Consider the following 144,179-nt stretch of genomic DNA (forward strand, 5'->3'; position numbering starts at 1 on the left):
TACAGAATAACCATGGTAGAGCCAAATTTGAAAGGCCATGCTCATGGAGGCAAGATGGTAGGAAAAAAGTTTCAATGGGAGAAGATGACTTCAGTGGGGACCACTGAAAAGGACCAGGAAATTAAATCATCACAAGATTCTGCTCTCTGAAATAACACATTCAGTGATACCGATCATCAGCATCTCTTCCAAATTTTAATTATTTCAGGAGTAAGGGCCACAGAAGAAGCACTAAAGCCTTTTGCTTGGACTGCACTCATAGATTTTGTGGGTGGTCTTCTGCTACATATCTCCAACATGTAAAAGATCTTGCTGGCTCTCTTACACTACCTTTTTGTGTTTATCCTACAAGCTGAACTTATTCTGTTTTCTTGGACAGACAGTGAGCGCTTACTCTTGACGTGATGGAATTACACAAAGACTTCATGATTATAAACAATAAGTATTAAACTTTATTCTCTTCCTATTTATTCAGTTGCAGGCACATACTCCCAGTTTTATTGTGTTTTCCCTTTGACTGTATTCACTTCTTCATGGGCTTTTCTGTAATACCATCTTAATTTCTAGCTTTCTGGTCCGTTCTCTAACACTGTTTTTCAGAAGTACTCACCAAAATCTCAAGCATGTAGCTATCAGTATTCCCATGGTACTGGTGTCTAGTATGTTTGTGGTAGTTTTGAAGCTGCACAAGAAAGCCACAAAGTTTAGTGCTTAATATGCTAAATTTTTAATCAATTTATATCAGCACAGCCTTGCATGATCAGGAAAGCAATACCACTTTATGTTAACTGGCACTGCACCCACAGCTCTGGTGAAAAAGCTTACATCCGGAGGCTGAATTGAAATCATGGATATTTGAGTATGTATATTTAAAATTTAAGATTCCTAATAAATTCACAGTCATGGCTTAACACTTTCAGCTAAACATTTCAGTTTAAGTTAAACATTCATTTAAACATTTTCCATGCTTTTTAGTAAGATGTACAAAGAAACAATACATAAATTGAAGTGTGGCTTTCTGTGGCCATTCTCTGTGCCTGGTGACTCGTGATTTTTGAAGTATGCCAAGCCATAACCAATCTTAAACTAAAGGCTGTGCAGGCTGTTCATCAGTTCATTATAGAACCATAATCTTCTGAACCAGGGAACTAAAAACAACTGTGTGGCTAGTACACCCCTGACTGCACTGCAGTATTTGCAAATCTCCAGTTACACAAACTAGCCCAGGATTTTGAATGAGCATGATTTGTAAAAGTTCACTGACCTAATCACCCAGAGGGCCAAGGTTGTTCAGGGTCTAAGGAAACAATGTGGGTTTTAGGTCATATTTCTTTGCTAATTTAGGGGAAGACACTTTTCCAGTGCATTTTACAGACCAGTAGTTTCCCAAAAGATGGTGGGTCTTGTCTGTTTTGGCACAACCCTGGTGCAATTCCAGAGGAGTCAATTCCTCCTACCCAAGGAGAAATAGGGTGTCAGTGTCAAGAACTGGGGTTTTCCAGCAGGAAATTTTCACAGAAAGTAATTCAAAGATTGTCCTGAATTTATCAGAAAAATACAAATAACATGTTACAAGTTACAAACAATGAAACAAAGGCAATAAGGTTATCTCCATATGGCATAAGACATCTGCCCAAGGAAGCAGTGCTCCCCTACAAGCCAGGAGATTAGGTGTTCTGACATCCTATTAAGGACTAGGTGCTAGCCGAGTCCTAGCCAAACTGTCAACCTAGGATGGGTGAAAACCTAGAAGACAATGAATACAGAGAAAAAGTAGTAATGACAGGTGACAAAGGATGAAGAAAAAGGAAGTAGTGTGAGAGCTGAGGGCTCAAAATGGACTGAGAGGGCACTGGAGGGAAAGCAGAGAACAGAGAACAAAACAGCCCAGCTTTGACAGTGTAGCCATCCTGAAAGTAGAAAACCTCTTGCAGAAAATAGCCTTGTCCTTTTATTTAAGATGAATACCTTATTCAAGTGTCTAGTTAGCCCAGTTTGCTGAGGATTTAAATAGAGAAGTGGACTAATGAATATCCTGCTGTGCTGGAAGGTCTGTGGTTTCAGCTAAAAGTCTTCTATTTTGGGGGTTTGATTTTGATTTACTTCTTACTTGTAAAAGGCACAGAGAAGAACAACAAAATCAAGATGCACCAGTGTCTGGGCCCAAGCCTAAGCCTCATGCAGCTCAATTTCTGACAGCAAAAACAGAAAGCTCAGGCTGGCAGGGTTTTTCCTAAACATGACAACACTGATGCAGAGACAGCTCCTCTGGCTCTAAGCTACTCCAGTTCAGGGAGGATTCAGAGGCCAGATTTGACTTGACAGAAGATTGTTCTGCTCCAGATGATTTCCCATCTTCATGAGACCAGGGAACTGGCTGTGGTCCTTCTGATCATGCATGCACAGCCCATACCCAGTGCTTGACACATATGTCCTTGGGTCAGGGCCAGTGGGCCTTTCTCATGGCGTGAAGCTCCTACGCATGCAGGCAGCAGAGGAAAGTGAAAATTTCTAACAGATCCATGGAGCTCTTTTGCCATGCTGCCTTCAGTTCATCCAGCTCACCTGCTGTTGGGACTCCAGCATTAGACAACTTGTGGGACTCTTCAGGTCGTTTCTGACATAAAAGGGGATGAACTGTGTGGTCCAACATCTCTTTTGGTAGGCCAGCTATCTGTGAAGTAGGTTTATGCTTCTTTATTCCTGGATCCCTGCATTTTTCAGCAACCATATGGAAAACTTTTGCTAGGCTTCTTCTTATGGTTATAATCCCAGTGCTCAGCCTTTTTATGCCCTTGGCTTTGACTTTTTTTTTTTTTTTCACATATTTGTATTTTTGGCTTGTCTATTCACATCTTCATCAATCCATAGAAGCAGTAGCCTGTCCTCTATGTTTAAATTCAATTCAGAGTGAAAACCCTCCAACCAGCTTGGATTACTGATTAGCCTTGCGTATACCTTAGTTTTGGATGGTGTTTACCATCATTGTAGCTATCTAATTCCCTAAAGAGTGTACTTGTTTCTAACATTTATCCTGAATGAAAGACAGCTGTTATACCTGCTGGCTTCCAAAGGTTCTTCAACCAGAATTAAATGATACAAGCTTTCTGCCACTGGCCATTAGAACTAATAGAATATTTATTTTTAATTCAGTCATTGACATAACCTTAGATTTACTTCCTTCCTCTACAACCTACTCATTTGGAATACTCTCAATCTTTACCTCGTGGTCTGTTGCACCTCCAGTTTTTCTTTCTACACTGTAGGATCCCTACTTCTTTTTTCCAAAGTAACCCCTTTTCTGATCTTATTGGTTTTCCATTACCTTACAATCCTGTGCACGTGCTTATGTCTTCTCAGCCAATATCTTTTTTATTCTGTAAAAATTAAATCCTGTTATCCAAATTCTTAAGTCACACAAACTACTGGTAACCTTTCTGACCTCTGTCAAAAATTGTTTATTACACCACCTTGTTATGCAGTTCCTTTGGTGGATTTATTACTTAGAAATCTGCCCCATTCTTCCTGATAGGCAGAGGAAAACTTAGTTTATTTTTTTATAAATACTCTTCTTCCTCTATTAAACACACACACTTCCCCCAGCTTGCTTCTGATTCGTGAAATGGCTTATGACTTAGTTTTTCATCAGCCTTGTGTTGAGGCAAATATTTTCACAATAAAAGAATTCTTCTAATAAAAAATATTAATATTATGTTTAAATTATGGTATCATGAGCAGCACTTAGCAATAACAGGATAAACCAAAGTGCATTAAATCATATTTGTTTTCAAATCCAGCTGTGGAACAATGGAGGCAAAATAATAATCCCTAACAATGGCTGGATAGTAACTTGCAAATGGACTGGGGTATTTCAGTTTCCAAGCCCGTGTCTTCTCACAAGTCATCAATACCTTTAGCAGTACCTGGCACCCCTGCTGGCAACCTTACCAAAGTCCCTGTCCTACAAAGAAGTGCATGAGTACTTCGTATTAATATGGGTAAAATAGTATTGCTGGAAAAGCCAAAGAAACAAGTTCAGAGAGACAAATATATAGAAGTGTAGAGTCTTTCCTTTGGGGAGGTTTTCCACGTAATGGGCTCTGTACCAGACCCTTGAGGAGAAATCCTGGCCCAACTATTTCAATGGGAATTCTGCCACTGACTTCAGGGGTGCAGGATTGCATCCCTCCTGTTCACATGGACCCAGATCAGAACCCATGTGAATTAGTAGTCCAGGGGCATGACAATGTTTTCTTATTTATACCAAGTTTTTCTCTTATATCTGGATGACCCAAGAGATGACTGTGGATTCTCATCAGTATAAACAAGACCGGTACTTGCTTTGGAGGTTAGCCTACATCTCCATGTCTTTGCTTCTTTGCTTAAGAGCCTTCTTTCCTGGGCAAATTGTTTCTCAGCCTAGACAACAGGACTGGTGTTTTTCCTTTTTGTTTTTGTTTGTTTGTTTGTTTTCTTCTTTTTTTTTTCTTTTTCTTTTTCTTTTTTTGTTAAGAAGTAAAATACAAAAGTGGTTTCCAGAATCAAAAAATATATTCTTGATTGTTAGACCAATGTAAGCCATGTTCTGAAGAACTGGACATGTTGCAAAACATGGAATACTTCAATTCTTTCTTTTGTTTTCAGTTACTGATTGCTAACTGGTACACTTTACACAAAATGTGAATCAGCTAGATGATGTATGTTTGCAGTTGCAAACCCTGAATTGGCCATTATCTTTAACAAAGTTTTCTATTCTATCAACAGAAAATCGTGGTATGTTGGGGGGAGTAATTTATTTAGAGACATGTGCTGACAAGTTTGAATGAATAGCTTTCTTCCTCCAGGCTCACTACACTTTGGTCTAAGAACATACAAAAATTAGTCACTAACAGGAATTGTATAACATCAGTCAATTCCAAAAAAACTACCAGAGAGCTCCTGGAATTGATTAGGAAAAGCTACACTAAAATTTTCTGAAATTTTCTAAGAAAAAAAAAAGTCTTTAAGTTGTTTACAGAAGGTAGCGATTTTCTAGGGAAAAAGATTATGGCTTCCAACTCCAGGTTTTAGTAAGTGTCTAATTTCTCTGTTGTGCAGTAGCCTCCTGTTACTCTGTCTAATGAGCCATCACATTGTAACAGCCAGTGGGTATAAAGCTCTTCTGATATGTACATTTAATCTAATGCTTCAGTGGGAAGGGTATTTCATTTAATAGGAAATTTCTTCAGATCTTGTGGAATAATACATTTGGTTTTCCTCAATATTTTTATAGGCCATCCAATGAAAGGTATATTGTAAAATTAAGGTGTCATATTCTGCCTTGTGTTAGTTGGATATAAATCTGGAGGGCTGCCTCCTGGAAAACAGACCCAATTGTCAAAGTCAAACAGGATAAATGCTTTGAGACTCTGTAGAGTTCATTAGAAAGCTCACAGGAGGTATGAACTGCTGCTGGACTATTCTGGCAGTAAATTGCTATATCTGCCTTAAAACCTTGGCCTAGTTTGAGTCTGTTGGTCTTGATCATTGTGTCTGGGGAGCAAAGCTGATCTCTACCCACCCATTTCCTCTGTGCTCACACCTACCCAAACATGAAGAAGAAAACCTTCAGTGACAAGCCTCCACTAGCCTACAGGTTGGAAAAACATCAAAGTCATGGAGAACAAAACTAAAATATACAATAGAAAAAATGTCACATGAGAAATAAGGGACTCCTCAGACCTTGGAGAGCAGGGATCACAGCAGATCCTGCAGACTGTGCATGATAACTAGTGGGTAACTTCTACCCAACTACACCCTATGACTGAGGTTCAGTCCAGCTCAACTCTTACTTTGGCATGCCAGGCTTTGAAGAAGAAGGATAATAGGAGATTGTCCATTTTGTGAGGGATGCTGGTGGCTATTGCCAAAAGGTATTGCTAAAGACACTGTGATCTGCAGAAGAATTAACTGCCTGGAATTGATAGTTGCAAGCATTTTGCCTGGTAATTGACAGAGAAGCACAACAGAAATAGCTCTCCTGACCTCAGCAAAAGGTAACAGGTAATCCTTAAATGAGCCTTGCCACTGAAGTTTAAAGTGCCCCTAGACTGTATTTACAGGGTCTCTGACAAGAATAGACACTGAAAAAATAAGCATCTGGAAAGGAAGATTTGAAAGTCATCTGCGCTGCTGTTTTTATGGCTCTTGGTTTTCCTTCCAGAAGAATAAAGCAAACCCTATCTTTGTTCAACTAGTTCTAACATAGTAGTCTGAAATAAAAAGGATTATATATTCTATCATATGCAAACATAAACTCAAATTTTGTATAAAATTACTTTAATGTCTTGTGAGCCTTTATTTTCACATGCACCTAAATTATATAATATCTCACTGGCCGTTTGAAGACAGCAGAAATGTTGACCTAGTAACAGAATCTGGCAACCTATTTGTCCTTCTTCCTTACAATAAAAACTCTTCCCCAAGATACACTGTCTGACAAGAAACCAATCTCTTGTTTGACTTTGTAGGTGAGTTAGGGTTCGTCCTGCAACAAAGTTCAGAGGTTTGTGATGAGAAGTTATCTTGGGGCCAAGTGAAGCTCTCAAGGGGATCCACTTGTTAAAATGTTGATTTTCTCCAAGGGCTGTATATGCTTTCCTGATTAAACTGGGGCTAGTTAAAGGTCTCTCCCTTTTTGTTGCATTAGTTTTCTGGGAGTTAAAAGGAGAGATGAAAACCATCCCCTACCCACCCACTTTTATTTTAATGAATGTTAAACCTGCCTTGTAAACAGGTAGCAAGAACAAGTAAAGACTAATCAAAGATGATGACATTTCTTTCTGTTCTACCGCGTTCACAAACACCTACCGAAATGTCTACCCAAACGTTTAAGCAGTTGGGCCAGATTCAAAGCCTACAGCCTTTCCACTGATTTCAAATGGATGGGAGAAAAGTGATGCTGCCTGCCTCACTCAGAGCAACGCTCTTTCCTTGTCCTCATTCCCATTAAAGTTATTTTATAGGTAACAAGCACCTATCATTTAATCTTTCAGCAACATAGTCAATGATTACTACCACTACCCTATTTAGTCTCACCTCTCATGCAACCCTTTGAAAGACTTTTCTGAGAGTCTAACTCATTATCCTAGTTTACAAGTGCTTACTCTATATTTCCACTGACAAGATTTTCACTGTTCTGTGCCCTTTCAGAGACATAATCACTATAATACACTAGTGTGAAAATCTGTCTTTGTACATCCATTTGAAACTTGGTGCTTTTTTTTCTCTTCTTTCCTCTTGTGAAATACCAGAACATTTTTCAATTAGAGTAGATTCTTGTTGCAACTTCTATCAAAGCGCTGTTATCATAAAACATCTGTCCTAAATGTAAGAACATCTGTTTCCCAAACTCCTTCCTGGTCGCTAGATGACTCATTTCTTTGATAGATTTTCTTTGGAAAGGAAGTGTTTTCTATTTTTTCTAAGTACATTACTTTTGATTTTTTTTTCATTTAACATGTTAATCTAATGCTTCACAATATTAAGCTACACCACTCTGTGCTTTTCTTGTCATTCTTTCCATATTATAATACTTACACATGTAATATCATTATTTCAATTTCTCTGTCCCTACACTGATTTTTAAGTGCTACTCAAGCAGCAAAGCAAAGAATCCTGGATTTCATCCTCCATGAAGTGCTGACACTGAGGGAATGAAAACAATCTAAGGATGGCTGGCACCAGGTACCACTTGAGTTCATTAGAAGGCAGACATTTAACTCCTGTAATGTCTTTTGCAATTTTTTATGTCACATAACTATTGCTGAAGCCAAGCATACCAATGCAAGCCTTCTAAATTACTGCCTCAATTTTGCAGTCCAGCCCTATGCAGCAGAGCAGAACCCCATCAATTTATTTTGTCAAAATAAAAGGAAATTAAAGCCTCGGCAAGGTTACAGGTGAATTCCCACTGAAAATATGGATCTGACTTTATATCATCCTCACTGAGACACTGGAGCTTACTTTAAGTGACAAATCATGTAAGCACTATAGTGCAATTCTTTCTTGCACACTATTTCTCCGTTCAACTCCTGTGCAAGCACATAACTGCTGCATTGTCAGAAAGGTTCTTAACAGTTATTTCCTTTTTATTTAAATTGAGCTGCGACTACTTTGATCACACCTTTTAATTCTGAATTACCCTGAGCAGCGCCTTGCGGGCAGTGCTGAACGCACCTTGGGTCAATTACTGCTTCACAGCCATATCATGTCTTGAAGCACATAACGTTTCCTGCATGTCTCCCTTCCAATTACTGCCCGAGGCAAAGCCAGCTCAGCTGGTGAGATCTGATGCCTACACACACCATGTGCTTTTAACTGAGCTTTCAACAGCCTTATAAAGTGCCATTCACCCACCTGCCTAGTCCATTGAACAAGTGAGATGTGTTGAAGCAGATTCCTTCAGGACATAAATCAGCATCACTTTAGGGAGCTGTACTCAGTCTCACCAAGCAAGGAATGGGCCAGCAAGCCAGTAAAAAAACATGTTGTCTGCACAAATAACCTTCAAATATTCATGAGGGCTCCTGATATGGGCTCCTGTTTCAGTTGAGTAAACCCCAAAACTTGCCCTGAGTCCCTGTAATTTTCCAGGATCTTCACACAGATCAGGGAAATAACCAGATTCTGGAGCTTTTAGTATTAATATTCATTACTGAATTGAAGGTTAAAGGGAACTGAAAATGGTTTGTCCCTTGTGGTTTCTGAAATATTCGTAATATGATTCACAAGTGACTTGGAGCTTTGAGTAACTTAAGATTTGATTAGACATCCAATTCCCAGACTCTGTGAACTCAGTGCTTTCTACTAAAGTTGCTGGAAGTAACAACACTGGCTTCCAAAACAACATTTGCATAGCCTAAATCAGTAGCAGCAGTATTATAACTGGACAAACCAAACAAAAGTGGTTAAATGAGCTTTGGGCTTTTTTAGTTTTGCCCTCAACTACTTTTACGCCACTACATTTTCCCTGCTCTTCTTACTTCGGCAGTTTCTGGAGGTGATCCCTAAAATGCATTTTGCTGCCAGCCAGTTTTCACCAAGCAGGAGGATGTGTCATTAAACTTCCCATGTATTGCTGTAGTTATCGTGTTTCTTTTTTTTTTGATTAAGGCAACTGGCTGTATTCCTCCGAGACTGCAAGTTAACACTTCTTTGTAAATAAGAGTGAAAAAGACCAAAAACCTCAAGAATTCACAACAGCAGTGACCTATGAAAATTAGTACCAAGGTGGCTTGTGGCTGTCTTTTGTGCTGGCATTTTTCTGATCTGCTCCTTTGTGGATATTTCTAGAGAACCTGCTATATAGGTACATGAGCACTGAGATCTCCTTCCAGCAAAGGAAAAGCTTCTAAGGTCAAAAAAGTGGAGAAATTGAAAAAGGTAAGAAATCAATCAAGCAACGTAGAAAGGATAAGTTGGGTTGGGTCACTTAAGGTGAGGTCTAGGAGTTTGATTTTAGTCTTGTAGAGCAAAGAGGGAAAGAAGGAGAATAATTACACCATCATCAGGTGTAATTGTTGACAGTGTAGGTGTTACATCTGACCCACCACCCGCATTCTCTCTGTAACCCATGGGAAGAAAATGCACTTCTGGAGACCAGCACCTGTGTTTAGACTACAAGCGCCTGTTTCTCTCCACTGGCCCTGACACAAGCTTAAACATTTAGTCCTGTCAGACAAATAAAAAACCTCACTCAGCAGCCCAGTCTTCCTAGATATGTCTTCAGTTTCCAGGCACCGAGGTTTCCACCACAGAAAACACCTCTGTCTTGGCAGCACTGAGCATCTTGGCTTGCCTTTTAAGCCTGAATTATTTCTACATCTACAAACTAGTTATTCCCTTACTAGTCATGCATCCAACACTCAATGTAGTAGGCGTTCTCACAGTATCCTTAGGATATCAAACATCCAATCCTAGCCATAAAGAGAGGTCGGCCACAGTGTCAGTACCCTGTAGGTACCAGTACTGGTATGGATCAAAAGCAAAAGAGAGAATGGGAAAAGTCAGGGTTCGCTTCCTTGTGGTGCCTAAGGGGATCTGAACTCTTACATCCCAGGACAGTTCCCACACGTTACATTTATTCTCAGTTCCTGAATTTGTTCCACTTTGCATAGAATAAGAAACTGCTAATTGGATGAGAAAGGAAAAGAAGAGATAACAAATCTTTACAGCCCAAAATACAGGGTTCTTACTTGGGTTTCAGTCTATGAAGCAATGAATACCTGACAAAGTCTCTGGGACAGGAGACTTCAGTCAATCGTACCCACTTTGATACAAAGCAGAATAAATACTGTTGAATAAATCATTGAAGTCCAGTCTCTCTAAGGCCTGCCAATTCAGCCTTTCATTCATTCCTATTGCTGAAAGTCACATCATTTGAAGCACTCTTGAGTTACTCATTATTTGTTGATTTGTTTTTGAATGAATACTGTAGATGCAAAGAGATTGCACAGTGAAACAAGCAGATCTCCGAAGACAGACATACGAATCTATAAAAGGGTATTATAGAACTGCACAGGCCAAAGTTTTCAAAACAAGCATGTAAAATAAGGCTTTTTAATTCAAATTGCAGCACCCAACCAGAACAAATGGTACCTCACCTTGCCATGTCTTTCTTTGATGACGTTCTTATTTAGATACTTATATTGGCATTGCAAAGCCTAACATTAATTACCCATCTGAAGAAACAACTCTTGACCCCACTGTGTACTGAATATGGATTTGCCAACTAACAGTATGTAAATAATGCAGTGGTTTTAAGCACATAGTGACACTCAGAGAAACAAAGCTCTGCAGCGTTACAGGAAAAAGAAAGAGTTGGCTTCATTGGCATTTTTGGCACCCACAGTTCCACCATGAAACTTTGGTTCTTGAAGGTAAAAATTAAGTTTTGAGAGGCAGCTAAAACAGCCATTCTTACCACATTGTAAGTGGGAATATAATAAAGTGATTAGAATGCCTGTTTTCAGTATATATTCAGTACAAGAGCTGTGCTGAATATATATATATACACACACACACACGTATATATACAAATACACACACACACTCCTCTACTAAAATCTGAGACAGCTGAGTAGCCCTATGTGGAAGAAAATAGGTGAAAGGAGGCTCTTTTCTTGTGCCAAGGAGCCAGTGGGTAAGGAATGGACCCTGCCTCCCCACCCAGACTGTCCGGGTCTCCATGACAGAGCCCACTGCGGCTCCTGAGCTGGTTTGATCTTGTTCTGAATGTGAGCAGTGTCTTCAGAGAGGCAACACAGAGCAGAGCTATACTGGCAGAGCAAGGCCTGGAAAGAGAGCAATAGGAAGGACCCTCAGCTCAGACCAGCAAAGACAAGAGCTGCTCTGGGGCCTTTCTTACTTGCAAGATTGTCTCATTCTTTGCTTTCAATGTTTTCTTACAATGTGACACTTTTTCTGTTGTTTGTATCCCCTGCCCTTTCACTGAGCCCTTCTGTTTCAGAACAGTCCTCTGACAATGGTGATGAGGGAAGACTTGATTTCATTTAATTTTGTTTGGCAGAGCAAAAAATGAGATTTTGAGTCAGGGCTCTTGCCAAGGTGCTGTTACTTTCCAGAAAAAAAGACCCCTTGGGTGACATTAGCTTCTCCCTAAATGCCACCATGAAGTCCTCCCAGAAGGCCTGTGCTATGTTGAATACATGACCTGATTCCTGGGTCCTATCTGCCACAAAATGACCTTGATTTATGGAGATTTGACACAAATGTTCAAAATGTTCTTTGCAGTTCAGAGGGCTGAAATATGGGTCATGCTTAATATATAATTAGGTAAAGGTTTCCACTGACGGAGAACACTCCAATGAAGCTACATTTAAAGCAGTCCTGGGCTATAACTATTTCTAAGGTGCATTTTTCTGCTGCTGAGTTTTGCTGTCATATTGTACCCCAGGATGGGTAAATGTGTGGACCCAGCTTCCAAAGGATCAAATGGTAAATCTGTTAAGAACCAATTTAAGATGCTTATTGCTAGCTTTGTAAATACTCTAATCTCTTTGGGTACACAAAGTAGTAAATATACCCTGGAAAGCATTGTTCCAGTGCAGAGGCAGGAAGGAGACAGACACAAGGATTACAGCTGGTCAGCACTGTGCAGCTAAGTCAACACAATATTTTTTCAACAGAAAACTGAGTTATATGAACATTTTTCTCTGAAAATATCTGTCTGCCATGGAGAATTTCAGGATTTCCATAATAAAACCATAACCTTTTTTGAGAAAAAAAAAAACGTCCTGAATTGTGTTCTTCATCTTTTGTGTGTGTGAAAAGATAAAATTTTCTGAAGTTAAAAGGGAAAATATATCTTCCACTCAGCACTAGAAAAGACGATTAGTTCAGGAGAGACCCTTACGTCTGAGCATAAAACAGACTGGATCAGTGGTGCCTCTTGGGAGCAGAAGGTGTACCATGCAGTGGTGAACCTGCTATAAGGTGGTTTAGGCATTATTTTAAAGACTCAGCCACAAAGTGCTGGAAGATCTGTGGTACTTACAAGAGGTGTAGATTTGCCCTTTGATGGATTCTGGGGTTGCTATTAAAGGTTAAATATCAGCTTTTTCCTTTTCATTGTACACTGAGCTGCAAGGCTGTGCTCTGCTTTAACCCCACGTATGGGCCACAGAGAGCCACGGGTACTCTGGTTGCACAGAGATCGTGTATAGGTTACACAGCCTCTCCACATCTGGGCTCTCAAAATGACTGGAGAGATTTCTACCCCTCCTCCCCATCACTCCTTTGTGCAGCAAGGGATTTCCTGGCTGAGGAACTATAGCCATTTTGATTTATTAATTCAAATTAAAGCAAATCTTGTCCATAATCTGCAAGGTCCGGATATTGAAACAAACAATATTTTTAATGAATCCCTAAAGTTCCTCTTGTTTCTCCTAGCTGCACAAAAGTAATTATTTGACAAACCCCTTGTGGATCAGAAATTGAATAATCTGCCAGATCGTATACTGCACCAGGAAGAACAGTCAAAATAGCTGACAACCCAGCTTGCAGTGTTCTGCAAGCAAAAATACTCATACAGTACAGACATTGAAGAAGCTTGCATATAACCAGGCTTACTGGTAAATTATTTCCACTCCAAAAATAAGTAAAAGTTGATATGTACAAACATTAGCCAGTCAGCTCCGGTCATCGTAGGAGCTCTTTTTGTTCATTGTCTTTGACTCCCTTTGACAGAAGATTGATATGTGTTACAGGAAGTATTGCAGTGATTTCCCTATCAAATAACACGTGTGGAAAAAAATGTCTGTAGACTGTGGTGGCAAAGGCTCAGCCTGACAAGGACCTCTAGGGCAGTAAGCATATTATCTTTGTCGTCTGGCCAAGTTTTCATGGAACAGCAGTTCACTTCTCCCTGTAGTTTTTGTCTAAAGCCATGTGTGAGCACCAGTTGTGAGCTGGCTCTAAAGAAAACAAGATATGCATGAAAAGGGCTGTCTGCTAATTTTAGCAATATGTTTCAATAACAGCTTAAGTTTTCAGCATCTTAGCACCTATTTCTTTTAAGCCTCAGAAAATAAAATCATAGGGGTGTATATACACCAAAATCTTAGGTGACAACACTGTCACCTTTGGAAAACTCTGAAAACAGAATCAACATTTCTTAGCTTCTCCATGACTCAGTGTGAAGGAGTACCAGGTACCAAAACTTTATGAACATTCCTGTGTAGAGCCAATATTTCAGGCCCATCTCACTTGTATAACAAAGCAACATCTCTTGACTTAGCACTGAAATAAATGTTATGTTGTCATACGACTACTTTGAGTAACATCCGTCATTGAGTCAAATAAACTTGCAGGATATGTGCAAATATCTAATTCTCTTTCTATGCATCACATTAAAACATATAACCATAAAATCATTATCTTCACCCCAGCAGGATTATGCCAAACAAGAAAACAAACATCCACTACCATAGAGATATTGCATGTCAGTGCTATTACTATAACCATAATATGAGAAACGCTGCCTAGTAAGTTACATCCAATAGAACCCACTGATGGTAAGAGTGTTATTAAAATAACAACAGGGTCAAAGCAAGAACTGGCACACATGCCTATCTCTCTTTTATCCCACTTGAAACAGTGGTCAGAGTGACGCAGCATGTAGCGACTCTAACACAGCTCAGCACATAATTGGTAGGGATGCACTGGTTCACCATGTCTTACCAGCACAACTGTATTATCCTGGTATACAGCAGAGCTCAGAGGTGATGGTATTCATTGTTGCCACCCTTGAGGCCTTGTGAGAACACATAAGGAAGAGATTAACAGCTTTTTTAAGTTGCTATTTATTTCTACACATTTCTCTCAGAAATAAGAGTTTAGCTATCAGACAATATCCTGATGATATTCAAGAAGCACTTGCACAATGCCCTCAGAGATATGGTGTGAATTTTGGGGTTGTCCTGTGCAGGGACAGGAGTTGGACTCAACGATCCTTGTGGGTCCCTTCCAACTCAGGATGTTCTTTGATTCCGTAGTTCTATGATTCTAAGTAGTTTGCCTCTCTGATGACTTCTGCCCCTCTGACCATATTCATTAATTGAACTTGATCTTTGTTAGACTGCCTGCATATCAGCAAAAGCAATACATTAAGTGAACACTGCCGGGTATATGGCAGTGGTAATTCTGATGTATTTATTGTCTCCAAGAATATAGTAAGTACGTGGGCCATATTAGGAGGGTATAAACTATGTTTGCTTCACCCTCCCCAGCTTCCTGCTGCTTTTCAGGTTTTGTTGCATATCTCATTCTCTTCATCACATAAATTATCTCCAAGAGCTCCATTAAATGGTGTCCCTATGCATGACCATGATGTGATGTTAAGAGGGGACCTAATGGCCTTTAGTCTTCATAGAATCATCATAGAATCATAGAATCATTAAGGTTGGAAAAGACCCTTAAGATCATCGAGTCCAACCACTAACCTGTCACTGCCAAATCCACCACTAAACCATATCCTCAAGCACCACTTCTACCCTTCTTTTAAATACTTCCAGGGATGTACACTCCCCCACCTCCCTAGGCAGCCTGTTCCAATGCCTGACAACCCTTTCTGTGAAGAAGTTTTTCCTAATATCTAACCTAAACTTCCCCTGGCGCAGCTTGAGGCCATTTCCTCTCACCCTATTGCTTGTTACTAGGGAGAATCTTTCCCTTTCATGCAATGAAGGTATGTCAGTGCTCCTCACACCTCCTCCACACTGCATCCAGCCTTGGGTGAATCATATAGACCCAGTCCTGAATTTCTTGCTGTAGGAATTATTCCAGGGAGGCTGAAGTTTTCTGTTGTTTTTTTTAAGTCAAATATATCAAGTATGTTTTTAAAACAACAACTATAAACAAACAATACACATGTACATCTATGTTTAGGACACACACTGAGGTTGAAGACGGTTTATATTAATGCTCAGAAATCAAAGCACTCTAGAGCAGCTACACTAGATTTGGAAAAGGAGTTCTAGGTGTATTAATGTGGTTGTTTAACCCTCTTCTTTGCTGGGGAACTTACTGCACTAACATAGTGATGGTTCTTCAGCTGGAAGAAGGATTCATTTCTAAACAAGATTCCCTAGCTACAAATGTATGATGGGAGAAAGAGTTTGAATAAATCCCTAGTATAAGCTGTTTTGCTTCAAACATGGTTTCTTGAAACGATCATTTTATAGCTAAATAATTTGTCAGAAAAACATTACTTGTGGGATTTTTTTGTTCTACTGTGTAATATACCAGCAATCAGTTCCATATGGTACCCATATACTCTATCATTTAAGGTTTCTGGAGTCTACTTTCCCATTTTACTTCCCTGCACGTATACAAAAATATACTATAGCATACTTTTCTATCCCCTAAAATCATGTATGTAATTCCTTACTACGACTAAGTATGATGGTGTTTGACACAGATGAAAAAAATAGATAGTGAAAAATTTTCACAGTTCCTTTAAATGTATAATATAGTAAAAGTGAAAATTACTATGCATATATAATCCCCTTGTACTTTCAGCTAAATCAAGCTATCATCTCATGTGCTATAGTACAGATAATGAAGAGAAAGGAAAAGCAGTTTTAAGCTGCGAGGTTCCATCTGCAATCATGCCTCTGTATAACTGAGCAGGTATTTTTAAAGGCACCTCCCAGAGACTGTAAGAATCCTTCAGAGAGCAAAGCCAATGGGTCTGTAGCTATCAGGATGCACTGGGTAAACCCTCAAATGGGGAGAAGGCAGACTATGGTGGGGAGAGAGGTAAGAGGGGAACCTGAGGCTTTGCACTACCATTGCCATTAGTTTAAAAAGACCTATCTCTCCCAGCAGGGAGATTTTGACACTTTCATAGGGCTCTTCATCCCACCTTAAAATTGACCTAAGTGAGTCTTACTGCTGGAAAAGGGATCACTCCCACCCCACACCCCTAGAAGAACCCATTTGGGGGTTTTGGTTACAGAATGATTTGGTGTAAAATAGATGCCTAATCAGTCAGCTGCTGCTGTTAAAAAAGATGTTAGGGAGTCCATCCTCTTCCTCGGTACCAAATAACAAACAAAGCAGAGTGCTGGGTCTGTCTAGGGCAGCAAAGAAACACCAGCAGGATGTCCCACAGTGGTGTCAAACTAGGGTACAACTGCTGCTGCAGCAGTTTCCTCTCCGGGGTGTCTCCCCACATCACAAATATTTCTTCTTCTTTATTCCTTTTCAAGATGACTCCTTCTTTGTTTAAAAGAAGGAAAGTCTTTGTAATTGCCCAGCTACTGTTTAATCCAGCTGACGTTCATCTTCTTTAGTTTTAGCTTATTTGGGCAACCACCCTCCCAGAATTGTGTACTTGATCTATGTGCACACTGTGTACACCCCCAGGCTTAACAAGCACTGTTATCCAGGACATTTGCCAAGGCTGGGCCATGTGAGCCCCCCCCTCAGCCACCCTCTCCAGTGATCTTCTCAACCTTCCCTTCCCAGTCTTCACCAGCAAGCTTCGTTAATTAAGAACTTAAGGCTGTGTCCCATTGAGTCAGACCAACGAGCCATCTAGCCTAGTGGCAATAGGAGATGCTGCTTCAAAGTGCCATATTAGTCAGATTTTCCCAATCTCAGAGGCTTATGCAATGTTTTCTGAACCTTTTCTGATTTTTTAATGACAGCAGGTAAGAGACTTGAATATGGCTTTCAAGCATGTTGCATAGCGCCTATGCAAGTCACTCAGATATACCATTCTCCAAATGTAAGATTGAACTAATTTTTCTTGAAATCGTGCTTGTGGCAGGTGAGAAAGCACATTAAAATATGGAGTTAGACAGATAAATGTGTCCCAATCCATTAAGTCATTGATCATAATATGACTGAGGTATTTATGTCCCAGTGACACAGAACTGCACTGAGTGTCTGTGAACATGCCGGGGAAGTGAAGAACTGGTGCTGAATCAGCCTTACAGGAGTTCAGCACATTGCATCATCCTTTATGATCAAAGAAAGTGAGGGAAGCTAATGAGCAACCAGCACTGCCATCATCCCACACACATAAACCATCCTGCCACACACCACAGAGCACTACAGAGCTGAGAAAGATAATAATCCATGGGAAACAAGAAGATTCTGCTCACCACAAGCAGCACTGTGATTAGTGGTAGCATCAGAAGAATCTGTGCCAGTGGATGAACCCCTAGTTTATACTCTTTCCTAAGTAGATTTCTTAAGTGCCACTTAAATAAATAAACCTCTGTTCCACGTTAGCTGTATGAGTTAGGGAAAATACTTAAAATATTATGTGCGCCAGCTTCATTCCTGGGATTGCATTTAAATGCACCGTAACTTTGCTGACCACTTTTCTGTCCACCCACATTCAGCCCATTGCCAACCAGAGGTTTTCTACCCTACAAAATTCCCTTCCCAGGTTCTGAGCAGGCACCAGCTTCTTGGTGCCATCGATATAACTCTGCCACTTTTGTCTAAAATGTTTGTTGTGGCAGCAATGCTACAGCGAAATTAGGAAAAGGATCTCACGTCCAAAGCAAGGTATCATTTTAGGCATCATCACACCCTGCTAGCTCCTGCTGACACAGGTAGTGCCCATAGAAAAGGCTGTGGGGCCATGGCAATGGACTGGCAGGAGCCTTAGGAGACTGGGGAAAGATATGGTATTTTCTGGGTATTGGAAGGAGTAAAAGAAGACAGTAAGAGGAGAAGCCAGTGGTTGATAGGAGAAGCAGAGAGGGGTGGATGTGATGAGCAAGCCAGGAGTGAATTAAAAGAGCTAGAAGCAACATTCAAGCTAACCAGCTCCTCAAGTTCTCCCTACAGAAGCTGGTGGGAGATGGCTAATGGAGTTGTGGGGATCAACAGAAGCATAGAAAGCAGGGAGACAGATAAAATAGCAGTCTATGACTTAGTTTTACAAAAATAATGGCCAAAGACCCCCATTTTCAAAGGACTAAGCAATATTTTTGGTTGTATTTTTCTTTATCCTCTTAGCTGGTTCCCAGGAAAATCTCCTCTTCTCATCTCCAGCATGTTCATTGGTACATGTGGTCCAGTCATCAAGGGAAACTGGGAGCTGCACGTGGTTGGGTTGTTCTTTAGCTGATGCTAGCAATGCCGAAAGACAAATGCAAGGGGCATCTCCATTTCCCACAGACTGGACCTAAGGCATGTGCTGAGTAGCATGGGCTTCATCTCTTAAAGATAGACCCTCAAGCTCTATCAATAATCTGATTAGCAGACCTCCATGTCATGTCTCCTTGAATCACGCCTGTCTCCTTGAATCCCCCCACACCCACACAATTGGTAGAAAGTTCAAGGCTGTTTAACAACTGGAAATTCATGTGGAAGAAAAGTGAAAACATTGTTTTCTAGGTAAGGTGCTCTTGGGTCCACCCTGATCACTGATTGTGCATTCCAGCCACTGAAAGAAAGCAAAAGCCTTTTCCCAGCTGAAATACCCAAGGTAAATTTTAACTCATGACTGGATAAAAACTCCAAATGCCAAAATTTGAAGCCAGTGCCACAGAACAAAAATGCTGTTCCAAATAGACCTACAGCTATCAGACTCTTTCAATAAAAAACAATGGAACAATAAACTCTCAGATAGGAGTTAACAAGCATCTGGATAAACCTTCACTCACAGAAATGTTGAAGGGTGGCTACAGCTATAGCTATGAACATAGCTGCTGCAAGCAGTGCAATAGCAAACCTCAACTCTCCAGAAACTGTGCAAACACACAGCAAAGGTGTGTGTTGCTCCTTTGAACAAGACAGGTGGAAAATGGAGTGAGAATGGAAAATGAAGTCAAGAGCTGAAGCAACTTTCCCAAGAATAAAATACACATCTCCTAAGCCCGTCTCCTAGCCCTAGACTGCTAAAGCCTTTTCCACTCTCCACAGGACCTTGCTGAGAAAGGGATGATTTTTGTTGACTGTTACTAGCACCCAAAGTAATAGGTAATTCCTCTTGCAATAGGTAATTCCTCTTGAAGTGGCATATAACCTATTACCACATCCTGATCTGGGAATGAGCATTTTTATTAACAAGGCTCGAGTCTCCTCAGCTTGGAACAAGAAAATTAATCCTCTTATAGGTTTGTAAATGGGATACTTGGCAATTCCCTCCTGACAGGGAGGAATAAAAATAGGAAATATTTCACTTCCCATGGATCCTTAAGTATTACTGGATTCTCTCTAATCTCCAGACATAACAAGCATGATTAATTGCAGTGGCAAGAACAGCAGGTCTTCCTCACCAAATCCCCTGCATGCCAACATTTTGTTAGTGTGTGAGAATGCAGTGAAGTACCAGCTGTTGATAAAAGAGTGACTGTTCTTGTGCACTTTCCAGCTGTGACCACACAATAAAGCTAAAACATGTAAGAACCTACACTTTTGTCTACTCCCACATCTGCTTTGTGTGTAACTTCACTCATTGTCTCTATATACGTATATATAATACCTTTTACCCTATTTCACTTCTGCACACAGCTGTATGATTTTAACTAACGCCACAAACTGGAGAAGATTACAGCTGGAAGTATTTTTATATATTTACTTTACCTATGACCAGGAAAGGAAAAGAGAAAATATTAAAAGACCTCATTTAAGTAAAAATTTTATTTCAGTTGTTCTGGTCATTGAGTCCTTAACAGGATTCCTTTGGCCCTGATGGACAACTCGAGACCTGAGTTACACCCTCAGCTCTCCCTTCTTCTGCGCATCAACAGTGCCAAGGAAAGGAGAGATCTGTGACAGGCATCCACCCATGTAGTGAAGCATCTGGCCACTTATGCTAGATGTTCAGATGACATGCAGCAGTCAGCTACTACTGTGGTCATCAGAAGTGAGGAGAACCTGGTACCCCAAACAGGATCTCAGTTTCAGGGAGCTGCCAGGCTCCTCCATGCCTCCTGAGCCACAAGCAGTGCAACTCTGACTACATCCCATGGGCCTCCTGTGGCCCATGAAGCCTCCCTCTGTGTCTTCAAATGGAAAGTGTCTGCTCCATGTTATCATGCTGGCAGCAGGAGCTCCTCTCCGTGTGGCACAAGGGGGTGCTCTCAGAGGTGGACAGATGTCATCATCAGAGAGCCCTAACTGTCAGCAGCAGTATTTGCTGTGTCAGTGTTGGTGCAGAAAGCCAGAAAAAGCCAAGCATAAGTAAGGAGAGTCATCACAGTCAAATTCCTTAAACACTAGAGGGTGAAACCCATCCTGGCCTTCTGGCTACATTTACACTGAAATACTTATCCAAGATAGGGCACAGGTTTGAATGCTAGCTCATGGCCACCCTTACCATCAACTCCAAATAGATGAGTTGGACTTGATGATCCATGTGGGTCCCTTCCAACTCAGGACATTCTATGATTCTATGAAATAATGATTCTGGCCACAGTGGAGGATGCAACCCAGTGGGCAGCCTTGACCAAACCCATTTCAAGGGGAAAGAGTTTAGCCATGTATTTGAGTCATGCTGTGTCAAGGGGCCCAGGTCAGAGAGCATACCTGGCCCATATTCTGTAGTAGAATATGTGCAGCCAAGGGGTGAGAACACTGCATTCCTATCTACATTTCACTTGTAGCCTGCATCTAAACTGGCGCCTAATTATTAGATCACTTGCTTTTCACAGAACACACCATAAAAACACATGAAGCTCACACAACAGTTGTCTGCAAATCTATTCTGGAAGCATGTTTGGGATAAATATCCTGTTTACAGGAGCACCAGACAGTAAGGTTCAGTTGTTGCATTGGCACCGTTTGTGCCCTGCAGAAATCCTAAACTCCCCACCACATTGCATGTACATCACACACCACATGTACATTTCGCATTACATATACATACAGCATTTCACTAGCAGCAGCAGCTGGGACAGCTGGATGTTGAAGTCAGAGGTGTACTGAGAAGCTGACAAGGAGGAGGAAGTAGATTTCATGCATTTAAAGAGTCTGTTAAATCAGTGCTTAACCCATGAGTGTTCTTCTGTGTCTCATATGTCTCCATGTGGCTTTCAAAAAGCAGGTTTTTTCTGTTTCAGAAATAAAAGCTTCACTAATCAGCAAGCCATTATTTGAATATGCACTTGATGAATTCCTGCAGCTGACTTTAAGAATCTGTAATTTCCTCCTTGGTGGCTTTCATAAATGATAGTGAGACTGAAATGGATAGGTACCCTTCCTTGGACGTTATTAAAGTAAATATAGCATTAACTGGATTTGATCCCACTGGAAGGGTACTTTGATCTCCAGCCTAGGTAATACTTCTCTTCCTCTCTTCAGATGTACTCTATCTGCTCTCTTTAGAAGTGACAATTGCAAGGCCATCAGTTATTTGAAAGGTCTGCCACGGCAGGATTTGAAAAGCAGACTCCAATGCTTTTTCTGTGGCTGAAACTACACAACCCCCACAGCTTTTTATTACACTAAGCACTGGAGATTTTAAAGAAAAAATAAGCTAGACACCCTCAGTCTAAACACCCTTTATCTACTCTTTCCTGGAAAACAAGATTCATGACTCCAAACTGAGGACCAAGGAGAATGAAGCACTGACACAGGATTCAAGGGTCTCAATTTCAATATTGTGTTCCCAAAAATATGGGGTATTTGGGGGCTAACTTTCATTAAATATGAAATAGTTCTCATTGAAGATAACCTTTGTTCAATGTTGGGCATGAGATTGATTGGAAGATTAGGATCCAGCACCTCTCCAGATCCCTGCCTCTATTCACAGACCATTCCTTCATGGGCATCATGTTTCTTTCATGCAGTTTGCCTTGTTGAGCCTCCTCGGAGTACTGTCACACTACTTAAGAGATCACAGCTTTCAAATCTTTCTTAAGTCCATATGATCTTAAAAATCAGATTTTCACAGTGAAGGCAACACAAAATCCTTCAGGAAGCCGTTATGATATGCTGTATCAGGCCTTCCCCAAGGCAGCAATTCTGCCCCACTCCCCAAACACGGTGGAAGATCAAATTCAGTGTCACACTTATGCAAACCAGTAGGCCAATGGAAGCAGGACAACTCACAGAAAGGCTTCTGAATCCTGTGAGTGTTCCACACAGGCCAGCTAGGATCAGCAGAGACACTTTCACAAACACTGAGTTTAGCAGCTTTCAGAAGATACATCTCATTCACTGACCCAGTTGTTGTTTAACAGTAGTCCTCTATCCAATTAAACAGGATTAGAGTAATCTTCATTTAACTTACTGAGTAAAGATGGTTTCAAGCCACAGTTCAGATGCCTATCAGGGAATATGATATGATGTTCAGCCAAATCACATGATATTGACACTCGAGCCAGAAGGATGACGTGTCGTATGTACACAGCAGAAAAAACTTTCCCAAACCTTCAGAGTGAAATTTTGTGTCCACTGTGTAGAATAATTACATTTTACAATGCTGCAACTCTGGATGTCTCTGGCTGGCAACAGATGATATTAATTAAACAGCAGATTATGTCAGCACTGCCAGATGTTTTGCTAGCCATAGCCCCCTCGTTTGAGGAAACTTTGTGTCATGAAACTCTTGACTTGTTCATTCAAAAAAGCAATGAGTACATAGCCATGCTACATATCTTGGGTCAGGATCTAGAGTTTTCTCTTCATCCAGAAGGATGCCAGATGCAAGATAAGAAGAACATCTGGGGTTTTCCACACTAAAAGAAAAACTGTGACTTCACACAAAGTGTCTTGACAACAGCCAGGTCGGGTGATGTGGCAAGGGCATTGCAAGTCAGGATGACCAGTTCTGCCTCTGAATTTCCATTTGCTACCTCCATTAGTTTATCAGGATGTGTTCATTACCTTAGAATTTAAGTTATTTCATACCTTCTCCTCCTTCTTTTTTTGTATGGCACGTTGCATGTGGCCAGGGTGGGGAGCAATCATCCATGTGCCCCTAGGTTCAAATTACTATGGTAATATTAGTAGATACAGATATTTTCTTCAATGCCAATGGAGTACCAAGAAGAGACGAGACTTCCTCTCCACGCAGGCCATGCAGATGATCTGTCTAGTAGGGAAAAAACAGAAGCCCAGCCCTCATCTGGTGTAGACCCTCATGACAGCACTTACCCCAGTGGTGCTACATGAACTTACCTCATCAGGACAGTTTGTGAAGTGCAACAGGTCCTACAAAGGAGACAGAAAGCTAAATCTGGAATGTTTTTAGACAGCATTCAGAAAGTTCAGCATCACTGAAATGTAACAAGCACTCCAGAAAACCAGCCCAACAGCACTGATTTATTGCACTAAGCCCTTTTTAAATGAGATCTTCAGAAAATCAGATCATCTCCAAATGGAGAGAAAACAACCAACAAGGAATAAACCAGCCAAGACAGTAGTAAGCTAGCTTCAAAAAACTGTTGGGATTTGAAAGAATTATACATTAATTCTGGATATTTAATTGATTATTTTAACTGTGGCTCCCCATGGGCCTCCAAAACTGATGAAGTCATCATCCAGAAACAAAGGCCTGTGGCTCCATTCTGAAACTAGTAGGCTTTTGTGTAGTGTGATCTGCTCTGTAAGTGCCCCATAAATTACATCTGCATAGTGCTTTTATTAATAAGGATATGAAACATTACCAAGTCTGAAGCTAAGAGGAAGAGAAAACTGTTGCTCAAGGCCATTCAAGTGATATAGCAAGGCACAACAGGGTAAAACCTAAGCCAGAAAAAATTCAGGCTGAATCTCAGAAAAAAAAATCATACAATAATGTGTGTCAGACTGTTAAATATCTTCCCCAGACCAGTTAGAAAAATTTCCCTAAGTATTCAGAACCAAATTAGACAAGAAACTTGCCAATATGCTGTAGACAGTGATTCTCCTTGATGGAGTATGTGGCCTGAAGAGGTGTTTTTCATCAAACTTTGGTGAGGTAAGCATATATAACCCATCTCCCAGATGGTGCCTCAAGAGAAACACACACCTTCTCCAAGGACTTATGTCATCTCTAACTTTAGAGGTCAGTTCCAAGAACTTGCCTGCCCTGCACTCTGACATAGAGCACAGAGATCTCACACAGCTGCTGACCCAAGCTGCTGCCCCTTTGGTGTCCCGTAGTGTTGTGAGCTCTGAGAATCTCTGTACTTGCCTTATTACGATGTCCACACATCATTAGTTCATTAACTTAAGTGCTATGCTGGGACAATAAAGTCTCACAGCATTTTCCAGTAATATTAGCACATCACAAGCCAGCTTTGGCACCCAAACAACATGCTCTGCTTTGTTGGTGTACTGATTGTAGCTAGAATAGAGTTAATTTTCTTCATAGTAGCTTGTATGGTGCTATGTTTTGGATTTGTGATCAAAACAATGTTGATGACACACTGATGTTTTAGCTATTCCTGAACAGTTCTTAGGCAGCATCAGGACCTTTTCTGCTTCTCACGCTGCCCTGCCAGCAGCGTGGCTGGGGGTGCACAAGAAGATGAGGTGGGACACAACTGGGACAGCTGACCTCATCTGACCAAAGGGATGTTCCATACCATGTGACATTGTGCTCAGCAATAAGAGTTGGGGGAAGAGGGAGGAAGAAGGAATTTTTAGAGGGATGGTGTTTATCTTCCCAAGTTACTGTTAGATGTGATTAAGCCCTGCTTTCCTGGAAATGGCTAAACATCTGCCTGTTGATGAGAAACAGTGAATAAATTCCTTATTGCACACACAGCTTTTGCTTTACCTATTAAATTATCTTTATCTCAACCCACAAGTTTTCTCACTTTTACCCTTCTGATTCTCTTGCCCATCCCACTGGGGTGGGAGTGAGCGAGTGGCTGTGTGGGGCTTAGTTGTCTACCAGGGTTAAAACCCAACAGCTGGTTACTCTGGTCCTATCCAGAAAGGGAGTAGTTCTACCCAGTGAGCAGAGTCCCCAACAGTGTCCTTAATGAGCTTTGCTGGAAGTGAAAGACTATGGGGAAATTTGTTTTCTGGGAGAAAAACAGTTTTAAAATAAAAAGCAGAGTGCAAACTTCAAACACATGTGAGAAGCTTTTTGAGGACATGAAAGCTTGGTAAGGACCACTAATACCATGGGTATGAAACTATTATGTCACACAGACACAGCAGATTACAAAAGAGATAACACAACACAGTAACACAGGGGAAGGCTTTTGAGGCCACTTCCGTGCTTATTCACTTATCATTGAGGCCATATTTCCTGTAATGAACATTAAGTATGAAACTGTTGTGCTTATGCCTGCTCTTCTTCTGTAATTATGGGAAAGAGGCATCTTCAGAAGGAAAGTAAGGCAACATGAATCACTGAAGACTACTGTCACTCTCCCTTGACTTACATCTTGATTTACATTGTTAGCTGGGGCATTACAATAGATGTTTCAAGTTAGGTGGTCAAAAGCAGGTCATGCAGGCCTGGAGGACTATTGTAGACATCTAAGCTAATGAGTTCAAGAGAAAGAACTGTCCGCAGACCACAGTCAGGTCCTAGATATCTGTTCATCAAAGCGAAGAAGCACTCATGACAATTTTATTAAGAACCTCCCACCCTGGACTCTCCAAAAATGACTGATTATAGGGGACACAATGTAGGAACTGCAGCTACAGGATGTGCAAGTGCATGGACTTTGGGCCCATCAAGACTGTGTGTCAGCTGATACAGACCACAGCTTCAGCTGCCTTCAGAGCAATGGACACTCATCTGGTCTTCCATGTCCTGCCTGCAAATCGTGGCAGTGATTACTTCCTCCCATTCCCCATTTGCAGCTCACACAGACTCCTACTTGATCTGGTTTGGGTGGGTTTACTAAAACATTGCTCTGTGATTTCCAGCTCATGCTCTGCATTGCATGAACAGAGTCTACTCTAAACTACCAGATTATTTTGCTTTTCCTCCTAGGAATCACTCTGTGGGTATACAAGGGTCTTACAGCTACCCAGTTTGTCATTAAAATGCAGTATCCCATAATCATGCCAGCAGTAAGTGAAATTATGATACACAACCGTTGAAAAGACTCAGAGCTCCATCTTACTACTTTGGGTGGGCATTAATTCAAAGAATGTCAGCAATCAACATGTGGTATTGTTCTAATAAATACTCAAAATGACAACCATAAGGCCTGGCCAATGCAAGAAAAGCAAACGTCCATACAAATTATCTGTGGTAAGCACTCTCAGCGCTTAACATATCCCTAGAGGATACTGTTGTCATTACTTCGTGTTCCAGATATTTTGAGTTTTTCCACTTCTGCACACTTCTTCACTAAAGCCCTGTGAACACATCTACCCACTGCACAACTTAAAGGGATGTCTAAGGGATAGTTAGACTCCACACTATAACATGGGAGCAGTATTGTGGTTTTGCTCCTATTAGAGCACAGGTATTTTGCAGATGAGTGTTCCTGGTCGTGTGGAATTTGCACTAAGCATTTTCCAGTCAGTTTTGTTCCAGTGATACCTGGCTAATGAATTCCCCTGCCTTTGAAAAGGAACTTATCAACTTCTGAACGTTTCACCATCTGTGGCAGCAACATTAAGTTTTGTAGAAAACTGGCAATAAAAGGCCATAGGATAACTTCTAAACTGTACCCCAAAGTTGGGAACAGCAGCATGTAATACAGTCACACAGAGTAATAAAAGTGTAGTCAGTTATTTACATATTGAAAATCTGAAGTTGTTTTTCAAAGGCATATCCATAATACTAATTGAACACAAAGAAGGATAGTTTAGAAGTTTAAACATTAGTGTGAAACTTGGGAGACTTGGAGGAATATCTGCAAATAGCATGTCTAAGCACACGAAATCCAACTGTGATCTGTAACCAAAGGAGCAAAAAAGACCTCAGAAGGGCCTGTCTCCCAGCTTTTTACACAGGTTTCATATAGGAAGTAGGAAGTGAGGATTTCAATGGAAGCAACAAAGGCTCATCGTAAAGGAAGACAATATGGATCCAACTTTCTATCTACCCATATAAGTGTGATTCAAGACACCTCTGCTGAAATCTCTGCAAGTGCAGTGGTGTGACAGCAGCATGAACAAGAACAGATCAAGGCATTGGGTTTTATCCTAAATATCCATGGCTTCAATTTACCATGATACAGAGTAATGCCAGATGCAACCTTGTTCCAAGCTTTTTTCAGAGTGTCTTCTAGGAGAATAGCCATTATCTTAATTTAACAAATCAGGAACTAAAGTCTAGAGATATGCATTCTCAAAGATATATTGGTGCTTAAAATATCTCATAGAGACACCAAGCATCAGATGAGATCCCATGCATAATCAATCCAGTGAGCTCACATTGAGGATAAACTATCCTACAATTAGACATTATCTACTGTTAGCACAGAGGAAATAGGGCACACCAATGATATCAAGAACAGCAGTAGTAGGAGCAATAGCAATTATAGAGGTACCTTTCTGTGCCTGGAAATAACTGTAACTTTGTGATAATATTCAAATTTGCAAAAATCAAGGGGAGTCTCAGCAGCCCAGCTCTGAAAGTAGGGTTCTCCTTGGTATCAAAATTTCCAAATATTTTAGAAAAGCAAAATTATTGTCTGTAGGTGTCTGAACCAAAAAAATGTTCCTCAGTCTTTTTTTCTTTTGGATGATATCCTGGTTCTACCCACACATTTCACTCTTAATCCTGCTGTGGAGTTTAGCTAAGGAGGCCACAGAGTCTGCATTACACAGGGTAGAACGCTGAATATGAAATTCTTTTCCAGTTGTGGGGAAAAGACAAGGACTTTGCCCTATTGGCGTTGTGGCCTTGGACTTAGAATGAAGTTAGTTATTCTTGGTATGGCACATTTCCTTTTGTTTATCCCTCAACCATTTAAAAATAGCTTTCCAAGACTCACAGAATCTCCCAGTGTTTGTATTATAAAACAGATGCTTCTTTACACAGACTTAAGCAAGAGCTATATTTTGAGGACACATCCTTGTCCTGGACTTTCTCTGTAAATGCATCTGTCTGCACAAAGGCAGCAGTTCTGCCCTCCACACTTTTGACCACTGTGCGTTTATGGTTAAGCCAAGACAAAGACTTACCCTCCAGATTAATCGTAAGAGCTTTTCTTTCACACCATGAACACAACAGCCTGCTCAGGTCTAAGGATTTGAATCACAGACATTTGTACAACAAAACATGTTCCAAAAAAATGGCTTTCATCTTTTGTCTGTCATGAAGCATACCTACCTTGGTCTGTGCAGTTCTGTGTAAGTGAAGCCCTGCAGCAAAGTGTAGATCTGTCACCTCTGAATAGAAGCTGGTCAGGATCTTTCACTATTCTCTTGGCCTGGGCAGATGCAATACCTCCATTGGCACATGAAGGTCTTGAAGCCCACTTCAGATCATAAAAAGACGGTGTGAGTTTTAGAAATGCTAAACACACAGTGAACAGCCCAGTAGGTTATGAAGAATTTGGCTTAACCACTTCAGCCTGTGAATATGTGCTTACTTGCTAACCTAAGCAAGCACCTAACTGAATTGGACATTTTCAAATAAAACTTGAGCTTGATAAAGTTCATGCTGGACTAGTCAGAGAGCAAACTGAGACCATGATTATCTTAGATCAGACCATGACCATGTCCATCTTCGGCTAGAAAAGACCACGACAAGCTTAGACTTAGACCAGCTCTAAAAAGTAAACAATAAAAAAATTTCTGTGTCCGCTGTAGCTAAGGGAAGGAAGCAATGGACTTCAAATACACAGGGAAGTATAACTTTGATGTCACAAAATACATTCTGACTTCAGGGCTACTGAAACCCTGGAATAAACTAGACAGCTAGTTGTACTCTCCTACAATGCAGGGAAAGTCGTGATATTACTGGATCTCAGTGAAAACAAAAAAAACCAAAAAAAAACCAAACAAAAAAAACCTCCAGAAGCAACTAATCACACTCTGGAGTAGAGTCTGTCCTTTGGGCTACCTGAAAGCACAGAACCCCACATCTGGTCCTTAACAGAAACACTAAGGCTCTTATCGGTGCAGTCACACCACAGTAATAAACACCTGATTGTTTGCAGTAGGCACCCATGCCTCCCCACACCGAGGTTACTGCTGCATAGGTCACTGGAGAAATGGGAAGCAAATAATCTAAACAAGCTCTCCACTTAATTTTATGACTCCCAGTTTATGTGTATATTTGGGGTTCAAGCACGTTTTCCTTCCAGGTGTGTTCTGCCTCTGGATCCAACTGAGTCTTTGAAGAGAGTAGAGACCTTACCTTTTCCTTGTTTTTCCTTTCCCCTGTCCCTGTCTGTTAAGTATTACCCCATGACCTTTCACTGATTGGCTTCAATTAAGGCCATGGATTTCCTCTTCCTGAACCAAAGTCAGGTTACAGTGCAAGAATAATAAAGGCCATCGAATGTGTTGCAGCCATCCATGTACAGTCCCCAGACATCAGCATTTGGAGTAAAACTTTACTTGGAACTCCCACATCTCAAGAGCCTCAAGACACAAATTTGCTGATAGCTTTTTGAAACCTCTAGTACTTCTCTGCAAGAATATTTCTTGGGTTTGTCTTTTTCTTCTTTTTTTTTTTTCTTTAATTAAAAAGCCAGTTTTGGTGGGGGTACTACAAGGAAAGACTTATTCTTGTTGGTTTTGCTTAAGCTTGAGCAAGACTGGCCACATTTCAGAACTTTTGGTTAATCATAAATTTTATAGTGTATGCCCTGTACATTGTTAGCATCACCAGGGATTGGCTGGATTTCAATAGTGCTGAGAAGACCTGGGTGGGATCAGAGACTTGCATCTGCTATCAGCTGCTGGAAAAAATTAATCAAAATAATTTTCCATTAGAAAATGCTCTTTCACTGAAAATTATTCTTCACAAAATCTCCTAGTTTTCATTCATTTACTACAAAAACACATTTCCCTGAAACAAAAGTTTTCTTATTTGGAAGACTGTGTTTGTTTTATTTCAGGTTCTATTCTATTCTGATGTGGGAGCTGTGTTTTGTTATTGCTGTTGAAATACCAAATTTTCATTTCAAAAGAGGTTTTATTTGGCTTTCTTTTCTATTGCTATTGTAGTCACATTCTTCCTGGCAGCATGTACTTCATGGCATGCCATAGTGTTCATCCTTAATAAGACAAATCTTTGGACCATGGTAATTTATGCAGAGACAATGTATGTCCACTGAAATGTATGTCAAGACTAAAATATTATTAGTACATTTAGATTGTAGTTCTCAAAACCAAATCCTGCTCACTGTTTAGCACCAAAAATCAACCTCTGTGCTTCCAAGCATCACAAGGAGATGTACATATATGAACCTAAGTGTCTTTTATAAAAGTTTCCTTCATCAATTCAGAAAGCAGCTGCATAAAGGCTCTCAGTCATTCTTTATTTAAGTGCCACTCTCAGTATGCCTTTAATATGAAGAAGGTAGGTTTACAGCATAAAACATCACCATACAGACTTCCTGCAACACTGAAGGCTGACCTAAGCATCACATTTCAGGGCTGAGGACTAAAGGATTTCATTCATTCTCAAAAGACCATTGCTCCTTCTAACTGGAGGGCAGCAAAGTTTATACGACTTTCTCAAGTTGAAAGGCATGAGACATCACAAACGTCAGTCTGCATCTGACAACTACTGACATAACCAAAAGCCCCATGAAAGCAAATCAAACAAATGATGGTTATTTGGAAAAGTGATTTAACTTCATTTTGCTCCACTGTAAAAATTGGATTATGTCCAAGTTGCTGGAGCTATGGTGAGTTCCACAATCCCTCTTTTATGGGGCACAATCAACTTATCAAAAATGATCCCAACTAATTATTTATAATACTGGCTTTCAGATGGTGTTGGTTTTTCCTGGGTTTGAAACCCAGCCAACACCTATATTGCTTCCGTCTACCACCAGGCTTCCTCTGCAGAGGGGATTTCATACACTTTTGAGCGGAGGAAACGAAGCAGCTTCTCATGAACTCAGGAAAGTCCAGTGTGTTTTTAGATCAGTCTGCTTTACTTTAAACATTTCATCCAAGAATATTTAAAGTCTGTCATTAAATTTATTATGTCCTGCTGGACAAATGTTTTCCTTTACTTCATAAGGCACTGGCTACTGTAATATAACAAAGTAGAAGTTGCTTTCCAGAGAAACATAGAGATTTATCAGAGATACTTCACTCAATCACATTCCAGCAAGCCAGGGCCACTCACTCATCTTTAGCGGAAGGGCAGGATGGGGGTTAAATTATAACTTAATCCATTATGAGGGCTGTTGTTAAAGATGTCTTAACAATGAAGTATCTGCTTCAGGAAATTATGAAAATGTTTATATCAGCTCTACATGCACCTTGTAAATATCAGAGCAATTGAAAAATTCAGTGACAACAAAGTCCTGAATAGGTACAACTCTTTCTGGTTCCCAAGGAGCATGCATAACTGGGAACTCCTGAACTTCAGCTGTAAAAACCCTCTTTTCTGTTACACATTTGGTCCAACGACCCAGTAAATACCCATACAGATTAAGAAATTCAGGGACCCTGTGTAGCCTCAAGCAACAACACTCTGCACAGCAGAGAACCTTGCACTGACTCACCAGACTGACAGCTAAGGGACAGTTTACACTAACTGGCCAATCTTTCCACGTGCTGGCAGGTTACAGGATGATCAAATACTGAGATGTCCATGTTAGCTGAGAATACACTGCCAGGAAGGGCATGGGAGGGAAAGACAGGGGCCATTGCCCTTGAGTGTAAAGGTGGCAGCACTAATTAGGCATGAGGATGGGAAAAACAGAGGGGGAACAGCATTTTGGTAGGGAAGTAGTCAAGCTTGTTATTAAGTTCAAATCTTTAATAGGCCACTAATTCTTTTGAGTCTGCAGTCTACTTTGTAATTGCTTTCAATATCTCCATGTTCCTCTGCCTATCAGAGCAAGACTGACCTGCCAGAGCCACTCTTCCAAGTGCACAAGCAGGTTCAGCAGTTTTATCGGTTCCTTCTGTAACACTGAATTAAAAAAGGGCAGGTCTGGTTCACTGGCTCTGAGGACAAGAGGCACAGCATGACTTGCCTCTACAATGGGAAACTCTCTCCCTTCCAAAAACAAGTCAGCCTCGTCCCTAAGGCCTGTTAAGGAGAGCATCTGGCCGGGGTGCTGCCTCCACCTCTGCCCGGGCATTGCCTGGACAAGGCTAACAGACAAGCCAAAGCTCTTCTAGGGAGCATGCGAGCAGGCAGAAAGGATGGTCCAACACAAAGGTCAAACCCTCTCCAGGCACACAGATGTACCCCCGGGGTCTAGGATGTACTTGTGATTCCCGGCATAGGGAATAAGCCCGGGCAGAGCTCCATGCAGCTGCAGCTAAACAGCTCTCAGCTCCCAGCCAGCCCAGATGTGTCTGTACCAACACAACAGGCAACACTGGCACCCTTTGGGGTGTGCGGAGGGGGCTCGACACAGCCCGGGACTTACGTTAGAGGGTCTCGAGTGCCACCTTCTGGCACGGCACCCCTGCGCATACCCAGCACGAGTGCGAAAGCAGCCAGACGTGGTGGGGCAGATGCGGGGTCTCCACCCCCAGCACCATCCCCATCAGGCTCCTGCTCTTGCGCACATCCTGTCTGGGTGCAAAGTCACTCTCCAGCCCAAGGACCCCCTGCTGTCTGCGTGCAGAAATTAAATGGAGAACAAGCCCCAGCTGTTCCAGAATACAAAGAGCATGCTTGCCTCGTCCAGGTTCATACCCCTGACAGAGGTGTCAAAGCAAGCAATTTCCCATTAAAGAAAGCCAAACAGGACGCAAACCTCAAAGATATGAAAAGGAGAGAACAAACATTCAAAATATTCAGACCTTTCCCTGGATTTCATAGCAAAGTGGCACAATTCCATCTCTTTTCCGGTCACCTTAAGTGCAAAGCAATAGAAGCTCTGCGCAGATAATCCATTTGTGGAAACAAGCCTGTGACACACAACTTTGTGCTCTATGTGAACTCCTCAGCAATATATTACCAGGAGCATTTACAGCTACCGACAGTCTGTAATCATCACCCTAATAATACCTCATCCAGTTACCATCCTAGCAATCTATATTTAATGTAATGTGAATGGCATGTACCACACACGGATCATGAAAGAACAGGAAAAAAATGCACCACAGAGAAAGACGAGCAATGATAAACAAAAGGCAAATCCTCACGGACATTTCCTGGAACATTCTCTTCATCTTCCTACCGCTGATCTGGGGAACAAGCCAGACGCAAAGTGGCATATACAATTTCATTTGCCTGAGTTGAAGCAATTTTATGCCAACACCAGGATCTCCAACATGATAAATTTTTACCTACTTCTAGTGTAACAACTGGTTATCTGTGTAGTGATGTGTCCTTCTCCTTCTCCCAAGCTGTGGGTACAGACTGGACCCAGGGGCCCTGAACTTTGCTTCCTGCCACATTCTCAGAGTTCAGATTTGTGGCAGAACTTAGTAAGGTTCACAGGAACTTGCTAATGGCACTTCCTACTGCAGCTGATGTACAGAAAGGATGATGAACACAACAGAGGACGGATGTTGGAGGCTCTGGTTTTGTTCCTAAAGGCACTCAGCTCAGCTCATGACTTTCCCACAACTTTGTGAAGCTGGGCAAGTCACTGAGGGTAGAATTTGTCTCATCTCATGTGGGAGAGTCACGTACCTTCCTGGTAGGCTCAATGCTGAAATGGTGATGCTCATCATGATGTACAGGGTGGACCTGCCTTTTCTTACCACTGGCTGCTGGGAGGACCCACTCAACCACATCATGGCAGGGCACCCCACTCATGGGTATCTACAACAAGGTGGGGTGAATATCACCTTATGTATCCGTTCCCTATCTATCCTGGAGGAAGAATCATCCCTTCTTTTATCTTTTCTAAGTCGATTATAAACTTAATAGCAGCAGAAGGGTCTCCAAGCACACACACACTGATAGAGGCACTCACAGAGGTAGAGTGGGCACCTCTCACTGTCAGAAAACAAATAACCAAGGACATGCTCTTAACTTGCAAGCTTTACTCACAGCTTTTCACTGCCATTAATAAGTCTGAGTAAACCTGCAAGTGTCCTGTAAGATTCTGGTTTTGACAAAGCCTGAGCTTTGTATTTGGAGACATTGACTTGCGGAGGCTAAATATCCTCCCTTAATTCACAGTAACTCATAGGAATAGCCAGGAACATCTGATAAATCCTGTAAAATATTGTACATATTAACTCTCCATTTAGGAAAACAGGATCGCTGCTACCTCTACCCTGGCAGACTGTTCCCCTTCCAGAGCTTCTCTAGAAAAAACATTTGTGAAAACACAGAAACTTTCACTAAAAGATTAAACTTGCCAAATACTGAAGGCCTTCACATCTCACTGACAACAGATCATACTCTGGGAAATGGCTAAAACTTCCAGTGGTATTGTGAATTACCCCCCACTGCCCCTTCCCTTGCATCTTTTCAACACCTGTGTCTTTATTCAGCCTTTCACAACCTTCCACTTCTCCCAGCTCCAGAAAAATCTGACTCTCTCTCAAGAAACTGATTTTTTGTGGGCTGTGTCTGCTTTAGGAGAAAGCCCTTGAAAATTTAACAGCCAGCTACTGACATGCTTTGGACAGGCCTGTCCACAAAATGAAGTGTACCCTGTTTGCTTTGTCCAGTTGCATCAGCTGGTCTAATGTTAGATATTGCCTGTCCTTACAGATGGAGGAGAAAGCTATTAATCATAAAATAGTATTCATTTTAATAATTGGCTCCACAGAGTTACCCCAAATTTCTTACCCAGTAATAAAAGCTCACTAGATTTCAGCAGCACCTCTATTTACCAGCAACGTAAAGAACAGCTTTCTGTTAGTAGCTTGAGCCACTGCCTCTATGTTTTTACACTGCAAGCAACTATGCAAACACCAGCCCACCCTAGAGAAATTTGGGGAATATTGGAAGCCTCACAGCCTTTCACAGCAGCTCAGCACAATGCTATTTCACTCAGCCCTTTCTGTTATTTGATACAGGGTAAATATTCAGTGTTCAGTGGCCTCCACAGACACATTTCCACCTGTGTGGCAAGCCAGTGCTTGCCTGCTGGTTTGTAACGTAAAACATGTGGGAATACTGAAAATCTCAAGAGGTCTGTCTTACACTTCCTGTTCTTTATTTACCTTGCTGTGTTCAGTTTGTTTTTCCATTTATATTTAGCACAGATAAAAGCGGGGCAACCAGCTCATATGTCTTAGTAAAATAATGGGAAGAGCTGGACACGAAAGCCATCAATAGGCAGGATGAGGCACCTCCACCACCCCAAACAAAGGACAAAACTTTAAGCCAGCTTTGAGCTGTAATGCATAGAATTAAGTGCTTTTTTCCCAAACCTCCATAAGCAGGCAAAAATCTTTCACGCACTCACTCCTCACAGGTTGAATAGGTTTGTTATTTTCAGTCAAAGTCTTGGGGAACAGCATGATTAGGAGACTGCTTTGATCGCACCATGCAAAACCCAGCTCGGGGCTGGGCAATTACAGGGTGCCCTTTGCAGAGGACACAAGGCAAAACTACCTGCAAGCCCCTTATCAGTTCATTCAGAGCCAGGATCAGGATGAACTCCAGTTTGATGTGTCCAAATAAAGTATGACAGGACTATTAAAGTACCTTTGTCTTTGTTTGCATAATTAAGAGAGGGGCTTCGTTATACAAGGCACAGGGTGGACACACGGTGAAGGACTACCATAAGACACTTGTAGCTGAACATGGGACAGTATGGGGTGTGACAAACCCAGGCAGCAGTGATGGGGACAGTGAACTACAATGATAACACACCATGCCCAGAATCAACTATGCACACAGCACAGTGACTTTCCTTCACCTCTCTATCCTTTTCAAGGAAAATTAATACCTTTCAAGAGGATGCTTATTTCTGACAAATAACCTCAGGATTTCTCCACAGGCCAGAATTGTCGTCTCAGTAACAAACTGTTAACCGTTTCCTGAGACTATGTAGAACTATTAACTGAAAAATAAAATGAACAAGAACAGGCCCCAAATAAAAAGATGGCCTAGCTCCACTAAAACACTAAATATCCCCAGGATACAGAGTTGTACAGATGCAGAGCTTTATGAAAAGCTCTGAGAGCTTAAAGAAAACTCTACCACATAAAGAGGGACTTAGTAACAGCAACAATTCTACTTTGCCCCACAAGCCCCAGTGGCAGTTTCTATCCATTAGGCCTGTGCAGTCGTAGGCAGATTTGTCCACTAACTTCAGTTTCACTTTGAGCTTCTTTGCCAAGATATTCAGCACTTCTGCTTTTGGTGACTGTTGCACCCAAAGACAAAACCAGCCTGCAGTGAGCTAGAAGTTTTTTTGGTAAGGCATTTAGTCTGAGGTCACTCCTGCTCCAGCTGTCACAAAGCTATGTTGTTTCAGGAACATAGCAGAATGGGGCTTTTTACAAGGTGTGTGTAGGCTTTCTGTCGAACCCTGACTTTGGCATTCCTTTATCAGGGGCAGGGGAAAAGCATGATAAAACTTATAATACTGTGGCAAATTAGAGCTCTGACTGTGCCTTCCAGGGAAAGTAAAGTGCAGTCAACAGCTTTCCGTGGTGGGCAGAGACCCTACAGCTCCCAGTACTGTTGCCCTCTCCCTCAAGGCACAGTGCATCAGACATGTGCAGTACCATAGGAATGCAGACATTTGGGAGGTTTGATCCCTTATACTCTCTTCACCTTCTGAGGGAAGGGGCAGCTCAGCATGACTCTTTCAGGTCAGCCACATTAGTTCTTGCTGTGCCCAATGAATGTGCAGCAGGCCACCATCAAGGAGTATGGCCATGCAGTAAGAGTCAATAGATGATGTGCTGAGGATAGATAGTGAGTACTGGAAATGCATGCGGCAAGACCCATGTATGCAGGCTCTGATTTCTAGGTACAATAGTCTAACTTCAGGAAATCCGGTTCAAGGGACAATCCCATGTTCACAGGCTCATCTCGCAGCAGCCATTGGACTGGGATAGGATTTCACTTCTGGACTCCTACGTATTTGCTATGACATGCATTCATGATTGCAGAGGTCACCAGAGAAAAGGCTTTGTATGTCACCAACAGAAATGATTTTCAGGAATGCGTTGTGCTGTCTCCTCATGTCCCAGCACGAACACACAGCAGTGAGCAATTCTGTTCATGCCGCAGGACCCTGCTTGCAAACCAGGGCTGGCACAGTGGCTGCTCGGGGGAGCTCCATGAAGTGGAGTGGAGGATGGGGCTGTGGAGATTTGCTTTGAATCCCTGACTCATGCTACACTTGGCTCAAGTCAAAAACTCACTCCAGTGAACGCTAAAGTCATTCATTATTTCTTTTTCTTAAACAATAAAAGTAACATTTTATGTGTCCAGAAAGGGTAATAAAAATGTAATGGACACTCTGTGAGCCTAAATCAAAACCCAGTGAAGGCAATGGAAGGCGCTCTGTGGCTCCCACACACTTTTGATCATGCCTCCTTTACTTCAGTTTTTTCATCAAAAGACTTTTTCATTTAGCAAGGAGGAAGGATCTCTCTGTTTTAACACTAATCTCCACCTCTCCTGAAGCAGTCTTATTTGTCATTGTGCTCTTTAGTACAAAAAAAAAAAAAAAGATTAATTCCTTCTTTTTCTTTTAATGCAGTAATATCCTAAGTCAGGGCATCAGAATACTGGACTAACATCACTAAGGGATTTTAGGAAAAAAATTAGATCCAAACCTGTGGGAGGTAAGGATTACTCCAGGCCTGAAGAGAAGGGGAAAAATCTTTATCTTAACGACAAAAGGCTCTTCTAATCAGTAATGTTTACACCATATTAAGCATAGGGTGTTATTACCTTCTTTTGGGATGTCACATACAAAAAAAATCCCACAGAATTAAGAAAAAAAGGAACTTTAAAGGCTCATGAGTACAGTCAGGTCTGACTGAGTTATCCAAGTAATTCCTATTTATACCCTTTGTTAAGGCTGTTAGTAAACGCCTGGGGCCAAGGCCTCCTTTACTGTAAATAGGAAAGTTCTGCAGGAGTCAGAGATGCCCCTGCTAGTGCATACATGCCAGATATGCCTCAATCAAGCTTCTTGCATACATGACTATGCAACTTGCAGCCAACCTATCCATCTGAAAAAAAGAAAAATCTCTTTTTGTGAACACCACTGCATATTTAGCTGTTGATTTCTAAAAAGAATAAGGTACATAAATGTCTGAGAAAAAATACAGCTTTCAGGCTTATGCCCTTCAATTTGGAGTGGAGCTGCTAAACTCATAGTTGAGCAGTACTGGATGTTACCAACACACTTCTCTATTCAGTCTCATCTTGCTGTGACCCAGGTATTTTCAAGCAGGGCTAGAATTTCACAAAGACTTCTGCAAGGGTGTGAAGCAGTCATTAATATTCACAAATTATAATGAGGGGGAGGTGCCTGAAGCCTGCTTCAGAAGAGGTTCTCAGCCAACAGGACAGAGTAAGGGATCCACTTCCAAAATGTGGCTTTGTCAGGACCACGGTCATTTACACATCAACTGCAGAATTTCTCTTATGCACAAGTTGTGCAGAGGTTACAGCTTTCTCTTTCAGCTCTGAAGCAACATGGTGTTGGTTAGTTATTCTCAGCTTCTTATTAACTACTCTTTGTAATATATTCCTTATTCGTCTAGGCCAAGGCAATCTCGGGTTAACAAGTTTATCATTAAAATGTAATATCAGTATACATAATTAAGATCAACCCAAGCATCTGACCCAGCCTTGAATCCACGACTCTGGTTGGCAGCCTTCAAAAAGATTATTCCCTTTTCTTCAGGAGATGTCTCAGTTTTTTTCTTTAAAGCTGGGTTTTAGCAGGGCAGCTTTCCAGTCTGTGTGGCTTCCCTTCCGGACCTTTTTCAAAACAACCCTTTAGTCCCTTGCTCTGTGGTTTCTTTCAGATTTGAGACAAGCGCTGTTCTAAAACCCACATGTTAGAATTTGGGATTAAAAATAGCCACCACAGACTGCTTAGCATGAAGCAGCCATTCATAACGCACAACAGCCGCCACCACAGCCCACGCCAAGTTCTCAGCCCGTGCGGAGCAGCCCAGCCCCGCCAACAAGCACGGTGCTGTGCCAGTGCCTTTTCCAGACAGTCTCAGCCCTTTTGTCTCTTCCCATCCCACCTTGCAAAGCTCTCAGAGTATGTCTGCTCTTCCAGAGAAGTGCCACCGCACTCTCAGAAACCTCACTGAGGCTTGTGTTCAATAACCACTAGCAAATTTCTAGGTTAAGCTCCTTGAGCCAGCATTAAACACTGACTTCCAATAGGCATAATCTGATACCACAGTGTATTTCACAAGATCCTTGTGAAACTCTGCAACATACCATTACATATGAATAGTTCCAGCAAATTTAAAGAAACATATGTAATTACTAAGAACTGATATGTAAAAGAACAAAATTCCTCTTTCCTGATTGGCCATAAATATTAGTTTGAGGCTGCAAAGCCTTTAACACACCTTAAACCCTTCAATTTTCTTCACAGGACTGTTTAAGAGCAATCATTTCCCCATTTATGTCCCATGGACATCCCAACTCTTTATAGCTATACCTCTTCTATACACTTCTTACCCCTTCCCCCGGCCAGGGTTCACCCCCTTCACTTCATTACCTCTCCCACCTTACCCTGCCTCTTCCCTCTACTCCAAAGTTCATTAACTCTTCAGTATACCTCAGTCCCCCAATCTGAGACTCTGTTGCCATGATTCACTGAGTGTAAAACACACATATCACTCTGCCCAACTGCAATGATATAATTTTAGAGTCATTTTACACATAAGCCAAAGCAACAGCAAAAAGTCCAGTTGGACTAAAAGGTGAAGCTGGAAAAGCCTCCAGTCCTTCGGTCGCTAGGGCCTTACTACCGAATTCAGTAAGTGCATGATCAAATCCCAGGTCCTAAGCAGGTCCTTAATCCAGCCTTCCTGTCAAAGCACGGCTGTTGTTAACACTAGGTCAGCTGTGCTACAGCTTCTAAATCTCCAAGAATGATGGCTCCCTGCTCCACTGCTCTCCTAGTGAAGAAGTTTTTCTTATACCCAATATGAACTTCCCCAAAGGCAATTTGGGGCATTGCCCACTGTTGTTCCCTCTGATACAGCAGAAAACGGTTTGGCTCTGTCCTCACTGTAACTCCCCACTGAGCAGCTGTGGGCTGCTAGCTGATCACCCTGAAGGCACCTCTTTACCAGAGCACACAAGCTCAGCTCTCACAGGTCCCAGCCTCTCCTCAAGGCCTCAGACCACCTTGAGAGCTCTGCTCTAAAGCCTCTCCAGTTCATCTGCATCCCTCTTGAACTGAGGAGCCCACAGCTGGGTGTCCAGTGCTAAACAACGGAGCACACGGATTCCCCTTGATCTGCTAGCCACATTACCTCTGCTGGAGCCCAGTGGCAGTTTGCCTTGTTTCCTGCATACGTGCATTTTTGGCTAATATATTCAGCCTAGTGTCCATTACAGTCCCGGGTCCTTTTTTGCAGGGTGGCTTTTCAGCCAGTCAGGTCAGCTGCTGCAGGGGGTTATCCTGCTCCATGTGCAGAGCCTCACACCCCTCAGCTGAACTTTGTGAGGTTTCTGTCAAGCTAATCCTCCAAATCCTTCATATTCCTTTTGAATCAAATCTTTTCCATTTAGCACATCAATTCCTCCCTCTAATTTAGTGCTACCTCCATGCTTTCTAAAGTGCACTCTGTCTCGTCATGCAGAGCTGAAAATATGACCAGCGTCAGGGTCAGTATGAATCCCCAAGCTAGTCGTGTCAGCCCCCGAGGTACTTCACTTCTTTCTCACCAAACGGACTTTGAGCCATTCACTAACACCCCTTTAGCCTGGTGGCCCACACCATTTTTAACCCATCTAACAGTCCATTTTTCCTGCTGGAAGCAGGTAAACCCTATTTTCCCTTAGCCTCTTTGTCTCTGCAGATCTTTCAGGCAGAGCAAAAGAGGGTTTTCAGTAATATGATGCTATGCATTTTAATTAAAATTACTAGTTCACAGAATCAGAATTTATGAATTTTAAGGATAAGAGCATGGTGAAAATAGATGCTCTTCTCACTACATTAAGTTGCATCCACTGAGGTTGTCTTGGAAGCTTTGACTACAGCTAGGAAACATCTTTCACATTTTACAGAGAGGAGGGAGTTGGCAACACAGAGATTAAGAAGAGCCAATCCTCCTGGCCCCACAAGTTACACAGCAACAGCTTCACATGGCTATGAGCCATCAGGCACAAACCACCATACAGAGCCCCACAGAAGTTAAACCTCTGGGAGGAGGTCATAGGCAGGAGGCACCAGGACCCCATCGGAGACCCACCACTCTGCTGCAGAGCAGAACTGGCTTCCAGCTGGCTTCCAGGGGGAGCTGGCAACATTTCCCTTCAATTAAGCAATTTTCTGATTTCGTTGTTGAAATCTTTGTCCCTTGTTTTTAACTAATAGCTCTGTTAATTCAACTTCATTTTTACAATGGGATAATAAACTTCTGGGGGAAAAGCCATGCATTTCAGTCCCTCCTGCACTAAACATAAAAATAAAATAACAGTGCATGACTGTTCTTTACTGCCTTTTAAATTCTCAGGAAATGAGCTCTCCATGAGCAGGTAAAGTGGGGGCTTTTGACGACAACTTATGAATCAGATGACACACAAGGGAAGCAAAGGGAAAGAGAGAAAAATACCCTCCTAATCTGTTCTCAAACAGATTGTCAAAATGTGCTCCTGCTGAAGCCAAATATTTTAAAATTTAAATGAATGGGCACAATCTGGTGCCAGTGTGAACTGACAGCACGTGAACCCCTGCGAGCTGAAACACAGCGACAGTACCAGGAACCAGCACTGTATGTCTCCCACAGCCACCATCCAGGTGAGAAAAAATTAGCCAGTAGGAGGAGTCTTTGTACCTTCTACTCATACAAACAAGCTTCCAAAAAGCAAATTCCAAAAAAGCAGTTAGTCATAGAAGCATCAGTTGCCAAAGCAAAAAGGTCAAATTCAGGATATTTGTCTTTCTCTACAGTGACAAGCGTCATCATTGACCACATGCTATGGCAGTAAGGTGGCCTTGACAGACCATAGATGTTAAAAAGATTATATTAGTATCCAGGTATTATAAAAGAATTGGCCAAAAATCCAAACAACTCATTTAAGGCTATGGCTGCTAACCTTCCACACAAAAAAAGAGAAATTTTCCAGGGGCAATACTGCTTCCCACCGGACTTGTGGACCCTGCAGGTGACCTCACTGACCTGGGGGACTGGGGAGGAAAGAACCTTCACCCTTCTGCAGTCAGTGTCTGAATCTCCCCTGAGCTCACGTGAACCAGGACTCCCAAAGGCAGCAGCTGTGGAGGGTCACAAGACCATCATGGGGTGCCTCCAACATCTCTGAGCCCAATCCTGGGGCTCCCCAAGCACCGTCCACCCTGTGCTGGGCACTCACAATATCCACAGGCTTCACCTCATTGCAAAATAATACTTGAACCAGCAAATGGCACCACATTAGCTTGTGACCTGCAGATTGGAGCTGAGTCCAGGCTGTCTTTATTGGTCAGCGTTGCAATACACACGTCTGTGTACAGCAGTAGAAGCTCACTGTTATGAAATATTAAAACTAAGAAAACATTTTCCACATGATTTATCCTCAGGTAGATAACCTAGGTAGAACTGAAATGCATTCAGGGCTTGATCCCGCACTGGTTTCTCAGGCCACCAGAAGACACTGAGAGTTTTCTCTGCATAAAGCCTACAAGGACAGTGTTTTAACTTGCGCCCCCTCCTCTGGTATGTTACTGTGGTCTGTTTTTCTGTAGGCACTCATTCATTTCATTTTCATTCATGCCCATCTGTGAGCACAAAGATGCAGAGAACAGTTCATGAGAAGACATGAATACTAAAATCAGACTTTGGTGTGGCTTCAAAGTGAAAAATTAAAGCCTCCCTTTGGGAAATTTTCATGGTGATTATTGTTACAATAAACTATTAAGTGCTGGAGTGGTAACTCGATACCTACAGAGGCAGACTCCATCTGTCAGATTGCCTACTAAAATGGTGGACTTTTCTCAAATATTAATGTGCCTTCATGGGCACTGAGCTTCTAGCATCCCTGAGGTGCAATAACCATATGATTTATGACAGCACAGAGCTGCTTGCAGGTAGACTTTGTTGACATTTGAGATCAGCTGTGCAAAGAAAGGTTCTTCTAACATAAATTGAAATTAATGTTAAAAAGAGAGGCCAAGACTGACAGAATGTACAATTCTTACCTTGTCTTCCACTGTGTAAGAGGGAACTTAATGATTATGACAGAAACTTTCATGAGAGAAATAACGTTATTTGTTCTGTAAATCAGCTTGCTTGATTCATAATTCCTCAGATATCTCTCAGCTGAGGGACCTCCCAGAGGCAGCGCTATGCTTTTGTTTGCCCTGCCATTGGAACTGACAGGCTGGCTGAGAGTTAGTACAAAAATGGTAACGAGGAGATCTTATTTCCACTCTAATTAAATGTATTTCACCATGTGATAAGGATGAAATAATAAAAATATCATAGGCTTGTTAAACCTTCTGTAGAAAGCCCTAGTTTTAAAAATTATTTTGTAATCCCCTTAAACCCTTCGGCAATTCTGTATCAGAGATACAATTATCTTTTAATCTTTCCAGGGACTGAAACCCTACAGAAAAAATATCACAGCCCTTTACACTCAAATTGACTTTCCTTTTTCCTCATACCATTGACTTGTGTTTGGACGTCACTCTGTTATTTGCTGAAGAGGAGGGGACCGTGAGGACCAGCATAAAGCTGATGACGTTTTTACTGGCACACTCAGCACAAAATGAAGAGCAGAGAGTTTGCCCTCTTGATGGTTGATACTGGTATGAAATATTACTTTCTTCTTTTTCAATTAAAATAATTTGGCATCAGTCATCCAGTGCCAAGTCTGATAATACAGTGCAGAAAGTAGCCTTCCCCAGCTCCTGATAGCATGCCACAGCTCTGCCTGAGAAGTGGCCCAGTCGCTCCTGGTTGTTTCTCATAGGAAAGTGTTAGTCAGGACAAATGTGACTGCGCAAGAAGTTATGCAAGACAAAAAAAAAAAATATACTTGCATATCACTTCATGAAAGCCGAATTAGATCTCCAAAAGGAGTCCAGTCGCAATAATTTCTTTGGGATTTTTATCAGTATTGAAGATAGATGGGTAATTGGCTTAAACTGCACAGAAGACATGATGAGATCCACCAGGAAGAGAAGCAGCATGATTTCCCTGTGAGTGACAATTAGAAACGCATTCGATCCAGAATAGTACATAGAGCTGATGCTGCCTCTGGGCTATTTGAAGCCACCTTTCAACCCGTATTACCCATATTTTAGTATATGACCTCCCACCAGCTGCCTTCCCAGAGCCTTTGGTTATCTCACACAAGAGACACTTGAGACCACCACCTGTGGTGAGACAAAGTAAAGATTACACTGATTTCATACTCACTTTGCTGCCTGGAAATGTTGAACCAAAGAAGTGGATTAAATCTACTCCAGGGAGTAGAGAAGATGCTCCAGGGTTGCTTGCTCACCATTTTCCTCTAAGAAGCGTTGGCCAAATTCTTTACACAATTGCCTTGTTGTTTGCCCCTGATGGACACCTGGCTCTTGTTTCTGACAGACACCTCGCTCTTGCCAACCCCAAGTGAGCTCACCCATTCCCAGTGAAGGGGAACCAGCAGGACCACTCATATTTCTGGATGGCTGAATACCAACCAGGTCTCACTTTAGCCTGTAAGAATTAAAAACCCACCTGTCTGAGTCTCACCTAAATTTTCCTTCCAACTATTTGTAAGGCTTATAAATTATCCTGAGACATCAGTGTTGAAACAAGACTTTTTTAAAGCTGCATTTTTTTAAAAAGGTAGGATTTTACTGTGTGTTCACCAATAATACCTTCCTTACCTGGGTATTTTACAGGGAGGCCTAATTGCCCCATATTGCTTGCAGCTTTTCCTGGCTTTATGCTGCTGGGTGTTGCATCTTTTACAAGTGAGCAGATAGATCTATTGTTGTGAGCTGTGTCAACAGTTTGCAGAAACACCCACTGTGTGGGCTGTTCACTATTATCTGGTTGCCACAGCAAAACCATGCGAAGGTCTTCCCAGAGGGAGCTCCAAAAATCATACTGCATGCAGCATGATTTGGGGCTTTTGTGAGTTTCTTAAATTTTTATAAGGGAACAAAATCACATTGTGAAACATAGAGGCTTTCTTACTGAATCTCAGCAAAGGCTTGTTTTTGGAACAGCTCCCAAAACTATCTCATCAGGTCTAGAAGGCAAAAGAAACAATTGTTAAACATAACAAACCTGCATAGCACTGATCTCCTTTCTACAAGCTGCATTTTCCAAGTACATCATGAAACTGCAGGTGGATGTGGTGGGGTCTTGATGAACTGATAATCTGCATGCCATTAACACAGACCATTCTGAGATTCCCTTCTCTGCTGTGGGCTCTGTAAGGTGCCAGCCCACCCAGCTATTCTCCACTGACACCAATCTTAGCCTTTCTATTACAATGTCTGACAAAGAAGTTGGGGCAGAGGTAAAATAATCTTTCCTGACATAAAAAAATCACTGCAAATTCATCTGGGAGATAAAAATAAGCAAAAATTTATCTGAGAGACTCAGCAAAGTCTAACTTGCAGCAAAACTGAAGAGAATGAAGTGTCTGGATTTAAAATAATTTTGTGTGCAAACTCCTGTTCCAACAGGAGTTTCTGAAGAGTAGAAGGCAGATTACTAGGACAAAAGGATCATGAAGAAATCTTATACCACTGAGCTAAAGCAAAGAATCCTGAACTGCAAACAACAAAGTTGTGGCATTTTTTAAAAGGGGGAGCAATATACTAATGTTTTCCTCAATTTCAAAGAATTTTTGTATTTCAGACAAATTTTTATTTTCTACTGTTACTGAGGAAAGAATCCTACCTCTAATTTATCATTCAGATGAACTAGCTAGGATTGAGTTACTCACCTGATGGGGTGAAATCTGGTACTGAAGCTGAACCTCATCTGACTTAAAAATGCACATCTACTCACATTCTTAGATGAAAAACAAAATGAATGAAGAAATGTGTCTCCAGAAGCAGAAGTCCTTCAGACAACTGAAATGTTGCTCTGTAGATTTGCTACCTACTTAGACAAGATTGCCCAAAATTCATATTTTCCAAAAATTTCTAATCTCCCTGTTACATGCAGGAACATATCACATCTTCTAAATACTTTGTATAGCCTTAACAGGTGCGATATTCCCTACTTGTATTTGTCCTTCCCTTTCTGATTATGCTTACTGCAAATTTTGTGTTCATAATACCTAAGTCCCTTTAAAGCCAGAGAAAAAGAAAGGTTTTTCCCTTCTTTGCCTCCTGTGATGTGATTTGCTCATAGCTTTTCCTTCTCTACAAATTTTAAAACTGATTCCTTCCTTTTGAATTGATAAAACACAGCTGGTCATACTGTCAAACTGCAAATGTCAATGCATGGCAGCTGAACTTTAAACTGGAAAAGGAAGAAATTCAGAGAAATGTGCATGTCAAAATGTGGATTATACCTGGACATTCTCTTTATGTTCTTGGTTCAGAATATCAGCTTTCACATTTCGTTCATTCCTATCTCCAGTGATCATAAACACACACATGAATTCTGTGTTTATGCAACATATAGAAATACATATGCTTACTATTTCCATTATTACCTTATCTCCTTGTGGGACTATTTTCTTGTGTCTGCTGTTCCTTTCCCCTTGTCATAGGATTTCTACTATGCATTTTCTCCCACATCGAAGGGAATTGTGTAACCTTTTCTACTCCTGCCCTCAATCTCTCCTGTTCCCTCTTGTGTCCAGCCATCCTGGCTCTGCTCTTTCTTCAAATCAAAATCTCTTTTCCCTTGTGCAAAATCACACTCTTTTGATAATTCTTGTTTTTTCATTATGTGCTGTTGGCCAACATTATCTCCAAGAAACTGGTCATCCTAATGGCTGTCTTCTGCTGCTCCTTCTTCAAATATGCTATCTCCCAAGCAATTAGGAACCAGAAGATGCTGATCTTGCCATCCTCACTTTGCACCATTTTTCCTTCATTCTTCTCTCTGCTCCCACCTTTTCTTCCTAACTCTCCCCCTGAGATGTTCCCTGCATTCCCACCTGCAGTTTCACTAGGACAAAAAAAATTAGTAATTCAGGATGCATGTTACTCTCCGCAAAGATGACATTGACAAAATTAATTGCACTTTCAATGTCTCACCCAACTTCAGAGGTCTAAAAGGTAGCTGTCTCTTCTAAGGTAAGATGAATCCCATCCTGGTTGTGAAAAAACTGTACCAGTAAGAGGAGAATTACTCACAGCATTATGTGCCTTGTTCTCTTGTACAGGATAGCTATAATCCAGGTCCCAAGGGTTATGTCATTTAAAGGTATATCAATGTACCTGTCCCAGAAACTCTTGAAAACACCTCTATGATGCACAGCAGTTCTTGGTACAACCCAAGAGATGTAACTGTTTAATAGGCTGTCCATACTGTGAAATAAACTCCACAAACACAGAAGACCATCACATCCCTCACTAGACTATACTCCAAGATTCCCTGACTTTACCTTTCTTGTATATAAAAGGAAAACAAGCATTTGAAAAACCAACAAAACATTAAAACCTATCAAGTTAATTAAAAAATTAAGTCATTCCCTGTTGCATTCTTTTTCCCCAAGGAGGAGAAGCTAGTAAACCACACTACAGTGGATATGCAGCACTCATACACCTCATGGTGAGGGTGCTCTTTAAGAGGCAGGAGCAAAGTGGAGAGCAATCCTATGTTGTCAGGGTGTGTACAAAATTATATTTAATGTCAATGAATAATTAAGCATGAGTAGAGATTTATTGTTGGTAACGATGACTAGCAGCTTTGCACCATATTGTGTCTTTTATTGTTGGAAATAGGAAACTTTATCCATCATTCTTTCCTTGCACCACACAATTTCAGTTATTAAATACACACTTTTCAACTAAATTAGGCATAACTGTTGACATTGGCTTCAGAAATGCCCCAAACTTATGGGGAAAAAGACAGGAATTAATTGTATGCACTATCATTCTGACTGATTTGGCAGATTTCAGATATATAAAAAGTAGCAAGTGTGTATAAGATCCTCTCATTTTTTTCTTATATTTGGATTTTCAACTGACAGGTATCTCTGAGCCAATCCTTTGCTATTTCAGGTAGCAGTATCACATAAATCATTTCAGAAACTCCCAGCTCCATGTCAAAAGTCATTCAGGTTTTTAATGATTTTTCAGAGTTAAGCACTTCTTAGGGTTCAGAATTTGTTCCTATTTTCTAGGAAAAAGGTATTCATCATATTCATTTGACCCCTGTTTACACGCCTTTAACTTTAACAAAGGGGTTGGGTTCTTTTTCTCTTTCTCTCTTTTACATATTTATGGATTGTTCTCTCTCCAGCCTTCAATGTTTTAGACTAAGCGGGACAATTTCTTTCAGCCTTTTTACATAAATGCTTCTTATCTTAATTATCTTTAGCAGTCCTCCTCTACAGCTCACTCTGAATGTCCATGACCAGAAGTGAACATAGTATCCCATCTTCGGTCTCTCCAGCATCTTCTGCTGTGATTCTAATGCATAAGTCAGCTGGAAATACTTCTTCTAATGCCATTTGGAACAGCTTTGCCTTTATGTTTTTTTCCTTGGATTTCCTTGGATCTAGCAGGTTAGCAGTACCTGAGCATCCCATGATTGATATATGAACCCACACAAGCAACAAATTCCCAGCTTATTAGCAAAAGTTTTAATTAGTCTGAAAGAACAGAGGTTTGCATTTTGTCCAGTTGAGTTTCACCTCTTCTGTAACTCTTGTCTGCCAGGGCACCCAGATCTTCCTGGAAGATAATGTCACGCCCTCTCAGCTTCAAGTGACTACAAAATGTCATCAGCACACATATATTTTCCACCCTGTGGTCATTAATATAAACACATTGCACAGTGCCACTGCCCAGACACTGCCTTTTCCATGAGTGCTCACCCACCCTGGAACATCTCTGCTCATCCTCACATCCTGTAGCACAACTGAGTTCTTCATACAGCTCAGTAAGAAACCTGAAGTCCAGGACATATTGCATTTCTTCTTTTTTAGGTAGAAGCCTATCCATTTACACAGCCACAACACACCTTTGCCAAACCCATACTGCATTTCCTCCCATCCTCAATGTATTAGAGCTGTGGAGTATTTGTAGTAAAACTTCTCTTGTTTTCTTTCCCATTGCTGTTATGACTTTACCTCATAGTTGGTACCATGGAGGTTATTGAAAACTGAATCTAAGTATTAATTTTATTTTGGTGTCACATTTTATTATCCTTAACCCTTATAAAATTCTCACTGCATAGAAGGCTCATTTCTCTTCCTCTGTGACTCACGAACTTTCTGTTATTTGTTTAATACCTTTTCCTAGGCCTGTCTCAGCTTGTCATTTGGCAATTTGCACTTCATTCCACCCCATTTTGACCTCTATGACTGCTGATGGCCCTTTTTGCACTCTTTGAAATATCTCTCTCTCTAATTTCTTTCTTTAGGTGGTTACTTAACATACTGAAGCTGGGGAGTTTCTCTGTAAGATTTTCCTCAGGGCTGGAATACAGAATCCTGTCACTTCAACAGAGAAATCTGTGACTGCTCACACACTGGAATACCTGGACCCTGCTGTCATCAGTACCACTTGACCTCCAGCCTACACCAGACAAGTTAGGGTATCTCATAGTGCTTAACACAATCGCCAGCAGTCTATTTCTCCTTAGCACTGTTACTGTATCTATACATACCTGTTGCTATCTCTGATACCCTTCACTCACCCTTGCGATCCAATGCAGCACCACTACCCCAGGAATTTATTTGACTAAATTATTGTGATTAGAAGTAATTGTGCATTATTCTATCCTTACTGTTATTTCTAGTTTTGTTGGACACTTTATTTTCTTTAATACCAAGCCAGAAATGTATTCCACTTCAGAATCGTAGAATAGATTCATTGAATCATTTAGGTTGGAAAAGTTCTTTAAGATCACCCAGCTCAACTGTAAACCTAACACAGCCAACTACACCACTAAACCATGTCCCTAAGCACCACATATATAAGTCTTTGAAACACCTCCAGGGATGGTGACGCAACCACTTCCCTGGGAAGCCTGTTCCAATGCTTGACAACCCTTTAAGTGAAGAAGTTTTTCCTAATATGTAAATTAAACCTCCCCTGGTGCAACTTGAAGCCATTTCCTCTCATCCTATTACTTGTTAGTTGGGTGAAGAGACCAACACCCACCTCACTACAACATCCTTTCAGGTAGGTCCAGACAATTATAAAGTCTCCCCTCAGCCTCCTTTTCTCCAGGCTAAACAACCCCAGTTCCCTCAGCCACTCCTCGTAAGACTTGTTCTCCAGACTTTTCACCAGCTTCATAGCCTTTCTTTAGACATGCTCCAGCAACTCAATGTCTGTCTTGTAGTGAGGGGCCCAGAACTGAGAACAGTATTCAATGTATAGCCTCACCAGTGCCGAGTACAGGGGCACGATCACTGCCCTGCTCCTGCTGGCCACACTATTCCTGATACAAACCAGTGTGCTGTTGGCCTTCTTGGCCACCTGGGAACACTGCTAGCAATAACTGCAACTACTCAACTATTGTGACTTCAATGTTAATGTCATCCCTTTGCAGCTAATTTCTTTATTAATTGCATAACTTTGTTCACTTGACAAACTTCCTTCTGTTTCTGTATCCTTCCCAGGAAAAGACATTAAAATTGCCCAAGTGTTCCCTAGTCTAAATAGCTTTCACAATGATGCCTGCCTGCCTCATTGGTAAAGAGGGGCCATGTCCTGGATACTCAGATAGACTCCTTCTTTTGGAAAAATCAGTGAATGCATCTCAGTAGCAAAACAGCCCCATAACTGAGCCATCTAAAGGTCCTTATTACTTTGATACACAAAGCCCTCCTGGGGCTTGGCAGAATTTTGGTAAAGAGCTACCATTGCTTAAAGCTCCCCACCTAAACAGGTATGGCATCTTAGCTCCTCTCCAGCACAGCCTTGTTCTGTTATTTGTTTCCCTTTCCCTCAACAACTTCCTTTTTGTGTGTTTTCTTTTTTTCCTGGTGCTCACAGGATCCTTTCCAAACTTGCATCCATGTGTTGTAGCTTCTCTACAGGCACATACACACCTCTGGATCTGCTGACAAGGTCACTGATTTTTACAGTGAGGCTTTCCCATGTCCAGTTCTCCCTCTTCCTTGTGTTAGTATGAATTTGCAGGACTATTTGTTCTTTCCTCTGTGATGACACCCCGCTTTTGTGGTAAGGAAAAGGAAGGCTAGGTTACATAAAATGGTAGAATTGAACCTGGAAATCTGCTTTGCAATCATAGAATCACAGAATCACAGGTTGGAAGGAACCTCAGGGATCATCTAGTCCAACCTTTCTAGGAAGAGCACAGTCTAGACAAGATGGCCCAGCACCCTGTCCAGACAACTCTTGAAAGTGTCCAACGTGGCAAAGTGAACCACTTCCCTGGGGAAATTATTCCAATAGTTGACTGTTCTCACTGTGAAAAATTTCCCTCTCGTGTCCAGTCGGAATCTCCCCAAGAACAACTTGTGTCCATTCCCCCTTGTCCTCTCCATGGGACTCCTTGTGAAAAGGGAGTCTCCATCTTCTTTGTAGCTACCCCTTAAGTACTGGTACATGGTGATGAGATGCCCTCTAAGCCTCCTTTTCTCAAGGCTGAACAAACCCAGCTCTCCCAGCCTGTCCTCATATGGCAGCTTCCCCATCCTGTGATCATCTTGGTGGCCCTTCTCTGGACCCCTTCCAGCCTGTCACATCCTTTTTTGTAGAGCGGGGACCAGAACTGGACACAGGACTCCAGGTATGGCCTGACAAGCACTGAGTAGAGTGGAATGATGACTTCTTTCTCCCTGCTGGTGATGCCCTTTTTGATGCAAGCCAGCATCCTGTTGGCCTTCTTGGCTGCAGCAGCACACTGTTCACTCATGTTGAGCTTCCTGTCCACCAGGACCCCCAGGTCCCTTTCCACAGAGCTGCTCTCCAGCCAGGTGGATCCCATTCTGTGCTGCACTCCCGGATTATGTTTTCCCAGGTGCAAGACCTTACACTTGTCCTTGTTGAACTTCATAAGGTTCTTGCTGGCCCACTCTTCCAGCCTATCCAGATCTCCCTGCAGAGCAGCTCTCCCTTCTGGAGTGTCTACTTCTCCACTCAACTTGGTGTCATCGGCAAACTTCATCAGGCTACACTTGATGCCATTATCTAGACCACTTATGAAGATGTTGGATAACGTTGGGCCCAATATTGATCCCTGAGAGACCCCACTTTTGACGGGTTGCCAGTTTGAGAAAGAGCTATTTACCACCACCCTTTGGGTGCGGCCTGTCAGCCAGTTCCCCACCCACTGCACAGACCACTTGTCTAGGCCATAATGCATTAATTTCTCCAGGAGGAGGCCGTGGGGAACCGTATCAAAAGCCTTGGAGAAGTCCAGATGGACAACGTCCCCTGCCTGCACCATGTCAACCAGGCAAGTCATGTTGTCATAGAAGGCCACCAGGTTTGTCAAGCACAATCTGCCCTTAGGGAAGCCATGTTGGCTTTTCCCAAAGACATGCTTCATTTGACTTGTGATGGCCCCCAGGAGGATTCGTTCCATACTTTCCCAGGGATTGAAGTAAGGCTGATGGTCCTATAGTACCCGGATCCTCCTTGTTGATAGAGGTAACATCTGCCTTCCTCCAGTCCTTTGGAACATCCCCCGTTCTCCATGACTTTTCAAAGATTATGGACAGTGTCTTCTCAATGACATCAGCCAGCTCTCTCAACACCCTTGGGTGGATGCATCAGGGCCCATCAATTTGTAGGGTTCAAGCTCCTGTAATAATTCACATACTAACTCTTCCTTCACTGATGGTGTGTCGGTGTTTTGATCAACTGGGAATTTCGTTCCCAAAGCCTGGGACCCAACAGTGTTGGTGAAGACAGAGGTGAAGAAAGTGTTGAGAACCTCTGCCTTTTCAGCATTGTTGGTGACTGACTCTCCTTTTCTGTTTAACAGCGGGCCTGTGTTTTCCTTCTGTTTCTGCTTTGGTTGACATACCTGAAGAACCGTTTCCTGTTATTTTTGACATCTACAGCGAGTTTCAGGTCAAACTGGGCTTTTGCTTTTCTAACTGCATCTCTGCACACTCTGGCAATGCCCTTGTAGCTCTCAACTGATAATCTTCCACTTCTCCATCTCTGGAATACTTCTCTTTTGGTTTTGAGTAGACCCAGGAGCTCATGGTTGATCCAAGGGGGGCTCTTGCTCTGTTTACTTCCCTTTCCTTTATAGGGGATATACAGGTTTTGTGCTTCCAATAGAGAGTTCTTGAAGAATTCCCAGCACTCACCAGCTCCTTTATCTTCCATGGAAGCATCCCATTGGAATCCCTCCCAGCTGAGCTCTGAGCAAGCTGAAGTTTGCTCTTCTAAAATCTAGAACCCTTGTCTTAGTACTGACTTTCAGCATGCTCAGCAGGATCCTGAACTCCACAACATTGTGGTCACTGCAGCCAAGGTTATCACTAACCAAGATAATACAAAGTAGGTTTTCTTTGTTTGTGAATAGGAAGTCCAGCAGCGCCTCCTTCCTGGTTGGCACATCTAACATTTGCATGAGGAAGCAGTCTACGCATTCCAGGAACTTGGTGGATGACATGCGAGCTGCTGTATTGTTCTTCCAGCAAATGTCTGGGTAGTAGAAGTCACCCATAAGGACCAGGTTCTGTTGGCCAGAAGCTTACTTTAGTGCTGCAAGTATCGCCTCATCAGCATTGTCATCGTAGTTAGGAGGTCTGTAACAGATGCCCACTGTGAGGTCCTGCTTGGAGATGACCCCTCTGACTTCAACCCAGAGGCATTCGATAGAGCAGCTGCAATCACCATAGTTGACTTCGATACATTCAAGGTGTTCCTTGATGTAGAGTGCGACTCCTCCACTTCTACCCTGCCTGTCTTTACGAAAGAGCCTATAACTGTCCGTCGTGATCCCCCAGTTGTTTGAGTTGTCCCACCATGTTTCAGTTACTCCAATGATGTCACACCCTTCTGACTGGGCACGGAGCTTCAGTTCCTCCTGCTTGTTTCCTACACTGCGTTCATTCATATGCGTACACTTGAGGTGATTACTCTTCTGTTTCACATCTCGGGAGACAGCTAAGGAATATTTATCACCTCACTGGTTGGCCTGACTTACTCCCCTGGTGGATGCACTGGCATGAGCATTTACGTAATGGATCCCACCCTCCAAGTCTTTCGGTTTAAAGCCCGCCTCACCAAATTAGCCAGCCTACTGCTGAAGATTCCCTTACCCCTTCTAGACAGATGGATTCCATCCCTCCCTAACATGTTGTAGTCTCTGAAAAACACCCCATTGTCGTAAAAGCCAAACCCCTCATTACAGCACCGGCCACGTAGCCAGGAGTTGATATACATTATGCACCTATTTCTGGCAGCCCCCTTCCCTCGAACTGGCAAAATGGAGGAGAAGATAACTTGGGCACCAACATTTTTCACTTGCTCCCCCAGGGCTTGAAAGTCTTCCTTGATTTTACCCAGGTTACAGCTCTCAGTGTCATTCATGCCTACATGAAATAGTAGCAGTGGATAGTAGTTCATTCTTTTGACGAGTTGTGGCATCCTTTAGGCCACGTCTCAAACCTCAGCTCCTGGAAGGCAACATACCTTTCATAAACAGTCAAGAGAAGTGTGTGATAGAAAAGGGTCTTGGGTACTGATTGTCCAATATCTAGGAGATCAGACTTGATAGCAACATCCATTTTACCTATGAGACTCCCATTGAAAAATTACCAATTACTGTTTTGGGGTAAGGATAATAAGAGATCCCTGTTAATCATGACTGGCACTTAGGAACTGTAAAGGCAAGCTCCCTCCAAAGACAAGCTCTCTCCAAAATGTTTTTCATTTGCTTTTGCTCCAGCTTAATCACACTTGCTCTAGTACTTCCCTCTTCTGACACCTTTTTTTTTCCCTATGTTGTCTATATTTTTTATACTGTCTCTGCTGCTGTTTCACTTACTTCCCCTATAGCCTTTCAGGTGCTACTATAGTCTATGAAACTTAATAACATTTAACTTTTCTATAATGCTCAACACACCTATTCACATGTACATGAACTGAATCCTATCAGGAAACACAGACTTTATTTTAAATGACTGTATGCTAGGCTGTGCCATCATTTTTCCATTCCATAACATCATCCAAAGAAATAATAAAACTGTTAATTCTGTGACAAAGTAAATATAAAACATGGTTATTTCTCTGGGTAAGCCAAAAAAATCTTGGCACTACAGAACACAAGCACAAAACTGATATGAGAAATGCAATTTCTGTAATATACCAAGGACTATTCTCACAAACAAGAAACCTTTCTCCAGGACATGACCTGCCACCATTTTTTTACAAAATTCTCAACAAAGCAGCCTGATTCCAAAGATATTTCAAGTAGTGTATTAGAGCATTTTTGATAAGAACAATGGCTTCATCTTTCAGTTCTCCCATAGCTGCAGCTGAGCAAATAAGAAATAAAAAGAAAAAAAAAAAAGGAAAAAAAAGAAAGCTTTTGAGAATTGCATCATATTTTTAAAGAGACAGCAATAATCTCAATCATATTCCCTGGATAAATTAACACAGAATAAGAATCTCCCCTCCTTCTTTCATTTCTCTTCACTTGACACCTCTTCAGGATGCTGATTTCACCATCTGGCTGTGATTTTTTAATCATGTCTTATGTTTACTAAAAATGTACAGGGAATGGAAGTATAAAGATCTCAGAGGGATTTCTTAAGCAGCTACACTTTACTTTTTCCTGAGCACCTTTTGGTTTTCCCTATGGGAAAGATTCCTAATCTATCAATATTTTCCATACCCACACAGCTAACCCAGAAGTTGTAAGCACCGTTTTGAAGCATGCCCATTTCTTCAGAAGTTGCCTGTGCCTCCAGGCACAGCGCTCTCTGCTCATGAACAGCCTCCTACCTCTCACACGGTTTTGCTCAGGCAGGAGTGAACCCTGAGAGCAACTACAATCAAGCCCTGCCCTTTGCATTCCAAAGGAGATCATCCTCTGGTCAAGAAGTAACAACTGCTCAGCCTGCCTGGTTTTTCCTCCTTCTTCCTTGTGTTTCTCTGCAGAGCAAAGGTAAATGCTCTTCATCTCCCCCAAGCCCAGAAGCAAGTTTAAATAAGACCAGAAGGCAAATCTAGAGGAATTGCATGGAAGGAATAAAGTACGGCTACTTTGTTTCCTCTGAAAATAATGAAAATAGTTATAAATGTATTATTTTTTGCCACTGGTATAACAGCTCCGAGATCTGGAAAACTAGCTGAAGCATTGAAAAAATAGTCTTTGGACACTTCTTATGTCCTAACACAGACCTGAGTAAGAAGGAAAGCTCACACAGCTCCCTGTTACCAGCCAGCTTTGCTTTACATGAGGACCATGAGCTCAGCCAGTGATTCCCAAAGACTTTGGACTTCCAGGTGCCTCATAAAGACCAATAGTCATGAGATCTGAGTAGAGCCTGGTCAAGGCCTGGACATTTAAGGCACTTACCTTTGCCTGGACTTACCTTTAAAGGCAGCTATGACATTAGTGTATGGGTTCATTCCTGTTAGCTCCCTTGCCCAGCTGTATATGTTTCAACTGCTCTAACTGCCAATGCCAGCAGGAATAAAAGCAGCCATGATCCCATTTCTGTAAGCTCTGCTGGTGACAAGCATCTTAGGAAATCAATGAAAACATCTTAAAAAACATGTACTGAGCATGCAAGTTTGAAAAAAAAAAATCTAAAAAGGAGATGGGTAGAACAAGCCTTTGGTACAGAGTGAATATCATCTGAGTAACACAGGAGACTTGCACCATCTAACCATTTATGCGAAGACAGAAAATTTAGACATAGACTGAGACATCTACCCCGACAAGGTGCAACTTTGAAAGGATCCTGTGATCATGCAGGACAGAGTTTCAACTGTTCAGCTCATCAAAGTGATGATTTAATTGGTTTAGTAACTCCATGGGGAGTAAGAGCAGATGATGGAAAGCTCCCCAGATGTTTAACGAAGTTCTAATAGCTCAAAATCTATTAGACAAGTTAGAAAATAAAGACCAGATTTTCTCCCAGAAAGGTGAGTAGCTATTGAAAAACTAAGCCCAGAGTTTACAGCATTTTTTTTTCTAGGAATATTTCCATCATTAATTTTCTTTCCCAGAAGAAAGCTTCAAATGAGGATGAATTCAGGGAAGTCCTGTGACATGTGTAACGTAGGACGTTGGTCTAGATTAACACTATTGTAATTTCCAACCTTATAACCTATTAATCTCAAGGAAAATGTAAAAAGGGAAAAATAACCCTCAACAGTCACTCTGACTTTCTGATGAACATAATTGTCAACATTTCCAAACAAATAGAGCCAGCTGCTCTTTTCTGCCCTGGAAAAGCTCATAAAGCTGTTATTTGTTTGTGCAATGAATAGCTCTAGTGACCTGAAGCACTAGGCTGTTTCATTTTGCTGCATGGAGGTCCAGTGGAGACTTCAGCTGTAAGAATGCCCTTCGCTTACCAATGCCAGAGAAAATATGATACGAAAAGCACTGAGCTCATATGTTCTCCCAAGGCCCTGGGTATCTTATGTCATGGATGCTGTTGACTACAGTGGAGGTGCGATAGGGAAAAGATGAGGGAATGAACGTGGTGAGATAACTCCAGAAGTCTGTCCCCTTAAGTTATCTTTTCTCCTCCTGAAATCTGCCTACTTACAAAAACTTCTACAATCTTCCCCTATGTATTTCAACACCTCCTTTTTATCTGGGACCAGCTATGGTGAAATATATGTTGATACTTTCTATAGGTGGCTTTGTGGTTGCATTTTACTGCTGACCAAGTGACAGGGCTGCAGCTTAGAAAACCTAGGAAATTATGCACATAGTAAAAAAGGAGATTGATTGACTAAATTAGGTAGGAAGGGACATCAGGAGATCATTTAGTCCAAACCCCTGCTCAAAACAGAGCTAACTTGAAATTTAGATTCAGGACCCTCTCCAGTCAAGTTCTGAATATCTCCAGAGGATGGAAAATCCACAATCTCACTATGCAGCCTACCTCTTCTAAAGCCACCACATATTTGCAGTCATCTCTCCTTCAGGTTGTGCACAGTTCCATCTGATATACCACTCCTTGGGAATCCCTGTGGTGGCTCAGCATTGTGCTTCTGATCCTGGTTAAAATAGCTCCTCAGCCCTTGACCATTTGACTCACACCACTGTGTGAGCTATTGAAAATCAGGAAGAAAAGCTGGACCCAGAATCCGTAGTTTCTGCCTTCAGGCAGGAAGCAATCACTTTACTGGTTGGACCCTACGTTTTGGAAGTCTTCCATGGAAAACTCACAGCACAGCAGGGTGTTGTGGCATTTTATAATCTCAGCCTTTCTGAACCAATGCTCTAGCTTCCTTCTATCAAATGTTTTCTGGTGAAATCTTATTTTAAAAATTTTGATAGAATTTCCAAAACTTTACCACATGCATCTCATTTGCACCATGGTATGACACTTTCTAGCTGTACCAAAGCCCCCATTAGCTCTGTCCAAGAAGCAATTGCAGCAGCTCATGAAGTCTTGGGTAGATTTGGGTTGTCTGCTGAGCTGGGTAAAACAGGTTTCTAGTGTGTATTGCAGTCAGATTGAGTCCCTTTCACCCCAATGAAAAGCTGTTATAATAGTTACAGGAAAATGTACAGCAATTGGGCAGCTAAAAGAAGAAAGGAAAAACTGAGCAGAAAGCTGGAGCTCTGAAAGCAACAGTGATTTCCTGATTTCCTTTTTGGAACAGAGCTGGAATGAAACAATTCTAGACCAAGATTTTAGCACAAGCTAAGCATTAGACTCGTGACACTGACATCAAACCTCCCAGCTGGAATATGCCTATCTATTAGACTGTGTCAAATAAAATAACGTTATGGCCAGGATTTTAAATATAGACACTCAGCACAGACCTCTGCCTTCCAATCTGTGCATGTAGGTAAAACAGCCCCTTTTTCTTAAGAATTGAGCACTCAGAACCATCAACACCAAACACAGCTGCTGGGAGCCATCCAGCTTTTTTTCACACCTATTTATTTATTAGCCTAAATAAAAATGTCAGAGCCTAATATTAATCTACTGATTATGGAAACTCTTGGCTTGTGCCTGTTTCATTTCATTTCTATCCCAAAAAAGATATAAATCAGTCTGACAATTCAAGTCCTTCCGATTATTTCAGAACTTGGAGACTATTAAATAACAGGGAGAAACAGTCTGAAAGGCAACCTGCATGTAGGATCACATGTAGGAAACCTCTGTCAGCTCCAGAAGAGGTGAAGTCTGTGCACATTCAGGTAGGGAGAAATACAGCAGTGTTTTTGTCTTCAAAGTGAAGGCACTGAGAAACAGGAGACTCCTTCCAAATTTCCATGAAACTTTGAAAAATGTTTTGTTTGTTTGCAGGAGTCAGCTGAAGTGCAACTGGTGCCAAAGAGAACCAGCTTTAAAAATCAGTAACAGCTTGATTCCTTACTCATATGCAACAGAGCTCGAGCAGAGAATCAGACAGGAGAGCGAATGCCAACTGGAAACAGGAATCCATCCAAAACATTGCTGGAATTCATTCACTAATTGTTACCGCCCTGGCACCACCACTAACCTGCCAAGTGTACGTTGTCTGAAACAGCCTAGACTGCAGAAGCCGTTAGATTGTGTTGGTTTTATAATATCTTCTTGGAAGAATCAGAAGCTCTATACCAGACAGGGGAAGATATTTATCCTATTATAGAAGAGAAGGTAGCATATAACACAAGCAAAGAAGAAAATAAAGAGAAGAGTTAGTTACTCCTCTTATTTATCTTTCCACTGTCATATCCTTTCCAGTATTTATACACTCCTTTTTAGTAAAAATGGCCTTAATGTACTTAATTAACCTACTCATATTCATTGATATGCTAAGAAGCTTACTGCCTGTATTCCTCCACCCTAAACCTCAGCTCCACATCCTTTTCTTCTACAACACCTCTTCAGGCAGAAGCAGCATTTGCTGTGGCTGCTCTGGAGCCCGATGCTCCGTACACGCCACTGCTGCCCAGGTGCTGCCAACAGGAAAAGGCCATGACCGAGCTTTCCTTGCCTTTCCTGTACCAGGGAAAGACGGTAAAATCTGGATCAAATCAGCTTATGGCTTCAGGAATTACAGAGTCAGACAGTGTGATTACAAAGCCTTTTCCTCCTTGGAAACCAAGTTAACAACATACCTGGAAGACTTTAAATAGCAAAAATAACCTAAGATCTCAAAAAAGCACCTGGAATAATGAAGCAGCCTGTAGCTATCTCCCAAATGGTATGTGGAAGAAGAAGATGCAAGGTTCTGATATAAAGGTGACTGCATGCTGGACCTACAAAATTTAGGTCATTTAAGAAAATTTCTAAAAAGGTGGGCCTGGTGTGAGGGGGTTTTGGGACACTTATGCTTCAGCCATAACAGTAATCCTGTGTGAAGATAAATGTAAAACCTACTGCTTTCAGGTTCCTACAAAGTACTGGTTAGACATAGCCCTGCTTGAGCCCTGCACCCCATGAAATAAACTACTTGTGGCACTGTTCTAGTGGATGGTACATTCACCCCATAATGCCAGATATGTCTGACTGGGAGCATCTTACAGGGTGCCTCTCTCCCCATGCCTCCCATGTTCGCAACTATGCCCCCTTCCAGCAGGGTTTGGCACATGAAAGGCCCAAACTAACTCAAATCATAAAGCAGAAGCCAGGAGGAACAATTTTCTTCCCTTTGCAGAGCTACCCAAGCAGCAAGCAAAACCACCTGGCCCCGTTCCAGTTCCTGCTCTTGGACAGGTCTCCAGGCTCGCTTTCCCTACCCCTTTCATGTGTACACGGTAGCCAGGATTTGTCACCTTGCAGGCATGTAATAGTTACCCATTCTCACGACACCTTCCGATGAATGTTTTTTATTTGCCCTTCTGCAATCCAATAGATCTATAAAATATGGTCAAAGACAGGGAGTTCTTCAGAGGTTTTCTCTGAAAAATGAAAAAAAAAGCGATGACTTATGGTTATTAAAATAAGATGTAGTACTGCCTTGCAGACAATCTCTGGCTTTGTGATTTCAGGCACTCAGCCAACGGAGAGGCAAAGCAGTGAAAAAAACTGCAGAGTGCAAAGTCTAATTTGAAGAGTAATTATTAGCATTATATTGCAAGAACACTTTCCCTCACTGGGACCTGCATAAGAAGTTTCAGTCTCCAACGGACATTTGGCAGTCAGGATTGGAAGATAGGGATCTGCAAGACTCTTGCAAAAGTTACCAATTGCAAAAGAGGCAGAATGGTAGAAGGAAGGTCTCTGAGTTTCAAATAGTGTGGGGGGCACACCAAGGGCCATCCTGTCTCCAAGGAGCGATCAGCATGAAAAATTAGAGTTGTCACTAGAGCAGGGCAGGAGCGGAGGGTGTTTATGGAGGCCATGATAGTCTGTATCCCACCTCCAGGAAAGTCTGGCAGATTTCTCACTAACATCAATGTAAACCTGCAGCCCCACGCTGCTAAACCGCCCTCTGCTTTTCTGTTTGTAAAGGGGAAGGTCTTCAAAACCAGTTATGCATCACTTCTGTAAGGGGTCCTGGGTGCAGGCTGGGCAAGTAGTGACGTGCCGCCACCCTCCGTTCTGGGCAACACCACGCTGTCAGAGGTCAGTGCCCAGCATGATGCCCAAAGCCAACGCTGAGCACCTGGGCAGCTCCTGTAGGGCTGGGGGATACCTAGGCACGTTAGAGGGCATCTTCAAAAGCCTGAACACTTAGCAGTATAGAGAGCTGCCTGAAGTTAGCTGATAGGAGCTATTAAGTATAGGGCAATGTGTGAATCCCGCCCCCTTCCCACCCCTGTGAGGAGAATTAAGGGGCTTCAGTCTTTCCTAAGACCTTAAGCGCTGTGGGCCTGATTTCCAAAGCTGTTTATAAGCAGTAGAAATCACTGTGAGGTACATTTGGAAATCTGGTCTGTTGTAGGCACTCTCTGTGTTTAAAAACGGAGCCCTAAGTGACAGTGAGTCTGACGCTTGCAGTCAGCATGTTTGCTGCACTGAGCTCCCTTGTCCACATTATAGGATTAATTTAATTTGGATTTACTACCCTCAAAATAGGAATACCAGCCCTTGTGCACAGAGGGCTCCTGACATAATTTTAAAGTCTGACAGAATACCCGAAGAAAACAAGAGGGCAACCATACAGTGCAGTATAACTCTCTTCTGAGAGAGTAAGCAACTTGTCTGCATCAACAGCTGATAGGAAAAAAGATAATGTTGGCCACAGACATCTGAAATTACCAGAAGCCACAAAAAAAGCACAACAATGGTAATCTTTAGCTGTCAATGATGATGATGATGATAACTTTTTAAATTATAGTTTTTAAATACAAAAGCCACAGCAAGAATGCATTAAAATTCACAATTAAAACTGGTCAGGTAGGATCCATGTCTTAAATAAAAGCACTTCGGCAAGCCTCGTCAGAGCTGCCATGCTGAACCCAGCTAAGACATGCGGAAGGGAAGTGCCCAGTGAGTGGGTCGCTTTGGGGAAGGTTTAAGCTTTGTAGACGTGTCCATGAGCTTTGACATATCCTTGACACATGTCTACACATCCTCAAAACACCTGGGCAGGAACAAACATATGGCTCTGAAATCTCCCTGTGACCTCATTATCCAAGGGTCACTGGCTCGGGCAGCTCTAGCAGCTCCCATCTACCTAGGGAGGTTTTAACCCGTGACTGCTCACATGGTCCGAAACACTGAAGACAAAGGATTCTTCTCAGGCATTTAATTGAAAGCAGCCGAAGGCAGAAGCTTTGAGATTTTAGCTTGTTCTGAATGAAGTAGTATGAATGAGTGAAGCAAAAAAATTTGCAATATAGCTGTTCCACTACAAATGGTGGGAGACCAAACCTTGCCACACCACTGCCCGAGCAGTAAGCCTGTGGGACTCCTGCATTTCACTCCTTATGGCCGTTTAATCTTTGGCCTTAAATCTTCCAAAGCCATTTGTTATCAGCAACTGAGAGAGGACAGAGTAGCATGCTGATGAGAAACCACAAAACACAGCAGCTCTTGGGAAAACAATGTGTTTTGTGAGGCCAGCTCCCTTTAGAAGTCGAAGAGGCAATGGTTCACCTTGGGGAGCCAACAGTAGATAAGCAGCAGGCGGGGAGGGAGGAGAGCAATCCCCCACTGCCCAACACTTCTGCTGAGAGCTGCTGGCAGAGCTCATGGAGGCACAGACAGAAATAGCTGGGTCCAACTGCAGCAAAGCTGCAAGACACCAAGGTTCAGATTAGCACATCAGTACTGAGGCAGAGAGCACACCAGCACAGCAAGCCAAACCACAGCCACCAGGGTGGTGTCTGGCAGTCACCAGCAATCTGCTTTAATGGAGAAACCTGTAGAAAGGCTAGATGAAACAGAAACCAAAGCCAGGAGTTGCACTAAATCACATACTTTTGTTTCCCTCGGGTGGTAAAGGCAAATTTTCACTTTCTTGTAAGTGGCAGAGCAGCCTGCTGGCCACCTCTCAACTCCAGCATCCCATGTTCCGTTCTCCCTCTTCCCCACAACAGCTATAATATTTGACTACTTGCAAAAATAATAATAGGAATATGTAAAAATCCAGAGAAAAATCACTGCAAAGGTCCTCTTTATGGGCTTATCTAGCCCATTAGTTTCAGTAGTTTCCCTAAAGTTGAGCTTTACAAAGTCTCCTCTTTACCAGCACTTCCACATCTGAAATTTGCACTGTGTCATGCAGTTTGACATTGTTTTCCCCTGAACTTGTTGCCATCTGTAAACTGAACATTGTTGGGATTCATGGCAAAGAATTGCCTGTGGGAGAGTGAGGCTGCTCCAGACCATACAGAGAAGCGGTCCTTGGCAGGAGGGGTGGGACAGCTGTTGGCAGTGCAAACCTTCCCCAGAGCATGGTTCAGCAGTGGGTCTGAGCAGTGCAACTGTGTAGTAAGAAAGGTTTACATAGGGTCAAAAAGGGATTGGAAATTAATGAAATAAAAGTCCATAAGAGCTATTAACAGCAAATATGAACCTCTGGGTCACAGGCTGCTGAAGGCTAGGAGAATATTCGGGGGGGGGGGGGAATTTCATATATACTTTTTCTCTCCTTACAATTTTTCCTAGATATTTGCTTTGTCTGTTGTTTCAAATACTACTGCCTAAGTGGGCATTTGGGTTGAGCCCACAAAAGCTGCTCTGGCCTTTACAGCTTCCTGGAGAAGCAAAACCAACAAGGTTGTGTTAACACAACATTCAAACACTCACTCACATAGTTTCTCTTCCTGAGAAACCCTGAAGAACTGTTGTACAAACCAACTAGTTGGTTTAGAAATAGCACTGTGCCACGGCAGGCCCAAGGAAAGAGGCAGAAATACAGGATGACCAGGGTCTCGCAGGCAATAGCTGGAAGAGACTGTGCTGTGCCTGCTGGCCAGTTTTGTTAGCTGACCTGACATACAACAACAACTGTTACCAAAGCCATAACATTTACAAAATATAGTCTCCTTTGAATAGTTAGAAGCATAACACTGACACACTGCATTATGCTGTGCAGATTCGCCCAAAAGATGTTTCCCCATTGGGGCAGAGCAGCTGCACAGGACCTGAAGACAATAACCTGAGAAGTGTTTTAAGTACAAGACAAGCAACAAAGAAATAAAAACCCTAAGGTTATTAGTGCTCCAAAATTTTCTTCTGTGCTTCTAGAAGAAGGAAGAAAACACTGCTGAAGGGAATGGAGAATAGTACTGCTACTATATCCTATGGTAGTAATGCTACTGTATCCTGGGCTGACAGTGGCACCAGCCCAAGCAGAAGGACATAGTTAAGATCTTCCAGAAAATTGCCCAAGTTACTCTATGTCTGGCATATCCTGCAAGTGAATTCCTCTCTAAAGTTACAAAGAGTTTTGCTATTAACCTCAGCTGGGCCAAGGTTTCACCCAGTATTTTGATTATGAAGCTCTTCTTTATTGCACTCTTCTGGATATAACATTACTTTATCTTGGCTTCTGGGCCCCACAAAATCCCATTATAATTAATCTTACTTCTACGATAACTCTGGCTCAAAGGACGCTGTCATAATGACCATGAATATAATTGCCTCACCATGCTGCAAGCTGTAGTAAATCATCAGCCACCATACAAAAGATCAAAGTAGGCTAATTAAACTGTATCCTTAGCTGTCTGCTGCAGACATTTCAAACTGCTTTGGCTCCCAGCTGGAAATCAGTGTTTCACAAGAGCTAAAGCAACTCAGAACAAAGCCCAAGAAAAATATATACTTGTACTTAAACAGCTGTTTAGTCTGTCAAACTGTAATAAAATGCTGAAAAGACAACTGGTAGATAATGAATAATATAGTTAAAAGCACCTACAGGAATCATCAGATTATTGAGAAATAGGCAAGAATGTACATATGATATTGAATGATCTCTTGACTTTAGTATGTAGAAACAGCACACCTTAATCATCCTAATTAGAAAAGTATAAAAAGTTGAAGCGCTTGACAAACCTCTCTGGGTTGTCCACAAATACAGCCTAGTTTTCCAATGAAAGAGTGATACTGTTTGCAAAGGGCATTTATGAACTTTAGAACAACTGGAACAATGATAAGGAGTTGATCCTTCATACCCTCTACCTGGAGTCAGGAGTCAGATTAACTTGAAAGAAACTATCCCTCCCTTCCAAAAATTTCCTAAATCAACAAAAGTTTGCAGTGTGAACCATGAATTAAGAACAGGTAAATTCATATTTTTAACTAATACACGAAGAGACTTGGATTTGCAGAGTTATTTGCATCACAGCATTAAATTTATTCCCTGTCGATGCAAAATATCTGATGTTTGTGAGAAATTAAGATCATGTATTAAAACGCTATTTAGGCTTTTCCATGTTGGGCTGAAGCCCAGCTGGCCATCACAAATTGGGGTGGATTGGCCTGGCCCGTTTCCTACAAATCATTTACGTGAGCGTTTTTGAGTGATATCAGTGACTGATGCAGATAAAGCTGCCCCAGCTGACTCTCACCATAGCTCAGCATAAACCTCATAAGGCCTGTGGGGTTTAAAGAGCTGTTGTTATTCTGCATTTCTTCACAGAGAAATGAAGGCAGCTCACTGTTTCAGTATTGCAGAAAAAATCATTGCTGAGGTGTGATATGAATAATCTGTTTTACACAGGCTCCTGCTTAGCCCCAGAAAGGGCTGTTCTGCTTTCCCATTACTAAAAGTGTAAGACAAGCCTCTGTTTTGAATGATGACCTAAAAATGGAGCTAGGGAAAAAGGGAAAAACACATAGTTCTGAACTAGTATTTAAAAAAATAAAAACGTTGGTGAAGAATGAAATATTTTGTTTACAAAAGCAGCCTTGATGCAGCTGAGACTCCTGGTCCTATTAATTTATTTTAATACTGTATTTTCCTCCATGCACAACAGCCTCCATCACTCACAGAGACCCTCTTCCTCCCCCTCCCATCTTCGGATTCAGGGAGGCAATGCCTTACGGGACTCCAACCTTGCAGAGAGTGGCGAGGAAAGAGAGACCCCAGCAGGGGAGTCCAGCTCACAAAGAAAGGAAAAACTACACGTTTCAGCTAAAAAATATGACAAGGTATCAAAGCAGCATTTCCAACCCAATGTATTTTTGGGTTTGGCAATTACCCAGAATACTTTTTTTTTTTCAGGAAGTAGAGTTTATGAAAAAAGTTTGTTTTCTACAGAACACAACATTTAAAATTTTTTAAAAAAATATTTCCATTCCAAAAAGGTTGGCCAGAATATTTTCCCTGAGCTGCACCTAAAAATATTTAGCTGCCAAAAATTCAACATAAACCTCATCTTCTTTTCAGGGTATAATGTATTTACTCTAAAAACTCTAGAGGAAGGATTTTTCTTTTTAATTTCATAAGACATCAGCAAAACCAATTTCTGGCAAGTGGATTTATTTTTATTTTACTTCTGCCAGCAAAAGTTTGCTTTTTGTATTCAAAGTCAGCAGGATTCAAACTCTGCCAAGGACTTCTGCTACCCTACACCTACATTTTCATGCCATAGGAAGAATCAGAAAACCCAGGGAAAAGTTGGTCTCACCAGCTGATCTCAACTGTTTAAAATCCCTCCAGAGCTTCATCTTCATCTCTCACAGCCGTGCGCTTGTACAGGCTCCTGTGTGACAAGTACATCTACACAGAAAGTAGGGTGAAAAGGAGGAATGAAGCATATCGCGTGCAGATGGGTTTTGCAGGTGATGTCTGGTCCCCACCATGGCAATCTATAACAGGAGAAGCAAAAGCAGAAAAAAAAAACCAGATGATACAGCTGTAACCACAGCTATTTCCCACAGCAGTAGGAAAATTAATGTCTAAAGGTAAGTAAGAGTTCGGGATTTTTTTTTCTTTTTGGTTGGGTGATTAGGCCCACACAAATATCTCAGTGTGGGTCAGCCCAAATACTATTTTATTATTAATAGAAGAAAATTAATTAGAAAATTGGGGTTTGGATCAAAATTAAAAGTATTGTTCAGTACCAAATAGAGCATTGCTTCTCTGTAAGGTTATTTCACCCTTTTTATTAATCCTTTTATATATATATGTTTATTTTTAAGAAGAAACACTGCCTAAAAATGGCAAGTCCAAAAATTAAATTTTCAAATCATGGAAAAGAACCTTCTTGCCATTTTCCATGACTGTTTCCTTCTTCCTCTCCCCACTTTTGACAGAAGCTCTTTGCCATACTCAACCCATATTGTTGACTTCAGTCCCTGGGGTACGGATTTCTCGGACCAAACCAAAGGCACTGCTGAGATAGGCATCTGCATCTCAGTAAGTCTCAATCCAGCAGAAAAGTGTGAAGTATCTTGGATGAATGACACCCCAGAAACACCTATGTCTCCCACTGACTAAAAAGGGCATCTAAGCAGGTAGCTCAGGTGGCTTCCTCCACCCTGTCAGCGTTTCAAGGTAGGTGAGTTAAATACCACCCTTTTAACCTGCTCTTTCTGTAGAATTTACTGTTCAGCAGCAACAGGAATTACCCATTGCACTGCAGCACCTTTGAGCAGAGGCTGGCATGTATGGTCTTTGTGGTCTGGGTTATTTGAGATTTATTTCCACTCCAACCTAATAGACGTCTTTAGTTCAGCTCTAGTTATTCCAGTTTTGGCCATGAAACAAGAGTGTCCCTTAAGTGGCTCTTTGCTCTTTATATAGCATTAATAATAAGAACTGTGCTTATTAACTATTTGAAAGAAATATTCAAGGCTGAATACTCAAAGGTGAGTACGATAGTCAAGGCTGTTGGGTAGGAAGCTTTTTCCCATTTATCCATTCAATAAAAAATAATTCCTTTGTAACTGATTAGAACCTCTAAATGTTTCTTCAAGCAAAGTATTCTCAGAGAGTGTGTTAGGAGTATAACATGAGAAAAATACTCAGTATCCGTACTTTAGTATGGTCTGTCCATCCTTTCTCACCTGTCTGTCCTTGTGTCCAGCCTCCAAATTTTCAGGGTGACAGAGTGCAGTTGGACCTGGGAGGGAACGGACAGAAAGCAGTGTCCAGAACTAGGTGGAAATCAAGGAGTAATGTCTGGGACCAGAGAAGGTATAAGAGTACATGAAATGTCCTTTGGGATCCAGTGCTTTTCTTGCAGCAGCGGTAACAGAGGATGCTGTTAGGAAAAGTCCTGGCCACTTTCTGCAGGCCACTGCCCTTGTACCCTACCAGTGTCCCAGGGTCACTGGATTAGGCACAGTGGGAGGTACAACCCTGTCCATTCCCTGTAACGTCTGTTTTGTCCAAGAACTCATCTAAGCCTTTTTTATGCTCTCAGACACTATGTCCCCTCCTGGCAGCATGTTCCAGAAGCCCATTACCCACCATTTAAAAGTTGCATCCTTATATTTGCTCCAAGTGGTAGATCAGCTGAATCAGACACCAGAAACATTTCTTTCTCTCCACTAACTTGAAAGTATATAGGGTGACAGGGTTACACAGAGCTAAGCTGATACTACAATGAGCTGTCTCTGGCAGAGTAGTTTTGCTTTCCCAGGCTGGCTCCTGCCTGTCCTCTGCCATGGTCCTTTCCTAGCACAGCTCCAACCACTGGCTGAGTCCAGCCAGCCAGCTGATCAACTGTAAAGCTTTTTGGGGCCCCAGGGTGAGCTGTCTGTGCTGGGAGTGGTGGGAGCTCACTGCCAGAGCGAGGAGAGCGCAGCAGCAGATCTGCACCTCCCAGCAGCATCTACCATTAGAATCAATCCACAGCAGCACACGACCCTCTCCCAGCGTGCTCCTAGGAGGCAGTCTGTCACTTCTGCAGTAGAAGATAAAGCTCCCAAAGTATCCAAAGCAACACACCTGGATTTCTAAAGAACCTGTAGGGTTCACAAGCACATGAACTACGAGAGCAATAGGAGCTAGTGTATGAGAGGAGACAAACAGGCTGCAGAAGAGCATTTCAGAGGACAGGAAGATTGACGTAAATGGGATACAAGAGTGAAGCAATTAGACCACCATTTTTACACACAGTTTTGCTTCATCTAATTTGTTGGCTTCCTTTTATCCAAATAAATGTCAGTAAAAGCAGTCTGGAAGAGGACCAAGAGGCTTCTTTGGACTACCAGGAAATGAACCATCCAGTTCCAATGTTCCCTGTTTCAAATATTCCTGTCATTGTCAGATTTACCTCCAAGGTATCTGCCATCAATTAAAGTGAGTTTAATGAGCTACTTTCACTGCCCAGAGCCTTGTGTTAGATTTTGCTATGAACTGCTGATACTTTTCTTTTACGACACATAAAGGAACAAAAAAAGCAGTGTTAGATAGCAACAAAGGGCCACCCTAACTATGACCTGGTATGCTACAATCCCTGTGTCCAGGTGGCTTGTACTGGGTGTGTGACCTAGGAGCTTTCTTGTGTCCAAAACAAAGAAGTTTCCCTGAATCAGTGAGACGATGTAGAGTCATCTGCACATTGAAGCATTAAAGATGACATCAGGCCCTTGTAGAGTTGTTGATTTCAGCTGCTGGGAGGATGCATCAGCAGTCATACCTGCTGAAATCCTCCATGAGGAAACAAATTTGAACACTGCCATCTTCTCCCTCCTGCTAATCCTTGTTACTAATTACTGTCACAAGAAAAACAGACCCATCTTGGGGAAAAAATAGTTTAATTCATTGCCAATTAAAAAAATAGAGAGGGGTAGTAAGAAACAAAAGCAAAACTAAAACCACCTTCCCCCTCACTCCCCTTCTTCCAGGCTCAACTTCACTCCATTCCTGGCTCTTCTACATCCTCCTAAGAAGGGTTCTACCAGCAGTCTCAGAAAGCAGTTTCATTTCAGTTCACGTTTTTTTGCATTTCAAATCCATAAATCTCATATATTCCACTTCAAGACAACTCTTGACAATTTCACTGATGCTGAATAGTACTTTCTCTCAGCTACATTAACCGACATACTTGAGTCAGCTCTTTATAAGTGGTAAGAAGAGTGAGAGGGGACATTCTGGCTTTTAAACTTAGGCTTCAAGTCAGAGAAAAGCAGTAAATACAGTGAATTGTCCCACTCTTTACCCCACCTCAAAAAAATATAACTCCAGCAGAAAAAAAAAAGCAGATTCCTACAGTTTGAAGAGGAGATTCCCTTTAACCTCTTAATGGGCTGCATCCTGAGGTCTGTCAGTAGCATCACACACACATCCCCATTATACACCACAGAAGATCAAGCGGAGAATGGGGGAGACAATTGATTTCCTGTCCGTGGAGTGGCAGCTCCAGCATAAGTCAATGTTATCTGGAGCACTGAAGTGGAGCAGGGCACTTTAGGATAAAGGCTTAATGCTTTATCTGCTCACGTAAATACTTTCAGATAAAAGAAATTGGATTTAAATAACATTCCAGCTGTGGCACCGACTGACAGAAGTCAGGGAGTGCTCAAGATAAGGCCACGTCTTTTACCCTCTGCAAAAAAAAAAAAAAAAAAAAGACAGAAAAGGCCCTGTTCAAGTTAACACTGATACATCACCTTCACCTGTGAGTTAGTTATCATCCTGTGAACCTAGTGTCCAGATCCACATACACATGTGAAGGCAGAAGGCACATTCACCAAGACAGTTATGTTTCAACACCATAGCATTTTGCTGAACATCAGCTCTTCCTTCGAAGGCATTGACACAGGCACCAGTTCAGCAAGATACCTGAGCAACCCCTTCAGATGCTCTGCTGGGTGCAGACGTTGTAAAACGTGCTCACCACCTCTGGGTTTTGACTAAGGGCCAGGCTCTACTTCCTCAGGTTTGCCCCTTCAGTTGCCTCTCTGCCAGCATGGTTGCATTTCTCTGCCCTCTGCTTGTTTCACTCCGACATCTCTGTGTGGGTACAGCTCCTGTTGGCAAAATTCCCAGCTGGCTTTACTTGATTTTCTTCTCTTAAAAAGAAGGAACAGATCCTCAGTTCTTATCCCGGCATCATCTGGCAAATGTCAAATTGTCATTTGCTGAGAATTTGCACAAGAGAAGGTTTTATTAAGCTGAAATGAGAAAAAGGAAGAACACATCAACTTGTTCCCAAAACTTACCACAGATATTGGCTGAATGTTGTGAAATTCTGCCAGCCTTGACCTCATAGAACAAGAAAGGAACACTCAAAAGATGTGGCAGTTAGGAGTAACTTTAGGGTAGAGAGGAGTCTGCTTATTTGAGCGTGCTTTTATGAACAAATACCAAGGGTGTAGACAGCCAGAGGTAGGATGTATTACCTTATCTAGTGTAGTACATACATATCAAAATAATTCAGTACAAATAGGGATCTGACTAAGATACGATCATAAGTCACTTTCAGTATTTCCCATAGGTTGTTCCTGACAGCTCTCCAGGCAAAGACGGATTCAGAAGAACCTCTGAGCGCATGCATAACTCTTAGCAGGTGTCTGGTCCTGTTGAAATATATATTACTAAATTGCTTTAATGAATTGGAGCTTCAGTAGCTGTGTGAAATAAATGGGGAATGCTCAGTGAGCACTACAGCAAATAAACCCTGAAACTACCCAGACAATTTGTCAGACTTCTCTTATTCTTGAAAGGTAACATTAAAGGCATAAACTTTATCACTGCAAGATAAATGCTGCATTTCTAAGACTACATCCTGACCCTGTCAAAGTCAACATGAAAAATGGGAGCAGACAAAAATTAAAACAGAAGGAAGGACTTGATACAAATTACGATTGTATAATATCTCAACCCAGTACTTAGTGACTCAGAGTTACCAGTGTTTCACAACATTAACAAAGGTTTCACTGAAATATTTTTAAAATAAAAGCATTCATGTTTTTTCCTTTTATCAGTGGGAAAGAATTAAGCCAAATCACAAAGATAACATTCCTTTTAAGTGTTAATTTTTTTCCTGGAATAAAAACAAAACATCAAACCCTTACACAATAGATTATGGACAGTCCAGCTTTTACAGTGCCCAGCACCCTAAGCCCATGATCTTCTATAGGTCAGAAGATATGCCTGAAATATAAATTTTAAATACTAGTATAAATAATGTCAACACACATGACTGTTAAGGTGTCAGCTGACTACAGTGTGTTGATAAATGGCTTTCAGACACTTTAGTAAGACTGGAATAAGTAAACTCAAGTTCACAAACAGATTAGACAAATTTATAGACAACAGGTCCGTAAAATGATACTAAAAGGACTAGCCAGGATATTAAATGGACTAGACTTACACGCTGTCCCAATAAACCGTCTTCTCTGCTGCTGCTGGAGATTAAATACTAGACTAGAATGACCATTGGTCTAAACAGTATGGTGTATCTTACATTATCATTTGTAACTATTCATGGTTAATTAAGCTTAACAGAACAATTCCATAAGGCCAAAACCTCTGTCTTTAAAAGTTTGTATATTCCCTGGGGAATATGGGGAATATTATATACCCAGGGAAAGGCAGCAGCATGTATACCCACAGACTGGGATGTCCAAAATCTCAATCCATGTTTTCTAAACACATCAATATGTGGAGCCCTGAATCTCCAGTGTTGATGCAGAACCTTTCAAAGCTTCACATACCTTGGCAGCTTTCTGGCATACATATACCTGTTTTGCTAAGTCATCTTTTGCAGATCTCTCAGGATCAACCTTTGGATTCCCAGGTGTCCATGTGCTTCATTTTGCATAATAGCATATCTTGGGAGAATGAGGCTCAAAATCTGGCCCACTGGGCAGGTTGCAGTTCAAAAGTAAGACAGCAGACATCTGAATAGAGATATTTGTGAGCCAGCAATCCTATTATTGTAATTGGAGATCTAGTAGTCAATTCAGTTGCCTAAACATTGGGTATTACTGCCTTCAGAGGTGCCTATATCTGGGCCCACATGGGCTTGGGGAGTCAACACAAAGCTTATAGGAGACCCATATCCATTTGGATCAACAGATGGAGACCAGACAAAGGCAGGATGCCTGAGGGCATTTCAAGCAATACTTAATGCCTAGAACTAAGTGGTCCCTCTCCTCATTTTAGAGAACAGTTGAGCTTATCATGAAAGAGACAGCTACTGGCTAGATAGCTGAGTGATGCCCTGGAGTTTAATGACAGAGTCTGTTGGTGATTCGGTTACCTATGCAAAATTTTGTGGTGCCATTGGAGTTGCCCCAGGGTGTCTGAGACATCCACACAGGTCCGATGCAATTATTTGTGTCTATCCAGAGTACCAGCCATACAGCAAGGGTATCTTGGACACCTCAAGTATGCTAAAACCCTATGAAGAAGCAATTGACTCCTGCCCTCAGCCTCCCATAGGAGGAGTTGCACACTTCATTTGCAAATACACACCAAACTCTACATACTTTTATGCTGAGTGGAATCCCGCCCAGAAGGTCTTTCTTTGGGGGTGAATGTCATCCAAAGAGACACTGTAACTGTGACCCACTGGTCTCTGATAATGAGTTCACCTCTAATGTTCCTAAATGTAACCTGTGTCTCCATTAAATGTGCTGATTACAGACAATAAAACACTGCCTCCCTCTCACAAAGGCACATTACACTGGCAGCATCAAATGCTAAATGAGATGGGACACTGGGAGAGGACTTTGGGAAGGAGATAACACCTACAGGGGAGCAGATTTTCCATGTACTTGGCAGAGTGGATGCATATTTATTGATAATGTCTTATCAGTCTGGTCGATTGCACTGAGTTAGTGTACTGGGTCTTTATTTTGAAAGTATATGCTGGCACTGCACAGCAGTTCCTATTTCAAGTTAAATACAATTTGATTACAGCTAAATATTTCAGGATAATTTAAGTAGAAGATTTAGTGCTGAATTCTGTCAGGGAGATCAAGTCTAAAACCACAATATATAAATGTAAGGCCCAGCCTTTACCATCTGAACTATTATTCAGAATATGATCAGTTTAGCAAAGATTGTCACTCTTCAGGTCTTTGGCCCTTTCTGTTGACTCCTTAGCGGAAGGCTCAGGCATCCTGACTCTCTTTTGCACTTCTCTGTTTCCTGATTAGCTGCTGCAGCTGATTAGCTGCTTCTCTCAGCATACCACAAGAATTCTTGTTTTGTGTTCTGTTTCAGCTGTAGAAATATTGCCTATGGAAAACAAAAGAGAGTTTTCGATCAAAGAGGTTGAACATTGCACACGATATTCCAGCATCTTTAAAGTAGGTCACAATTTCTGATAATCTCCATCTCTGCTCCTTCATGGTATTGTTCCATGGGAAGAGAACATAGGGAAGATTAATCTTGCAAGGCTCCAAATGCAAGAGCGTTTGGAGAAAAGGAGCACTTGCTTATTATGACTTTCCTGATCTGTCAGAGAAGGGCACATGGTCAGAAAAAGAGAAGTCTAGCCAGGCAATAAATACAGAGTGAAAATATACATTAACACACTCACTTGCCACACACAGTGTCACATAAATCATGTGGAATATTGTTCTCTCTGGCTGAACTGTAACTGAGTGTGGCGAGTTTAGCTTTCTAATCATTAAGATGGTTTGCATGTCTAAGAGCCTGTTAAGAGCTGAGATGTGAGGTTGACCACTTGTCTGTACAGATCTCTGGTGAGGGCAGCAATGGCCGTATTTTTCCCAGTGCTGGGCAGAGGGTTGCAGGCAAGACACACATAAATGCCATGTTCTCATTTGGACAACTTACCCTTTTTTCTAGATTAGTTTCTTCCTGTATAATAATTTATGTATGTTGAAAATAAGTATTTTATTGCTTTTTGTATATGGAAACTCAGCATCAAGACTCTGCAAACGCTGCTTGTTTCTGACCTTAGAAAGAAGTGAGACCCCATGGGGTTAAGAAAGCACCTTTCTGATGCTTGGTAGTGACTGCAGCCACCAAGAAACATTGTGTACACTCAGAGGTCTACTCTGCAATTTCATGGCATTAACCTCTGACTTGGCTTCTGATTATGGCTCGAGCAAGAACCTTTATTTCATCAACAATTACAATTACTTTCTGTTTCAAATTATCCTTTCGTTTTTTTTTTTTTACTAGAAAAATCAACACTCCTGTTCATTCTTTCCTTGAACAGAGAAAAGAATGGTTAACACCTCCTTTTTCCTGACCTCTATTACAACTATATACCTTCTCTGTAAAACACATCCTGTGGTGCATCAACAGACACTTCCCATCTTATGGAGGAAAGTGCCCTTAAAAAATAAAATCAGAAAACTGTTCCTACTAGTGTCAATGAGCCATGAAATCATGCCCAGTGATATACTTGGATGTTACAAATGAAACATAATGCCCTAGAGCTTCTAAGAATATTAACCTTCCTTCCACTGTGGCTAAACCCTACTAAGTCACCAACACAGTCTGCCACATACAGTCTTGCTTCTGACTTCTCAGAAATGAAATTTGTCCCCATTTGGAAGAAGTCACCTGGGATTAAAGAAGTTCTTTATTATATTCAATGCAAGGATAAAGATCAAAGATAAGCTTTAGAGCTATGAGTAAGGGAAGACTGAATTTAATTTAATTTAGTGACCTGTTTCCCCAGGATGAAGGGAAGTTGAGAGAAAAAGGACCTCTGGCACTTCATTTTGGCTTGCACCCGGCTATATACTCTGGAAGCCCATATTTATACATAATCTGAATGTCTGGACGGCTACAGAAGTATACCGTTAAGGATCATGCAGCCTCTGCTTTCTGCTGTTCTGCGCCTCCAACCTGCACCAATGCAATTCCTATTTGTATTCCCAAAGCATAATCCTACTCTTTTTAAACAAAAGTTATGCTGGGGTGAGTTATTATTATACAAATGAATGAGGTTTCCAGGAATATGTCATAAAAAAATCATAGTAACTATATTATGGTACATGCTTAATACCATGCTATATACTGATAGACCATAATCCTCATTCTGAATCATTATGGTCTTTCATATCAATAGAGCTTTTAAGCCCTGGGAACAGAGAGACCACAGCGGTTTCCCTGGAGCCAGTCTGTAGTACTGCAAAATACAACTGTTACATGGGGACAACTTCAGCCCAGATATTTATAATTGCTGAAAATTTTTTGGAAGGAAATCAATGAAAAGATATAGTAAGCACCCTTGTGAAAGAATAACTGCAGTATTTTTATATAAACACATAACTGTATTAGTCTACCTCATAGAATAATGGAATTTCAGACTCATAAAATTCAAGGGATATCTTACTGTAATTTTTTTTGCATAGATTTTCAAAATTACACTTGAATGCATTTTCCCTTGCAAGTCAAAAATCTGGGTGCCAATTTTGATGTTTGGCAAGATTTTCTGGAACAGATTTAAGTGCTTGCTTATTCTAAAATATGAGGATAACCTTAAATTTGCAAGGCAAAACTGCACCAGCATGCAATCCTTGTAAAAGTGAGTTTGACAATTTACGTGTCATCTATACTGTAAAAAAGCAAATGTGGTGATAAAATGTGATCATAGAATCATAGAATCATTTAGGTTGGAAAAGACCTTTAACATCATCTAATCCAACAATAAATGTGAAAGAACCATGATGACTGTTCATTATTCCCAGATGTTTGGGGCTGTAAAATCCAATTCTAAAAGCAATATTTTTGTCACAGAAGTCATAACAATGGCACTTCATTGCCACAATCTAAAATGAAGTAACTACACCTTTTAGCTTGTGCACAGAGCTACACATGTGTTAATATTTGCAAGCCTGAACCCTTAGGGATTAGATTCACCATGACCATTGATCCATCAGTAACAGAAGATACAGAATTTAAGATTTCTTTTCTCCTAGGAAAGTCATCGTTGTTATATTTCAACTGCTTATTAATCAAATGTTTTATACCACTCCATCCAAGCACTTCAAGGTTCCTGTTGTCTCCTAATGATTTGTCCATATTCCTGGTGACTACAGTCCTTGTGATTTGGCTAGGAGCATATCTTGTGGTGAGGCACCCTGGCTAAGCTTTGTTCTGCAAAGAAATTTATTTCCTCATTTTACAGCCTTATACATCATTCTTCATTTTACAAGCAGGGCGGAGATCCCCTTGAAGATGAGATGGGCATCTCAGGAGGCCCTCCAAATGAGAAGTGTTTGCAAATAAATAAATCACCTTGGAGTGATCACCACCAGAGTTTTGCTTTGCAGATACATGTGCACACACACATGCTCACGGTTGCTCCTTCCATCTAAGGCTTCCTTTGTTCCCCGCCATTTCTCCATGGTTGCAGTATATCTATTTGCTTCCTACCCAGGCTCTCTCTCCCCTCTAAATCACTAGAAGTTGTTTTCTCTTGACCTTTAGGAACCTCACAAAAAGCAAGTCCTTCCTTTTTTTTCTTAGTAGGTTTAGTGGGGTTTTTTACTTTTCACAACCAAAGACGAGAGCATATGGCAACAAACTAGAAATCAAAGAAAGGCAACATCCACCATTTAAAAACTCTGCTTTTACTGTCATCACACAACAAAGCTTGTCAGTATGCTCATATTCAAAGTGCTAGCTTAAGCCCATTTTCCTCAGCTTGGCTCTTCCACATCTACATACTTTCCCTACAAAATGACAGTGTCCTACCAAGTTCCCCAAAAGAAAGTCTCACACACACCTAATGATTTCTTTCTGCATGGTCTGCATAACTCAGGCACAGACAGGGCTAAGCCCACCACAGCCCCGTCCCCTAGCAGGTATATTGAGCTTGTCTCTTCCTAAAGATGACAGAGGTGCTGGAGCCTGAGCTACAGCTTGACTGACAGTAGACAAGACTATGAATAAGAGTCTATAATATCCAAAATGAAGCAAATACTGCTTATTTCTCATAATGCAATTGTTTCAGGGTGCCTGAAGAAACTAGCAAGCACCAGGTTTAAAACAAACCTGAAGAAAGCCCTTTTTACCTGGTGCACAAGCACAATGTGGGATTACTTCCAAAGAGTGCAGTGGAGCCTGAAAGCATTAACTGGCTCGTCAAAACCCTTCAAACTTCCTGGAGCTGTCCATGACAGCTAAAAATCATCCTGTCTTGGATGTGGTGAGCCCCGAACTGCTGGCTGTGAGAAGTGGGAGGATAAACTATGGAAAAAAATCACATGAAAGAGCAGTCAGGGACTTACTTTTCTCTAGCGCAGCAGCTGCTTCTGTCATCAAAGGGTGGTGGGAGATACATGCTCCACATTATTTTAAATACTTTCACTGCCAGCACAACCCCAAAACTTTAAACCCAAGTTAGGGCTAGTAAGTAGAGGCAAAGTTTCAGTTACTTAGCTTTTAAGTTTTTTAACATAATATATTCTTCCTAAGTTGTGAAATCCCTAAAAATCAAATAATAGTCAATCTTCAGAACAACAATTTATATTAACATCGTTACAAGAAGTTTGTTAATATCTGCATATGCTTTTCCAAGATTTTAGAAACAAAATGTTCATTTTCTTATGTATTTTTACTAAAAGAGTAACAGCTAATATTTTATTACATTTATTACACTAATAACTTATAAAGACCTCTGAGGGAAAAAAAATAGCATCAACAAGAACAAAAAGCCTGTGAAATTTTTCATCAGGAATCTTTTTCCTCCTGATTGTGTTTCTTGGTCCAATAAAGGTTTTCACACTGGCTAACTTACCATAATTCTTGTCTTCATTTTCATGCTTTGGTTTGTTTAGTTATCATGTGCTTTCCATTTTCTGAAATATGATTAATGAGTGAAAACTACTCCTTTCATAGTACAGCATACATCATTTGAACCACAAAAATATAAAAATATCGCTGACCAAGATCTCAGACAGATCCTACAGCTAATCAGCCTCTCCCTGCCCTGGAGGTGAGCCCAAACCAAAATCACAGCTCCAGACAGTATGAGACTTTTGGAAACTTGCAATGCAGAGTAAAACACCAGCACGTCAACTCACTTCTAATTATAACAACCTGGACTTACAACGCAAACGTAGTGTCTATCCTGTACCTATGCTGTGTAGAGTCAATGGCAAAACTCTTGCTGACTCCAGCAGGACCCAGGATCATCTTCAGAGCAGTATCAACAGAAATAATTAGAAAAAAAAATTAAATACAGAAATAAGTCAACTTTTTTTTAAGTGAAAGGCAACATTTTCTGTGCCTATTTTTGTTTAAGTGAAAACCTGCTCTCCTTAAAAAAAAAAAAATCCAGTTGAGAAAGCTTCAACCAGCCTTACCCCTCAACCATGCTGGGGAAAAGAAGGCTTTGCACAGCCTTTATTTGTTTTCTTGCAAAGTAAGAGGCTTTTATTACATAGTCAGTCCTGTAGTTCTTAATCCACAAATAGTAGCAATGTTAATAACCTGCAGCTTCCTTTTACCTCAATACCCTTTTTCCTTGTTTCACTTCATCTGAGCTCTTGAAGAACCCTTGGCATTTGCTATCACTAAGGTATAGATGCATAAAACATCCCATAACAAGATGCATGGGTATAAGCATGCTTATAGGAATACAGTCGTCCCCACATTGATTTTGTTAGTCTGCTGTAGCTACATGGCTGTAGGGAAAGCAGAAATTCTTCTGTGCTCGGGCAAAGCCTCAGATGGACATAGTTGTTAACTCTTGGTGCCTACATTTATTTCAGTCCATATCCAAATGTCTGTGACATAAGTCGATCACCCCATTGAATTCCTATTCTTTTTCCTGGCTCCTCAGTCTTTACGTTATCCCCAAAATAAGTATATTTTACCCACTCTTTTAAGAAGCCCACAGTGTATATGGAAAATATACATCATTTTCCAGTATGAAAATGTCCCAGCTCACAAGCCAAGAAATGTACATCTTGAAACCTTAAAGGATTAAATCTGTTTTGGCAGTTACTGTAAATACAAAGGAATTCCACAAAATTTATAACCACAGTGCAGTTTAACAAGCCTTCAGGTTAATATCATGTTCCTCCTTTTAGTTCATACTGTGTGATCCTTTCAAGAGGGATAAATGATTTGCAAAAATTCTGAAGAAAAATTGAGATTGTTCATAAACTAAGTGATAAGCACTGCATTTTCAATGTCTGTAACGCATCTTTAGTGTTCCTAAGTGCACACGTGCCCTCTCACACTTCCAAAGGTACAGGCTTTGTAAAGTGACTAAACTGCTCTTTTGCAGCAACAAATACACTGCATGGGAAGAAAAAGTCTGGATCCATGAACACTGAGTTAGTAGCTGGCTGCTGGAAACAGGGTTTGCAGAATATTGGTGGAAAGCTTTTTGCAGTTGAGATTTAAAACTCTTCATGAAATTACATCAACTTTGCTAACAATTTTCACATTCTGGATGCTGAGGTCAGGAAGAATATATTCGACCTAAAATTCACATGTATGAATTCTGTAGAAAATTGCAGAAGGAAGAGGAGGTTGTGCCTGCAAATGCCACATGGAAAGTAGGTAGAATTTAGTAGAATAGTAATGATATCTTACAGTATATCAGAGCTTTACAAAATTGAGTAGGGAAATAACATTATCGCATTGAGGAAACTGGAGTTCCGTAAAGATGGAACACCTCCTGAACCTTGTGATTTAAAACTCACCTCCTGTAAACCCACCATGCATCCGGTGTTATGCCAGTAATGGTGCTGGAAGAGTTCAAAAGTAAAGACCTTGTAAGTGAGAGAAGAATGAGACTTAGTGCTGATCAAACCAAATTAGTGGCTGATACTTTATAAAGAAGATCCATTTTGGCATGTGCTATTGGAATAGGCAGCCGTGTCAACAGTGGATTTGTGGCAAATTTTAAAGACATCTAACATACTGGCCAAGTATTGCAGAACAGGGTTTTGCAGCTAAATTCAAAATATCATTTTTTGGCAAAAACAATTCTGAAAATTTCTCAATAATTATAGCAGTTTCTTTCAGCATTTTATAATTCACCTTCTTTTAATTCTTCATTATGGAATATTGTTTTAATTCCAGCAATTGCCTAAAATTTTTTCACAGGTTTTTGAAAAAGAAAAAAACAGAAATGTATCATTTGCCATACTCCAGATATTTATTTCTCAAAAAAAATCTAAAAGGATGTGGGCACAACAATGACACTAGAAAAAATGATTGATTTTCAGAATTGCCAGTCAAAATTCAGCCACTCACACATCTCAGTCAATAGCAAGATTATCACACAGGGACTTAGTTCAGCCAGGCTTGGATGTCAATGCTTAACCAGGATTATACCTGTGGTCCTAAGTAATTTTAATTGGGATAATTCATTCTTTAGCATTATACACACAGTCAAGCAAAATATTTAGAAATTAAAATTAGGTTTAGGAAATTGAGTTCTTTTGGTATTTGAAAGTATTGATTTTAGCAAAGGTACAATCGAATTTTATCAATACAGGTTGGAAATATTCCACTTCTTCCAGGTATATCACACAGGAGGGGGAAAAAAAGTAAAAAAACAGCAATTAAAAAACCCCAAAATACCTCAAGCATTACTTCAGATTGGAAGGAAAAGAGGAAACACTGCAAAGTCAGGAAAATGTAAGCTTTCAAGTTGAAAGCACAGCTTTAAATCTGCCTCCTAGTGCCTACATCTCATAAAATAGTTTTTGTTTTTAGATCATTCTAAGTTCAACATCAACTCATGCAGGATAGAATTTTTTTAAAAACTTTGCATACTGTACTTCTGGCAGGAACAAAGATGGTTGATAGTACTATAATCTGTTAATTTATTTTCCAAAGCACTAACAGATAACAGTAACTTCTAATTCAGCTAAAGGTCAGGCTAGTCGATTTTTAATTTTTTTTTTCAACCATGTCAGTCAATAATTTTTAATAATTTGCCCTGTTGGAATCAATGGACTTGCTCACCGTAAGCAAAGGCTCCTGTGCGGCACTTGCATGATGAGATTTGTCCAGGTTTCATGAATAGATCTGGTATGACATTTCTGTGTGGAGCACACCAGAAAAATGGTATTTGAGCATGAAATGAACATTTCAAATTTGGTGCAAGCAATTCATACAAATGCTCAAAAAAGGGTACCATTTGGCTGACCTTCAGTATGTTGCCACACTGAAACATCACCAGAACGGCACAAACTGCTCAGGGTAGAATATGCTCTTGCCAAGATCCCTGCAAGGGGATGAAATGGCATTTTACTTTCTTTGGTTGTCTTTCTGGGCACCTGAACTTGTGGTGGAGAAGAACAGAAAGGGCAAAGAGTTTGGGGCACAACTATCAGCCCTCTGTCTTTTCCCCCTTAGGACCTCAAAGCTGCACAGATACCACTGGGTCTTAACTCTCCTTTCAGGCAATATTTTTTAACTAAGTCTTTTGCACCCACTAGTCTAATACCTGTAAGAAAACCTGCTCTTCTGCATCATGTAGATTATACCCATTTGGAGGCAACAGGAGGGGAAATTTACTCCTCAGTGCTGTCTTCCCTCTCTTTTCTCTTTTCCAGGTCCTGCTTGTTGCTCTTATTGGGCTCCCCTGGCCCTGGGATGCCTTGTTGCCCCCATCTGTGATTTTGTGCAGCAGCTCTGGAGGCATGGAGGTTATCCAAAGGTTATCTGTGGGTGCAGGCTAATGATGACTTCTTTTCAGTTGCAGTCCCTTTAGAAGAGGGTGGATTATATGAGGGCTGGGTCATCTGCAGTGTCTGATCCACACCCTGGTGAAGTCAAGGAGCTTTGATTTCCTATCTGACAGCAGCAGCTCTCCAAAATACTTTTATCTGCCTCCCTGTTAGTTCAGTTACTAGTTCATGCCAATGCTGCATCTTTGCTGGTTGCATAGTGACTCTTTCCAGGTTGGAAAACAGGGGAGGGGGAATTAAAACCATGCATGTACGAGGGAAATGAGTATAGGAAAAAAAGGTCCCTGCTCCACCTGTTTCCTCTCTTCCTTTTCAGAGCTAATGAGGTAACACTGCCTGATAGTTGGAGCAATGGTGGAGCAGGCGACATCCCCTTGGTAAAGCCCTGCACCCACAGCACTGTGAGCTGCAATTAAAAGGAGGCTTAAAAACCTATACTGAGCTATTTGACATCTGCCAAGGACTACACGAGTCTGAGAAAGAGTAGCTTCTCTCTTCCAGTGGCTTAATTTAGCCCCTGGCTACTTTTATAGTCACAAGAGAAGAAGGAGTATCCTTCTTGGACGGAAACACTGCAGATACCGTAACTAAACAGCCTCTAAAATAATGTTGTTTCTCCTTTCTTTTGATGGCTGGTTCAGATGCCTGGTTGAGGTCTCTTCCTTTTAGCTTGGATTTCTAAAGAAAACAGGGTGATTCTCTTTGAACCAAGCAGGGAGGGATTGATATGGTTGTCATTTAATCAGTACCACTGGAGAGAGGCATTTCAACCATAGTTTAGATGCACAAATAAATAGAGAAAGCCAGAGAGAAAGAATGACTACATCAGTTGGTTCTGCCTGTGCCTAGTCCCATCCTTGTTGACTGTCTCTAGCAGCCTAGGGATGGGGGTTCTTCACGCAGGATTGCTGTGTTATCCCGCAGAGAGCTTTCTCACACAAACATACACAGCACTTGTCAGCTGTCTGACAAACCGTTTGCAAAGGAGACCTCTCCCTCCCTCCGCGTGTGTGCCCCAGGGACCTCCTGCTGCGCTGGAGCAACCCATCACTGGTCACCTCTATGCATTGTCTGAAGGCCTCTCACCATCTGGACCACCTAGGAGAGAATGTTTTCTTAAAGAGGGGAAGATTAAGGAATAGGGATTTACACCTCAGTCCCCAAGGTAATTACCAGATGGCAAATGGCTTGTTTTCACTTGATGAATCAGAGCAACTGAACCAGGCTTACCGAAGCGGCTTGGATTTTGTTTCCAACCAACCTTTTTGCTTTACAAGCTTAAGAGGTTTTTTCCCACCCTTTAGATAACGATTATAAGGAAAATCTAACATTAAGGCAGAAGTCTGGATTACACGGGTGGATTTCAGTGTGCCCAGACCCTAGCCATACCATTTCTCATACCATCTTAACTCTTTGCTTACCACTGATGGGTCTTGCCAAGAGCTCATGGCAAGAGTCTACTCACCTGAGTAAGCAAAGAAAATGAGGCCATCTCTCCCAGGGCTTAGGACGGAGACTGTAAACCTGAGGACTGTCGTCAGTCTTTCGTTTTAGACTTTCTACTACGGTAAGAAAGATGAAATTAAAGTAATTGCCTTTTGAGGAATTAAATCTTTTCCTTTTTTTCCTTTTCAAAAACAGCAGTAGAACACAGCGGTATTTAGAGTATAAGCAAAGCAAAAAGTAACAGAACAAACATATTCAATTGAAATTTATAGTCAGTGCTTTATTTTGTTTCCTTTAAAAAATAGAGAGCAAGAGATTTAATTAAACCTAAAATGAATGCTCTATTTAAGGTCTTCTTGTAAATATAGGCTCCCAGACCTAAATTAAAGTAATGTGACATTCAAATGTCATCTTCCAAAATGCTAAAGCCAAGTAAACTACAAATTTAATGTCTAACTTGGCATTCATAATGCTCCTAAATCTTCTGCTGACTTTCTATATATTAGCTGAAATAAACAGCAGGGTTTGTTTGGTTTGTTGGGTTTTTTTTCTTAATTTCTATTCAAAGAGTTTTCTGAAATGAATAACAAATGCAAGCAATCAGCAAAGGGAATGCCAAGTAGGACTGGGACCCTCTCTAGTTTCACTTCGCAGAGTTTCATTTTGAGCTTGCTATAGCAATTGCCATACCAATTTACCCAATTGTCTTACGGCCTTTTCTCATTCACTATCCTGCCTCATAGCTATGGAGAAATGGGGTTGTAATAGAGGTTTCTTCCTTTACTCTGTCTTACAGGGTTCATTTTCTCTCATTGATATATTTTGTTTCTGTCATCAAGTTAGATGTTTCTGTTTTCCTTCCAAGATTTCAGATTCCCTACTTCCATGTGCTAAAAGGTTCATATCACCCTATCTTCTCCCCTGGAAGCTTATGCCCTGCTCAAAAAAAAAAAAAGTACTTTATGCTGAATGAAAATACTGCCTCTTCTTTAATACCCACTTCAAAGCACAGCTCTGTCTATGGAATGATGATTGTTAATCAACTGTAGTCTCCACAGCTAAAAACTAATTGAGAAAGACCTTTTCTATTCTGGCCCTGAAACAAGCTTTTATTTCCATTCTACGGTCTACCACCCCACAGCAGTTTGTATCAGAATAGAAGGCATGGGTGACCTTTAACAAGAAAACACCAGTGGCCTGGCATGCCAGATAGCACCCAGCAAACTGTAAGTCCTTTGCTTGTAAAAGGTTTAGGGTTAGGTGGACCTGCAAAAGGACCCAGTCCACCTAGTCCTAAGACATGAAAGTCTACCAGGAAGAAGCAATGTAATGGGTGACTCCCTGATGGGGGAGACAGAGCCACCATCTGTCAACCTGACCAGTCATCTAGAGAGGTTTGCTGCCTGCCGAGAGCCAGCATCTGAGATGCTGTGAAGGCCCTGCAGGAGCTCATCCAGCTCTCTGACTACTAGCCACTGCTATTATTGCATGTGGGTACAAATGATACTGCCGGGGGGAAACCTGAACATTATCATAAGTGACTACAGTGCTCCGGGGTTAGTAATGAAGGGCATGGCAGCCCAGGTGGTGTTCTCCTCAATCCTGCTAGTGAGGGGCAAGTGTGCAAGGAGAAGGACACTAATAGGACAGGTCAGTATTTGGCTGTGGAACTGGTGTTGGCAGCAGGATTTTGGGTTCTATGACCACAGGACCCTGTTTGCAGATCAGCTTCTGTTGATGTATGGGCTGGATAAGCAGACAGTGAGGTGGGCCAAAAACCGGTTGAATGGCCAGGCCCAGGGGGTGGTGATCAGTGACACAAAGTCTAGTTGGAGGCCAGTAACTAGAGGTATACTCCAGGGGTCAATACTGGGTCCAGTTCTATTTAAAATCTTCATTAATGATCTGGATGATGAGTGCAACCTAGTAAGTTTGCTGAAGACACGAAATTGGGAGGAGTGGCTGACACACTAGATGGTCATGCTGTTATCTGGAGGGACCTCAACAGGCTGGAGAAATGAGCTGACAGAAACCTCATGAAGATTCAAAGAAATTCAAGGTTGTGCAACCCAAGACACATTTTTATTAATCACTTTGGTGTGGCCTTGACTCAGCTTTACTGAAACAAATTTTTGAGCAGTGAGAGAGTAAGCGAAAGCCATGTAAGTAGAAACAAAGATAGAAAAGAAATAGCTGGGCTTGTGACAGAAATTAAAGAGAAAATTGAGGACAAAACAAAAGCACTGAGAGAAAGCAGAGTTGAATGATAAATGATGCCTGGATTACAGCAACCCAAAAAGCTGGTATCAGGGCAGAGAGCTGGCCTCAGCAGAGCATGATTGATTCCTCCTGTCCCTGATGCCTCTCGGACCATAGCGTGAATCATCCTCTAGAGGTGCCTGCTGGACTAGAAAGTTGGAGTGAGCATCTACCATTTAGGTGACCAAATTTACATGAGATTAATCTTACCACGTGTGCAGATGTACTGGAAATTATAGTTCTAGTTAGCATCTTTAATATGCTGTACCTTTTTACACTTACCAGTCAAATGTTGAATTGATGCAACTCAGCATAATTCTCCTATTCTATTTACACCTTCAGGGGACAATGTAAAAAGGTATTGTGATACAGCAATATCTTAATCTTAGCCATCACAAGTAAAGCGGGCAGCACACTACTGATTATGTTGATCTGTTGACAAAGCATAGATCATATGCTATTATTGATGGAGTTCTGCTTTAGGTACAAGCAGGATTACACCAGGCTGCCCATTGCATGTGGGAATCCCTTGACATAGAATTTGCTCCAGGTTGATCATACTTGTTTGATACTTGATACTTGTTTGATGAAAAATGTGATATTCCACCTAGTTTCAGTTAGTAGCACATTACACTGTGATTAAGAAAGTCAAAAAAAAGCCTGGCCCATGTTCCACAAATTGCAACTGCCTGCTTGTTAGCTGTCAAAAGCTACATCTATCCAAGTTAAAACAATGGACAAGGGCCATTTTCTGGCATTGCATGCAGTGGCACAACACAGTTTGCATCCATATGGCTACACTATTTTTCCCTAAAAAATAAGTGATAAATTAATCTGGATTTCCTATTAGAAACAGTCCCTGACCTGCTTCTGAACCACATCAGGGCTCTGTCTGGGAGAATATCAGCTGGCATGGGCCAACACCATGCCTACAAGCGTGCCAGCAATTACACAATACAGGCTATTGTAGAACAGGGCTCACCCTATGCCCCAGTCTTGTTTGGTTTAGTTACTAGTATAGACATAGTCAAAATAGCCAGAATATAAGGCAATGATTTTCCCTGAAATTAAAAGCTGAAAAATTCAGCTAAGCCTCTGTAGACCACATTATGGGCAGGATTTTCAACGTCCCCTAGCAACAGACACTAGAAAGGCTGGTTGAAACTTAGAAATAATAGGAGTAGCATGTGCTGGCAGGGAGAAGGTAGGCAATGCTAAAGCGCATCTCTCCATCTGGTCCTACTCACCCAGAACTGCCTAGCCCTGGAGCCCAATTAAGAAGCAGCCCTCCACAGCATGAGCTCTAGGCAGGCACTCCAGGCTTGTCAGCCACCAAAGAGCATCCCTGGGACTCCTCAGGGCCCACACAAAAGAGTGGATTTTCTTTTTTTTTTTATTCTGTCCTTGTCAAACAAACATGCCATCGCATATGGACCACTACTGCGTAGCCAAGACCATGCAGGACACTGCACAGCTATATCTCATGATGTGGAAGCATGCCCAACACTGAATGATACTAACGGGAAAGTCACAGTCGAAAAGTACCAGTGGGACAGCACCACAGACAACAGAAAGTTCCTCAGTTAGGCACAAAAAGATATGACAAGACCTGATGCTCAGCAGCGAGTGGGACAGAGTCAGGACTAGGAGATATGATGTTAACACTCACAGTGATAATGTAAAGGACACACAAGTCCTTCCCTTTGTTTCCGTGCTTTTAAGGAGAAAGATGGGATGACAAAGTCTAATATACTTTTAATTGTTTCTATGACTTTCATGAATGCCTGTTATTATACATACATTATTTATTCAGGTATGAAAATTAGCTCCCCCAGGCCCACTGGACCAAGAATGCAGCCTGTGAGGGAAACTGGGGACCTGTTGCCCATTTGGCAATGAAAAATAACAATATTCACTCTGCTTTTGAAGAAGAACCTCTAATGAGCATTATGTTGTTAATAGTAAAAACTTCAGGAGCTTTCAAGAGTCAGGGATTATTCTGCTATCCAAAACAAATAATCATAAACCATATTCTTTGAAAACAAAACTGATATAATAAACAGAAGGGAGTAATTTTTCAAATGCTGCATACGTGGATCGCTTCCTTCCTCCAGCTCAGAGAAAAGCTGAAACTCAGGACTTGAAGGTTATCATCGTCTTGCTGTGAATCTCCGTTATCTACATTTGTGCCACAGTTCTTACTGGATATGAAACTTTCACAAACGAGCTATCAGTGCATAGCAACATTGCTCATTGTATTTCATCTAATTTAGATGACAATTGTTTTAGATTGATTTATGCTATGATATCATCAACTATTCTCCTTAATAACCTTTGAACCTAAAAGCCGAATTGCACAGAAGGGAAGAAATCTCAGAACCATTACATCCCTACAACATTCAGGTGCCTGGACAGCCAGGTCTGTTGAAACAATTAATCACACACTGTGGAAATGACGGCATTATGAGCTGCAGCCTTATTAAACAGTGGAGAATCTACAACTGCACTTACCCTCAAAACACAAATCCTTAGGAAACATAGCTACCACGCTCCTGCCATTCATGGTATTACTGTGCAGATTAGGGGATCCAGGCAGGTCCAGGTCAAAGGAAAATACTCTCCTCCAACTAGATGAGGCAGTAATCTAGTGAAGCAGGTACCTGCATGCAGCACCCACACCAGTGTCACTTGACCCACTGCTATCAGATAATCATAGAGAGCAGCCTGCACTTAATATTACTGTGTCAGGTGCATTAACAGTTTGACTATGGAGCTTAGAGCAAAAAATTACTATTAGAGTTGTCTTTTTTTATAGCCCATTGCGTAAGGGGCTATGTGCCCCATCCTATGAACTCCCTTTGGCCATCTGGCTATCTCCTTAAAGAATCCTGCTTGGTGTTTATTAGACCTCAGCTTCCTTCACGTGGTAGATGGGCAACTAAGTGGGTAAAAACACAAAGGTGATTGAATGAGATCTGCTTGATTCCCTGGCGGTCTAGAGCTCTGCTAAGATGCTTGCATGATCCTTTCACAGCTGGATTTGATTTCTTTGAAATCTGTAAGGGCAAAACTGGTCTTCATTGCTTAGCCCCTTCCTTTTTGAAAAATAGCTTGATTGGTTTTTGCCTTCTTATAAAGTACTAAATCCAAGAAAAATGTTCCAGTCATATTCTACTCTTTCCTGTCTCAGATGGGACTAGTGTAGTTAGGGACCTTACCTGTGGCTTAAGGATAGCACCCTATTGTAAGCAGTTCCCCTGTTCGGGCAGAAGGTTGCTGCTAAGTTGCATCTAGCAATATCTAAAGGTGGCAAAGGTTCTCCACTTATGAAGCCTTTGGACAACAATTTACCACCATTAAACAAAGAACAGGCTGCCTAGGACACTGAGGTGCTGCTGCATCTTGTCATCCTTGGAGCTTTTTCACATTGCAGGAATTAGTTCCAGAAGATAGAATAAACTGCAAAAAAAGGTACCAAAAATAATGAGATCTGCTATTGATTTTGATGGGCATTCACTGTTGTTCATGAATCTGAAATAATCTTTCATTTCTGGAGCAAAATGTCCACACACATCACTATCAGTAGGGCACAGTAGCAAAACAGTATTACACTGTCACAGTATTACACTGTTAAGTTGCAGGCACTTAACACCGTTGCCCCCAGCAAGAAACACTTCATGACTGGGATGCAGAAGTCAAAGGCAAAGATGTACTTCAAAGCTTTATTCCTGTAGCTATTACTTACAGAACCCGACCTGTCTGGACCAATAATAGACCAAAAGTCCTGGGTAGACTTTGATTTTAAGCTTCATTATGAAAGTCAGAAAGGCAGGAGAGAGACTTTGAATTCACAGAGGATTCAATCCATGAGGAATCTAGCTACTTATAATATACTCAAAGCACTCTGTGTATACAGGGAAAGCTGAATCCAGATCCAAGAATATTTTTGTTTGTGCTTTAAAAACACAGTGCAGCTTAAACCCTAATATACAATTTTCAGCGTAGTTTCCATGACCTGAGTTTTAGTTATCTGAAACATCTTTTTTCCCAGAATTGGATCATGTTCTCTACCATCTATTAATTACTTTGATAGCATCTCAGCTGGCTTTAAATACATAGTTGTCTGAATTCATATCAGCTTCTCTTAGAGATTTGGTTAATATGAATTGCATCACTTACTAGTTATTATCAGTTTGTACACTGAAAATGCAGGGCAAGCAAATGATGATAATGAAGCTCAGGCAAGTTTTCTGTTTGCTGTTTCTTCTCCCCAGATGGCTCACCCAGCTCTAAACCTTACAAATACATAACACCATTCCTTAGAGTAAACATATTGTAACTCGATTTTCTTCCCCCAAGCAAGCAACCAGATGAATGGCCTTGGTGGATTATTCTGTAACAGAAACACTCATAAGGGGTCTGTGATAAGCAAGCCAATGGAAATGGAGTAGTGCACTGTTTAAAATCATCTAAACATTTTCTCTTAACATGAAACATTTGAAAATGTGTAGCTCAGTGTTTGATGAAACACAGTACCCTGTTGTCTGTGGCCCAGTTCTAGCCCCTTCTTTAAATGTAATCTTTTATCAAACTCACATGTGTTTTCAATAAATTCACATGTGGATGCAGTTATACCAGGAAAACTGATTCACAAGTGCTTTAGAGGCTCCTCTATCTTTCAGGCCCACCTAAAGTTTCTTTCCATTTTTTAAAATATTTTTTTAGTAAGCATACTAAGGGAAATAATCAGTTTTGCTTGCTTACAATGCAAACGCCCTGCTCTGAATCATAAGTACAGTATTGTTCAAAGGAACAGCTGGTACCAACTCCAAAAGTTTAAGCGTCCCCCTCCAAACAAAAAACTCCGTTGAGTCTGTTAGTCGTCATCTCCCACAGGTATTGATTCAAGGCTAGAGTTCTGCCTATTCCTGCCGTGGCTAAAAAGATTAGTTGCAAGGTTTTCGGAAAGGAGCATTTTCATGCACAAGCAAACATAACTACATCTTTCTTGTCTGCTAATCTCCATGATTATAGTACCTTTCTGAAACTTTTTTAACCACATACAGAGCAATCACACTTCAATAACAACAACGGAGCACTAAGTTGTTTCTGCCGAAGTGGATTTACTAAGATAGTTTTGCCCTCAGGAGTTTAAACTACATCAACACACAACTTTGTTGTAAATCCAACTCAATTCTGCCAGCTTTTTCTACCAGGAAACACAAATTTAGGGGTAGGATCTGTTTAAAATATATTCTCAGGGACTGAACTCCTATTGCACCAGACTTTCAAAGCAAGCTTAATAATATAGGTCACCTCCTCACTTCCAGCAGTCTGATTTTATTGCTCCCTCCAAGCCATGCCAGAGATGGGATCTCTAAAAAGCACTTTATCCACTTTTGAGACTGTGCTTATATTGTGCTTTCAAAGAATTTCTGCTAACGACCAAATGGTAAGCTTTGAACTTGTTTCACAGCTTTTTAGGACATTTCCTTGACAGTTTTCTAATACAATTTGCATTCAGTTATGGTTCCTACTGCCTTCGTTAACATCAGACACCATCTTGTCCTGTGATATGCAGATATTTCCCAAGGCTCCTTTCAAGCAAAGCAGTTTAAATACACATCCCTTCATAGCCCATGGACAGGTGGCTTGAGCCTAGCTACCAAAGTAATCTAACTCCTTCAATTCAGCACAGGAGCATCCAACACTAGAGAGGAATCCAGCAGAAAATGGGAATTTAGATGCCAGGCTCATGTGGCCAGGATCTAGTGTGACCAGAATACTTCACGTGTAGCTGAAAACCAGAAGCTGTAAGGGACAGGGAGTTTTAGGAAAAGATTTTAAGTTCCAACCACCCTGCTGCAGATGGGGTATTTCCAAGAGAAAGTGGAAGGAGAGTTATTGCTGGTAGATACAGAAGAGTTCAGGGTGCCCAAATTTTTCATCAGTTACAGCAAACTATTTTTGAACTTGAAAAAAAAGTATTCTTACTTACGTCGTTGCCTGGTCATTCTGGTATAAAATAACAGACAAATAAATGGGAAGAGGTTTCACATGTGCGTTTGCCCCATGTCAGTCTCAGGATCATCCAGCCCTTTTCTCCTCAGTGAGGAGAATACTCCCTCGTTTTCGTGAGATCCAATGCCAAGTCAAGGGGTGCCTCTCACACACTGTAGGGCACTGGGCAGCACTGGGGGTGGCAGCAGGACATAATGTTTTTCAACACCACAGCACCACAACACAGCTAGAGAAAGCTCAGTCCTGACCACTGCGTTTTTCTGACTTTTCAGCAGCCTGTGCAAAACCCGTGTGTCGTCTCGAATACCATGCAGATCAGCGCTGTACAGGTGGAGCAATAAAGTGTGACTGTCCTTCCAGGGCACTGAGTTTCCAAAGTCCACATCATCCTCACTGACCTCTCCTCTGAGTGACTCATGTCAGAGGCTGAGGATCATCACAGCTTAAGTTGTACCAACTAAGCATGGTGATGCACAAGTGATAGAAAATGGGTTCAGACTTTCAAAGTGTGAGCATTCTGGGCCAGACCCAGAAAAATGTTTAAATACATGTTATATGAATATTATTCATGTGAAATCAATGGGACAAAAAATGTTGTGTAAATTAAAGCATGTACCTCATTAAGGGCAGAGTGTCTGTGCCTTGGAGGATCAGGCTTTATATAGCAAGGCCTTGCTCCCAAAGTTACAGAGTTACCTTACAGTAAGAAACAGGGCAAGCACAGCATGATGGCAGGGTCAGGGACAAAAGCTGGGGGCAATCGCTCCAGAATAAAATCAGGTGACACAGAAACCATGGCGCTCCCTCAGAGCTGGGGCCAGAGGGCTATCAGCTCATCACCTTTACCAGAAACAGTTCGTGCTGTCTTCTGAAAACACAACAAAGACCAGACTCCAGCAACTCGTGTTCCCAAAATTACACACAAAGGATGAGGATGCCTCAGAACACCCTTGGTCTTAAAAGAGACTAGCAATTAAAAGAAATGTAAAATTACTGCAAACTAATATACCTGACTTTACCACGTACAAAACTACTTATAGTGCGTATCCAGTTGTCCAAGGCTTTCCTCAGATTGTTGAGAAAATTATAACCTTTTAAAATATGTGTTACTCTTAAAATATATGTGTTACTCTTAAAATATACCTAAGCACATTAGTCTGACTGAATGTGACTTTAGCTGAATGGATTTATATGGAAAACTAATGGGGAACAGTTTTATAAAATTAATCAGCAGATAACTGCAGTTCCTCTGGAGGACAATCTTGTTAGACACTTCAGTGAGATTTAATCGTTTGATCCAAATAATTTGATCTTTTGAGGATTGAGAGTGCTAGAATTGATCTGAATGTCCTCATCTCTTGCTACATATAACCGCTGCTTCCTCTTACTCCAAGAAGGCCCTACTCTCTTCAAAGGTAAAGTGTCTATACAATTGTATTTATGATATGAAATTCAGAAGACACAATTTTAGTCTGCTTGTTGCAATCAAAGAATAATCAGCAAAATCTATGTGACAGCAATCCTGAGATCTATTTGAAACCAACTTCCAGAGCTTGTACCTTCAAACACCATCATCAGAATACAAATTCATTTTACCTGAAATTTAAAAGATTTATAACCACTGTGGTTATTTGGTGCAGTAAATCTTCACATTAAATTTGTTTACAGGCATATTCAACTTATTAGTTATTCCAGTGCAAATCCAGATTACTTCCAGCGAAACACAAGTTTCATAGATGTGGATGGAGATAAAAAATGGTAGGGTTTCAGGGGAAGTGCTGTGGTTTTATACTGAAATAACAAAGCAGAATCTGGTCTGGGGAACACAATTCCCATGGAAATCTTTATGACAAATTCAGAAGGGGTATAGGTTACATGTTAAGTATAGGTTGATCACAAATGGTATAAGTGCTGAAGTAGTGGTAAGCAGGATCTTGGACTAATTTATTCCCCAGTGATTGCATAAAAGGAGTAATGTATGTGTTGAGGAACACAAAGTAGAAACTAAAATGAGAAATGAAGAGAAAGCAAGCCATTCTGCTCTCTTGGCTGAAATCCCTCTTATTCTTCATATGAGGAGCTATTGACTTTATTACAGAGACTGAGCCTTTTCTCATTCCATGCTATTCAGCAGTGATGGTGGTATATGAAGGGAAACTGCTGCCTATCATGGAGTAGAAACAGCTTCACTGTCTCAGTGTCCCATTACTCTCTACATACTAGAAGCAATCAGAGGGTAAGACTTTCTGGCAGGGATTTCAGCTACAAGAACTTGTCCTTTGGGAAGAAAAATAAAAGAATCTTATGTAAACCTTCATCAAGGGCAATACTTCCAAAAATGGGGGAGATCATCAAAATGTGAGCATGTCTACTTGTAAAGGGAGATCAGAAGGACAGAAAACTGGAAGAATATTGTGTGGTCTCACCAGTAATTTATTTCTTAAGGGGAAAGTCGGGTGAACTCTCCCCCTTCCTTTCTCAGTCTCAACCATGTCTGGTTCTCTGGTTTAAAATTCAGTTCAGTACCTTCCCAGACAGGGAATATGATTTCCTCCCTTCGTTATGGATTTCTCTGGTTTGCATTACTATTCAATAAATATATTACAAAATGTTATTTGCCTCTGTCCACAGCTTTTGAGCTGTTGCAGTGATCTTAAAGATATCACAAATTAAATTACTGGGTCCCACTCCAAACTCATCAGGGCACACTGCGGGAGACAAAAATCAACCAAGCCTATTGCATCTGGTGCTCAGTGTATATGCATTTCAGCAACGCACTTTCCATTGTGCTAATACCCTTCTGAAAAAACATCAGTGAGGAAGAAACTGTCCATTTAGCTGAAAGGACCAGTGCTGTTCTCCTAGCCAGCCTGGCAGTCAACACTGTGCTTGAGGGATTTTAAAGTACACAAACAAGTTTTTGATTTGGTGACCTTCGTTTTTAGCAGGAACTTCTTCTGAAGTCGGTCAAGGTAAATGACCAGAATCTGGAATGATATCTAAGAACTGTACGCATTACTTGTGTCCAAGTAGTGAAGTAGCTGGAAAAAAGGGATAGCCTTCTATCAGAATGTATTTTGAAGGCTAAGTGTATCCTGCAGAAGCAAATAAAAAAATCAATCGGGTATTTATTGTCAGCAGGCACTTAGGAGCAGCACTGACTGCTCCAAACTGTGGACTGCTGAACCAATTCTACTGACACATTTTTGGCATCAGATCACCCCCTAAATGAAACCAAAAAAGAAGTGTCCCCTGTAGCAACGTCCCCTTACTGGGTTTGTGTTTCCACCACAGTGCACATACTCTGGGGCCAGGGCCATGTGAGCCAGTGGAAACGCCCCTGACCAGGACGAGTGTGGGTCTGAAAGAAGCACAAGTCCATCAGAAGGAAACCCTCCCAAGCTGGTGATGGCAGGGCCATGGGCAGGGAGCCGCACTTCTCAGCTCTCACCCCACACACTGTGTGCTGCTACACGGGGACTCAGGGGGGCAAGGCAGCAAGCACTATGCAAAGGTGTTGGCGTGGTCCTTTGGCATCAACCCTGCGCAAGCTCTCCCAACGGGCAATGGGTCTGGCAGCAGCTCCACAGAAAGAGCTTTCCTCCTGAATCTACCCCATAAAGATGTTGACTGACACATCATCCAGGCTGAAGACCATGGAAATACAAATCAGACCTCAGCACCCATCCAATGGCTTCCGAAGCTCCCTGTTCCATGGGAAACATGCACTAGCAAGTGGTAAAAACTGCTAAAAATAAACGGATATTAGAGAAGAGTCAGACGCAAACCTACTGCCATAACCATTTGTGCCTCTTCAGGGGAGCACAGACATCCATTTGGACTATATCATTTCACACAGCTTTCCCGTGACGCATCCCAGAGTTGGGATGGGTAAGTGAAATATGAAAATTATTATTGGAGAGCAATCTGAAATATGTAAAAAGTAAGAACTTTTCTTTGAATGGGCTTTCTTATTTCAGCTGGTAAGATCTGTGCAGGTGGACTCACTGACCTTACAGAAGAACTGCTCAGGAGGCATGGGGACTGCACCAGCGATGCTTTTGGTTATGTCTCAGGTTCAGGAGAGCTGGGCCTTATTTCTGGTTCTCTGAAGGGCCTCCATGCCTCATCACCCTCACGGCCAAGCAACCTAACCAAGAAAAGGGATATGTACCTCTTCCCACAAGCATTTTTTGATCAGTTGCATAGAAGAACCCCCTACTTTTAAAAGCTAGAACAAAAAAATCCCAGATTTTATAAAAATTAATATTTTTACCTATTTTACTTATCATCAACAAGGCTTTTAATACCACATGCTGAAATCCAACATTGTAATATCATCCAAGATTACCTCTAATGATGGCAAATAGCATATTGTTCAGATAGTCCATGGAAGTGTCAATCCATCTGGGCTGCAGGAAAATGAAAAAGTTTTGCCAGCTGTGCCAACCTTTCATGAATTAGACAACAGTGAGCAGTGTTGTGCCACTAGAAAGTGAGCAGGAAGGGTTTGTGACCTCTTCAGAAAAAAGGGACTATGTAGGACAGGGAATTATAGCATCTATATCCTTTGCAGTACCCCCATGTTAGCATCTTCCCTGTATTAGCTCTCCTTCGGTCAGCACAACATGGCACCACAAGGCCCAAGCAAGAACAGACATCCCAAGGAGATCTTCTCAGCAGACTGCACACCTTGGTATTGGCACTGAAGCAAGGCTTTCAGAAGTATCTTATCAAGGGGTTTAGACTGGGGACTGCGAATAAAATTATGTCTTAAGAATTGACAGAAGCATGGGGAAACTGTGAGAAAAACAGAAACACCTGAGGGTGATAATTTATTCTCTAACCTGCTAAAAAAGTGCTTTGGAAAAAACAAGTGAACAAAAAAAAACCCACCTCAGCCAATAGAATATAGGGTTCACCAGAGGTATCTCCAACTATTGCTTTGGTGGCTTATTTCTGACAGGATATGTTGGCATCACTTGAGGTTTTTACTGAAGACTGATATTTATACTCAGATAACACTGGGATCTTTTTCCTAGAATTAGCACCAAAACCACAAGCTGCATAAATTAAAAAGAAGCCAGCAGGATTATTTCTGCTATGTTCAGCTATGATTGATTATTTCTGGGAGTCTATTCAAAACACCACCGATAATATCTCCCTTCTTCATCCTATTGTTCTATTACAACTCTCCAGCCATATTCGTCCCTTGTTTCCTCATCAAACACAAGACTTCTCTCCTTGCTTTGAATGTCCTCCAAACATTGTCCCATCGTATCAACCCAATCCATTACTACAAGGTCAACTAAAACCCAGAGTTTGCCAATAGCAGCTGCCCTGACACCTAATAGCATGGCAGTTCAGAACCAGTAATCCTAATGGTCTTGTTTCTGTGTAAGGGCAATAAACATAAGGCCTCTGTGGATGGTATTTGACAGCACCAGCACAAATAGACCTGCTTGACTGAAATCTTAATGCAACCACCAAAGAACATAGGATCATAGATTTGTAGGAGAATTAGTGTTGGAAGGGACCTGAGCTCAACTGCCTGTTCAAAGCAGGGACATTCATAAGACCAGACCAGGTTGTTCAGTGCTTTATCCAGTCAGGACTTTAAGAAGCCTCCCAGGATGGAGATGTCACAATCTTTCTGGTCAACCTGTTCCCACATCTCACCATCCTCATGCTGAAAATATTTTTCCCTTATATAAGCCAGAACCTCACTGTTTCAATTTCAGTGTGTCTTTAATCAAAATAAAATTATATTGATTTACAATTATTATTTGTGAAAATTAATATTATGTAATGATGCAGGGCTTTTCACTCAGCTTTGCCCTCAAAACTTAGGGGACAGATAAATTTGTATGCCCATTTTAAAACTACACCAGATGTTGCTTGTTTATTGCTTTGAGGAACAACTAATACACAGTCAGAGCTATTCTATAACCAATACAATATCTTGCATTTCAATGCCCTTTACAGTAAAAAAGACCCCCCAAGCACTTAAACATATATCACATAACCCTGCATTAACTGGCGGTTGCTTCTTTGGTAAAGCCTGGCAGCTGTTTAACCACAAACAGAAAATAAGGAAAAAAATATTTCAGGGTAAGACATGGGAAGTACTGTAGGAATTTGGCTTGTCCTTCTGTGGTGATGTTTCACTGGGAAGAGCTGTCGTCAGCGTTTCTCTCAGAAAAGGTTGTCCGGAAAGGAACTCCTAATTCACTTCAATACACCTAAATAGCAAAGCTCAGCAACTCCCAGTGATGTTAGTAGAAACTCTTGGTTTCTCAGTCTTATCTAGAGAAAAAAAAATAGCTTTTAGTTAATGAAATCCAGATTTTGATACCTCATATGAAGTTCCTGCTATTCAAAAATTTCTTTCTTCCATTTTCAGTCCCACACACCACGGCACATTGCTTCACTAAACTAAACAGGGGCTACACAACACAGCAAAATGCAGGGAGACATGACATGCTTCTTGAATTGGGGTCTGAACAGATGTCCTTTGCAGTACCCCTCAGGATATCGTCATTGTCCAAGAGTGATGAAGAACACAGCCCTGCACTGCCTCAAAAGCACTCACACCCCCTAGACAGGGTCAGAGCTAAGATGTTTTACTCTGGTAATGACCCATCAGAAGCAAGGATTGTCCTTTGCTCATCTGCACAGCATGTTCAGATGCTTGCTTTGTAAAAGCTGCTTTCCAGTGTTTGCTGAATTATTTGTCTCCACCTCTGCTAAAGGAAAAGTATAGAGACACTGAATGGTAAACAAACTTCAAGCTCTGGTTCACCTCCAGGGTATATTTGGATGAGTGACAAAGATTATGTATTTTTTTTCTAGGATTGTTCAGTTCCATGGATTATAGTTCATATTTTCTGGCAAGCTATTCAGCTGTGATTGAACACTCTGTAAAGAAGAACAGATGCTCTACAACTTGTCAGTACCCTTCTCTACTACACCTAGCCAGTGTGCTGGAAGAGGAAATCAGTGTAATGCATTTGGGTGGGTTTTTTTTTTCCTTTTACTGGACAGTTTATCATAATGATGAAGAGCAAGAAATAGAAACAATTAACAACAGCTTTCATAATTAATACAGGGAACCAGTCTAGTGACATGATTAGCTGAGAGGCTCCGACGATTTTGCTTTGACATTCCAGGTTAAATTCTCGCCAAGTGCAAGGAGACAATTTGGTTTTCTGTTTTCAGAGTAATTTGCAGCACTCATGAAATACAGTAACCTCCGCATGTTGCCAGTATCTTTTAGGAGTGAATACATTTCCAACCAAACCCATCAACAACACTACATCAGCTGTGAGAGAGAAGCTCCATCCATTTCCCATGGCAGAAGGACTTCTCTGGTCAACCTTCAGAAGGCTGGGCCATCAATTAAGGCAACTGAGTGGAGGAAAATTCAGGCTTTCCCAGAACCCATGTGCATGGGAGAGGAGACCTACCCATGCTTGTTCAATCAAGGTGCTTCTACCCTCCAGCCACCACTGAAATGGTGTGAAATGTTCACAAAAATCTTTGCCAAAATTCTCCAAATTCTTAAAGGACAAAGGTCCACACATCTGTCAGAGATCCCAGCTTACTCTCGTAAATAGCAGGAAAGAGAAAAGTCCTCAGTCATTTGGGGTTTTTTTCCTCATTGGGCAAAGAAAAGCTACAAACATAGGTCTTTGTGTCTAAATGAAGACAGTAATGATAGTAACAATAAATGGATACACTAAATTAAGCACATAGTCTAAAGTGTTTCTTGCTGATAAGACTTATGCACCAATCCAGCAGTTACCTCCAGACATTGATTTCAGGGAAGTCCTGAACAGGTTTAGTTCCCCATTCCACCACTTCCTAGACTTGTGATCCTGAAAACAACCTGAAAACAGATGAGTCCAGAGGCAAGGAGATCATACAATGCCAGTAGCCTTTATAGGGGCATTTGGCGGGGGGTGTCCAAATAGTCATTGCAGGGGTCAAAGATTTTTTTCAAAATGGATTTTCAGGTAGGATAGAGATAGATCATCAGAGCATTTAAACAGTAGATTCATCCCTCCAGTTTAAAAACATTGTAGTTCTTTCCTGTCCCCCATAAGTGATTTTTTCCTCTTCTCTGCTTGGTACAGATCAGTGTTTCACAAATAAAAGAGTTCCTTAGTGTCAAACTTAAATCATATTACCAGAAATACAGAAGAGTGTTCAGTAGGCAAAAAGCTAATTCTGCTAATATCCCATGAATGAAATTTTAGCTGCCAATTAAAGAAGAAATACTTCCTCTTCTTTTTAATGCTGGAGAGCAGAATTAATGCCACAGCCCAGTTTCTATCACGCAATGTAATAACACAATTATGAAGCTGAGAAAATCCTAAAACTTATTTTGCTTGGCCTCCAGCCTGACAATTTTCAGAACTGTGTGCAATGCATGGATGTTTCCCATTAAAAAATTATTCATTAAGTTCCATTCATTCACGATGCAGTAAGAGAAAATTCAATGGCTTATCAATTTCATCTGAACATCACTTGATTTTTCTGCTTGGCCTGCACTCACATTAGAGTTTCCCTAAGTAGTTGCAACAGCCCATATTCAAATACTGTCTCATACCAGACAGCAATTAATTACAGGCCTGTCAAGTCTCTTGTGCCTAGTATGGGACTCCTGCAGGCTCCCCTCCACAGCTGGGCTGTTTCCTTGGATGTTTTCTGTGCCCTGTGCAGTCTATGTCCTGCTAATCCACTTCATCCAGCACAAATGGGGACATCCGTCTCCAAACTCAAACACCTAAAGATAAATGTCCCCATGTGAATACATGTGCACTAGATATCTGAGTTTCAGTCAGTAATGATCTAGGGCTCAGTTTGGTGCCATTAGAAATGCCCTAGGAGATCCCACATAGCCTTCCGGCACCACCCCAGGACAGGATGAGTCTCTTCTAAGACCATGTTTTGCAGATCCATCCAGATATCTTGAGTACTCAAGACAGTATCTCCCATGTTATGAAACTGACCCCTGCCCTTCACCTTGACTTAATGCCATGCAGAGGGGTGGAGAAACAGAGCTTTTCAGCTGGACAAGTAATCCAGCCTGCACCTGGCAGTGTCCGTTTTCCTTGCAGCCAAGTGTTAGATCCATTACACCTCATTGGACCCCATTTATACACCAAAAAAAAAAAAAAAAAAGGCTTATGCTGTGAGCTAGTCACACTTAGAGCTGGTTCAAAATTTGGAACACTTCAAAATTAAGGGCTGTATGGATCTGGGTTACTGCCTCCCTCCCCTGCAAAGACGGGGTCTTTTGGAAAACTAGAAATTAGACATAGATTGATAATACTGCTAAAATTGTGGGAATGTTGGAATATAAGGATTGGGTCAGGCCTGTTTCCCAGTATTAGAAAAATACTTGAAACAGAATTCATAAACAGAAAAATCTGTTTAATGAAGTGTATGGAAAATGAGTAAGAATAAATGTGCTGCTGTATTTGAAATGGCTCTTTTTTTTTCAAAAGTTGCTCAGTTTATCACAATTTTGGCTGCTGTGCAGGCCCATTGAGTGTGATTAGTGATTAAATTTGGTTGTGATACTTGTCTTGAGGCCAACACTCATAGTGTGGCCATTTATAGTACAGCTTATTTTCATTGCCATATGGACCCCAACACTGGATTAAACCAACCAGACAGAGAGCGTGCAAGAACTCTAAGACTTGCAGGGACTTAACCGGGGAAGCAGGCTAGGTTGTAGATAAAAGTTGGATCAGGCCACAGCCCCAGGCATCAGGCACCTCCATGTGACCAAGGCCATGTTGGGCTATCAGGCCACAGGTTGGGGTCAGGACCAGGACCAGTGAGGCAAACCACGGTCAGACACAGCTCTGGAATGGCTGCGCAAGGCCAGAGGGGTGGGAATGGGCTCCATGGGTCCCATGGCTGGGCTGGGCAGGGCAGGGCTGTGGCAGAGCTGGAAGCCAGCATCCTACAGCATTGCTGTAGGATCAGCCAATATCTAGACCTCAATTCAGCTGCCTACTCATAGGAGTCTTGTGATAACAGAGTTGCCATGGAACACATGAGATATCTGCAAAGTGCTGGCAGGTGTGATAGAGGACCAACAGTGGAGAGGCAGATGGAGACTGGGAGCAATTCCCTGACGTATCAGGTGCCTCTCAGGAGCTATATATGGGCCCCTGGAGAGAGCTCCTGACAAGCTTGCTTGAGCAATTCGTTCACCAGACAGTGGGTGACTAATTTAAAGTAAACTGAATCAGTTTTCATGGAGCGTATTGCCTGTTGGGGAAGGAATGTCCCCTAGAAGCCAGAATGAGGAGACACCTGAGCTCAGCTGGACAAGCAGGGTCACAGGAAAAGGTATCCTGGTTTCAGCTGGGATAAAGTTAAATTTCTTCATAGTAGCTAGTATGGGGCTGTGTTTTGGATTTTTGCTGGAAACAGTGGTGATAATGCAGAGATGTTTTAGTTGTCTCTAAGTACCGCTTACACGGGTCAGGGACTTTTTCAGCTTCCCATGCTCTGCTGGGTGCACAAGAAGCTGGGAGGGGACACAGCCAGGGCAGCTGACCCAAACTGGCCAAAGGTATATTCCACACCATATGAAATCATGCTCAGTATATAAAGCTGGGGGAAGAAGAAGGAAGGCGGGGGACATTCGGAGTTACGGCGTTCCCAAGTAACCATTACGCGTGATGGAGTCCTGCTTTCCTGGAGATGGCTGAGCACCTGCCTCCCCATGGGAAGGAGTGAATTAATTCCTTGTTTTGCTTTGCTTCTGCAAACAGCTTTTCCTTTACTTATTAAACTGTCTTTATCGCAACCCAAGAGTTGCCTCTCTTTTACCCTTCCAATTCTCCCCCCCCATCCCACCAGCGGGGGGAGTGAGCGAGCAGCTGCGTGGTGCTTGGTTGCTGACTGGGGCTAAACCACGACAGGTGTTAATCAAGAGAAAACAACACATGGCCGTTCTGTTTAAGGAGGCCTGGTCTGTCATGGAGGTGGGTGAAGGTCAGAAGAGAGACAGTGTGAAGATAAGGCAGAAGTAAAACATAGTAAAATGGGTAGACACAAGGCCTGTGATGTTGGGCTGAGGGGGGAGAAACATCAGGGGATATCCAAAGAATTTTACAAGTGGCAGCCAGAAAACTCCTGGAGCTGATATGAAGGCATAAAAGCTCTGGCATGAGAAGTTTAGGCTGCTTTTTTTTTTTTCTCTCTCCACCGCTCCCATGGATTTTCCTGAATAAATCATAGCGGGGTCTTGCTGACTTCTCAGTACACAACCACAGTCACAAATGGTGTCTTGGTGTCTTTCATTAAGTCTTTTAAGAGAGCAATGATCTCCAAACATATTATTCAACCACAGACTGGTGGATGATTCTTACTAGCAGTTCTTTTTTTGTTGTCCTTCTGGTTTGCATTTATTTGGCCTAATTAATATTCAATCTGAGGAGTTCACTTTCCACTTACTCAGATAAATGAAACAGAATTCAGAGGAGAGAGGGTTTTTTGGATGTATCCAATGTTCAACCCTCAAGTGTGCATGTCCTAACTCAGGTGAGAGATGTAGTCGGGGGTGAAGTACAGGCACTTCTGAGTCCATTTTTTGAAAGGAAGGATTCACTTTCCAAAGACAGGCAAGGGAAAACTTGGGAATCTGGCCTCAGTTCCCAGCTCTGCTGCACCATGGTGGGGACTGAGCTGCAGTTCCTCCATTTTCTAGCACCTTAACTCACCCTCTTTTCACTTGCACATGTCCATAGGCTAAGATGCTATGTGTCAGTCTTGCTACACATTGCATTTAAATATTCTAATAAAGCAAGAATATTGGGGATTAAAGTTATGGGGATTCTAGTGTGGCACCAGCTTGGAGACATGGGTAGTGGAAGGAGATTACTGACATGAACAGAGGTAGAAACAAAATATTTTCTTTGGCCCAGAGTTGGAACAGCTCTTAGTGACTTTGTGTATCACACCGCCTAAAGATTAGGAAACTGTCCCCAGCTCAGTGACACAGATGGCCAGAGTTGGGACCCAAACAGAGAAAAGAGTCAGACACCCCAAAAAGCAGTGCAGAAAGCCTGTATACCAAGCATGAATCTGCCCAGATTTGGGTATCAGGAAATCTTAGCCACACCTAAACACTGTCCCCAATGCTTTAGTCCTCGCCTGATACAGGGTCAGCAACATGGACCTCATAGAAAGCACTGAGACCTTCTACCTCCTGTGCTAACAGGGCAGTTCTAAGGAGGGACAGCAGCCAAATGCAAACCAGCTTCTTGGTTTGATATGAAGGCCTACTTATCCATACTGTTTTCATACTGAATTGTGGGAGATTAGAAGACAGTAAGGCTGGATGCATCAGATGACTTTCAGTTGATTATTATTCATGCTTGAACAAAGGCAAGGCGGTGGAATAGACTGAATTGGTGTTTCCTGAAATATTTTTTGTCATTCTAGAACAGAAACTGAAATTCAATCGAAATAAAATTGAGCAGTAAAAATAAGGGCTCAGATACAATTTCTGACTGTCCACTGACCCACAGTAACTGTGTGCATGTTCTTAACCTGGGGAAAACAGGCTTGTGTGACCTCATAGTTTCATTTAGGTTGGAAAAGACATTTGAGATCAAGTCCAATCATAAACCTAACACTACCAAGTCCACCACTAAACCATGTGCCTAAGTGCCACATCTACATAGCTTTTAAATATCTTCAGGGATGGTCACTTGACCACTTCCCTGGGCAGCCTGTTCCAGTGCTTGACAACCCTTTCAGGGAAGAATTTTTTCCTAATATCCAATCTAAACATCCCCTGATGCAACTTGAGGTCATTTCCTCTCTTCCTATCACTTGTTCTTGGGAAAAGAGACCAACACCCATTTCACTACAACCTCCTTTCAGGTAGCTGTAGAGAGCTATAAGGTGTCCCCTCAGCCTCCTCTTCTGCAGGCTAAACAACCCCAGTTCCCTCAGCTGCTCCTCATAGCACTTGTGCTCCAGACCCTTCACCACCTTAGTTGCCCTTCTCTGGACACACTCCAGCACCTCAGCATCCTTGTACTGAGGGGCCCAAAACTGAACACAGTATTCAAGGTGGGGCCTCACCAGTGCCGAGTACAGGGGCACGATCACTGCCCTGCTCCTGCTGGCCACGCGATTCCTGACACAAGCCAGGATGCTGTTGGCCTTCTTGGCCGCCTGAGCACACTGCTGGCTCATGTTCAGCTGGGTGTCAACCAACATGTCCAGGTCCTTTTCCTCCAGGCAGCTCTCCAGCCACTCCTCCCCAAGCCTGTAGCATTGCACCGGGTTGTTGTGACCAAAATGCAGGACCCGGCACTTGGCCTTGTGTGCTGGTTTTGGCTGGGATAGAGTTCATTTTCGTCTCTGTAGCTGGTAAGTGAAGACCAAAGTGAAGGACCCAGCACTTAGCTTTGTTGAACCTCATACAGTTGGCCTTGGTCCATCGATCCAGCCTGTCCAGATCCCTCTGCAGAGCCTTCCTACTCTAGAGCAGATCAATACTCCCGCTCAACTTGGTGTCGCCTGCAAACTTACTGAGGATGCTCTTGATCCCCTCGTCGAGATTGCTGATAAAGATATTAAAAACGACTGGGCCCAAGACTGAGCCCTGGAGAACACCACTTGTGACCAGCCACCAACTGCATTTAAGTCCATTCACCACAACTCTCTGGGCTCAGTCCTCCAGCCAGTTTTTTACCCAGCAAAGAATACAATCATCCAAACCATGAACAGCTAGTTTTCCCAGGAGAATGTGGCGGGAAACAGCATCAAAGGCTTTACTGAAGTCTAGGTAGACAACATCCACAGCCTTTCCCTCATCCACTAAGCAGGTCACCTAGCCATAGAAGGAGATCAGGTTAATCAAGCAGGACATGCCTTTCATAAACTCGTGCTGACTGGGCCTGATCACCTGGTTGTCCACTATATACTGCATGATGGAACTCAAGATAGCTCCATAACCTTCCCCGGCACCAAGGCCAGACTGACAGGCCTGTGGTTACCCAGTCCTCCTTCCAGCCCTTATTCTAGATGGGTGACATATTTGCTAACCTCCAGTCAGCTGGGACCTGGTTAGCAAAGACTGCTGATAAAGGATTGAAAGTGGGTTAGTGAGCTCTTCCACCTGGTCCCCCAGTACCCTTGAGTGGATCCCATCTGGCCCCACAAATTTGTGTGTGTCTAGGTGGTGTAGCAGGTCACTAACAATTTCCCCTTGGATTATGGGTGCTTTGTTCTGCTCCCTGTCCCTGTCTTCCAGCTCAGGGGGCTGCGTACCCAGAGAACAACTGCTCTTACTATTAAAGACGGAGGATGACATTAAATACCTCAGCCTTTTCCTCATCCTTGGTCACTATGTTTCCCCTCACATGCAAAAAAGGATGGAGATTCTCCTTAGCCCTTCTTTTGTTTCTAATGTATTTATAGAAACATTTTTGCATTGTCTTTTACGGCAGTAGCCAGATTAAGTTGGGCTTTGGCCCTTTCAATTTTCTCCCTGCATAGCCTCACAACATCCTTGTAGTCCTCATAAGTTGCCTGCCCATTCTTCCAAAGGTCATAAACTCCCCTTTTTTCCTGAGTTCTAGCCAAGGCCAGTCTTCTTCCCCACCAACTCATCTTTTGACACATGCACCTTTAAGATTTCGTTCTTGAAGAAATACCATCCTTCCTGGACTCCTTTGCCCTTCAGGACTGCCTCCCAAAGGACTCTGTCAACCAGGCTCCTAAACAGGGCAAAGTCTGCCCTCTGGAAGACCAAGGTTCTGCTGACCCCCCTCCTTACTTCTCCAAGAATCAAAAACTGTCATTTCATGAAAGCTGTGCCCAAGACAGCCTCCAACCAACACATCACCCACAAGTTCTCTGGTACACACAACAGGTCCAGTGGGGCACCTTCCCAAGCTGTCTCACTCACCAGATGTGTCACGAAATTATCTCCACACACATCAGGACACTCTCTGGATCCATGGCACTGACCCGAGTGGGCTTGCTTCCCTGACAGCGTGAATAACACCAGAAAGTGACCCCAGTGCTCCCTTTTCCTCCTCTGTAGCCCATCACCCTAGGATCAGGGAAGCACAGTTTTCAGTTTCCTCAAGCAGCAGGAAGACCCAAGCCCCAGGATCCCATCTCCTGGCAAACAACCAGCCAGCTCTTACACCAACAGCAGGACCACTTCCCCTCCCTCACATAGTAGCTCAGAGGCTAGGCAAGAATCCCGCTCTTCAGAGTGGTATTCAACTGCATTAAACATTAGGCCACACTTTCTCTTTCTGAAATCCCTTTATTTGCTCCCTCCACACTTTCCAAATTTTGCAGCTAATGAGGCTGGAATCCTACAGACAATAGCTGTAGTCCCACAGCATCTCAATTAATATTTTTCACCCTACACACTGCAGATCCTGCAAAAGAAATAATATATTATCGGATATAATATTTTTCTGCTAGCTATCCTATCCCAGGACGGATTAGTTCTCCTTTATTATGGGACCTTTGTCAACCAGCCCAGAGAACTATAGCCTCATTACTGTGAGTTTAAATAATTATGTGTGTCTATCCTAATAAGAGAAAATATGGTTTGAATTCTGTAGCAGATGATCTTGAGGACTTCAAGCCTGCTATGTCACTGCAGTTGGCCATAACTGTCAAATTGACTAGCTTTATTGCAAATTTAAATTATGAAAATCTCATTAAGTTCTGAGCTTTCACTGTGACACATACATCGTACAGATCTTATTTACTTGCTATTCACATTTCTATGCTGCTAATCATCAGAATATCCTCCTGATGAAAGAACATGCCATCCTTTCGGGTAGGAAAGCATTGCAATACCATGCAAAAACTTTAACAACCCAAATATACGTCCTAGGTTGGAGGAAAAAGAACACCTTCTGCATCAACCAAAGACTGGCAACATGAGCACTGAGCTGGTACTTTCTCCAGATTTAAGAAGTCAGCTGTCACAAAGAGGCAGATTAGGCTGTACTTACTCTACTGAAATACATTAAATGTATCTGCCAATGTCTGGGTTGGAAGATTAGTACTTTTAAAGTGATTTAATAACTTCAGTTTAATCTACGGAAATTTCTGGACAAATAGGCAGTGGACATGTGATGCTGAGTTGATCTAAGCATGCAGAGTTAAACCTAACACATTTGGGTTGAACGCACTGCTTTTAGCCTGACCGCAGTCAGAGGGCTAAAGTAATAGATGTGTGGATGTGAAAACTGGGATACTTTCAGAGCTTTGGAGGTACTTATCATCTGAGTAGAGTCCTGACCTATTGTTGTTGAATCCCATTTCTCTTTGGTACCTTGTAATTGGGTGATTGCAGAGGTTTACAATAACCAACATATTGTAGCACAATACAAGACTATAAAATTGCTTTGTTTTCCTGCCAATTATGTGGTGAGAAATATATGGCTGACATATCTTGCCACATAGGGGAAAAAAATCATTTCCCAATTAGCTTTGTATATTTTTGGCTAAGAAGTTTTCTCATGAGGCACAGATCATTTTCTCATGGCACCAGTAGCCTTATTACATACGCAACTAATTTTGTTCTGTAATCTAAAGCAGCAACAAAATGAAAATTTCTGATATCTCTCCTGGCATTCAGTTATGAGAAGCTGCAATAATTTTTCCTTGTCTACAAATAGCAGTAGGTACAAAGGACCTCAAGAACAGGAATACCATTGTGCTTTCATTTGGCAACAAGGGATACAATGGATAGCATATACAATGATCCTGACCTCAGCATATCAGTCACCTTTGACTAATTTCTGTCAGAGCTCCAAAACGATGCCAGCGCAAAAAAATCATTTTCATAGCGCTCTTCTTTTACTTATGACCTGGAATTAATATTGGCCACGCATTATTCTCAGTGAGATCAAGAGAGAGTTCAAAACTGGTTTCAACAAAAGAGAAGTTAAAGATTCCATTTTCATTTGCTGACCCTCAAAGAAGAGATAATACTAGTGACCACATTAAATAAAAGCCAATGTAAGTATTTGGCAATTGACAACATTATAAATAAAAATGTTTCATTTTGATGAACATTAGAAAATTTTCATCTAAACATAGTGATTCCTATTTGCTTACTTTTTCTGGGTTTGTCTACCTCCCCCAAGAAGTGGTCTTGCTGTCCTCCATGAGAGCCCATCCACTGTGAAAATGGTGAGGTTTATCATAGGATACACATTTTCTGAAAGATAGGCCACTTGACAATAGAGTTTGTGTTACAAACTGGTTACTTTAATGTTGAAGTCTTTGCCCTGAGATTGTCTTGAGTTGCTGCTTTTTCCATGGTCCAATTGTTTTGCATCTTCCCTGATGTAAAAAGACATCTGATGCAGTCTAGATCTCTTCCAAAAAAAAACCAGCCAAACTCCTTTTCATGACAAAAGTGCTCCATAATGTCAAACTAATCACAGGTATGCTGAAGTTGGCATACTAAACCTTCAAAGATATACTATCTAGAGTTTTGCGACAAAGGTAAATTATCCCACAAAACTTAGAAAACTTCCCGCTGCAGCCTGCAAATGAAACAGCGGCATTACTACTTCACCACAGGCATGAAAATTACTCCAAAGATTTAACTCATAACACGGACCTAAGTAGGAATAACTCACCTCAAGCCTTCTAAGCCTTTAAATATCTCAATATACTCTGCTTTCAGTAGAAACCTTTGGATTAGCAACAGATATTTTCAGCTTCATTTCTGAGATGCTACAGAAGCCTAGAGATACAGTGTCTCAGATATTAGGTTCAGGATGGAGGGCAGGCACCAGCACAGTCAGAGGGAGCCCTGCCTTGTCAAATTACACTGTATCACATAGGAGACCACACCTCAACTCTACCCCTATACATTCAATACCTCTGTCAGCCTCTAACTACATTTTCATGTATAAGAACTGACCCATAGATCACATCAATTGAGTTCTTCAGATTATCTCTCTTGTACCTCTCTCAGCTGTGTTTAAGCAAGGATCAGTGATGGCTGATCAACCAATTAGGTGCAGACTCTCTCCATACTCCCACCTGGGTTTATGGTGGCCCAGCAAGGGCACAGATGTCAGGCTGGCTGTATGCAGTGAAGGCTTCTGCATAGCCATGGATCTTGAGAAGAACTCTCTTTTTAGTACTTTTGCCTCTTTGAAAATGGGGGGGGGAGGGGGTTGGTTTCCCTTCTGGAGACTGCTCTCCTTTGCACAGTGTTTAAATAGACTCTACAGACAAAGGCAGTTGCCAGCACCATCAGTTGCTCTGCTCTCTCTCAGGCCTGGGTTAGCTAAGCTGGTAGCAGGAACCCACCAGCTGAAGACAGGAGCCAAAGCAGTCCAGCTGCAAGGGAAGTGTTTTGCTGTAATATCAGGAAAGACCAGTCCTAGCGTACTAGCTAGGACTGTGCCAATTCCAAACTGTAACAGGCTGATTCCAATACCAAGCAGCTCTCCAGATCTGGAGAGGGGGGAGTCATTAGGATTATAAGCCTGTTTCCAAAACCACTAATGACTCGATTGTTTTTAAAGAATCAGGGTGCCTATACATCTGTGACTGCTGGGTTCAGTTTCTTCTACAAAGCAGCATACTTTCAGAAATGAAAAATGAAAACTTAACAGAGATGGGAGCCAATTTTAAGGCAGGCATGTCTTGAAAGGAGAGTTCACTCTTGGCACTTAAAGGTATTTCAGCTCTGCCAGTTTGTTGCAAAGCCCTGGCTGCTCGGGATTCTCTAAGCCCACCTGGTTTTGAGATACTGGTAATCTTAAAGCAGGAATATGCTGCAAATCAGGGGGGTTTCTTGTCTAGCATCCACAAAAGTCCACATCATAGCACTTAACAGTCATTGATGGCTCAGTCCGAGCAGTGACAAAGCTGAGGGCCTGTTTCATCTTAATCAACTCACACTGACTAGCTTTAACTACCTCTTATGGATTTGCCTTAGAGCTCTCCAATTGTACTTTTCCTGCCAAGATTGTTCATTTCAATGTTTTTCTTCCAAACGTCTCAAGAGCACAGTTCACATGACTCCATATAAATCTCCAAATTTACAGCATGTCAAAGTTATACACAAGATGGTCAGGAAATTATGCCTAATAGAAAACTGTCAGCAGCAGATTATGAGAGAAGTGTGCAGGACAGGTAACAATAAGGCAGGAGATTAAAACAAAGACCTGCAGGAAAACAAAAGAAGGAGCAGTGGGTCTGGGTACAGAGGCCAGGTCAACAGTTGTCATTTTTGCCAGCTTAATCTCATCAACTGATGGTGCTATTTTTACAGCATTTCTTTATTTACAAAAGCCCTAGCAATCTTACCAGCATAAAAATATTACAGCTTTCTTTGCTCCAGGAGTTTAGGAAAACTACATAAATCCCAAATGCCTGTTATATTAGTTGAGTCTGCCTCTAAATCCAAAGTTTACTCAATCACCCACACCACCAGTCCTTCCCTCATGCAGGGATAGGGTCTGGGTGTCAGCACAAAAGAAGAGCAGGGGTTGCATAAAGGAACTATCCATCCTCCTTCCCTCAGAGGGCTCCAGCATGCTTCAGTCTGAGTTTGCCCATGGATAAGGACAACATGGTAGATGAAAATGGGCATCGTGGACCCATGCCTGACCACCAGGTATATGTGCTTGAGCTCTGCTTCCTCTCCCCCTTTCCAGACTCTGAACCATTGGTACAAGGGCCAGCACCCTCCTCCTCTTCAGCTGTAGTTCCCACCTGAGTTAAATTCTCTGTCCTGCCGAGATGGACAGAAAGGGGGTTTGGTTTTAATAACATGGCAGACAGGAAGAGCAGAGCCCAGAGGACCTATTTCTGGCAGCCTTTGATGCCTTCCCCTTTTAACCTTGATAAGGGGTGAGCGGAAGAGAAGTGGGCTGTGAGGTTTTTGCTGGTGGACTGGAAGAGAAAACCTGCTAGCAACAGAATAGTGAGGAAGGGACAAATATAAGCCCGGCAATTCAGAAAAACAAATCAAGAGGGACACAGCAAACCACCAGTGCCAGCAGTCAGTGTTTAAAAGTCCAGCTGCCTGCTCCCCTCCCCTCCCATCCTGCCTGCCCAGGTGTCTGGTCATTAAACCCAGCCATCCCAGAGTGTTTTGGTCCCAGCCTCCTCCAGTGAAACTAAGTCTGTTTCCAAGCAGGATTGTGTGCTAAGGGAAAACCCTGAGCAGTCCTGCTGGACCAGGACAGATGCTCCCAGCTTTCTGCAGCCAAACTGGTTGTGCAGCCCAGGCAGTGGTGAATCTTTGTTCCTCTATTAAACACTTCTGTAGTTAGAAGACATTCAAGGCTGGGTTTTTGGTAGAGCCAGTGGGTCCATAAGGTTAAACCCCACTCATGTGTTTAGCTATTTCTTTTTCCAAGTGAGAAAAAAAGGTGAATCTCAGCTTTTTAATCAAGGCTTTGTCTCATCCTCCCCCAGTACTCAGTTCAGATTTGGTTTTCCAGGCAGGACATTTATTCAGCTGAGTTGGAGCTAATCAGCTGTATTTTGAAGTTAAAGCAGCCTTTGTAAGTGAATCTTGTTGTGGATAAGTTTGGGGTGGGGGACAGAGAGGAAAGGTAAATCCTATGCTTTTTCAACTATGAAACGCAAAAATTATCATCTACTGTCTTTTTCCCTTCAGCTTTTTTTCCTTTGCCCTTCTTTCCAAAGGGTTGCGATAGAAGACACAGATCCCCATCTCTCTGCACTTTTGTTTCTAATAGGTTTCGAACACTCAGTGATAAGCAGTGATTTTTTTCCCTCCCTCCCCTCAGTCAGCTGAAACCGAAACCGTGTTCTGCCATCATCTGGCAGAAAACAGCAGTGCCAGAGAACGACGGCAGAGAGGTCACCGGTAAAATGGACATGGAAACTGAAATATCCACTGCCCACAAAAGGACACACTCTGGCTAATGGTCAAGACTTGTCTTTGGCTTGCAGCTATTTTAGCTATTAACATTTGACATATTCGAGCTTTGGAAACTGGTTCTGAAACGGGGAGCACAGGTCGTAGCTTGAAGTCTCCGAGTATTTCCACCTCGAACTCAATGAATGCTGAATCAGGTCCTTAATACAAATACTAAGAGGGAGAAAATACTGCCTTTCATTCAATGCTAATATACTTGGCCCCACACACACTTTCCTCCAGCTGATAAATTAAAGCTTTTATTTGCATTTGGGTCCCTCTAGTGGAAAAAGGAAGAAGCCCGAAGCGCACTGCAAAACGTGCATGCTTCATTACAGAACCACACAACTTGCTACTGTCGGCGTTTCTCTGCCTTTATTTCACCATTCAACACCAGGTCACACCACAGCTTGATACAGGTTAAGCTGTTGTGGTGATAGAAGCCAAATATCAGCCCCCCACGCTCTGAGGGACATTAGTCCTCCCAGCCTCCTTCTATCATTTAGACGTGCTGGGATGGAGCAGCCCCATGCATCTGTGCAGACTGGGAGACAGCTGGCTTGGGAGCAGCTTTGCAGAAAAGGACCAGGGATCTTGGTGGACACCAAGTCAACCCTAATCAGCAGTGCACCCTTCCCAGCTTCATACTGAGCTGTAGCAAGACAGAAGCCAGCCAGACAAGGGAGAGATCCTTCCCCTCTCTTCAGCACTGGTGTAGCCACAGACGGAAAACTGTGGCCACCTTTGGGCTTCCAAACAAAAAGCAGACATTGACCGACCAGATTAAGTCCCACAGAGGGCAACCAAGGTGGTTGTGGCCTAGAGCACATGATGTAGGAGGAGAAGATGAGCAAGACAGCTTTATTCAGTGTGGAGAAGAAAGAGCTCAGGGGAGATCTTGCTGCTGTCTGCCACTATCTAACGGGAGGGCACAAAGAAGGTGAAGTCCATCTCTTCTCGGAGGTAGACAGTGAACAGGCAACAGACACAAGTCAGAACAAGGGAAATTCTAAAGAGACACAAGGGAAAAATATTTCATTGTGAGCACGGTTCAGCAGTGGAGAAAGTATGCAGAGCAGGTAGGCAATATTGGTACCTCAGGTACCTACAGTAGTGGTATGGCCACCCAGTCCCGACCCATTCTGAATCACCCCCTATCTCTCACTCACTGAAGAATGAAGCTAAAATGCAGAAGAATTCAGTGATGCATTCTCATTAGCAATTCAGCAGCTCCAGAGAACAATTCTTACATGCTTCAAATCAGGGCATGCTGCTGTTTAGAGATGAAATAATAGGTTTTGGAGTGGGGTGGAGAGAGGGAGTTAATACTTTTTGCATCACAGCCAGAGTGGCAAAATGTTTATATTCATTTGGAAAAAAAAAATGCTGGCAAACCTGCTTGACACAAAGGTGGTTTCTGTGTTTATTTTTTTACTAGTTATTTCTTCATTCTTCTGTATTTTATGACTACATGATGTTGTCAGAAATTACAGGCCTGTTTTTTCTCCTGCTGAAATAAACAGAAAACTCACTGATTTGTCTACTGCCAAACTGAGGATTTTATAACCCAACGCAGGCAGGCTTCCACAGCGGTCAGCCCAGCACATGGACAGCCTGGCCAAGAAAGCAGCCAGCCTTTCTTCAGGGTGAGGTGCTGACTGTCCTCAACAGATGGCTGCGTGGGTATTTCCTCTCTTGCTGGGCAAGGGGCGGTTCTCTCATCCCACATACAACAGAGCAGTCTCTGCCAAACCTTTCAGAAAATATTCAACCTGGAGAAGGAGGTGCCAGTGAAAAGTTGTGGCTCCAGGAGTTAAAACCCAATTGAGCTGTGAGTCAAAAGAAGTAATCGGTAACTTTACTGTGTACAACACTCTGAGCTGCTCCATATTCTGCTGGGCAGTGTTAGCACCATATTGCAGGGCTGTGGAGCAAGTGTTGGGCCATCAGTAGGAAGGTATATGGCACTAGGAGCATTCCTTCTGGTTTCAAGTCGTTCAAATACCAGTGAGTGTAACACTAAAACAGAAAAACTCCAAGATTGTACTTTGGCACAGGAATCTGCTTGGCTTCAGGCAGAAAGAGAAAAATGTTATATCTCTCTGTGACCAAAACCACCAGACACTGAGCAAAGAATAAGGGAGGTGATGGGACAGCAGCTCCCTACCCAGGTCATCCTGAAGCAGTGATGTGAGCTGACAATATGACCTTGAAAGAGAAGTTTCCTGCCACGGAATAAAAAATGCCAGCATGAATCAAATTAAACCCCCTCCTTCTGTTCTGGGGACTGGAAAAGACCCATCTGACATTGCTGAGCTGCCGAGAACCTGCTTCCAGTGCATTTAACACACCAGTCCTTAAAATCATACAAGTACCCAAAACATCACACTGATCTGACAGCCATCTCCCTCAGCCACTCTATCTGAGAGTTCAAAACAGTGCAAAAAGTGAAGAGTCAAGAGCAAAATGCTTAGAGGAACCTCAGCTCCAAGGGCTTACAAATATTACAAATGCATACCGTGGCATGTGGAGAGTCCATAGCTGATTCTTGCTTTCCTCCCCCCACAATTAACGTAGGTGGGGGTCACACCATAGACCCCTAGTGGATCAGGACAACTTTGCATTCTCACTGCAGGGTATCTTCCCTGGCAGGACTTTCCCAGCCCAAGGCTTTGCTGTCTGGCATAAACTGGTCCATCTGTCAACCACTGCTGGTGGCTATCTCTGTGAGATCTCCATAGTGGTTGCATGGCTTTTGCCCATGATGGTGAGTGAGCCGATATGCCCCAGCAGCCTCTGCCTCTTTCAGAGGATGACTTCTCATCTCTTCCCTATGTAAGAGAGAAGCTGGTCTGGCTGGGAGTGCCCCTGGCAAAAACCTCCTGGACAAAGAAGCCAACTGGCATGCCAGAGCTGTGCAATGGGTCCTTATGGCCCAAGGGTCATGTGTGATAGGACAAAGTATAAAGGAAACCCATATTTAACAGTGCCAAATTCTGCCAAAGGGGGTCTTAGACCTGAGTCTGAGACCACGCTAAACACTCTGTTGCTTGCCCCACGAGGGGAGCTTCTCACAGCTAAGCCTTACTGACTGAAACACCACCTCCCAGCCAGAAAAACCAAAATGCCATAGTGGGGAATCTGTAGAGATGCCTTAGCTAGGCTGGGACAGAGACTTCGATCATATCCACCTGTTAGCAAGGAGCAATTCTCTTCCATGCAGAGCTGTCTCTTACTCTGCCAGCAGGTTTCAGAAATAATCACCAACTACAGAGGGATTGCAGGATTTTTTTTACACCAGGATCCACAAAGGGGTATCCACAAGGTATCCACAATATGCAGTATCATGTCCCTCATTCCTCCAGGTCTGCTCTGCTACTAGTAAAAGATGAAAGGTTGGACTCCACAGAGCCCTGATGAGCTCAGATGATTGGAAATGCAGGGGGTAGCTACAAAGAAGATGGAGACTCCCTTTTCACAAGGAGTCCCATGGAGAGGACAAGGGGGAATGGACACAAGTTGCTCTTGGGGAGATTCCGATTGGACACCAGAGGGAAATTTTTCACACTGAGAAAGGTCTACCATTGGAATAATTTCCCCTGGGAAGTGGTTGGCTTCGCCACATTGGACACTTTTAAGAGTTGTCTGGACAGGGTGCTGGGCCATCTTGTTTAGACTCTGCTCTTCTTAGAAAGGTTGGACTAGATGATCCCTGAGGTCCCTTCCAACCTGTGATTCTGCGATTCTGTAATAATGTAAATCTACTCTGAAATCAATAAAATATTTATACTTTCACCACATTTGGCTATAATTCTTGGGAACAAATGAAGATAAATCATTATATTAAGATGACTTTACCGTGTAATTTTAGGTGATTACTCCCAACACTAGAAGTAGTAAAGTTCTCAGCAAAACAATGTTAAGAAAACCTTGACTTGAACAAAGCGATACTTCACCACCAAACTCAGCCTGCAATCGGCTGAAATTTTCTTCAAAAAACAACAGGCCAAAGAAACAGGAGAATTTCAGCCAAAGAATTTTGAGCTTCAAGGAGTTTCAAGTGAGAAAAGCAGGTCTTATATTGGAAAAATATTTAGCGATAGAGGCATAGCAATTACTACCAGCTCCACCTATAACGTGTTCAAATTTGTATATACTGTAGAGTCCCTAATAAAAAGTAGATTAGTGAGCCCAAGTGTTTCCACTATTATTTGCATTGATACGTGCCACAAGAATAGCAATGTTTCATTTATGAATAAAAACATCAAGTTTAAGCCTTTCTGGCACTACATATAAAACTTCCCTTTTCTCCCACATGTTAGCTTGGAGATTCACAGGCAACATGCCAAGAAGACCAGGGAAGCTAAATTCACTGTATAAATAATTCACGATCAAAACCACTGGTGGTAAATCTGGAAAGTCACCATCTGACCTACCATATGTGGTTACTATGGAAATAGCTTTCTCCTTTAACTTAATGTACTCAGTAGTGGGAACCATTTCCTTGTGATTCACATGAATCTCTGCCATGTGCTCCACTGCTAAGTGCCAGCAAAAAGCTGTTTGTGGCAGTGATATTATAATACTGTGACAGGACTACAGGACTGGAAACTGCCACAAACTGCATCTGAGCTAACCAGAGTGATGTTAGAATACCTGTCAGCAAAAGCAAATCAGAAGAGGACCTGGCACGCTGTAGGGCTATGTGGTCATATCAGATGCCAGTAATATCAGTCCCAAGTCGATAATAAAACTGTAGCTCACAATGAATCGGCACAGTTTGTTTCCAACCCAGAGATGAGGTTCATGGCCACCTGCTTATAAAATGTGTTCTTGTTTGGATTAAAAAGGGTGGGCTTATGATTTGAAGGATTAAGTACAGTGTAAAAATTCAAGAACTCAGGACTTCTTACCTGCCCCTGCTACTGCTGCATTATCAGTGGAAGTCATTTCACTTGTCTATGTCTATAAAACTGAAAATTTATATATTTCTGTGTATACATCATGGTGTTTTAACAGATTTGATATCATGGTGATTACAGCATCAAACAGGAAGAAAAGAAAGAAATCTTGGGATTAAACCTATTGGAGGAATAGGGGAAAGGGAAGAACAATCAAGTACTTGTAATATTCTCCAGTTTTAGCAAAACCAAGAACAGCACACCAGTGATGCCCAGAATCAGTCCATTTTGAGCACTACCAGGAAGCAGCATGGGAAACTGAACAGGAAGGGAAAGAACAGAATGGCCAGGTTATTGTTACATCAACAGTTTTTCCAAAGCCTTCACTTCATCTGTGACATAAATAGCATGTTTTGCTAGATAGCAAAAAATACTTAAATTTGCATAATGCCTTTACATTAACAAATCAAAATTTTGCATGATGCACCCTGGCTTTAAAAGGCTGCTAAAATGAAGTCGTCTCCAGGATGAAGTACAGCAGTGGTTACACTGCTCATATTAACACTCTATCCAACGGCAACACCTAAAGATACTAATTTATTTAATATTTTACAAACCAAAGCCACGTACAATGTCTGGTTATTAACCAGTGCTCAGCAGGGCAGCCTGTATCAGAGCCTGCCTTTCCCTTGCATGGGCCAGCAGAGAGTCCTGTCCTTTGCAAGGACAAAAAAATTCCTAGTCACTTCCTATGTGACAAATAGGAGAATAGGGTAAGGCTCATTAATTTGAAAGGAAAAGGGCAGGGAAGTCCTACAGAAGATGTTCTCCTTTAGGAGTGCTTAGATCCATTAGGTCTTGAAGAGCAGAGTGCAGGTCCTTGAAGAGCAGTCCACAGGACGATGGGTAGGCACAGTCCCTGTAGAAAGCAGAAAGAGGCCCATCTTGTTGCTCTCTGTGGGTGATATGGCTTTCCCACTCCTTGATGCAACCCACAAGTCTGCAGTCAGATGTGGCAAACATGGACTTTGGAAAGTCATTGGACAATTGGCACTTTAATAATTCCTGACCCACTCTGACTACTCGCTTCCCCCAACATCCTTTTCTGTTTTTATCATGGAGTAAGAACAATGGTTTTCAAATACTCCCAAAGTTGAGTAAACATAAAGCAAAAAATAAAAGTCCTTTCTGATACCTTTGTAACAACAGTGAGCACAACGCCTTGGTGTAATTTAGGATACTGTTGGTGACTCCAAAGTGGTTATTTGATATCTACTGAAATGGAGAGTTATAGTTTGTGACAGCTGGGTCACACTGTTATCTACAAACATGATGGCCACTATCATGGCCACTTATCTACACCCATCTTTGTTACAGACTGAGACATTAGGATGCTCTTGTCCTTTTGTAGGCAGAACTCAACACTGTATCTAGATGTACTGTTGTGACAGTGAAATATAATTGTCATCTAGGTACTCAAGCATCCCACTATACAAATAATACACATTTCAGTGCCTCTGGCAGAGTTTATTAATGACTCACAGATCCTAGCACAGGTTCCCACCTCAGCTTCATAGGACAATGTGAAATGGTCAGCCGCACAGCTGCTACACAGGCAAAAATACTCGTCAGAAGTGCAAAGTGTGATGCCACAGTGTGGAGAAAATTTTGTTTAAAACCTCCCTCCCTGTTGCTCATGACTGAGATGACGTTTGGATCCACCATCATTCAATTTTCTATGTGTAAAGAGGAAAGGGCTAACAGCTGGGCCTCCCTAACTCTCTCCAGGTTTTGTTTTGAGCTGGTTTCACCTGATGATTGAAGCACAGCCCTGGGAAGGAAGGGGCTTTGCAATACATCTGTAGGAGAGAAGGGAGCACCCTTTGCTGGAGGTGGGTTTTTTTAAAACAAGCAGTTGTGGGACCAGTTGTTTGTTTAACAGCTCGTTGCACTGTCTAATTTAGTCAGTCATGACCAGACAAGCCCTTGAGATCTTGCAAGAGGCTTCCACAGTTCCCAGGTTCCTGCAGAGAAGTTGTACCTGACCCAGGTGTGGGTGCACATTTCTGGTCCTTCCAGCAGCTGTTGGTAGAAATCCATGTTTTGCACAATGCAATGGGCTAGGAGGACTCGCCCTGCCATGGGCAGTGAATCTCCAGATGAGAAGGTGTTAGTGGACTGTAACTCTCAAGAATCATACAGCTCTCGAAGGACAGTGGTCTTGATTCTCATTACTTTTAATAACCTCTGTTCATTATTATTTTATCTGTCCAGATACCTCAGTTGTGTCCAGAATGGAGAGGAATACTGTCATGTACAGCTATTGGGAGATTTAAGCACTGTTCAAGATCCTTCATGTCCAGATATGATGAAGTGTAGTATGCTTTTTTTCCTGAGTTCAAAATCTTTTCCCCTAAAAGCCAGCTAGCCTTGATAGAGATTAAAAAGCTAGCAGATGGGTCACTAGTTCTTTCCAGAGCCTGGTCCAGCTCTGTAATACAGAGGCCGTCACAGTCTACAGATTTACACCCCATTACCTGCGGCACCGATGTGCAGTTTTTATACTCAGACAAATGGAGTTTGATCACATCTGTTAAACCAGTGTCAGCAAAACACACATCACGAAGTAACAAAAAGCTTTTCACTATGGATAGCAGCAGTGAGAAAGCTTTTGCTTTGGTCTTATCTCAGCATTGCTCTTTCCCAAAGTGCAACACATAGCTCACTGGTTTTTGGAGTCAGTGGGCAGATTCCCTGCACTTATCCTCCCACCAACGTTTAAGTGATAGCAAAGATAGTGTGTGCTATCAACATTTACTGAGCATTAGCCTGGTTTTAAGGAGCAATACAAAGCTCAAGCTGTCATGCAGGACCGTTCACAGCAGCAGACCCTAGAAGACCACTTTGCTCTCCACTGCCATGCCTGGAGTGGGTCAGCTGCTCGGCTCTCCCAGAGTAGCACAGGTGAAGGACAATCCCAAAGTGCTGGCAGTCTCCTAGGGAAAAGGTGGCCCCTGCACCTTCACACAGGGGGCAGCTGTAGTGAGAACAAGGCCTAAGACACCCTTCTCAATTCATAGAATCATAGAGTCATAGAATCATAGAATGTCCTGAGTTGGAAGGGACCCACAGAGATAATTGAGTCCCACTCCTGTCCCTGCACAGGACAACCCCAAATTTACACCGTATCTCTGAGGACATTGTCCAAGTGCTTCTTGAATATCGCCAGGCTTGGTGCTGTGACTGCCTCCCTGGGGAGCCTGTTCCAGGGCTCCGCCACTCTCTGGGGGAAGAACCTTCTCCTAATACCCAACCTAACCCTCCCCTGGCACATCTTCCTGCCATTCCCTCGGGTCCTGTCATCGGTCACCAGAGAGAAGAGATCAGCGCCTGCCCCTCCTCCCCGCCTTGGAGGAAGCTGCAGACAGCGATGAGGTCTGCCCTCAGCCTCCTCTTCTCTGGGCTGAACAAATCAAGTGACTTTAGCTGTTCCTCATACGGCTTCCCCTCTAAACCGGTGTCCAGGGGCCCTCCTCTGGACACTCTCTAGTAGCTTTATATCCTTAATGTCCTGTGGCACCCCAAACTGCCCACAGCACTCGAGGTGAGGCCACAGCAGCGCAGGGTAGAGCAGGAATTGTCTCAGTCTGGACAGATGCATTAAATGGCTGTTCTGCTTAATCAGTCATTACAAAGATTAGTCAAGTGAGGTGTAAAAATCTGAAATGGAGGCTGCAGCCTTGCAGCTATGTGTATGCTGAGATACAATCGGTCTATAGTCCTAGAAATAAAATTTTTTATCTTCGAGGGCAGCTAGTGACAGGTACTGCCTCAGGTACGTGGGAGTGATCTTGACCTTGGATGTAGCCCTCAGCCTGAGCAGAGACTATTCTGGCACTGGATAAGTTAGGTGCACCTCCCCAAGCCAAGGCAGCCCTGTTGTCCCTGCACCTCAGTTCCTCAAGCTGTGCCTTCCTAGTTCACGTGGTGCTGGGGGGCCAGTGCCTGTCCCTGTGTCATCCTCTGGACATGGAGTGCCATGCTCATTCAGCCCTGCTCTTAACATTACTAAGTTCTGCCAGTCCTGTGTCTCTGGTCCTGTTAACCACAAGGCACCTGAGCTCCTCATGAATGATGACGTTGCGTTCCCTGGGCTGGGCAATCTGTCTCAGCACTTTGGATACCAAAGACTTTTCCCTACCAGGCAGGCAGATAGACCTCTTGTAATTAAGTAATGAGCCGCAGCACCTTTCATTACCTCACAATCACATACTATTATGGTGACTCTCCTTACCTTCCTCAACTTTCATGTGAGAACCGCTCAGATGCTTAATTCTGAACATGATGGATGAGCTCTAAATGCGCAAAGAATCTCAATTTCCTCACATGTGATTAATATTATCTGGCCTAGGCAGACCAGCATACCTGAGAGCTCTGCACGTAAAGCTCTGCTTTCCTACAGCCCACAGAAATTCAGAAGCCATCTCAACATGTCCAAAATGTAAAAGACATAGCTGAGCATTTCTTCACTATGTTTTACGGTCCTTGTGGCATCCAAAGCAAATCTTTTAGTAAAGGAATTTGTATGATTAGCAATTATTTGTGTCAGGCAAACTCTGAACTCACAGTCATGGCTATGTTATCTGTTTGCACTTTTGCATGGCAATGTCAATCCATTTCTGTAGGGGGTGCATAAACGTTCACATTATTAGGACAGCCAAATGTTTGCACTCTCACAAATAGTCCAGGGAAAGTGTTTTTGGTGAGTGTTGGTTTTCTGGGGGTTTTTTGCACAAAAAAAAATCAGGTTTCATCCACTGAAAAAAAGGGAAGTCTTTGGCCCTCAACCCAATTCACAGACAAAAATATTTGGACATTTAAGTTATGATGAACCAAACAGAAAAAATTGTTTGGCCTTTACCTTGGTTTGTTTGTTTGTTTCAATAAAACCAGGAATTTTCCACATCAGTTTCTATTTTGACAATTAAGTGATTTTTTTTCAAGCAGTATTTTCAAAGGAATATTCCAACTGGCTTTAGCTGCTCACATTTTTTTCCAATAAAGAAAGGGAAAATGTCAGTGTGGAGACAAAAGCTGTGGAGTCATACAAGGATGAGCGATCATGAGGAGTGCATTTTACTTGGCTATTTCCAAAAATCTGTTCCTCAGTAAATAATAATTCTTATTCGTCTACAGATCTCAAATAACGTTTCTAACAGAAGCCTTTATCCCTAAAATAAAAATTCACTTCTTTCACATGCTTTTCAGAAAAGGGATGTACATACACTTCACATGCAAAATTACTTCTAGCCACCCACACTAACTTCAGTAACCACATATTCCGATTTCCATAATCCATTTTCTTCCCCACACTTTCTCCTCACTGAACTGTCAGATCCTTCATTGCACTGTAATCTCCTTTTCCATACAATTTCCTTTCAATACCTCATTTATTTTCAGGTGTTATCAAATAAATAATCACTTTTAAAATCAATCACCAAAGCTAAAATCTGGGCTTGCCGCTGCTGTCATTCGACATGTAGTTCACAGTCACATACACACGAGTGCACAGACATGAAGAAAAACGCGAAAATCTGGCACTAAAATAACAAATTCAAGGGATTTAAGGACTGATAGTCTTGGATCTTATATACTCCTAAGGCTATGTTAATGCTTGAAGCAGTAGAGATTCACTCTATTTCACAGAAAAAAGCAGTTAAGTTGCATGTTTCCATCTCACAGTTTCAGCCTATCCAAAACACCATATCCAACAGTGTCCTGACCACGTTCATCCAGGTGACTTAAATCCCCATTTTCCTGTCTCCCAGGCTCATGCTGGGTTCTGACATGCAGTTTGAGGTACCCGGTACTAAAATCCATGTAAGAAGTTATATGGACAGAGCATCATATATCACATGCAACATCGCAATAATAGACACAGCATACTGTACTAGAACCTGAATTATTCATTTTCTTATTTAACTTTTCTATCACCATTCTTCAATATAAATGAAGTTGCTATAGAATCCCTATTCCACTGCAGCTATGTAAGTTGGTTCAGGAAGTTATAAGAGGGAATGAGAGGATGAAAATTACCAGAAGCAGAAATTTAAAAGGAGGATCCAGCCTTCATGGCAGCTGAACCCCCATTAAAACCGGGGTTTTTTTCCAAAGTATCCTGGTCTGTTGTAGCTCTGCTACTGTTTGCTTCCTTTGACTTCAGGATTAAACTCTCCAAGTACATTTGCCAAGCCTGTTCCAGATGATGTGCCTGGATGTTCAGTCCAAGGGTACACTTACAGTAGCAGCTGGTTGGCAAGATTTTATTAAGTATTTGGGGGGCCAAAAAAGATCTAGTTTTGTCATAATTTATGTTTTTTCAAAAATCTAATTCTGATAGCATTTGCCCTTGAAAGAAATGAACAACACATTTTGAAGTTTATGTATCTTATTATGTCCTATTGGAATGTCAGTTTTGACTTTTTTTTTCCTCCTGAAATGTACTTTCAAAACAAAATTCAGTTACAAAAGTTACAACAGATTGAAATTAAGACCAAACATTTTGTCTCATTTATCTGCTTTCCTGGAATTTCACTTACTTGGAGAGAGTAGTGTTTCCTTTCCAGTTGAGAATGGAAAATCAGAATTTCCTTGAAACAGAAGATATAGTCTCCACCCATACTATCTGCCATCAAATGTGCTTATAAATGCTAGAAAATTATTTTCAAATAATCAAAACCATGTCAAAATTGCAAAAAGCTTCATCCACATTATGCAGAGGAAATAGTGCTGTGGTCACTGTCATCAGGCTAAGTCCCACAGTGGAGCACATGGATCCAAATGGTAGTTCCTCCCCCGTGCCTTGGTCCATCAGAAGACCCCCAGACCAACCAACAGGTCAGAAAGTAACACCCAGCTTTCACAGAGTTAGGCACCGCAAGACTGATCACATGCAACAGTGGCAGAAGGAGAGAGATAGCAACTTGTGCAAATAGTATCTATGAGCTTTAATGAAGGTTTGAACCAGAACCTTAAGGAATCTCTCAAAGCCGAGTGGTTGGATTGTTCCTGGATTAGAAGACACTGATCCACTTCTCCTTTCATGTGATGAAACTCTGACAAGTCTCAGACAGACATGCTTCCAAAATTTGCTTTTACCAGAATACTGAAAATATGATTGATTACTAGAGGTAATTCTAAAACTAGGTAGGGTAGAAGGTCGGATCCATTGCACAAATAAGTCAATGAACTCACTGACACCGATAGACTTTGGAACACACAGTGCCAAAACCCTGTGGTCTCAATCTTCCCTTTAGTCAATCAGTAAGGGATTGTCCTACTACATGACGTATCCACAATTCTTTTTTCCATCCCCAGATGATTACAAGGAAGGTGGAAATTCTTCACTGGGAGAAGATTAATGAGTATGTAAGTGGACAGGGAACTGAAAGGGATGTTACTACACCCAGAAGAAATTAATCACGGGAAAACACTTTGAAGAACGTCACATTTTATGAAGTAAAATTCCCTCATTATTCTGGAGTGTTTTAGGACAAGGAAAAAGTACCTGTGACATCGCCAGGCCTGTTGGGCACTTTCAATCTGGGTTTGCATTGCCATATATTCCTGGAGCAGTGATTTAATTTTGGCTATGTCACTACTGCTATGTCAGCTGTACTGCAGCAAATGCAGCTCTCATGTCGTTCCAGCTAAGCTGTTGCTGTCTTTCAAAATCCTTGTTGTGTGTGACACTACAAATGGACAAGTCAGCAAGGTACTAGTTGCAATAATGAATTCTAATTGCGCATATGGGTAAGATCGATAATGCTTCGGGATGCATTCCTACAGTTAGCAATTGTTATGGGGCTGAATCCAGGGCTAAAACAAAACTAAATAGCAACCTGAATAAAATGAGCTATTTGCAGACTCAGGATACCCAGGGGTGTAAATATTTGCCTGCTCCCAACCTTGGCAGAGCAGCTCGATGGAGAAATGCTATCACTGCATGCTTTGCCTGGGAGACTGGGGCTTCTGTCCTGACATGGATCTTCCAAACCCAGAGAAAAGGTTATTTCTCTGCATTCCTCTACAGCAATTAAAAAGCCAGACCAGCTAGGACCTCTTGCCATGTGATTGTATTGGTTTTGCATGGCAAGGTTTTGGTAGAGGGGGGCTACAGAGATGACTTCTGTGAAAAGCTGCTAGAAGCTTCCCCCATGTCCAGTAGAGCCAGTGCCAGCCATTTCCAAGATAGACCCGCCACTGGCCAAGGCTGAGCCCATCAGCAATGGTGGTAGCACCTCTGGGATAACGTTTTTAAGAAGGGGGGGGGAATGCAGGGGGGAACTGCACAATTGCAGCTGGAGAGAAGATTGATAATATGTGAGAGGAACAGCCCTGCAGGCACCAAGGTCAGTGAAGGAGGGGGAGGAGGCGCTCCAGGCACCGGAGCAGAGATTCCCCTGCAGCCCATGGTGAAGACCATGGTGAGGCAGGCTGTCCCCCTGCGGCCCATGGAGGCTAGTGGTGGAGCAGATAGCCCCTCGCACCGGAGCAGGTGGATATGCCTGAAGGAGGCTGTGACCCTGTAGGAAGCCCACACTGGAGTAGGCTCCTGGCAAGACCTGTGGCCCCGTGGAGAGAGGAGCCCATGCTGGAGCAGGTTTGCTGGCAGGACTTGTGACCCCATGGGGGACCCATGCTGGAGCAGTCTGTTCCTGAAGGACTGCACCCCATGGAAAGGACCCACACTGGAACAGTTCATGAAGAACTGTAGCCTGTGGGAAGGATTTGTGTTCAACAAGTTCATGGAGACCTGTCTCTCATGGGAGGGACCCCACACTGGAGCAGGGGAAGAGTGTGAGGAGTCCTCCCCCTGAGAAGGAAGGAGCAGCAGAGACAATGTGTGATGAACTGACTGCAATCCCCATTTCCCATCCCCCTGTGCCACTGGGAGGGAGGAGGTAGGGAAATTGGAAATGAAGTTGAGCCTGGAAAGAAAGGAGGGGTGGGGGGAAGGCATTTTTAAGATTAGGTTTTGTTTCATATTATCCTACTCTGATTTGACTGGTAATAAAGTAATTTTCCCAAGTCAAATCTGTTTTGCTCATGATGGTAATTAGTGATTGATCTCTCCCTGTCTTTACCTCAGCCCACAAGCCTTTCATTATATTTTCTCTCCCTTATCTATCCAGCTGAGGGGAGCAGCTTCGGTGGGACCCTGGTGTCCAGCCAGGGTCAACACACCACAGTGATGTACATAGAAATACTAAAGTTTGCCAGCTCCTTGTTTAAGCAGGAGCACAGTAGTTCTCCCTTGGTAGTTCCAGTAGATGGAGCAGCTCCTACCCTGGTGCGGGCTCCCAGGCTCTCTGCTGCAGCCATCTCCCTTGCTCTGGACTTTTCCTCCTTCAGAGCTTTCCAAGCACACAGTGACAGTCCCTCAGGCCTCCAATGGCATTTTGGAAGAAAAATGAAGAACAAACAGGCAGCCTTCATTCTGAGAGACTGATATATATCAAGTCCAGCATAAAATTACAAATAGAGAAGTAGAAACAGTACTGGGGAGAAAGCTGTTTGCCAACAAAACTGAAGACAAGCGATGTGGATGGATGCATAGCCATCCAATGCAAGAGTCCCCTTTCATCTGCTTAATAGCTCTTTACATGCAAGGGCATGTGAAAACTTAACCACTGGCCATGCAGTAAGCTGACACCCATATTTTAGCTCACACAAATCATCTGACATCATTCAGTTCCCTGGTGGGTGAAATGGAGCTGAGGTGTGAATCCCACAGAAGTGGGACCCCAAGGCCCCATCCCAGCAGCTCATGTTGCAGCATGTCACTGATACAGTCGTCTGGACCAGCCAGACTAGCACTAAGCCAGGACCTGCTGCCCTACCTCCATGCCATGGTGTAGGCATAGCCTTCTGGGGTCCCCTGGGGACAGACTTTCACCTTCTCAGGACTCCAGAATATGGATGATTTAATGACAGATTGCATGTTGCCATGCCCCAGCCGAGCTGACCTAAGTGCCCGCATGTACAGCCCACAGACAGTGCTGTACACAGTTCAAGTTTGCTTTGCCTTCTTTAACCTTTTCCAGCAGCAGACAGACTCCCAAGCAGCACAAAACTGCCATATCAAATACAGGTCTCTTCCAGTTTCTCAATGGATTGGGAAAATTCTTTTCTTTACTGAAAGTGTGGTCAGGCACTGGAACAGGCTGCCCAGAGAGGTGGTGGAGTCACTATCCCTGGGGGTATTTAAAAGACGTGTAGACGTGGCACTTCAGGGCATGGTTTAGGAGACATGGTAGTGTTGCGTTGATGGTTGGTCTTGATGGTCCTAGAGGTCTTTTCCAACCTTAGTGATTCTATAATTCTATGAGATTGGTGTCCAGAAAGAAGGAACCAGAAGCAGCAGCCTCCAGCTTGTTCTTTCTTTCCAGGTTATAGAAACAGGAGGCAGCAGAATCATAGAATCACAGAATGGTAGGGGTTGGAAGGGACCTCTGGAGATCACCCGTCCAACCCCCCTGCTTGGGCAGGCACACTCAGAGCAGGGGTCACAGGAACGTGTCCAGACAGGTTTTGAATGTCTCCAGGGAAGGAGACTCCACAACCTCCTTGGGCAGCCTGTGCCACTGCTCTGGCACCCTCACAGGAAAGAAGTTTGTTTCTTATATTGAGGTAGAACTTCCTATGTTCCAACTTGTGCCCATTGCCCCTTGTCCTGTTATTGGGCACCACTGAAAAGAGTCCAATCCTATCGTCCTGACACCCACCCTTTAGATATTTATAGGTATTGATGAAATCCCCCCTCAGTCTTCTCTTCTCCAGGCTGAACAAACCCAAGTCTCTCAGCCTTTCCTCATAAGGGAGATGTTCTAGTCCCCGACCATCTTTGTAGCTCTCCACTGCACTTGCTCAAGCAGTTCCACGTCCTTCTTAAATTGAGGTGCTCAAAACTGGACACAGTACTCCAAATGTGGTCTCAGTAGGGCAGAGTAGAGGGGGAGGATAACCTCTCTCGATCTGCTGGCCACACTCCTTTTAATGCATCCAAGGATACCATTGGCCTTCTTGGCCATGAGGGCACAGCGCTGGCTCATGGTCAACTTGTTGCCCACCAGCACTCCCAGGTCCTTCTCAACCAAAGGCAGAAACTGTCACATTACAAGTCAAGAGCAACAGAATCAGTCCTGCTATCCTGAGAACAAAAAGGTGGAAGATCTCACTAGGAACAAAAATATCAAATGGATATTCACCAAACCATGCTGAGGGTCAGTCCTCTTAAAAATGATCTTACACAACTTAAAAAATGATCTTACACAACTGAAGTCATCAATATTTCTCCATTGACTAAAATGGCAGTATAAACTCTTCCCAGCCTAAAGTGACCCACTTATACGGCAGTCATAGAGATAAATCTAAGGCCCTGAATTTAGCTATTAACTAAATACAAAGACAGGGAAGCTACGCTCTAGCTGTCTTCTGACAACTACGGGGCACACGTGTCAATAGGACATGCATTGGCCCATTTTGGGTGACATATACAACATACAGCTGGGAGAGGTCTGAAAACCACACAGGTAAGAATCTGAACCAATTAAAGAAATCATGATAGACCCATTAAAAATACAGGTAACCAACAAGATGACAGTGAAAACATGACCATCAAATATACAAGAGGCAAACCAGATCTGTGCCATTGCAGTCAGACTGCTATATAGCATATTTGGTTGGCAGGATAGCTTGTTGCTCATAGTGTTTCCTAAATAAAGGAACTAGAAGGGCAAATCCATTCTTGAACTGAGGCTGCGTCAAAGCCGACAAAGTGAGGCCGAGAGCCCTGGCTGAAGGTGACAATGACTGTCAAATGATCAATATTAACAAAGAATCAGTCCTGACATAGCCAAGATCTTACTACTATCACTGACTGTTAGATCCTTCTTCTGCAGTCAGTGATTTCTCTGATTAGACTGGAGGGACAGTGGTTTTCCCTCTGGATAATTTCAAGAATATTTTTCCTGTCTCAGAATTTTAGTAGATTAAAATTCGTGTACTTTGGGAGACTTTGAGAAAGTCTTTGGAGCGACATGATGACAAATTCCCTCACTACTGCAGTCTGCTTTTGAACTGATCTTGGATGATGGGACTTTCCTCCTGCACTTTGCAAGTACTCAAGGAAGCTCCTTCACAGGCACAAATCAGGGCAACTCACCGATTTCCATTCCTGAGGAGAATTAGCCAGGTCACCTTTTTTGATCACTGTAAGATTTTAGGGCAAAGAAAATTATTTTAAATGAGTCAGAGCAAAATCTATCATCCCTTCATCACTGTGCATATTTCCCTCTACTCTGTAATTTCATCTTTGGAAATTCCAGCAATGTCAATCAGAGCAAACCGAGAGTCCCAAGGAATAATTAAATAAAACAAAATATTCAGTGTTATTTCCAGCTTAGGAAAGATTTAAAAACTAAAGTGGAACTTCTACAAAACTCCAAGGAAGTTTCGTGTTTTGCAGCATCAGCAAAGCAGGAATAACCATCCTTTCCTCCACAGAAATTCACAAAGAGCCATAAACACCTACAGTAAATCTAAGACTTGTGACCACTTCTTAAATTGAATGTGTTGGAGGGTTTTTGTTGCAAATCCCAAGGTACTCTCAGTATTATTATATTTTATTATACTACTTAAATAAGCTTTAAAATCTATACACTGCACTAGGTGTATTAACTTCCATAGTAGCTGTAATCCAGTAAAGAGTTTACAAAAGGAAAAACCTTAGTAAATTTTTTATGTTGTTTTATATTTCAGTATAAGACCTAATATTGATTCTTTTAGCCTTGGTTTCACGTGTTAGATTAAAAAGTCTGTGAAAATGTTTCCTTGATTTTCTAGGAGTTGTAAGAAAAAAGCCATGCTCTTTTATGTGAACAGATAGCTAAAATAATAGCCACCTCCAGCCTAAACATGGCACATGCCATCACCCAAAAGAGAAGCACGTACAAAAGGCAAAAGGGTTTTACTTGCTGTTCTTCTGCGAACATGCATATTTTAAGCAGACAAACAGGGAGATCAAAGGAAACAGAAATGCAAAGGATACAACTTGAAATATCATCACCAGCATGACAAGGTAAAAGAGAAAGCAGAAGTTCCAAGGAAAGGGCACATGGCTTGCAGAGAAAAGACACTGCCTCTTGTCACCCAAGTTTACCAAAGGTCAGAAAAAATGGATTTTGTATGTTGCTTAAAAGGAAGAACCCCTGCCTGAGAAGGTGACTACGTTCCTTCCTCAGTTTCTCCTCTTCATGAGACGCCCCCTGCTGCCGCCCAGCACGTACCTGGAGATCCCCACGTCCAGGCAGGTCCCCATGAAGTCACTGTGTCCCCAGAGGCAAAAGAATCCACAGGCAAAGCTCAGACAAGGAGGTCGGCGTGTTTGCAGGCTCAGCACTTGATTCCTGCCAGATCCCAGGGTGCTTAATGTTAAACAGTCCTGCTGAAACCAATGGGCCTGCTCACGTTCATACTCTTCTTCACAGCTCCCCTAGATGTTGCATGCTCGCCTCCTGATTTTAAAAGCCAAAAAAACAAATCATCAATGTGGGGTTATGATTACAAAAGTGTAACATGAAGGAGAAAGTGGCAAAAGAAGGGAGAATTAGAGGAGTATACTGAAGTGTTAGTACAAGTGGCTATTGAAAAAAACTTTAAGAAAACAACAAGTTACTGTAAAACTTTAAGTTCAAGGGCAGTAAAATGAAATAAAATTTAATGTTTTAGTCAATTATTATTCATTAAACATTGAGCTGTAATAGAACTTAAAAACCTACTGTGTTGGCCTTCACTGGGTTATCAGTCTGGGAGCTCCACCACCACACAATACCCCAATTGAAAGAAATATCACAGTTCAAAAACTCTTTTGCAGAATGCTCAGAGTCACTCTCCCAGAGAGGCTTTGGGAACCCAGGAGACACAACACTGAAGCAGAAACAATCTTGCCTAAGAAGCCTCTCAGCTCATCTTTCTCTGACCTATTTGTGAAAATTCCCCAATGAAGGAAGCTCCACGAGCTCCCCGGGCAGCCTGTTGCACTGTCCTTCCACGGGTGTCCCATCCAAATCAGTTGCCACTGCAGGTATTGCAGCATCCCACAACAGCTGCAGTGTGTCATGACTCTGTTAAACATGGGTTTTGGCTGGTGTATGAGGCTTGATTTTTAATGTCATAAAAGTTACATGAGAAAATTTTCATGTGAAACTGAATAAATATGCTGATTATATTAGTTTTATTCTCCACTTTTATTTAAGAAGTCATCATTTATTGGCATATTAACGCCAGTATCTGTTAATTTAGAATGTCTGGCTGGAGAGTAAGAGCTAATTTACTAACTTGTTCTGTTACTTCCATCTCTCGAGTATCACTGTGGCGTCTCTCCCTTAACCCATACCTAACTTCAAGGGGCCATCCAGACCAGTGCAACCTCCTGTGAATTAAATGCAGACAGTATTGATCTTTTTGGTCTGCCCTGTGTCAACCAAAGTGACAGACTACAGAGCCACATATAAGTCACATTTTATATTAAGCTATAATTGTGATATACAAGAGAGTTCAGTGGACTGGTCAAAAATTGTCCTAGGACTGTTGTCCTGGATCAGAGCAGAGATCCATCTAGCTCACTATCCTGTTCTTTTAGCACAGCAAGTCCCATGTACTTCAGAATAAACCTTTTACAATAGCACACAATAGTCAGATATGGACCGAACTAAGCTCTGCATTAAATCTCAGTGATAAATCTAATTTTTAAAGACTGGATTATCCCAAAAGAGCAAGATTTAATAATAAACTGCTAATATCTCACAAAGCAAAACATTTTAAAATAGCTTTAATGTAGAAACTAATTTAGGAGCAATGGATAAAGACAGTATTAATGGGAGATAGGTAGGCTTCAGATGTCTTTCTTTCTGATCTCAGATCCAGATCCAAAGAAGCATTTGCATTACTAACTGCTCTGTAGATACAGAAATCTCAGTGAAATCAGTGGGATCTCAGCACTCAAATATAAGCCAGGAGTGGCCTTACTGCTTCAATACCAGTTCATGACAGCTTTGTCTTCCACTTCAGCCAGGCTTGGATGAATCCTGATCTAGAAAAGTTTTGTGCAGGTACCTAATTTTAAACCCCAGATGTACACGGCAGTCAGACAGAGTGCAAATCTGTATAATCATAGGATCCCAGAATCACCTCTGGGGGTCGTCTGTCCAACCCCCCTGCTCAAGCAGGCCTACCGAGAGTATAGTCCCCTCTCGCTTCACTGAGACCATTTCCAAGGGGCAAAGCTGGCTACCCATGTATAGATCCTGATCCTGAGGGAACATTTCTGTTGTAACCACAAGATGTTTAATTCACATTAGAACAGAGAAATAATCTCAACTGTGGCAATTCAGAGTTTTTCGGTGAGTCACCACACAAGAATGACTGCAGGCATCTCTCCTGTGGAAAGGATATGTCAGCAACACTACATTGTGCTGAGCTCTACTAGCAAACAGACACTTTCTGAAGCCAAATCAATTCATACCTGTCCCTGAATACTAACCATCTGTGACAAAGATAGGAAATTAGAGGTACCTAACTTTTGGGGTGGAATTCAGCTCCAGATTCATAGGCAGAAACTTAGCTGTCTACATGTGCACTAGTAAATTCACATTACAGTCAGCTCCAGGACTTGACTTTGTTGAACAAATATAACTGTCTAATGTTGTTTGATATGTTCCAGGGGATCCAGGAGATCTACACAGAGTGGGTTGACATGGCTCTGGACCCATGAGATGTCCAGTTCCTCCCTGAGCAGCATCAGAGGTCAAGCATGATCTCCTAAGCTGATATCCCAGAACACGTTGGACCATGTTTATGCAGGCTGTCCTGATTCAGTCACCTAACACAGGCACCTAGTGCCACCTGAGATGCTTGTCTCCAGCTACAGTTCCAGAAGGGTACAGGTCTCCTTTAGGTCCTACACTATATCTGCCAGTCCCATGCAGGTGTGTCAAAGACACTACAGCATCTCAAATGGCACTTGATGCATATGTGTGGACAAATGATATCCCTTTACAGTCACTGGAGAGAAAATAGCAGTTCACACCAGCTACTTTAGAGAGCTTCTTTGTGATGACATGAATCACATCATGGACATGTCTATTGCTATTTATTGAGTATAAAGAGGTTCTAGATGATGAGCTGAGATACAGACATTAATGCTATAAGCATCTTCATCTGATCAGATGAGAAATGCTCCAAGGAAAACACTTCCTCATATTACATGGTTTTTCCTGGGGGATTTTATTCTTCCTGTATAAAATCAAAAAAGGTAATTTTTGCATGGCTGGTTTAAACTTTAATATCCTTAATCATGAAAAGTTGTGAATACTTTTCATTCAGCAGAATGCTTTATCAGTAAAGAATAGAGCAGACCATTTCAGGAGTGGAAGTCTTCGAAATTTTCACAAATATAGCATAAGAATTTACTAAATTAAGTTACAATCAAGGGTAAAAGAGAGTTGGAATTATTAGATCCCTTAAACTGCAGAAGTAGATTAGGGGATGAACATAAATAAAATTACATGTTTCCTTGCAGCCTCTGCCAATGAATATTCTATCTAATCAAAGTGAATGCATGCTTGATAGGATCAAGAAAAATGTTATGAGTGGGGTGGCTAATTATTGAATGGAAGGTTGGCAGTGGAACAAATAATGACATCTCATCACTAGCTCATCAAAATGAGCATTTCAATGTTGAACTGAAATCTGTAAATAAATCTGTAAATAAATAATTTAACACACTTTAACAAATTCTATATTCCAGGAATTGAATTCAACTTAAGTGCCTAACACTTATTGCAAGACCCACTTTTGGTGTTTTTGCAAGTGGGAGGTGTTTTAAGAGGAACGGTCCTTCAGTCATTAAGACTATCACAAAAGCAGCTCACACGATGCTTTCCTTAATTTACTTATGTAAGTTTGGCATGGGCCTTTGTATAATACATATGTTGTGTGTGTTTATGTACTCCTAAGGGATGTGAGATAATTATTGAGGAGAATAGCAAGTTAACCATTATTTAAATTTCATGAACAGCATTAATTTTACTGAGCAGAACAACAAAAAATATATAGAAGGGTGGGGTTTTTTTAATTTCAAAACCAGGAAGATGCAGACTTATCACACCAAATTAAGCCAAACACAGTTCCCTAAAAATTTGGAATCAAATAACACTTTTGCCTCCAGTTTTCATACCAGATCATAGGCCAAAAATTTGGCTCCTACCTAATGTATCGGAGTAGCAAAAGGTTTCTCAATACAAGGAAACTTACTGCTTTTAGCCATAGCTATCTGGCCAATAGCATCTTGGCTTGAAATAGGAACAGTGTGGCCAGCGGGACTAGGGAAGTGATCATTCCCCTGAACTCGGCACTGGCGAGGCACCGCCTTGAATACTATGTTCAGTTTTAAGCCCTTCAGTACAAGGACATTGAGGTGCTGGAGCATGTCCAGAGAAGGGCAACGAAACAAAGCTGGGGAAGGGTCTAGAGAACAAGTCTTATGAGGAGCAGCTGAGGGAACTGGGGTTGTTTAGCCTGGAGGAGGCTGAGGGGAGAACTTATCGCTCTCTACATCTACCTGAAAGGAGGTTGTAGCAAGGCGGGGGTTGGTCTCTTCTCCCAAGTAACAAGCGATAGGACAAGAGGAAACAGCCTCAAGTTGAATCAGGGGAGGTTTACATTGGATATTAGAAAAAAATTCTTCACTGAAAGAGTTGTCAAGCACTGGAACAGGCTGTCCAGGGAAGTGGTCGAGTGACCATCCCTGAAGATATTTAAAAGCTATGTAGATGTGGCACTTAGGCACATGGTTTAGTGGTGTAGTTGGCAGTGTTAGGTTAACAGCCAGACTCAATGATCTTAAAGGTCTTTTCCAACCTAAACACTTCTATGATTCTAGTCTATGATTTTATGCTCCTATAGAAAAAGGAGAATTAATTCTGTCCTTCCTAGAGCCTGAGAGAGAGCAGACATCCCATCACAGGAATCTAGAATGTTCACAGTGTCTAGCTGATTTTTTTCTACTTTCAGGTGGGCTCTATCCTTCCTGGAAAAAAAAACCCCACACCCACCAAAAACCCAAAATGCATTAAATACAGTGACTCTACTTTTTATTTCTGTTAAAACTCTGGAGCAGCTTAGACACAGATGAACGGCGACATCTTAAACCACTGCAGCAAGTTTTATGAATCATAAAACCATTGAAAGGTTTGGGTTGGAAGGGACTTTTGAAGCTCATCCAACCTCCTGCCATGGGAGTGTCCCTCAGAGTCCCAGCAGCACATGCACAACTGTTTGCCACAGTTTAGCTAAGAGCAGCAATTTCTATGTTGTGACCAGCTCCATCATCAACTGGGCAGTGGTGGGACCCTGCTGAAAAGGACCCAAGAGTTACATGGACACCATCTGACAATGAAGCAGCAATGCATTCTCACAGGGAAAAGGGCAAACTGCAATTTGAGCTTATTTGAAGCAGCAAGGCTCAAAATCAAGGGAAGCCATTATCCTTCTCTAATTAGTATTGGACCACTGGGTCTGGTTTTTGGTCCCCCAAAACTACAAAGGAGCAGAGGCAGTAGTACCTCTGAAAGAAAAAACTCCCTGGATAGGTCCAGGTTTCCCTCTATACAGGGCAAGACAGCAACAACTCATTTTACATCAATAGCTTCCCTAAACTAGCATATACAGAAATAAAAGCAATACCACCTTTCTTAAGACATTTGTCTCATTGGTTGCAAATAATATGAATTTGTAATATTTCTGTCTGGGTTTTTTGGGGGGAAGAAAAGGCAGTGGAAAGACCGGCAATCAGAGAAGCAGTTGTTCTCTCATCAGTGGGAAGGCACCATATAGCTTCAGTCTTTTCAGTAAATTGGCCTACCTAGGAAAGTGTACCTAGTGACAGCCTGAAATTATGCCTTTGAAAGGCAAAAGTAACTTTAAGTATGCGACATGAGGACAAGAAGAATTAAACACTGCTCTGGCCTCATCCACACCTGCAAAGTGTTCACAGAAATACACTTCACTCTTTCCCCTTCCTCATGTGAAGTGTCTCCAGATGCATATTAAAGCACAGCATTCTCATGTGCCTGCTGCAGGACTTGGAGCAGAGAACAGAGTTTCCAGTGTTCAGAAAACCTTACACTTTGGGTATGTGGCCCTTCTGATTCAATGCTCCCTTCATCAATGCTCAAAAGTCAGTAGAAAGGGAGGCACAGAGTATATGTACAGCATCATTCAAAACTGTTCACAGTCTGCCCTGGTTATTTTGTAGGTGCACAGATTTCAGACTTCAGGTGACAATAAAAATTATCCGATCCAACTTGCATCATTGCAGACAACCAGGAATCTCCTTGCTGTTCCTGCAGCATATTGGCTAATCCACGGTGGATCTCTGTCATAGCCCCTACCTTCTTTTTAGTGTAGAAAGAGTAATCATCAGCCACACACAATTGCTGGAGAGCAGTAAGTGTTCTGTTCTTAATCTCCCCCATGTATATGAGAAAGTAAACAAAAGCCAAGTAAAGAAAATGGCACACAGAAGACCATATTTTCAAAGCGCAGCTCTTAAGATGTCACCCATTACAAGCCCCATGCACATTAGACCCATTTATGTCACATTTGCACTTGCAGATTGAAGGCCTTTGGTGTAATAGCTGTTCATTTTACACTAGCAGAGCACTGACACCTGAGGCCAATGCAGCCCTGCAAGGAGCAGAGGCAGCTCTGTGGAAGCCAGGTTTACTTTCACAAGAATTAAACCAGACCCCACTGTTTATAAGACAGGTGCCTCTTGTTGTGTTTGAGATGTTTGTCCATGCCTCAGAAAAACAGTCCCTGCAGTTTTGGTGGGTCGGGTCTCTGCTGGGTCAGTAGGCTTTTCCCCTCCTGCAGCTATGGTACATGCAGTGCAAAACAGGCAGCTGCACAGGAGAGGTGGGGAAGAAGCGGGACCGCCTGTACTGGTGGCAAACTACAATCCTAACATAAAGCTCCAGCAGCTGCTTCACAAGCTGTTGAGAATGAATTACCACCATTTGCAACACAGGGTATTACAGTAAAATAGCTTCAATTTCAGGAATCTTTAGTACATCAGACTGTAATTCATGGTAGTTCTGCTGCTGCTGCATGGATGACTGAGCCGTCCCTGCAAAAAGTGGTGGGATTCATTCCAACTGTTTGAAAATAAGCTGGACACCAGAAGGGCCAGCTCTGCCCTATCCCAAAAAGCCATTGTGAAACATATTCCTGCACAAATTCACATTTCAAACACAGAAGCTGACCAGGAAAAAAATCAGAGATGTATTTTGACACAAACAAAGGAAAATAAGTAACAATCATGAGAAGAGTTACCAGGTCTGTACATGTCCCAGATGGCAGAAGGCACAGCCTATCTGCATTACAGGAAAAGTGCTTGGAGTACAGATATATGGAGTTGAAAACTTAGACTATGGAAAGAATAGTCTTGGCCACATTTTGCCCATTAAGCTCAGTGAAGTGCTCTGGGATAAGGAAATGAGTGAGAGAATCCCTGGCCAGATTCCATTTTGGCTTCCATCTACTGCAACCAACTTCGCAGCTAATTCTTTTGCGCCCCAGCTCCACCAGGGCATTTACTAAATAACTTTAAGTACATAATTACCTCCCCCCCATTTAGGCATTAAACAAACACTCAAGTTTTGCTGGAGCAGTGCCCCTAATCAGTAAGAATAATCATGAATTATTTGCAGCAGCCAACGAAATCAATACTTAAGTCCTTGCACCAGGGCCCCTCACATGAAGGGTTCTTGTCCAGACTGGGACCAGGCGTAGAGTTTGTTCAGATCTCACCAAGCTCTCAGGCACAATGGTGGGATTCAGTTCACCTACTGGTGGATACTTCCAATACAAGTGTTGACATCTGCTCATCACCTTCAAATCCCTTTACAGGAAATGGAGAGAAATAATGTGCTCTTGAACTGTTCTTCTCCTGATCTCTTTAGAGGTCTGTCTGGGGGATTCATCCTACACCCCGTTAAGTAGCACTCAGTTGGCTGTATAGGGGCCAGCTCAGGGTAGACACATTATCACTGGGGGATGAATCCTTTCACCTATCTGCTGATCGCAGGCACTGTCTGTTCCCCCCAGGCCCTTACAGAGGAGCTGAGTCCCAGCCCAGCTCTCAGGATCAACAGGGAGCCCTGGCCTAGCCCAGCAAAACTGGGGCTGGCACACCTCTTTCTGGGGAGCAATCTGAGCAAAAAACCCTGCTTCTCAGTAAAAGCCGGACTGAAGAGAAGCCCTGTCCCAAATGGGAGCTAATCCTGTCCCTAGATGTGCAAAGCAAATACTCCACAAGAGGGCCCCAGACAACAGCGGAGCCTGGGAGTCACCTCTGCCCATTCTACTGACCACCCAGCGCTGAGCTGGAGAGCCTCCTCATCTCCTTTCCCCAGTCCTTGGCCCTGTTGCAGTCCCAGAAACTGCCTCCCCCAACCCCTTCTGACAAATAGTAAGTGATGCCTCCATGTGTCTCAGCTCTGCATCTCGGTGTCCACATGCATCACGTGCAGCTTGACTGAAGGAGATGCCCCAGCAGGAATTGCTCGACAGATATATCTTTAACATTGGCAGTGCTGTGGTTTTAGTCCATCAAACTCTTGCCAAGTTCCTGCTTTCAGGTGACTTTATTCTATTCTAACTCTTCTGTTTACCTTTCTCTACTGAAGTTGTTTATTCTAATCTGGTTTAACCCACTTGCAGCTTCTATCCCCGGAATAAGACTTGGATCTCCTTGGGTATGGCAACATGCCCATTGTAAAAGTCAATGTGCAAATAGCTAAGGCAGAGAGCACTATTCCTCTCTCCTATGGCTGAAGAGCTGAGGTCCAAAGGGACCAGTTAGCCAGTGTCACACATGAAGTTTGTAGCAGCAGGCATAACCCATTCCTCCTGAGCTTTATCCTCACAGCAGCCTAACTAAAGCAAGGACTGCTACCCACTTGCTTTCTACCTGGCGTGCAAGGTTTTATGGTTGTTGGTGAAAGAGCTGAATCTCCTGTGGGAGCTGTGATGCCAGCTTGGGCTGCATCACAGTTACGGAGCTTTAATCACATGTGGACGTGGCTATGCTGTGTCCACTAGAAACTCTCCCAGACTGATTATAAGGTTATTTGTCAAGTCATGCTAAATATCGTCAGTGCAGATTATTTAATAGCTGCTGGGTTTAGATGTAATCTATCTCAGAGGCTGAGGAGATGCTGTCTGAGAGGTTTGCGAAGCTTGTGCAGGGAAGCAGGCAGCTGCATTTTCCTCAGGTCAGTGCAGAATTCACTCCTCATCCCAAGCATCTACAGAGGTGGTGAAAGGCTTCTGGAAAGCAAGCACTCCACTGACAACTTCCAGGTATCTCCCCAGTGAGCAGGGAGGCCCATATCAAGCATCAAGAGCACATGTGAACAGCTGCCATGGGAGGAAACCGCTCAAGTTATGAGGTTTGTTTTCAATTCTTTCCCCAAACTCAGCTCCATATGTTGCTACATTTTTCCAGCCTCTGCAAAGTGATTCATGTGGCATGTTGCCTAACATTGCACAAAGTGTGCCCATACGAGGCCTCACAAGTGCTCAGGAAGAGCTCTGCACTAAGGCAGGTCCCACCTCTGCAAGGACAGGCAGGACTAACATCTCTGCCTGTAATGCTCCTGCCCTTCTTCAGCTAAATATGGAAATCCCACAGAGCTTGTGCATTTCCCAGCCCACGGTGCCTCAAGGAAGGCAAACCCTGTTGGAAGTTCCCGTCCCTTCTGCAGCTCCAGTCATGCTGTTGCATCCAGTTGAGGGAAGGCACTGTAAATCTGGCAGCAGACTCTGTCCTCTTGGCCATACATGTCCTGCAAATAACCCTCTGGTGTCTTTGGCCCAGCACTGTGCCTCATGCTCCCACATAGATCTCTTTGTCCAAGATTTACAGAGCAACGTGATGTAAACAACATCTTCTATCCGGAAACGTAATTGCAAACTCTCAATTGATTTTGTGCCAAAAAGATATACCATAAAACTCAAACAGGCTATTAATGAGAAAGGCGTTAGCAATAAAAACCCATATAAATCTGTACATAAAAATGAGCGAGCATTATGAGAGTGGGAGACGGACATGCAAACACCGCATGCTGTTTACTTGGGGTGATTTTGCTAACATTTGGAGCTCTAGTGTAATAACCCTTCACATAAATACTGCAAGACGCCACTACATAATTATTCCATCTTGAATGTCATCATCTGTACTTTCTCCCAGAATACAAGTGGTTTGGATAACTGGAGGGAATATTTGGGACTCAATCACTCAGTACCAGGTTCAATTGCTTTTACAGCAGCATGAGCATATGTTGAAGGTATGTCAACTCCAGGGGAGGCAGGGAGACTGAACAAATTTGATCCCCACTAACACCACATCCTGGAGGGTGGAGGCAGTGCAGTGCAAAGCTGGCTGAACTTGTGTCTAAGTTAAACCATGCCTGAGCCAGTAAATTCTGCTTTCTGTGATGAGGTGGCTGGCACTCTGGAGAGGACAGTGGATGTTGTACCCCTTAACTTTTGCAAGGCTTTTGACACAGACTCCCATGGTGTCCTTATCATCAGATTGGTTCAATACAGGCTGGATAACAGGACAATAAGGTGGGTGGAAAATTGGCTCTGTTGCCAGGAGCTGGTGGTGTCCCTCAGACCAGCCCTGGGACCAGTACTGCTTCTTGTCTCCCCTAATGGCCTGTGTGACAGGACTGAGTGCAGTTTCTGCAAGGCTGCAGACACCAAACTGAGGAGTGGGATACCCTGGAGGGCAGGTTACTGTTCAGAGGGACCCGGAAAGGCTGGAAATTGGGCAGACCTGTGGGACTTGCAGATAAAAGGCCCTTCCCCAAGATCCTGCCCAACTGCTTAAACACCCCTCATCCAAGGTTTTAACTGTCTTGTGTGCCAAAGTCCTTCCCCCCACAGAACAACACCACTGATAAGGATCCATCCTTCACCTCAGGCATTAGGGGTCTAAATAACTTTGAGGGTCTCAGGCTGAGATCCTTGGTTTTGAGGCCCTTTGGCTTCAACTGGCATGAGTGTTGAACCCGGGGCAGCCTTCTGTTGGGGCAGCTGGAAGGCCCTCACTGATCAGTGACTGAAAAATTGAGTGAAAAAAAACAATGGGAAGAGGGAAATCAGGAGGGTGGTCTGCACCTGCAAGCAACCCTGAGCCTGGCTATTTTCTTCCTCACCTGGGGAAGTAATTTTGGATATAAATTTGTAAGAAATGAGAGCTTCTCATCTACTTCTTTTTATGGCAATTTCTAACACAGGCATTCCTGGCACTCACTCATCCTTTGCCTCAGCTGATGCACTCAACCCCTAAATAGCCCCAAAATGGGGATGTAACTCCATAGGGGACTTCCAGACCAGAAGTTTCCCCCACTTTTTGCCTTTGCAAGGGGTGTTTTGGCAGGAGATGAAGTGCCGTGTGCAGGCAGCTGGAAGGCATGGAGCCATCCAGCTTCAGCAGGGAAACCAAGGTGACCACTGAGCCTGCCCTGCAGCCCCTCTGGTCAGTGCCTACCTTTGGGATCGGGTTGGGGCAAACAAGAAGGAATGATGACCAGAGTCTTCAAGCATCAGAGGAGCACCCTGCGCACATCAGGAGAAAGAGCTGAGCCTTTCCCCA

This window comes from Phalacrocorax aristotelis, chromosome 2, assembly GCF_949628215.1.
Source record: "Phalacrocorax aristotelis chromosome 2, bGulAri2.1, whole genome shotgun sequence".
Taxonomy (NCBI): Eukaryota; Metazoa; Chordata; class Aves; order Suliformes; family Phalacrocoracidae; genus Phalacrocorax; species Phalacrocorax aristotelis.